At 42.1% G+C, this 142768-nt stretch overlaps 7 protein-coding genes and 1 long non-coding RNA gene across 14 annotated transcripts in view; 4 read left to right on the top strand and 4 right to left on the bottom strand.

Moving 5' to 3' along the window:
• The first annotated feature begins 30491 nt into the window (after positions 1-30491).
• On the top strand, positions 30492-39675 carry LOC133460674 (H-2 class I histocompatibility antigen, Q9 alpha chain-like). Its single transcript, XM_061741390.1, has 8 exons — positions 30492-30540; positions 33483-33749; positions 36893-37171; positions 37483-37785; positions 38402-38530; positions 38774-38791; positions 38971-39037; positions 39381-39675. Exons 1-7 carry the CDS (start codon positions 30492-30494, stop codon positions 39015-39017), a joined length of 1092 nt encoding a protein of 363 aa, XP_061597374.1. The 3' UTR covers positions 39018-39037; positions 39381-39675.
• A 1965-nt stretch (positions 39676-41640) lies between these two features.
• zbtb22b (zinc finger and BTB domain containing 22b) lies at positions 41641-56244 on the bottom strand. Of its 3 annotated transcripts, none has more exons than XM_061741386.1 (6): positions 56118-56244; positions 48356-48571; positions 47122-47431; positions 45792-46210; positions 44957-45235; positions 41641-43567 (listed from the first exon to the last, which is right to left on the bottom strand). In XM_061741386.1, exons 2-6 carry the CDS (start codon positions 48569-48571, stop codon positions 42503-42505), a joined length of 2289 nt encoding a protein of 762 aa, XP_061597370.1. In that variant the 5' UTR covers positions 56118-56244; the 3' UTR covers positions 41641-42502. The 3 variants fall into 3 exon arrangements, with proteins under 3 accessions (XP_061597370.1, XP_061597371.1, XP_061597372.1); XM_061741387.1 differs by having other exon boundaries at positions 41641-43564; XM_061741388.1 differs by having other exon boundaries at positions 48356-48565.
• Positions 56245-58411: 2167 nt separating this feature from the next.
• Positions 58412-69035, bottom strand: kifc1 (kinesin family member C1). The gene is made up of 17 exons (XM_061741385.1): positions 68974-69035; positions 67309-67389; positions 67045-67144; positions 66875-66928; positions 66691-66765; positions 66357-66558; positions 66089-66254; positions 65351-65518; positions 64368-64481; positions 64190-64276; positions 63872-64069; positions 63405-63569; positions 61929-62067; positions 61690-61829; positions 60355-60428; positions 60144-60219; positions 58412-59514 (listed from the first exon to the last, which is right to left on the bottom strand). Exons 2-17 carry the CDS (start codon positions 67384-67386, stop codon positions 59470-59472), a joined length of 1881 nt encoding a protein of 626 aa, XP_061597369.1. The 5' UTR covers positions 67387-67389; positions 68974-69035; the 3' UTR covers positions 58412-59469.
• Positions 69036-74623: 5588 nt separating this feature from the next.
• znf384a (zinc finger protein 384 a) lies at positions 74624-90882 on the bottom strand. 3 transcript variants are annotated; one of them, XM_061741381.1, is made up of 11 exons: positions 90733-90882; positions 88498-88565; positions 87325-87628; positions 86382-86504; positions 84595-84743; positions 84410-84486; positions 83366-83590; positions 80859-81026; positions 79707-79785; positions 78958-79116; positions 74624-77374 (listed from the first exon to the last, which is right to left on the bottom strand). In XM_061741381.1, the coding sequence occupies exons 2-11, from the start codon at positions 88558-88560 to the stop codon at positions 76967-76969; spliced, it is 1755 nt and encodes a 584-aa protein (XP_061597365.1). In that variant the 5' UTR covers positions 88561-88565; positions 90733-90882; the 3' UTR covers positions 74624-76966. The 3 variants fall into 3 exon arrangements, with proteins under 3 accessions (XP_061597365.1, XP_061597366.1, XP_061597367.1); XM_061741382.1 differs by lacking the exon at positions 90733-90882 and adding an exon at positions 90287-90481; XM_061741383.1 differs by lacking the exon at positions 80859-81026.
• A 797-nt stretch (positions 90883-91679) lies between these two features.
• On the bottom strand, positions 91680-103131 carry flot1a (flotillin 1a). Its single transcript, XM_061741380.1, has 13 exons — positions 102969-103131; positions 101814-101876; positions 101320-101395; positions 100708-100798; positions 100483-100626; positions 99906-100025; positions 99646-99741; positions 99085-99237; positions 98740-98921; positions 98009-98054; positions 96748-96885; positions 96490-96654; positions 91680-95546 (listed from the first exon to the last, which is right to left on the bottom strand). The coding sequence occupies exons 2-13, from the start codon at positions 101854-101856 to the stop codon at positions 95526-95528; spliced, it is 1275 nt and encodes a 424-aa protein (XP_061597364.1). The 5' UTR covers positions 101857-101876; positions 102969-103131; the 3' UTR covers positions 91680-95525.
• On the top strand, positions 97971-101507 carry LOC133460670 (uncharacterized). The gene is made up of 3 exons (XR_009784146.1): positions 97971-98094; positions 98681-98966; positions 101341-101507. It is a non-coding gene; the product is annotated as an uncharacterized LOC133460670 (long non-coding RNA).
• Positions 103132-106284: 3153 nt separating the features above from the next.
• LOC133460668 (tubulin beta chain-like) lies at positions 106285-119155 on the top strand. Of its 2 annotated transcripts, XR_009784145.1 has the most exons (6): positions 106285-106425; positions 111701-111809; positions 112820-112930; positions 113774-114018; positions 116735-118498; positions 118579-119155. XR_009784145.1 is itself a non-coding variant. In XM_061741379.1 (5 exons), the coding sequence occupies exons 1-5, from the start codon at positions 106369-106371 to the stop codon at positions 117545-117547; spliced, it is 1335 nt and encodes a 444-aa protein (XP_061597363.1). In that variant the 5' UTR covers positions 106285-106368; the 3' UTR covers positions 117548-119155. The 2 variants fall into 2 exon arrangements, 1 of the variants encoding a protein (XP_061597363.1); XM_061741379.1 differs by having other exon boundaries at positions 116735-119155.
• Positions 119156-129802: 10647 nt separating this feature from the next.
• The window catches only part of LOC133460667 (uncharacterized), a 35854-nt gene continuing 22888 nt past the window's right edge, over positions 129803-142768 (top strand). The window contains exons 1-6 of one of the 2 annotated variants that reach the window (XM_061741378.1): positions 129803-130011; positions 139831-139892; positions 140928-140948; positions 141030-141299; positions 141973-142060; positions 142146-142372. In XM_061741378.1, the coding sequence (XP_061597362.1) occupies positions 139847-139892; positions 140928-140948; positions 141030-141299; positions 141973-142060; positions 142146-142372 (652 nt within the window). In that variant the 5' untranslated portion in view covers positions 129803-130011; positions 139831-139846. Of the gene's footprint in view, positions 130012-132059; positions 132168-139830; positions 139893-140927; positions 140949-141029; positions 141300-141972; positions 142061-142145; positions 142373-142768 lie in introns of those variants that run through there. The other variant, XM_061741377.1, reaches the window with a different exon arrangement.

Here is a 142768-nt window from a genome sequence, read left to right as displayed (position 1 = left end):
CCCATAGACTGGTGGTTGTCAAAATAAAAGCATGCAACAAATAAAAGGCATTAAAGGGTGCTACCTGCCAATATAAACAACAAAAATGCCTGGAGGGCAGAAAACTCCCCGCCTGGCCTCATTGAGGTCACTGCTAACTGGCTTTGAAATACTCCTTCAGTCCTCTACTGGCAACAAGAGAACAACTTGTGAGATAGGTCTCAAAAAGGTTTTCGGAGTGCCCTGATTGGTGGTCTTGAGTTCCACTTTGCGCACCCTTCCATCAGCACTAGGAAAGGCTGTGGTGACCACTGCCATAGGCCATTCATTGCGTGTTACTTGATCATCCTTCAAAAGCACCACATCCCCTGTTTTCAGATCACGGCGAGTCACGTTCCATTTACGCCGACTCTGCAGAGTTGGGAGGTACTCTCGCCTCCACCGTGTCCAAAATATGTCAGCAAGGGCCTGTACTTGTCTCCACTGGCTCCTGAGTAGATCTGCATCTGTGAAGGTACCAGGCGGTTGGGGTGCTCCAACCTTCTGGTTGAGAAGCATGGCAGGAGAGAGGACAAAGGGCGAGTCTGGGTCGGTTGAGACCGGGATAAGAGGTCTGGCGTTTATAATGGCTGAAACCTCAGCCATAAATGTGCACAGAACTTCATGGGAGAGTTGTGTCTTCTCCTGCATCAACATGCAATCAAGGATCCTGCGGGTTATCCCAATCATCCTCTCCCAGGAGCCTCCCATATGGGAGGCATGAGGAGGGTTGAACTCCCATGTGCAGCCTCGATCGCTCAGAAACTTCTGAACACTCAGATCTGGTTCAACTTCACCTGAACTCAGCTCCTTTGAAGCTCCGACAAAGTTCGTCCCACAGTCTGACCTGAGGTGTTTTGCAGGTCCTCGGATGGCAAAGAAGCGTCTCAACGCATTTATACAGCTGGAGGTATTCATTGATTCAATTATTTCTATGTGGACAGCTCTTGTGGCCATACAGGTGAATAGGACGGCCCAGCGCTTACTGAGAGCCTGACCCCCTCTTGTACGTCTAGCAGCAACCGTCCATGGGCCAAAGACATCTAGGCCAACGTGTGTAAAAGGAGGATCGATACTCAGTCGTTCCGTAGGCAGGTCCGCCATCTTCTGCTCTCCCATTTTGCCCCTAAGCTTTCGGCAGGTGACACAGGCATGGAGAACAGAACCCACAAGCCTCTTAGCTCCAATGATCCATACACCGGATTCTCTGAGTGCCCCCTCAGTCAAGTGACGACCCTGGTGTTTAACCAGGTCATGATGGTGACGAACGAGCAGGATGGAGATGTGGTGGCACTTAGGTAAGAGTATGGGATTCTTTTCGCTGCTCTCCAGCTGAGCGTTCCTGAGTCGACCTCCTATTTTCACAATTCCGTTGTCCATGATGGGATTCAGCTTGATGAGAGAGCTGTTCTTTGGAATGGATGTCCCACTGGTGAGTGCAGCTATCTCGTCTGGGAAAGCCTCAGCTTGAACTGATTTGATGATGACATGTCTTGCCTGACTCAGTTCATCCTGTGTGCGGATCGTGTCACATCTGTGCCAACCTCTGCAACAACCGGGTGGGTTAGACGTCTTGTGAGAATGGGCGATGTGGATTAGGAAGGCCACCGCTCTCACCAGAGATTTCCAGGTGGAGAACTGCTGAAATCGGCCAGTGGAGAGGGTCCCGGGGTGAATCTGGGTTTTGAAGCTCTCCAGCTGTGGACGTATTTCCCTGTCCATCTCAGGATCCACCAACCCAAACGGCTCGGGTACTTCCTGATGGATGTCGTCTTGCCTGTGGAGGAAGGCAGGACCAGAGAACCAAATAGTTTCAGCAAGGCGGGATACATGAACTGACCTAGAGGCCAGGTCTGCTGGGTTGTGCCCAGTGGGTACGTAGAACCACTGCTCTGGTTTGGTTGACTGGCGAATCCTCAGTACACGGTTGTGCACATATACATAGAAACGTTTAGTCTCGTTATATATGTACCCCAGAACAACCTTGCTGTCACAGTAGAACCTAACCTTGTCAGGCGTGAGATCTATTTCTTCGAGGATAAGTTCTGCCATCTCGACTGACAAGACTGCTGCGCACAATTCCAGCCTGGGGATAGTGGGCTCTGACTGAGGGGCCAGTTTTGCTTTCCCCATAACAAAACCCACGTTGATCTTCCCATCTCCATCCATGGTCCTGAGATAGGCTACTGCTCCGATCGCTTTGGTAGAAGCATCAGAAAACACACACAACTCTACGTGTGTTGCCTTGGAGAGAGAGGTTGCTGTGTAGGGGCGTGGAATGTGGAGCAGCTTCAAATCCTGAAGTGAATCTCTCCAGACTTGCCATTCAGTGATTTTGTCCTCTGGCAGTGGTGTGTCCCAGTCGTGTGTGTCCATAGTCAGCTTCCGTAGCAGGGCTCTGCTTTGGATAGTCACAGGGGCCACCAGGCCCAGCGGATCAAACAGACTATTTACTGTGGACAGGACTCCACGACGGGTGTATGGCTTTTCGCTGTCTGACACTGCAAAGGTGAATGTATCTGTCACTATTTCCCAGCATAGACCAAGACTTCGTTGCATGGGTGCAGCTTCCTTGCTGAGGTCCAAGTCCTTTAAACCTTTTGCGTGGTCATCTGGATGAAATGCCTCCATTACAACAGGGTGGTTTGAAGCGATCTTGTGTAGCCGTAGGTGGGATTCACTGAGAGACGCTTGGGTTCTCTTTAGGCGATCGATGGCTTCTGAGGGGGTGGGCAGAGAAGCAAGGCCATCATCAACATAGAAATGTCTCTCCACAAACTGCAGTGTGTCAGTACCATGCACGTGTGCGCCTTCTTGAGCAGCTCGCCTCAGCCCATAGATGGCAACGGCCGGTGACGGACTGTTCCCAAAGATGTGGACTTTCATCCTATACTCAATGATGTCCTTAGTCAGGTCGTTCTCTCTGTACCACAGAAACCTTAGAAAGTTCCTGTGATCCTCTCTAACCCGGAAGCAGTGGAACATTTGTTTAATGTCTGTGGTGATGGCAACTTTCTCCTTCCTAAAACGAATTAGGACCCCAAGAAGGCTATTATTTAGGTCTGGGCCTGTGAGGAGCACGTTGTTGAGTGACACGCCGGAGTGCTGTGCGCTGGAGTCAAATACCACCCGAATTTGACCTGGCTTTTGTGGGTGATAAACTCCAAAGGTCGGGAGGTACCAGCACTCCTCATCCTTCCTCAGTGGTGGGGCTGGCTCAGCGTGATCATTCTCAAAGATCTTTCCCATGAAGTCAACAAATTGCTCCTTCATCTCTGGCTTCCTGTCTAAGGTGCGGCGCAGAGACTTCAGACGAAGAAGTGCTTGATCGCGATTATTGGGAAGACTCTGCCTGAGTAGCCTGAAAGGAAGGGGAGCGACCCAGCTGTTTGTTTCGTCTCTGTAAACCTCCTCATCCATGATCTTTGAAAAGGTCATGTCGTCAATGGATGGACCAACCCTGTTATCCGCTTTAGTTCTGCTGAACACTGTGCATCCTATGGTGTCCTCTGTGGCCTTCCCTCTGTTGTTCTTAGCCATGTCGGATAGTTTGTGTCGTTGCTCCCCGCCGTAATTCAGTTTCTCTTTCAGCTGTATGAAGCTGTCACAGGGCGTGAAGAAGGAGGTTCTTCCATTCCCCAGCACATTTGTTTTAAAGGTGCTCACAGTCGGTTTATGTGCTTTTCCAAGGCATACATCCCCCACCAGAACCCAACCAAGGTCCAACCTTTGTGCGAAAGGGGCGCTGTGTGGTCCGTCGACCTGCTGGTGCACTTTGTGTACCCTAACAATGTCTCTTCCTAGCAAGAGGAGAATACGTGCCTTTGGCACGTATTGAGTTGCGGGATGTGCTCAGCCACTGCCTTTAGATGGGGGTGATGAAGTGCTACTTCCGGTGTTGGTATTTCGGACCTGTTGTCGAGAATTTCGTTACATTCAATAAGAGATGGCAGAGTGAGGCTAATGGTTCCATCCAGTGACTCAATTTGGAAGCCCTCTGCTCTTCTTCCAGACATATCAACCTGCCCAGCACAAGTTCTGAGTGAGTAGGAGAAGGAGTGACCCTTGATGTTAAACGCTTCAAAAAAATATGACCGAGCTAATGAGCGGTTGCTCTGGTCATCCAATATCGCATACATCTTGATGGCCTTTTCACGCTGACCCTGTGGGTATACTCTAACCAGACAGATCTTAGCACAAGATCTGCCCGCCTGTCCTTGACCACAAACCTCAGTGCAGCGACTGTCAACTGTCAGCGTAGTTGGATCCTCTTCCTCCATGTCGCCCGATGTTGGTGGGGGTGCCTTTGGCGGTTGTGTGGCTGGACCAGGGTGCATTGCTGTAGTATGGCGGTCACTCTCACATTCACCACAGTTCACCATTGCCTTACAATCCTTAGCCAAGTGTGAAGCTGAGGCACAGCACCGGTAACATATGCCATTTTCCTTCAAAAAAGCCTTTCTTTCCTCCAGGGGCTTTGCTCTAAAACCTCTGCATTTTCTGAGTGGGTGCGGCTTGTTGTGAATGGGGCAATGTTTCTCGGTTCCAGGCCTATTTTTTGCAGAAGCAGTCCCACCAGCATATTCTGTGGAGGAAACAGCTGTCTTGTGAACAGATATGGGAGTTCTTGGGTAAAAAGATTTGCTACTGGGCTTGTCTCCTCTTTCCACTGCACTGCTGATAGTGGGGTGCATGAAGCTTGGGTCATTCCTGGTACGGGCCTCGTAGCAGATGAAATTGGTGAAGAAGGAGAAAGGGGGAAATTGTCCATAGTGGTCATCTTTGTACCTTGATCCACAGGTGACCCATTTCTCCTGCAGGCTATAGGGTAACTTCTCCACAATAGGACCAATTCCGCGAGCAGTGTCCAGATAACTTAAACCGGGCAGGTATCCGTCTTCCTTAGCAGCCTGTAACTCCATTAAGAGGTCGCCGAACTCCCTGAGCCTAATGTAATCCCTGTTAGAAATTTTGGGAAAGTGGTCCAGCTTCCTGTAGAGGGCACATTCGATGACTTCAGGTGAGGCATAGCATTCATTAAGCCTGGTCCAGGCTTTCCTGAGCGCTGCTTGAGGGTCATGGATATGAACAGCACGTATCCTTCTGACATGCTCGGCTGACTCTTTTCCAAGCCATTTCACCAACAAATCCAGCTCTTCGCTGGCCATGAGGTCCAGGTCCCTGATAGTGTTTAGGAACGATGATTGCCAAGCTCTGTAACTCTCTGGACGGTCGTCAAATTGGGTGAGACCTGTACTGACCAGTTCTCGGCGAGCCAAATACCTGGCAAAGTTTTCCATTCCTTGTGTTTGGTGTGACAGACCACTCGGTCCGGGAATGGAAGATTGAGCCCTGGGATTCATGGGGTGGCTAGTGGATGCGGGGTCCGCCCAGTACTCGCGATGCGTGTAAGGAGGTTTGACAGTGGCTGGATTTCTAGGAGTAACATCCATTCGGTTATCCTCTGCCTTTGGTTGCTGGATGGGCTGACTGCCAGGGAGAGTCTGTGGTTCAGAGTCAGTTGGAAGGTTGTGTGTGATGGCGGTTCCTTCAGGGTCGAGAGGTGAGGGTGCATGAATTCTCTGAGGTGAGATAGCATCTGTCTGGCAGTGTAAATCAGACTGTGATTTAACGTAATTACTGGTACGCTCAGCAAAGTAACTTTCAGACAGAGGTTTGCCCACATCAGCCATGTCCGATCCTTGGTCCAATTCTGCTGCTTCAAGAACCTCAGCCTGTGCTATGGCGGCAGCCGCTTCTCTCCGCAGGTTGAGAGCCCCTAACTCAGCCTCAAATTTAGCTTTTTCCAGCTGCAACCTAGCCTGCATTTCTGCTTGCTCCATTTTTAATCTCGCCTCCTTCTCTGCGAATGATGCGCGCGCCCGCGCTGCCTCTGCTCTGGCCCGGGCTCTTGCTGCGGCGCTTGCTGATGATGCAGATGAACGGGAGCTCCTTGAGCTTCTAACTGACACTTTGTCGTCTTCGTGTTCATTCATGATGCCGTTTTGGAAGCTCGCTTGTTGATCCGTTGTTGTAAGCAGTTGTGGTGCTCTTTCGTTTTCTGTCTTTTCACTATACTGTCCTCCTTTAAAGTGGAAATGAAGCAGTCAGTCAAGTATACATTATTTGCTAAATGGATATCCACTCTATTCACCAATTATGTAATAAACATGAAAAACGTAATACAATAAAAAATAAAAAGAACTCCCGTTATAGCTTTCATAGCACGGACGCCGCCATCTTGGCCGTGACGTCACGGGGTTGGTTGGTACCGCCCTGTACACACTGACATCAGTCATCAGTCCGCCGCAAGGAAAGAGCAGTGAGACGCACCAAAGAGGCAGGGAAGAGACAGGTAATAGCCCCTAACGCAAAGGCAGTATTCACAAACATCAGTCACAGAAACCTAGCTGTTTGACATCATCATCACTGAAATAAAGTTTCACATCTCCCGCATTGAACACATCTTTCATTCCAAGCAACAGCACTCATAACACCTGTCGCTGACAGCACAGACACTCCCCCTAGATCTCCATATCATCTCTGCAGCAGAAGAGTTTAGCTATACAATATAGCAGCCAAAAAGACAGTCAGAAATTAAAAATGAACCACCTCTATTATAAACATCCGGGCTACAAAGCAATTCAGCCAAAACCTACGTTTTTCCACACCATACTGCTTCGTAAACAAGGGAATTACGCCAAAATAAAAAAAACTAAGTCTTGTGTCCCCTTTTGCCTATTAAAAAGGCTACCTCTGGTTGCTAACTTCACTTATTTGTGATGAATCATTATTGCACACGATGATGAAAATGTCCGCTTTTTCCAATAAAGATTATTTACTTACAGATCGTGTTTTCCAATACAACGAAATGCATCCAACTGCCTCTGGGTTTTACGTCCATTTTCCACTCAAACAACAATAAAAAAAACGTGGCTTTTATACTCCACAGCACGGTCAAAAAAGTTCACCTCTGCTCTGCAGCAACACCTGCGTCCAGTGTGCAATCATCACCGTGATCAAATTAATTTACTTTTCCAGTACTCCAGTACTCAGTACTTGTCCAGGGCCCGCACGCGCAGGACCTGGGGACGTGCGGGCTTGGACTTTTTTTTTTTTTTTTTTTTGTGTTTACATCAATGTTATGGGCTGGTTATAAAGATATATCTAGTTTAAATAAAAATTTTAATTTATAGATGATCTCGGATGATGGCGGTGTAGTGCGCATGTGTAACCCATATTTGCGTAGAGGAAGAGTTGGCGAGTGAGGAGAGGAAAGGAGTTAAGGGCGGCTGATTTATGGTTCTGCGTTACACCAACGTAGATTACGCCGTAGGGTACGCGGCGACGCACACCGTACGGCGTCGATTTAACGCGGAACCATAAATCAGGCTTGAGAGTTGAACTGTTGTCAGGAATTAATTAATGACTTTGCCCAGCGGAAGGCCCGGAAAGTCAAACTGTAATTGTAAGTAATGACCCATTATTATTAATATTTGTTATAGTGATAGTCTATCACTAGTTTGTTTGTGTTTATGCGAGTTTATGATGTTTTTATTCGTGGTGTTCCGCCGTGCCACCAAATTTCAATCTGCGCGCTGTGTGGGTTTATTCTCAGCTGTTGCACTGCCGGTGTTCTGTCGCACACCGGCGCACTGTGTGCGTTATGCTGTTGGTTATAATGTGCTATATATGGGATTTTTTTTTAAACATATCTATCTGCGCTGTGCTTGTGTTAAGGGTTAAAGCTGTCAGTAGTGCCCGTTGTCATTTGAATGGTGATGCATCTGCTGTGAGATTGCGTCAATCACAGCGTGTCTGTTTTACATTGTGATGGGCAGGGCTCGGTTTAATGATCTTGCATCGGGGCTCGGTGATGAGTTGTTTCGCCACTGGCCATAGGGTTGCTGACCTCCACAGTCCTCTCAATCTCGTCCTCATCCATGATCTTTCGCAAAAACCACTTGCTGTCCTGTCTTGTCAATAGAGCGTTCAAAGCACCAACCAACCCCGTGACGTAAGCACCGACGTCACTTCAAGATGGCGGCTCGCTAGCCAGAGAACTAGGTAGAAACTACGAAAATAAATGTGTTATTTCTATGGGTTTCACAATTTATAAAAATCAGATTTTAGACAAAGTCGTTTTTTTAATATATTTGACCACTACCAGTGCCAAAACATGCACGTTTCATTTCCACTTTAAGTGTGATGACTAAAAGTAGACAGCAAGCCAAACTCCATTCACAAAAGACATGAGAGTCAGGATATAGCCTTCAGCTCCGCAATTTAATGCAGACTCAAGAAGCATGCAGATGCAAAATTGGAGTGAAACTGTAACATAAGAAAAAAGTAAAATCAGTGTTTGCCATACATTGTTCAAATCAGTAAAGAAAAACAAAAGTACACAGGTATTTTCAGCTTTACATTACAGTAAACAAAAGATAATGAATAAATGGTCATCCAAATTAGCTTACAAACTGGCTGAAAGCTACACTGACCGAATAAAATAACATTTCAGAGTCCCAGACTAAAATGGAAATAAAACACTTTTCTTTCACAAAGTCATAAAAATACTCTTCAATATTCCTGAACAAAATGCATGTCAACTTAGATAACTCACAGACAATGCTTTCAACAGCACCACGCAGCTGGATGGCGACGGAAGAATTTTCCTGATCTGCTTTGCTCAACATGTGCTTTTCTCTGGCTACTTCCTGTTTCTCCTACTTCCCATAGACCGGTGGTTGTCAAAATAAAAGCATGCAACAAATAAAAGGCATTAAAGGGTGCTACCTGCCAATATAAACAACAAAAATGCCTGGAGGGCAGAACACTCTCCGTTTTTTTGCATCTGGGAGTTTCTGTACAGTATTGGAGACGCTGAACATATCGGGAAAGCAACTGCCTGTCGGTTGGTGCGTAAAGTGTGCTTTGCGCTAAAGTGCTTCATGCACAACTTTAATCATTTTCCTGGCCACAAACCTACGAGGTTCATTAAGACGGAGTTCCACCAACTGGCAGGTCAGCATCGCTTAGATTTCTCAAATATGCACCGAAATCTTTGCTGGTGAGATTACATTTAATGAGCATTGGCTATATTGCAGGCTTTCCAAACGTTATTGGATGCATCAATGGGACGCATGTGCCAATTACAGCACCATCCCAAAATGAGGCTGACTTTGTTAACAGGAAAGGTTTCCACAGCATCAATGTCCAAGTAGGTATAATGGAACCTTAAGCTGTTTTTATTTTTGAGCGCTCTCTTAATGATGTTTGAAAACTTATTTTTTCAATTTCCAGATGATATGTGATGCTGCAAATCTAATATCCAACGTGGAGGCGAAATGGCCAGGCTCTGTACATGATGCCAGGATGTACAGGGAATCAAATTTGAGCACCAAATGTCTACAGAGTGCGTTATATTACTAATATTATATTGATCAGTTTTGCAAAAATTAATGTGTCTAACTTTGTGTTATATGACCTGATGACACAGGGCCACTTGACGCCCTTTTTAACTGTATTTTAGATATTAAGTCATGGATGGCAGATAATTTCCTACAGCTCAACCAGGACAAAACAGAGGTTTTAGTTATTGGTCCTGAAGGCCAGAGAGAGAAACTTTTACCAAAACTATAAGATTTTAAACCTTCGCAGAGCTCACTTTTATTCCACACATAAAGAATATTACGAAGATAGGTTTTTACCATCTTAAGAACATAGCCAGAGTCCGCCCATTTCTCTCTCAGGCAAGCACGGAGGTGCTGATGCATGCTTTTATCTCTAGTCGTTTAGATTATTGTAATGCCCTGCTCTCTGGTCTTCCTAAAAAGAGTATTAAGAACTTACAATTACTACAGAATTCAGCCGCTCGCGTGCTGACGAGGACCAGAGGGCGGGAGCACATTACACCTGTTTTAAAATCGCTGCATTGGCTCCCCGTCCGCTTCAGGATTGATTTTAAGGTTCTTTTACTGGTTTTTAAGTGTCTTAACGGTCTTGGGCCATCTTATTTATCTGACCTGCTTTTACCGTATCAACCCTCACGGACCCTGAGGTCCTCTGGCACCGGCCTTTTAACCATTCCCCGAATGACCAAACCCCACGGTGAGGCTGCATTCAGCCATTATGGCCCTTATTTATGGAACAGCCTTCCAGAGAACCTCAGGGCCGCAGAGAACGTTGATATTTTTAAAAGGAGGCTCAAGACACACCTTTTTAGTTTGGCTTTTATCTGATCTCATTTACCTAGTCTTTTCATCTATTGTGTTTATTTATTTAGCCCTTTTTTTATCTTTAAACCTTAAATCCATTTTTAATGACTTTTATTCTATTTTATGTTATTTATTATTCATCTTAAGTTTTGTATAGATTTCTCTAAAATTTTACACTTTTAGGCATTTTTTCCTTTCTTTTAATCTTTTAGTTTTTAGCTCCAGTGTTTCCTCAGGGGGGTCGTCCACACTGGGAGGTGTGCCTGCTCTGCCCATGGGGGTGTCGTCATGGGGATCCCTCAGGCCTGGGTAGCTGGGGGTGGGACTCCACCTTCTGTGTGGGGTCTGCCCCGGTCTGTCCGGGTTGGGGGGGTCTCTGTGGCGATGCTCTTTGTGGTCATGGTCGGTGATGCCTCTCAGTGTGGACGGCCACCGGTAGTGTTTTCCACACCTGGATCGTTAGTGCTAAGCCATGTCACCAGTCCACTTACTGTGTGTGTGTGTGTGTGTGTGTGTGTGTGTGTGTGTGTGTGTGTGTGTGTGTGTGTGTGTGTGTGTGTGTGTGTGTGTGTGTGTGTGTGTGTGTGTGTGTGTGTGTGTGTGTGCGTGTGTGTGTGTGTGCACATGTGTATGAGTGTGAGTGAGTGTGTATGTACGCGTGGGGGGTGGGGGTAGGGGTCGTATGGGATGTTTTAAATTGTGTTTTCTGATTGTTATTTTATTCTGTGTGTAAAGCACCATGTGTTGCATTCATATTGTATGATTTGGTGATATATAAATAAATAAAGTTTAAGTTTAAGTTTATATGTGCAATTGCAGGAGAATTTGATGGCTATCTCCTGGGGGCTAGAGGATATCCATGCCTCCCCACGCTCATTACCCCGTACCCCGATCCGGTTGCTGGAGCGCAAACACGCTTCAACGTGGCTCACAGCAGAACCGGGGTCAAAATTGAGATGACTTTTGGGATTCTCAAGGAGAGGTTTCAGTGCTTGCGCAGGCTAAGGGTCTGCCCAGACAGGGCTGGGATAGAATTGTTGCATGTGCCATATTGCACAACATTGCCACATTGCGCAATGAATTGACTCCAGTGATTGAGGAGCCGGTACCGGCTCCTCCCTTTCAGCAGCAGGTTGACATGGCAGATGGTCACAGAGTGCGTGATCAAATCTGTCTCAATCATTTCAATTAATAAAATACAGTTGACAGAGTTTTCACTTTTTTTTATTTTTATTTTTTCAATTCATTTGCCCATTGTTTGCTTCATTCATTTAATATAAAATTCACATAATGGCCTAAACTTACGCATTGACGCGATCAGTAATTCTCTGCCAAGCCATATCACGTGCTTTGGCAGATGTATTAGTGTGGTGGAGGACTTGCTGCTCCATTTTTTGACCCTCGATAGATTTATGTCTTTATAGATTCACCAGGAACTCGCACAACTCTGGGTTAACCAACTCTGGGTTATCGTATTTTCGCGACCATAAGGCGCACATAAATGTTTTTTTTTTTTTTTTTTAAATGTGCCGGGCGCCTTATGAAACGGTGCGCCGTGTCTATTACCTGAATTACGGTAATGTAAGGCCGGCCACCATGAGAACGGTAAAAAGAGAAGGGGGCGGGTGAAGCCCCCGTGAGTTGCGGTTTGAATGAGACCATCCACTGAGCTGTTTAATGCGGAAACAGAAGATGAAGACTTTTAAGGATTTGCTTGATGTGTAAAGTGAAATAAAATACAATCAAACTAAGTTTTGCTCCCGCTCTATTTAAATAAGCACACTTGTGTGTGTGGGTTGAAGCCGCGGTGATGCGCGCTGCTCCAGCCCGACTTCCTGGTTCCCCAAGCGGGGTCCGATCGACCTGGTTCCCGCCCGCTTTGGGAGCAGGGATTTCTGGGGTACGTCTCAGGTCGGATCAGCTTCCCACCCTGAGATTTTCAGCGAAATCTGTCGGTTACAAACCCGGTACCGGATCTCCGACATGAGAATGTGTGTGTTTCGCTGCGCGAAACACACATTCTCATTTATGTGGTGCTTGCCTGCCGCGCTGATGGACAGAAACTGCCGGCTATGGTGATTTTTAAAAGAAAAGCGTTGCCTAAACAGACTTTTCCAGCCAGAGTGAAATGAAAAGGGCTGGATGGATGATGATCAAGTGGCTGAGACAGGTTTATGTGCGGCGACCCGGTGGTTTTTTTTTATTCTTTAATGCGGAAACAGAAGATGAACCTTTGAAGGGTTTGATTGATGTGAAAAGTGAAATAAAATATCAAATTAAGTTTTGCTCCTGCTCTACTTTTAAATAAGCACTCTTGTGTGTGTGTTTTGCAGCGCGCGTGTGTGCAGCTCCGTCTCTGTAGACGGCGCCTTTTGGGTCGGTGCGCCGTATCTGTTTTTTAAAACCAAAAATGACACACAAAACTGAGGGTGCGCCTTTTCACACGGTGCGCCGTATGGTCGTGAAAATACGGTACTTGAGTTAATTCAATAATTCACGGGTTTAGTCGTCATGGGTTCAAGTAACCTCAAGATGAGACTTTAACTCAGTGTTTGTTAAACCTCCTTCTTGGAATACCCCCCAGAACAGCAGATATGAGTTAGTTCAATCAACTCTGGGTTTGTTATTCTTGAGTTAAGCACGTGCATGAAGAAAATAAAAAGCCATCATCAATGGAGCCCTGATACAACGATTCACCATGGCAACCGGCGACAACAAAAGATCCACATATTTTTTCTTTTTTAAACTTTATTTAACATTTCCATTTACAAAATCCCTTTGAGGAAACATTAGTTTGCATCTGAAGATCCAAATAGTTCACGCCACTGGAGTTAGAAGTGTTAATACGTGCGTATGGCGAGTATGAGAGCAGATTTCGGGAAAAAAAAACACAGCTGCACCAGCAAAGGAGAGACAATTGGCGTAGGAGAAAGTTGCTGCAGTCAATGTGTAAGTTTGAATGCAGTATTAATTTAACATTTAAGCAAACTGTCTTATAATATTACAGATGAAAGCAGTGGTGGAATGGTATTGAATGAAATTTTATTGTCATTTAGATCAGGAATGTGAATTGGGTACGGCAGCTGCCACACCTCGGCTTCAGGGGAAAATGTAAATGTTTGTTTTTTTTAATACATTTATGGAATTACTCTGTGTCTATTTGTTTTGATTTATTCCATTACTTAATACATATAAAATAACTACAAATGCATATCAGAACAAAATGATGGATTTCACTAGGTATTATCTTACCCAACACTTGTACCCCCCCCATATCTTGAAATGTGATGTCCCAGCGTCTCTGACGACAGTGGTCGCCATCAATCTCGTTTTTATCGCGCTCTGCAGTGTTACTGACTTACAAAATGAAAAGGAAGCAGACAACCACGCAATTTTAAAAAAAAAAAGAAGAAAGAAGGCAAGTGATGGGTCCAATGTTGCCGCAGCAGCAGAAGATATTATCGAGGCTGTTAGCCACTGATGGATTAATTATGCAAGTTCATTTTAAGGTAAGATATCAAATCACCCTACCCTCTTATAAATCTATTTAAGGGTAATATTTGACTTTTCTTTACTTGAATTAAATATAACCTCACAGCAAGAGGTTTGTATTTGACTTTGTAGCCCATTATAATCATTTCAGGTTAATGATCGGATGACAAATATCAGTTTAGCAACAGGCTTTATTTGGACCTCTACGTGGGGTTTAAAGGTTTTTCCATTTTTTTAATTATTGATATTGCTGGTAAGAAATCTGATCTGAGATCAGAGTTGATCTCCAACTGCCATCCTAGAGGGCCGCTATTCTGTATGCTTTAAACGTTTCTTTTATCCTGCAGAGTTGATTCAGATTAAATTACCATCAGCTGGTCATGAAGATCTGCACAAGTCTGTGTCAGGCTGGTGTGTGAGGACCCAGATGCAGGAGAGCGAGAGGCAGGAGTTCAGCAAAAAAGGGTTTATTTTACAAAAACCAAAAAACAAAGCGCTGCTTAGCAGGATCAAAAACAGGGATCAAAAACCTTAAGCAAAAACTTGGCAGGACACATGGAGGAAAGAAACAGGACGGAACCACAAGGAGCAAGGGAAAGACAAGACCAGATATACACAAGGGGGTAACGAGACACAGGTGTGAACAATCAGGGCAGATGGAAGACAGGCGGGGCAAAACAGAAACACTAACTGGGGGAAATGTCAACAACTGACATAACCCCCCCCCTCAAGGGACAGATCCCAGATGTCCCCTATGGACAGATCACCCAGGGCGGGTGGAGGGGGCCTGGAGGAGGGCCCAGTCCAACACACGGCCAAAGTTCCAGGGCCGTCCTCGGGACCGGGCAGACCGGTGAGACAGCTCGGGGGTCGTCCACGAGGCCTAGGCTTGGGCCTTGGCGAGGGGCTTGGACGACTTGGCGTGGGGCCTGGAAGACTTGACGGGGGGCCTGGAAGACTTGGCGGGGGGCCTGGACGACTTGGCGGGGAACCTGGACGACTTGGCAGGGAACCTTGACTACTTGGCGGGGAACCTTGACTACTTGGCTGGGAACCTTGACTTGGCGGGGAACACAGGATACGAGGAGCCGGCTTCGGGGGAACCCGGGTCCGCGGCGCTGGCTTCGGGGGAACCCGGGTCCGTGGCACTGGCTGCTGGGGGTCTGGGACCATCACCTGAGCAGGGGCTGATGCTTCCGGGACCACCACCGACGATGCGCCCAAGACCACTGCCGGAACAGCGGCTAGCTGGGGCTGGCGTCGACACCGTCGACGCCGTCACTCCAGAGCCTGAATGCTCCTGGGGCCACCCCGAGCCAGGCGTGTTCCCCAGAAGGGCGATTCCAGCTCATCCGGGTGCCGCCAACCAGGAATAGTGAGTTCCGCCTCCCGGTACACGATGTCCCAGAAGGCGGAACTCTCTCCCGCTGGGTCCATCCTGGTGGTTCCGTTCTGTCAGGCTGGTGTGGTGAGGAACCAGATGCAGGAGAGCGAGATGCAGGAGTTCAACAAAAAAGGGTTTATTTTACAAAAAACAAAGCACTGCTTAGCAGATTCAAAAACAGGGATCAAAAACCTTAAGCAAAAACTTGGCAGGACACATGGAGGAAAGAAACAGGATGGAACTACAAGGAGCAAGGGTAGGACAAGACCAGATATACACAAGGGGGTAACGAGACACAGGTGTGAACAATCAGGGCAAATGGAAGACAGGTGGGGCAAAACAGAAACACAAACTGGGGGAAATGTCAACCACTGACAGTCTGCTAATGATTCAGGTGGAGCATGAAAACATCTAAAACATGCAGGACAATTCGATTCAATTCAATTTTATTTATATAGCGTCTAATACAACAAAAGTTGTCTCTAGACGCTTTCCAGAGAACCAGAACAGAAGCAATTATTACATAAACAATGGCAATAGCAATGATGGCAATGAAACAATGGCAATATGTCCCATAGTGGGAGAAAAGCCTTAAGCCAAACAGTGGCAAGGAAAAACTCCCCTTTAGGAGGGAAGAAACCTTGAGCAGGACCAGGCTCATAAGGGGGGACCCTCCTGCCGAGGGCCAGACTGGGGGTCGGGGACATCAACAGCACAGAGCAGTTAGGTGGAAGCAGCAACGGGATGACCGGGGGTGGGGACCGCAGGCCAGCACGCAGCTCCCGAAGCTCCGGCCCAATCAGCAAGCCCCAGGTTAGGTGCAGGGTCGGGGAAAGGTTGAGAAGGGGCAGGGCCAGGGAGAGGAGTCTTGATGGACAAATCTCTCCCCCGCCTGACCGGGCCGTTACCCTGCCCCCCTCACTCCTACGCTGCAGGTTCCGGTGTTGTGCATTCAGAGATGCTCTTCACCACCGGCAGAGGATGCTGCACCATGTACAAAAGAGAAAAAAGAGAAGAAAAGTGGGGGCCAGCACAAGAAACTACAGGAGCGACTCTAACACACTAGAGTTTACACTACCTAGAGATTTACCAACACCAGCTAGAGGTTTACTAAACACTAACTGTAGGCATTACTAAACAGAAAGGTTTTAAGTTAAGTTTTAAAGGTGGAGGTGGTGTCCGCCTCCTTAACCCAGATTGGAAGTTGGTTCCATAGTAATGGTGCCTGATAGCAGAACGCCCGCCCTCCAAATCTACATTTGGATATTCTAGGAACTACGAGTAAACCTGCACTCCGAGAACGGAGAGCTCTACCAGGAACATAAGGCACTATCAGGTCTTGCAAATAATGCGGAGCTAAGCCGTTTTGGGCTTTATACGCAAGTAATACAATTTTTAATTGGATTCGGAATTTTACGGGTAGCCAATATAGCGACGCTAACACTGGAAAGACGTGGTCTCTCCTGCTGATTCCTGTCAGCACTCGGGCTGCTGCATTTTGGATTAGCTGGAGCCTATTCAGCAAATTACTTGAGCTAATAACACATTACAGTAATCTAGTCTAGAAGATACAAACGCATTAACTAGTTTTTCTGCATCACTCTGCGAGAGGATTTTCCTAATCTTTGCAATATTACGGAGATGGAAAAATGCTATTTTACAAACCTGATTAACATATGGTTTAAACGACAAATCCTGGGGTCGCGATGCCCAGGCGTGGCGGGGCTCGCCCCGCAGCCTGGGGTGCCTTCTGGCGGTGCTGGACCCCCCCGGGGAGGGGGAAACGGTGCATGATTGTGCGTCTTTGTCGGTGAGAATGCGGTATGGAAGGGTCCTGCCATGGAGGATTTGGGCCTCCATTGGCCGGACAACAAAATTTAATAATTTATTAATATTATGTTATACAAAGATGGTTATTAATATTATTATTATATTATTATCATTATTTTTATTATCATTATTGTGTCTAGTATACTATATTATTATTAGTATAGATATTGGATAGGTGAATGGATTAATGAATGGGATGCCTGGGTCTGGGGCCCTCCGTTGTTGGGCCCGCGCGGGTGTCGCCCTGTTGAGGGGTTCCCTCTCTCCGGGTCTGTCTCCGGTCCCCCACAGTCCCCCCCGCTGCCTCCGCGGCGGGGCGCCCCTCTGGTCTGGAGGGCCACTTTCGTGGGGGCGGGTGCACCTGCCCGCGGGCAGGCTGGCCCCTCGCCGAGTGGGGGTCGTTGGCCTGGAGGGTGAGGGCCTCCTAGCCACGTGTCCGGCCCGGACCGGGTGGCCGGGGATTGCCTGGGTCGCGGTCCGCCGCCGCGGGATCTTCCCGTGTCGTGGGGGCCCCGCCCGCGGGCCCCCTCGGCCGCCGCCGGTGGTGGGGGGGGGGGCTCGCTGGCGGTGGGTTGCCTCCCGCCTTCTTCTCCTCTCTGTGGGGTTGCTGGTGGCCTGGGTTCCGGGTTCTTCCTCGTCGGCCCCTGGTCTCGCGGGTGGTGGTGTTGCTCCCCCCCTCCCCCACTATAGATACACTCCAGGTGGAGCTTTGATAGGACACACGGCAAACGTTCCGGGGGCCGACCTCAGGACTGGGCCGATCGGCAAGACAGTTCTGGGGGTCGCCCACGAGGCCGGGCAGACCGGCGAGACAGCTCGGGGGGACGTCCCCGAGGCCTAGGCCTGGGTCTTGGCGTGGGACCTGGACGACTTGGCATGGGGCTTGGCAGGGGACCTTGACTTGACGGGGGACCTTGACTTGACGGGGGACCTTGACTTGACAGGGGACCTTGACTTGACGGGGAACCTTGACTTGACGGGGAACTTTGACTTGACGGGGAACTTTGATTTGACGGGGAACTCAGGATACGAGGAGCTGGCTGAGGGGGTACCCGGGTCCGGGGCGCTGGCTGCGGGGGTACCCGGCAGGGCCGTTCCTGACCCATTTGGCGACCTAGGCAAAATATTTGCTGGCACCCCCCCACCCCGTTCCCGTCCACTACCACCACCCACACACACACACACAAACACACAGAAACGGAATGGCAATTTCTTTAGGATGTATTAAATAATTAAATATATAATATGTAATAAATAAGTAATACAACAACTCAGTGCAGCAATTAAATAAAGAAACAAGTGCAAACACAAACAAAATGTCAAATAGTAAAATAGGTCAAGTAAAAGGTATTCCACACAAATAATAACTACTACTAATAATAACTATATACAAAATACCCTGTAAAAACCTCAATTTAGCCCACAACATCTTTTTTTTTTTTTTTTTTTTTTTTAAGGTTTTTTTGGGCTCTAGTGGCCCTTTATTGGAGATGCAGACTAGAAAGGGGTAGAGAGAGAACGGGGAAGACACGCAGCAAAGGTGCGCGGGCTGGATTCGAACCCGCGACCGCTGCAGGAGGAGGACTGTAGCCTCAGTATATGGCCCGCTGCTTAACCCACTGCGCCACCGAGCGGCCCAGCCCACAACATCTTACAATAACAATTTTAACAACAATAACAACAGCATTATAGCCATTGACCGGCTAACGCGTTTGCATCGCTCCCGTTTTCCCAACAATTATCTAGATTTTCAGCAGACAATCAGAAGTAAGTTTAACAGAAGACAATCAGAAGTAAGTTTGTTTTTTGTTTTTTGTTTTTTGTTCTTGCTATTATTTCAATACAATGTATTTTCTTGGTGAGAACTTTGAATAAGCCCATTTAGGGCTTCCTTTCTCACCTGCACATATTTTCATGCTTTTATGTTCATTTCAACTTTTGTACCGTTTTTTTATGTTGTGCAAATAAACAAATCAAATCAAATCAATAAAACGTGAGGATTACTTACAGGCACATGATTGTCAAGGTCAGGGGCGGAGCAGGGGTCTCAGCCTAGCGGGGTGAAGCATTCTAGATGGGCCCTTGTGGCCTAAACATCCCCGTTAAAACATAATCGCTAAAAATGCCACAGATCAGCCCCTCTGACACACAACCACAGCATGCAGCAACACGGTCAGAACCTTCACATGAGGTTTCAGCACCATGGATTTTGCCAGTCATTATGTCAAACCTAATTAGAAGCCTAATGCAGACCTTAGAGGGTCTGCTCACAATATGGCCTCGACTTTGACATTCTCTACAATGCAAAGAAAAGCAACATAATGATCATCAGGACCAAAGAGGACAGCAAACTGTCATTTCCTGACTTCTTTTTGTCTGGCACTGTCCTCAAAATGTGCAATGAGATTAAATACTTGGGACACTACATTAATGACGACCTGTCCGATGATGGGGACATTTATAGACAGTGTCGTGCATTGTATGCGCAAGCGAACACACTTATACGCAAATTTGGTGTGTGCTCTGTACCTGTGAAGGCTTCACTTTTTAGAGCCTATTGTACCCCCATGTATACTGCTCACTTGTGGCGTCACTATAAAAAGAGCAGTATGCAGAAAATTTATGTAGCCTACAATGATGGGATGAGGCTGTTGCTCAAGGTGCCACGCTGGAGCAGTGAAGTCAGCTGTTTGTCAGTGTCTGTGTGCCGTACTGCACTGCTGTACTGCGTAACCTTATGCATAGATGTATGTGCAGGTTGTCGGACTCTGTGAACAATATAATCCCCACACTGACCAACCCTGCACAGAGCTCAGTCAGGTTCTTCTCCAAAATCTGGAATCATTGGCGTCTCAGCCTTTATGTAAATGTGATGTGATATGTGATTACTGTGGATTTTATCCTTATTTCTTGTACCCTTTGTCTGTTGTTTGTTGTGCTATGGACCTTGTGTTCTTAATAAAGCTTATTATTATTACTATTTAAGATATAAGTATCAAACTGGAGATAAAAATCAAATGACATCCAGTGATGTCTATGGAAGCCCATTTCCACCAGTTAAAGAAAAAAAAAGATGAAATCTTAGCCTTAAAAATAAAAATATCCCCACGGTAAGTCATAATTGACATAAAAAGTCATAATTTCAACTTATCTCATAATTATGACTTTCTATCTCATAATTTCGACTTTCTATCTCATAATTTCAACTTTTTATCTCATAATTATGACTTATTTTCAAGGTTGACATTCCCCCCAGCCTTCAGTTTCTGTCTTGCCCCGCCTGTGTCCCATCTGCCCTGATTGTGTCTGCACCTGTGTCTCGTCATGTCTCGTTATCCCCTCAGTATATCTTGACTTGTCATTCCTTTGTCCCCTGTCGGACCGTACTGTTTCCTACCTCCATGTCTCCTCGTAGTTTTTGTCCTGATCCTGGTTTTTGTTGATCCTGCTCTGCAGCGCCTTGTTTTTGAAAATAACCCCTTTTTGTTGCAACTCCTGGCTCCTGCTCTCCTGCACTTGGGTCCTAGCAAACCAAACCATGACACTTATCGTGGGGATATTTTTATTTTTAAGGCTAAGTTTTCATCTTAGCCATAGATGTCGGATTCGCCGAGTAGCACAATTCAGACACACGTGTTAAACCTACACAACAGTTTACAATGTGCGACGACATGTATTTAACGCAATGAGCGACACGGCGGTCAAACGGCAACAAACAATATAGGAAAGGCCATATGTTCAGCGTCATGACAATGTTATCAGAAATAATTAATATTATGACAGTTTACCAATGATGGTTTCATCCAGCAGTGGGCAGAGAACCACATCAAAACATGATATTTCCATCCACATCAAAACATATTTCCTGCTTTAAGGCTCCTTCTGATGCGACAACTGGCTAAAGGCTGATTTATGGTTCTGCGTTACACCAACGCAGAGCTACGGCGTAGTGGGTGGGGGAGGGGGCGCCGCACGGGAGTGTGTTGAGGTGAGGGACCGCAGCAAAATTAATTCTGGCTGCCAGAGAGGCAGAAGGACGCAGCCAGGCAGAAATGAAAATTAGAAAAACGATTTCATTATTATTTAAAGACGTATGGCTATATATGTACTGTTGTTGTTTTTTAGTGTAGCCGAGCAGTTACTCACGGTATCGATGAGTGTGGACAAGAATAAGAGAGAAGTCAGGTCGGAACTCAGCCGTGCACGGCACGGAACCTTTATTGACACCTCATCTCCGGACAACAAAAACCTGCGAGGCGGAACTCGTCACCTCGACACTTCCGGGCCGCCAAGGGGCGGGACTAACAGGTTCATATCAATAACATATTGTGAAATAAAATAAATCAATTAAATAAAATCAGCAATTCAGTTTGCTACATAAATAAAATCAGCAATTCAGTTTGCTACATACGTCCCCCCCTCAACTGGAAACGTCCCGTTTCTATTAGAAATAAAAATACATATAAAATCATGGACACAGTCCAAAAAGAAAAGCAAAAGAAAGACAAAAAAAAAACAGAAAATACCCCCATAGCAAAAGAAGAAACTCATTCCCTCAGGAGCCAACTATGGGACTTAACGCCACAATAAACCAAAACTCGGTCTTCCCGGACCAACAGACACCTGCACAAACCTAGGTCGTACATATTCAATACGTGACAAAATCTTGCAGATATGTGGGGGGTCTTACAATGCGTCCCACCCGAGACTGACTCGGGCCAGACACTGATTTCCCCCAATTATCATCAACCCCAAACGAGATACCTGGATCAGAGGGAGATGGAGGTAACGGAAGGGAGGTAGGTGATGGCAGCGGCAGTGTGTAAGGTTTCAGGCGATCGTGATGGACCACCTGCGTCCGCTCCAGCGGATTCAGTGGACTGTCAATGCGGTAGGTAAGCGCTGTCTCACCCCCCGAATCTAACACCTGTAACACCCGATACGGGCCCTTCCAGTGTGGCGCTAATTTGGTACGGCTTTCCGTAGGATCATTAAGCCACACCAATGCATTCTCGCCGAACGCGTGATGACAAACCCTTCTGTCGTAATAAAGCTTCTGTCTATCATGTGCCTCCTCAGAGTTGAGGCGAGCGGTGTTAAAAGCCACCTCCAGGCGCTGTGCCGTACTGGAGACATAATCGGTGAGTGACCCTGCACCGTGCGATGCCCGGACTGCAGATGGTACCAGCACCTCAGCGGGAACACGCGCCTCCCGACCATGCATGAGGTAGTATGGAGTGAAGCGAGTACTGGTATGCTTGGACGTGTTGTATGCGAATGCCACCTGTTTAAGATACATGTCCCATTCACCCCCATGGGTCAACAGTATCTTGGCCAATTGGTCGATGAGGGTCCGATTGTGCCGCTCCACCATGCCATCCGATTTCGGATTGTACGCAGTGGTGCGCGTCTTTTTAATTCCCAACCATTGACAAAGACACCGTATGACCTCTGCCTCAAATTGTCGTCCCTGATCTGTGTGCAATACCTCCGGGACCCCATGCACCAGCACATAGTCATCGAAAAGGCAACGGGCTACAGTGGGCGCGGTTTGGTTGGACAGGGCATAGAGATTGACAAACTTAGTGAAGTAATCTTCTACCACTAAGACGTACCGATTACCCCGGGAAGTTGTTGGCAGCTCTAAAATATCAGCAGCCACCCGCTGAAGTGGCCGGCTGACTTGGCAGCCCCCCATCGGTGCTCTCTGACTGGGGACGGGTGCTCTGCGTGTCTGACACGCCCTACACTGTTCACACCACCTCTTAATATCGCCCCACATAAAAGGCCAAAAATAGGACTGCTTGGCTCTGTCCCATACCCGGTCCACCGCAAAATGGGCCGCACTAACGCCCCCGTGGAGATGATGTAAAATCTCGGGCACCATGGATGCAGGAACCACTACTTGGGTTTGGTCACCCTCCATCCGGCAAAGTAATCCCCTATCCATGACAAGGAATGGAAATACACGCCATAACTTACGCAATGTAGGTGGGGTACCGATCATCTGTTTCCTGGCCGGCCTCGCACCCTGCTTCACCCAAACCATCACCGCGCTTATGTCTGGGTCCTCTTTTTGGGCTAGTTGTAACTCCATGTCACCACCCGCCAAAGAGTAAGTCGTCGCTGGCGGCGCCAGCGCTACACCATCCGGTGGCAGACTCTCGCTAAGATCACCTGCAGCGGCCACGACAGACGTTTGGGATGGCACCATGTCTGCACCAGGTGAATCAGGGGACACCGGCCTGCGCGACAACGCGTCCGCATTCCTATGTCGGGCTCCATCCCTGTGCACCATGACCCAGTTAAATGGATCCAACTCCAACACCCACCGACTACGGCGCCCCGTGGGGTCGGTGTCAAGGGCCATACGCCTTAAACCTAGTAGGGGGCGGTGGTCAGTTATTATTGTGAAGGTGGCGGTGCCGAGGTAATGTTTAAACTCACGCACCGCCCACACTACGGCCCACAGCTCCCTGTCGAAGGTGGACCACTTCTTCTGTGCAGGAGTGAGTGCCTGGCTAGCATAAACAACCACCGTCTCAAGCCCCTCCTTCTCCTGTGCCAGCACTGCCCCTACTGACTCATTTGAGGCGTCAGTATAAACTTTAAAGGGCAGCTTGAAGTCGGGCATGGCCACCACGGGCGAAGAGGTGAGGACACGCTTGAGATAAGTGAAGGCCACATCGCACTCCTCCGTCCATTCAAAGGGAACATTCTTTCCCGCCAAGCGATTCAATGGCCCCGCATGCCGGGAAAAGTTGTGCACAAAGCGCCGATAGTATGAACACAAACCCACGAATGCCCTGACTTCAGAGGGACTGCTGGGCGTCGGCCACGTTCTCACTTTCTCTGTGTTCCGCGGGTCGGGCTGCAGGCCATGTTGAGAAACAACATGACCCAAAAAGACCACGTGGTCCTTGGCGAAGTGACATTTTTTCGGGTTCAATTTAAGGCCTGCTTTCTGAATTCTCGACAGTACCTCCTCCACGTGGCCCAAATGCTCTGAAAATGTTCTGCTATAAATTAAAATGTCGTCGAGGTAAACCAGGCAGATGTGCCACGGTAACCCCCTCAGGACGAGCTCCATGAGGCGCTGGAAAGTAGCGGGAGAATTGGTTAAACCCATCGGCATGGCGCGCCATTGGTAAAGGCCCCTGCCTGTGGTGAAAGCCGTCTTCTCCCGGTCCTCCTCGGTTACCTCTACCTGCCAGTAGCCGTTGGAGAAGTCAAGCGTGCTAAACCAACATGCGCCAGAGAGTACGTCCAAGCTGTCATCCACTCGTGGGAGGGGGTGTGAGTCTTTCACAGTCACCGCGTTTAGTCGACGATAATCAATACAGAACCGCCACTGGCCCCCTTTCTTACGTACGAGCACCACTGGAGACGCCCACGGACTGCAGCTCTCTTCCACCAACCCATCTGCTAACAGGTCAGCAACCTGGCGTTCGATCTCCTCTCTCTTTTCGGGAGAAGCACGATAAGCACGCTGTTTTATAGGCGAATGGTTACCTGTGTTAATGCGGTGCTTCACCTGAGTGCACCTGCCAGTGTTCCGGCCCGCGAGGTTAAAGACACCCGAGTAACCACGCAGCAGTGCGGTTAAGGCACTCTGCTGCTCCGACGTGGTAGGCGACCCCTCCAGCGATACCGGCACATCCGCAGTGTCCGGGACCTCATCTGCACAAGGGGGCAAAACAAGGTCACCATCTCCCACGGGGTAAAATTCGCCTAGATGCAACCCCTGTGCCAAGTGCACCTCTTGTCCCGTAGTGTTAAGTACACGCGCCACAGTGCTACCCTTTTCCACATTACTCACAGTGTGTGCAATGACCAGACCCGTCGTCTCCGGGACATTAGGCTCTAAATACCCTTCATAGTCTGTGCGGAGTCCACTCCCCTTACCATTGGGTGACACCTCTACCGGTACTATGGCTTCGGACAGAGGTGGTAAAGTCATCGACGTGGCAATGGAGACGTTGCAGCACTTCGGGATCAGTTCAGCGCGTTGGAGAAGTGGTACCGTGACACCCTGCACCTGTAATACTCCGTGACCTAGATCCAACAGAGCTACATTTTTGGTTAGGAAATCTAAACCCAGCAGAATGTATTGTGTACTCCTTCGCAAAACATGGAATGTGTGACACCAGTTCATATCACCCAACCGAAAATTAATGTCCATTGAACCCAATATGTCTAACATTTCGCCGTTCACGGCGCATGCCCGGACAAAGTTTTTATGCGCCGGCCGGTGGCGCAGTGAAGGAATGGACCTGCAAAATTCAGCATCAATCAATGACACATTAGCACCTGTGTCCACCAAGATGGGGACTTCAGCACCCTCCACCACGCCTCTCACAAAGGACGTGGGGGGGTCACCGTGCTGCATGTCCATGGTGTCCTCCTTGTGGTGGCTCCCAGGACCTGCAGTTGACGTTCGAGCCGCAACGCCAACTACTGCCGGTTTCCCGACGGACGTGATGACGGTGATAGGAAGCGCACTCTGCCAGGCTTTGGCTGCTCATCACGCGTGGAACGCCACCCAGGACTAGCACTACGCATTGAGCGGTATGGTGCCTCTGATGTCTGGCTACGGCCGCGGTCCCGTGGCTGCTCACTTGCGGTGTAGGAGTCTGATCTGCGCTCCGGGGAGCGCTCATAATGATTCCGGGGCGAACGCAATTGCCGTACTGGGGTACCGTCACGGTGATCTGGTGTCGAATGTTGTGGGCGCTCCCTGGTGCGCTCACGGTATTCTGGGGATGAATATCGGGGTCGCTCCGGGGTGTAGTCATAACGACGATAGTCGTAGGCCCCCGTGGGGTCACTCCACTCCCTGTCCTCGTGGCGACCACGCACTGGAACAGGAGATGATGCCCTCCGATGTGCCCGCTCGGCTCTCAGCCTGCGGTTCTCCTCATACAGTTCTCTCATTTCAACCCGAACATCCTGCATCTCCTCTGTTAATTTACTCACAGCCACTTTTAAACTATCATCAGTGGTTACCACCTGTACAGGTTGAGCCACCGGTGATGAGAAGGAACTGCTCGCGACCACGGTACAGTCTCTCTGGAGCGCCAGCCGAGCGTTCTCACACCGCTCAGCCACCTCCAGCGCCGTCTCCAGGTTTATAGCACCCTGCTCCAGGCACTTTGCTTTCAGTGCCGGGTCTAACCCAGCCAAGAAGCGGCGAAACCTCTCCTCCTCCTGGGCTGCGGCGCCGTAGGTAGGGAACGCCTCAGCCACCAACCGGCTCACGTCAGCGGCATAGATCTCCAGGCTCTCCCCTGGTGCACGCAGGCGAGCCGTCAGGCTAGCCCGAAACTGCTCCATCATCTGGCGCCGTCCAAATGCGATGGCGAGTCTGTCTTTCACAGCTGCGTAGTCGTCTTTCACCACCGCTGGGAGACTATCCCACAGAAGGAACGCTGCTTTTGCCAGACGGGTTGGCAGGATCCGCACCAGCTCAGCATGGTAGTGGGCGTCCTCCCCCGTGGCCGCACGGATCGCCACCTCCAGCTGCCTGGCCCAATTGGTGAAACTTTGCCCTCCTTCACCAGTAAACGGGGCGGGAAGCTCCACTTTTACCCCTCCGGTGGGTGAATGGCGAGCATACAGGCTGCTGGGCGGCACAAACTTAGGTTCTTCATCGCGCCACATCACAAATGTGGTTGAAAAAAAACAAAAGAAAAAAAAACTGTAGTCAAAACTGGTGCAAAAAAGAAAAAAAGAAAAATCGGCTGGTATATATATATATATAAAAACAACGTGGACAGGTGCCACAGCCTATCCTATCTAGACGGAACCACCGCGGACCTGCGGTTGCGGTGCTAACAGCTAAGCTATGAGCGCGGTCGGGCGGTGCTCCACACCCACACACGCTGCAGATAACAGTCACTATACACCAGCGGGGGCTTATGCGAATATCCCACCGCTGCCACCAATGTAGCCGAGCAGTTACTCACGGTATCGATGAGTGTGGACAAGAATAAGAGAGAAGTCAGGTCGGAACTCAGCCGTGCACGGCACGGAACCTTTATTGACACCTCATCTCCGGACAACAAAAACCTGCGAGGCGGAACTCGTCACCTCGACACTTCCGGGCCGCCAAGGGGCGGGACTAACAGGTTCATATCAATAACATATTGTGAAATAAAATAAATCAATTAAATAAAATCAGCAATTCAGTTTGCTACATAAATAAAATCAGCAATTCAGTTTGCTACATTAGTGTATTAATTTCTAATTTTTCAAAAGTTTATTAAAAAAAAAAAAAAAAAAAAAACAGCTGCCTGCATGGCGACCCCTGGCATTTGCCTAACCTGCCCTATGGGCGGCACGGCCCTGGTACCCGGGTCCCTGGTACACTGGTGTATTTTGGTCCTGGACTATTCAGATCTTTATAGACCAGCATCAGAACTTTAAAATCTATCCTCTGACGGACAGACAGCCAGCGACCTCAGAGCTGGACTGACCTGGTCCACTTTGTTGGTCTCAGTGAGGACTGGAGCAGCAGAATTCTGGTTGAGCTGCAGTTTTCTAACTGACTGTTAAGGTGGACCTAAAAATATGCTGTTACAATAATCAAGCTACTAAAGAGGAATGCATGGACTAGTTTTTCCAGGTCCTGCAACTGCAGCCTCAGACAAACTTCATCCTGAAACAATCATGTTTCCCCCCCATGATGAACCTTTTGTGGCTATAACTGGCTTGTTACCAGATTTGATCACCACCCAGTGGTGAACTCTGACATTTGGCCAAGAACTTCTTCAATTTCCTGCCAGATATTCTGCTACACTAATCCTGCCCAAGACCCCCTGTCTTTTTTTATTAGCTGAGACTAAACATACCTGTTTGTGTAGCTGTGCTTGGTTCCTGATTTACCTGTCACACAATAATTCAGTGGAAGGGTGTGTTTGTTTCTGTTCAGAGCTGTTGTTGTGCTGCTTATTCACATTTGTACATGCCATTATGATATAAGAGATTAGACATTTGTTTTTCATCTCTCTGAGCATTGTATAAATATATAACTAAGCAAGCGTCTCCTCTCTGCCAGATCTTCAGTGTTTTTACCTGCAGGGTTCCAGCCGTATCCCTGAGTTTTTGTATGACCTCTTCTGACGACTGATAACGATTGTGCCTTACCTGTGTGCTTATTTACCAGTGTCGGGTTTTGGGTTGGATTATTAAGAAACGGATTTCAGACGGCGGATTGTCGTGTAGTGGACTGAGTCGTGAGAAGGATTTATTGGACTGGGATCACGTGCTCATCGTCCTCTAGAGCAGTGGTTCTCAACCTTTTTGAGTCGCGACCCCCAATTTAACATGCACTTATATCTGTACCGACCCAAAGATATAAAGCACCAGTGATACAGTCGAAGAGGGCATGTATGGTTCTACCATCCTGATAAAAAATAAAATAAAATCAAGCATCATGACATTTATATGTGATGAACTCAAGAACTGGATTATGCAAAAAAGAAAAACTAGGGAAGATATGGAAAAAAATGGTTCTTATGTAGCAGTAAAGCTTTTACCACTTTCATTCAAATGTCTTCTGGCACTGAGGACACAGAAAGTGAAGTTTTTAGTTTATCATTCTTTTTTTAAATATTCCATCTTTGAAAAAAGCTTAGCAGTTATTCTACAGGGTTATCATTATTGATAGTTAATGAACATGAAAAAGCTTTTGTGAAGCAGAATTTAGACCTCAGCTCAAAAACGTAAGTACTGTTTGTAGTCTGAACGTAAATCAAGTTAAATGGATTTAACTGGCCTGTAATGAACTTGGATCAGCTGCAGGATCAAGTGGGTATAGAAAATGGATTTAACTGAATACTATATCAATACTAGTTAATTTAATCAGCAGAGGAGTAAATGCAAATGTTTAATCTTTTTCAAAAGAATAACTCAAATAAAAAAAAATACAAACAGGCAAGTGTATCAAGCATTTCATCTGAAAACCCATCAAAGTGTTGGAGAAAGACTTTTGGAAATAAATGTGAGGTAAATATGTGAGACAGTAAACAAATTTTAAATCTTATGGCATTTGGTCCTTTTTGGATTTGCTGGCTTCAAATTGAGCTTAATTTATCATTTAAAATCTGAATCACATATAAAGAATTCTTTGAGGGTGGTGGTTGTCTCTCTAGTTCATGAAATATAATAAATAGCTTGTTAAAAAAAGGAGAGAAATAGTGAAAAAAGTTCACCTGAAAAAAAAGGCTGATGGCTATAATGGCTGATCCTCCCAGAAGTGGATGACAAATGATCAGAGCAGAAAGGTTTTTACAGGATGACACATATTTGCTCAAGATACAATAATTGGTCGACGGTGTACCGCTGCGTCTCGCCTGTAATGAGCTGGGATAGGCTGGATGGATGGTTGGATGGTTGGATGGTTGGATGGACAATATTGGTTCAAAACATGAGGAGTGGCCATGGTACGACATGCTGAGAGACACTCACCTAATAGACCTTTACTCCTCCTCTGACTCCCTTCATTGTATTTCCTCACAGTATGGCCTTGAGCTGATACAACTTGGATGTGTGTGTGTGTGTGTGTGTGTGTGTGTGTGTGTGTGTGTGTGTGTGTGTGTGTGTGTGTGTGTGTGTGTGTGTGTGTGTGTGTGTGTGCGCGCACGCGCGCAGCAGAAACCAACATATGTCCTGGCTTCTCTCCTCATTGTATTATCTCGGAGCTCGGAGCTAAGGGTTTCTAACCTTCTCAACTTTTCACAGACCATCACACTTCTTGTTCCAGCACAACGCTTTATGTCTAATAAAAGTAAATAGAATGATGACGTAAAGGTACTGGGCCAAATAGTATGACAATAAATTATTGTAGGAAGATATCTTCTTATGCCCTTTATACCTTTAATGGAAAGACAACAGACTCCTATTCTTGTTTTGAGTGAAGCGTCGTATTTTTACCACATGCGGAGAATAAGTACAGAATCAGCGCTGAGGCTTCAGTCTCTCCCACTGAACAGGAAGAAAAGAGTGAAGCTCCGAACTAGAGAAAACACTGCATTTAACTACTTCCCTGGTCGTATATGCAGAGGGAGACCCTTTCTTGTTTTGTATCAATAGGTTACATAGTGAAGCTCAAGGCTTTAACTGTTAGGGACAAATGCATTAGTGGTTACGTTTCTTATCTGTGTGCAAGCTGCAGCAGAAAGCCCAAACTTTTAAGTGTTAAAATATTATAGTAAGTTGTAGTAGTAGTAGAAGTAGTAGTCTAGTAAATATTATAGTATGCTATTAAAGTTAATATACCTTAAACTAAGGTTAATATACCTTAAATAGGCATAGTATGTAATTTATATAAGCAAATAAGACAACTTATATAAAATCACAATTCCAACAAAATGATTACGTTCTAGCAAAATAAAAGAATCTTAATAGTGACGTCGACGCTCAGATCAATTCTCATTGGCTCTCTCTCTCCGCGTTTGTTCCACTTTCCTGCTGTGACAAGGAACAAAACGTCTTCTGGAAGAGCAGATTAATTTATTCTCTCAACTCCTGAACGGGATGGTAGAATCACAACTATGAGACTCCTGTTTTTGCTTGTGATGGGAATAAATCTCACATCAGCAGGTGAGTTCAAATGTTTTGTGAGGATTTAAAATGCAGGCAGAGGAGACGCAGCGCTCGGAGGTTTTCATGAACTGTTTCTTTTGCTGTTCCTCAACACAAGAGGGTTAACTTATAAACATCAGTCATATGTGAACATTTTCCGCAACCGTATAATGAAACAAATAAGATATCAATACACTTACAATGATCAAGCGCAAGTAATATTTCAAGGGATCAGTTTCATAACAAGTGCCATTTATTGAGTTGTTTTATTAGTAGTAGGCTAAACTATTAGTAAAAAAAACACATCGCAGTGGCGAGTATATATTCCAATTTGATATTTCAGTGGTAAAATGCTATAAACTCAGAAATCTGTCAGTGTCCAGAGGTGTTTGGTCAATGACAGTATTCATGATTTTAACTTTACACACGAGGACGATGTCAGTATTCTCTCATTAAAAGAAAAAACCCACAATTTTCATTGAAATAACTTGAAACTGACAAAAGTATAAATAAATAAACTTGAAAACGTACTAATGAAAGTCAGGCATTATTATTATAGTCATTATTATAATAATAACAATAATTATTATTATGTAATTAGAATGCGCCAATATTTTGTACAAATTAGTTTTGTTATGAGGATAATGTTTCACATCTTTGTTTTGTAGAGGTCAGGTGCACAGCGAGATAGAAAAGTCTTCAACATAGGGGAAGAAATACCATCTGAGTAAAGTAAGGATTATGTTGGTGGCAGTGATGATGAATAGCCACCAGAAAAAAGTGTATTGTCAGATACTAGCAGTAGTGGCAGTGGGGATGAGGATGCTCAGGGTGCTGAGGATCTCCCACCTTACAAAACTCAAATGGTGACAGCTGGTTTCTCTGGATACATACATAGATTTGAAGTGTATCATGGTTTGTTGTGATGCAGTCAGTGGATTGGGAATGGCTGGAGACGTAGTCATGCTCCTCTGTGATTTCCATACAGGACAGACTTTTTCAACTGCAGACACACACTTAGTGTTGTATCTTCTTCTAGTACTTCTTCTGAAGTACTAAAGTTAATTTGAAAGAAAATGTCTGTCATAGTTGTAGGCTGACATGTTGACATGATTTGAATCAGTCAGACTGAAATTTCGGGGTTAACAGACTTTTTAAAAATGTTATTTTTGAAATCAAAAGTTTCAATGTTTTTGAAAGCATTTAACACTTAAGGCAAATGTAAAAATATGAGAGTTCATTAGTTACACGACTGAAAAAACATGAAGTATTTCATAGTGCCACTGCCAACATAATCACATTTTAGCCTTTGTTTTGTTAAAACCATGTGTATCTTACTAAAAAGTTTCTAACTGCAAAATCTAAAGAAGAAAATCAGTAATTGTAAATATTTAATGATTCATATTTAATAATTATTATTTTAGAAGAAGATACAACACTAAACAAAAATCTAGTTTTGGTATTTAAGTATTTTAAACATTTTATTCAAACTATATAAATGATGAGAATATAAAAATATGAAATATGAACGTTACATTAAACATTTTATTTGTAAATCTGTTTTTATATTTGTCATAAGTTCTAAACAGTTTATAAAAGCATCTAATGTCATATACTGCGCTTGTTTGAGATCATGTCTGAACGTAAAGAGCATTATTTAATAATTTATGAAGAACTAAACTCTAAAAACTATAATAACAATAAAATAATAATACATTTTATTTATAATGCACTTTATATTTAGCAATCTCAAAGTGCTACAGAGCAGAAAAATAAAACATGAACATTTTTTAAAACATATTTAAAAACAGAGCATATAAAAGACATATTAGCTATAAGCTTTCTTAAAACGGTGAGTTTTCAGGTCACGTTAAAAAGCCTCTGCAGTCTGTGGGGCCCTCAGATGGTCGAGGAGGGCGGTCCACAGCCTTGGAGCAGAGGAAAAGGCCCGATCGCCCGTAGTGCAGAGCTTGGTTCTGGGGACTGGGAGGGTGTTTTTGGATGCAGAACGGAGGTTGAATAAGGAGATCTGGATGGTGAGTAGTTCTTTTAGGTATTGGGCGGCATGTCTGTGAATGCACTGATGAGTGAGGAGGGAGAGCTTATACTCAATTCTGAGTGGCATGGGGAACCAGTGTAGTGATTTCAGAGAAGGGGTGATATGGTCGTATTTGTGGACACTTAACAGGATCCTGGCAGCGCTGTTTTGTATATGTTGAAATCTCTGGATGTTCCTGTTTGAGACTCCGGTGAGGAGAGCATTACAATAATCCATTCTGGACGAGACAAAGGCATGGACAAGCTTTACTGCATCTGTCAGGGTGAGTGTTGGACGGAGTTTGGTGATAAAAAACTGTTTTGCAGAGGTGTTTGAAGTGGGTGTCAAAAGTAAGTTTGGGGTCCATTTTAACACCTAGGTTGGTGACAGATGTGGAAAGAGGGATGTTTTGACCAGAGAAGGTGATAGAGGTGATGGTAGAAGAGCGGAGCTGATGTGGTGTGCCAACTAGTTTCTGTTTTTGAACTGTTTAGCTGAAGAAAATTGAGTTTCATCCATGACTCCATGTTCTCCAGGCAGGTGGTGACTGTGGATATAGAGTGGGAAGCAGAAGTGGGGGTTGTCCTCATCTACAGTAGAGCTGTGTGTCATCAGCATAGCAGTGATAGGACTAGGCCGAATGACTCGGTGGAAGCGGCGAACAGACAACGCCAGCGTCCTCTCCTAGAACTATCCCACGTTAGTTTGTTAGTAATGCGGACTCTGTCCGAACAGCAGCAGAGCCGCCGGCAGGCCTGGCACCATCGAACTCTGCCATTGCCCAATGGCGGAGAAAGTTTATATCCTTTTGTAAGCATAAACTTTCTCTTTCATTAGCATCAGCTTCACTCACATGCTTTCTGGCCGTGACAGTAAGTGCGTGTTCCAAAACTAAAATGTCAACATTCGTTTCTTCTTGCAGTGATTCACTCTCTGAAGTATTTCTACTCTGGATCATCTGGAATCCCAAACTTCCCAGAGTTTGTGGCTGTTGGATTAGTAGATGATGTTCAGATTGTTTACTATGACAGCAACACCGGGAAGACAGAACCTAAACAGGACTGGATGAGCAGAGTCACAGAAGATGATCAATATTACTGGATGAGTGAGACTGGTTCCTGTGTATTTAAACAGATGAGCTTCATAGCCAACATTGACAATGCAAAGAAGCGCTTCAACCAAACTAGAGGTTAGTTTCTGTTTCTCTGTTTATTGGACATGTGTGTTATTATTATTTTTTTTCTATTGATTCATTTAGTTTTTATTTAGTAATACTCCAAAACACAGATAGATTTTGAGAGAAACGTCAGTGAGACAGTAGTTTTACTGCAGTGATTCTGTTTATTTGACAGTAAAGAACAGAAACTGATGAGATTAAATCAATTTTATTTGATGTTTGTTTACAGTCATGAACATTTACAATGTTGATAAAGTCTGAAATAAAATAAAAAAACCTCCTGCAGTCAGCAGACGTGAGCTCAGACCTCTGATGTCAGTATTCTGCAGCAGGACTCGTGAAAACACAACATTTACCTTATTTCCTCGTTGTTTCTGTCAGGGACAGAAACAAACACAAAATAATTTTATTGTGGATTTTCTCATCTGCTGTCTCGTTATTCTGAACATTCATTAAAACATCTGTTCTAGTCGGTCTGTTCACCGACACAAAAATGAGACGATAAGATGATTTCTAACTTTGTAGTTTCTTACATAGTAAATGTTGACGGGTTAGATGTGAATTTCTTCTGGAGCTGAAGCACCAGCAGGTGACGGAGGACATGAAGAGATCATGACACGATTCACCTGAAAAAAGGAGACAAACACTCATCTGGTAGCAACTAAAAGTAAAAGTACATGAAGCGCCAGTAAAGATGCTGCTCAGCAGTTAAACAGTAAATCCTCACTAAAGCAGCGTTTTCTACAACTGAAACAGAACTTGTTCTTCACCTCCTCCAGACTGGATGAAATAAAAGTAGAGAACAGGGAGGTTGTGGTTGGTCTCTCAGACAGAGTCCAGTCTCTGTGCAGCAGCTTCTCTCAACCCTCTCTGTGATCAGACAACACAGCTGTTGTTCTCATGATCAATATCCTCCTTTATCTTCATAAAACTGGGGTTTAACAGGCGTCTGAGAGCCACAGAGCAGCGGACACACTTACCTGGTTGGAGGGAAACGTGGATGAACACAATCAAACTTATGCACATTCACGTGTCTGACAGATTGTGTTTATTCAAATCTTTTAATGTGTTTGATGAAAAACAGAAGACTGGTCCCAGGTTTAAACTTCTCAGACGGTCATTTAAAGTACTCACCAACAAAGTATTTGATATCTGAACTGAAAAACAGCAAGAAAACATTTGATCGTTATTCTTCCTTTAACTTAGATAAAAGGTGTCATCATGGATAAAAATCACATAAACACATAAATGGTTTTATGGTAGCTTCTTATTTTAATGGTGTTTGTGTTGCTGCTGTTCCCTCAGGTGTTTTGAGGGTTTTAGGGTTATTTTAATATTTACTTCTTCAATCTTTAATCACTTTATCTGAATTTTGTTTGCCCTGTTTCCTTTTTTTTGTTCTAAAATAAGGAGGTAAAAATTAATTTTTGTAGTTTTGCAGTTTCCTCTTCTCTGAATTTTGAAGTAGGTGTTTGGTTTTGGGATGACATCTGGTGGTGTCTCCATGGTAATGTACAAACAGACTGATGTGACAGATTCTGAATATCTGAATGATGGAAACATTTTAAATGTATCTCATCATCAGATTTATGTTGAGGCTATATTACTGACAAACTGACAGCAGAAATAATTCAACTTTTATATTTTAATGAATTCTGGCTGAAAATTAAACATCCAATTAAAGCTGCAAGCAGCGATGAACGGGCCCTCGCACTCATGGCCACAGCCCCCCATAAGCATATCAGAAAAGACACCACCCACGACTTTCTATGTCAAACCATTCAAAAGTTATGGCAGAAAAGAGGGACTATCAAATATTGACCAATTAGAAGAAGGGGCGGGGCTAATTCAGGCCAATGAAGGTCAAGTTCTCAATACTGAGTCCAATAACACCACCCACAACTCTTTATGTCAAACCATTCAAAAGTTATGGTAGAGAAAAGTATTCTAGGGGGCGCTGTTGAGCCGTTAGGCCACGCCTATTAATGCAAACCATTAAATATCAAATTTATCGCCAGGCCTGGCTTGCATGCAAAATTTGGTGACTTTTGGGGAACTATCAAATATGGACCAATCAGATGAAGGGGGGGCGTGCTTTTTGGCGTCTAGCGTCGCCACGGTAACGCTTTTGAAAGAGAAAAGTAATGCGCGTTGTTGCAGGATGGAGACGCACATTTAGATGTATAACACACCTGGGTGCACATTACGGTTCGGGCTCTGAAGCGGCTGAAGAAATGGCATAAATTTCGCCAAAATGACGGCGATTAATTCAAAATGTTCAAAATGGCTGACTTCCTGTTGCGTTTCGGCCATGGCGCCAAGAGAGTTTTCTTTAAGTTGCGACATGATACAGGTGTGTACCGATTTCCGTGCATGTACGTCCAACCGTATTGTGGGGCTTGAGGCACAAAGTTTTCTATATCAAATTTTCCGCCATGTCTGGCTTGCGTGCAAAATTTGGTGACTTTCGGGGCACGTTTAGGGGGGAAAAAAGGTCCTCCTTTCGTCAGAAGAAAGAAAGAATAACGACAAAAATTCCTACAGATACTGTAAGTGCTCGGGCCCTAATAAGAACACACCTTCAGACTAAAGATACGAAACATAAATCTGAAGACAAACAGAAGCTGTGATCTGGTCTAAAGTAACAAGTTTATATTTAACATTTTAGATCTTTATCGTCCTCAAAATGTGGACTAATTTACAGTTAGATGACTTTAACTCTTCTGTTTGCTCATCTTTATTAAAAATGTAGTTAGTGGTAGTACGTTGTAGTGTCAGGACGTCCACACGGTCTCCATGCTGGTCCTGCTGGTCTCAGGATTATTGTGATCAGTTGTAGTAACTCTATTAATCAGAACTCCTCTTCCTCACTGAGCAGGTGAAGTTTGGAGATCAAACTGGACTGAGACGTTCCTTCAGAGGAAGCTTCTAGAAAACCCTCAGGACAGTTGAGAAGATGATGTTTGTTAAAACAGAGTTTCAGATGTTAAATACTGGACCAGGTCTCAAGTGTCTACTGGTGTGATCATCATCTCAGCATCTTCTCTCTAAAACACACTTCATTCACATCAGAGGCTGTAGGTTGTGTTTTAGTTTCAACGTTACTGAATCTCTGTGTTCAGACGTCAGTGTTTCTGTTTGTTTCTGTTTCTCAGGTGTTCACATTTTCCAGAATATGTATGGATGTGAGTGGGACGATGAGACTGGAGACGTTAAAGGTTATTATCAGGTTGGTTACGATGGAGAAGACTTTGTAGCTCTGGACGAAAAGATGGAGTCATGGATCGCTCCAACACCACAGGCTGTCATCACCAAACACAAGTGGGATCATGACAGAGGTTTGATGCAAACGCAGAAGAACTACTTCACCCAGATTTGTCCTGAGTGGGTGAAGAAGTATGTGAACTATGGGAGGAGCTCTCTGATGAGAACAGGTGGAGTCACATGACCTGACAGTTCTAAGAAATAAAATCTTTATATGACTTGGTTTAATGTATATTGTTTCTCCTTATGAACAATTTATTCTGTCCTATTTTACTTTATTATCTCTATTTAACTTGGTCTTTCTTTCCCTTCTGTATAACATCTCTCCATCTGTCTTTTTCATCTAAACCATCCCTCACTTCTTATTCATCACTCTTGAAATTGACTCAATTGAATTATATGTAAGTAAAACATTCAAAGTGCATCACATATTAAAGTGTTAATATGAATACAGACAGTATAAACTTTGTTTCCTCTGCAGAGCGTCCTACAGTGTCTCTCCTCCAGAAAACATCCTCCTCTCCAGTCAGCTGCCACGCTACAGGTTTCTACCCCAACAGAGCCGAGATGTTCTGGAGGAAGGATGGAGAGGAGATCCATGAAGGTGTGGACAAAGGAGAGATCCTCCCCAACCACGACGGGACCTTCCAGATGACTGTTCACCTCAGACTTCCATCAGACTCATCTGAGGACTGGACCAAGTACGAATGTGTGATTCAGCTGTCTGGAGACAACAACGACATCATCACCAAACTGGACCGACCATGGGTCCGGTCCAATGAACGTAAGAGTTGAATGAAATTGTAAAATTTGTTTGTTCGTTTGTTTTATTTGTTCATTATAATATTGACATAGGTTATACATTTATATATCAATTTTTTTATATTAATTTTATCTTCATTTATTACATTATAAAACATCAAGATCCAGTTTAACTTCACAGCAGCACATAAATCCCCAAATGTGAATCAAGTTTCCAGAAAAGTAAATGAATTCCCAGGATTTAAAGATAAACCTTTATAGGTCTTTAAAACAATAATTGTTTTAAAGACCTATAAAGGTAAATTTTTAGTTTGTTATTTCTGTTCACTTACCATTAACTTACATAAATCAGTGTAATCAGTAACTTACAGGTTTATTTAGATTTTTATGTGGATTTAAGTTATTTTAGATATGAATTCACAAGTTTGTAAAAGATCACCAGAGAAAGAGAACTTTGTTGTTGTGAAACTGAAGTTTTCAGCTGCAAGAATAAGTTAATGTTCTCAGTAAATATGTTTAAATAAACTCATAAAATACATGTAAATGGTATAAAAAACATGCAGAGACTGTAAACAGGGTTAAATTTAGTTCATGAATGTTTGTTTAATATTCAGATTATTTATCTGTTTTCTCAACAGCGAAACCAAACGACATGATCGTCCCCATCGTTGTTGCTCTGGTTGTTCTCGATGTCGTCATCATCACTGTGGTTGTCGGAGTCGGAGTCGCTATTCACAAAAACAAGTTTCGTCTTCATAAAAAGAACAGTGAGAAATTATTTTATCCTGTGTTCAGTATTTTGATTTTAGGCTTTTATATTTTTATCAATGCAACAGGAACAAAGTCTGATCAACCAACCAGTAAAATATTTTTTCCAAACTATAACAAGTGTAAGAACTGAGAAACAGAAACATTTTCACAGAAATATGAATAATGGTTCATGATGTAAAGGAAAAGTCACATTTTTTTAACTGTAACATGTGGTAATGTGTCATTTCTTTTTATTTCAGACAATAGTTCTCCATCTCGTAAGTAAAACGTGTTTCTTTCTTCATCATCTGATTTCTGATGAATTCAGTAGTTTCAGAAGGATTTTTGTGTTTTTGTCCTGAAGAACTTTTTCAGGATTGTTTCCTGCAGCTTCAAATGTTTGTCTTAGATTCAGATCAGATCAGGATTTTAATTAACTTTATTTTTCATCGTACAGCTGACAGCCAAGACAGCATGCAGCAAATGCTTCCTAAAACTGAATGATGAACAAAAAGCTGAACCCAGTGAGTTAATGAGTTCATTTATATGTTGAACAAAGTATTAAAAGAACAATAATTAAAGTTCGTAAGTGCTTTTTTATTTATTGTTAAGCATATCTGAATCTTTATTTGGGTAGAAGAAGCTTGTTGATATTTTATCATAAAATAAGTGAAGCTAATCAATAAAATATTGATGAATGATATAATCCAGTGTTCACCTTCCAGTTAAATATTTTAACAAAACTTAGATTTTAATCATTCAGATCACCATTTTCCAAAAAATGTGCTTGTTTGTTGGAGCTCTCTGAATGTTTACTGGACGTCTGTGTTTTCAGTTTTATGTCAGATTTCTTATTTTTCTCCTCAGGTTCACGTTTGTATTGAAGAAGAAACTTCATCACCATCATGGGAGAAGAAATAGAGTATATCTACCTCTGTATTGACCTGGACAGACGAGCAGACTAATGCTGTTCAGAAGAAGAGGCTGCTGGAGCCATTTATAGTGACTTTAGGTTAGGTGTTTTAGACTTATTTATCTCTGGTCTGTATTTATCCATCTTGGGTTGTTAGTCACATGGTGTTTCAGGAAGGTATATGTACAAGTGCGCTTAGTACGAGCTGAGGAAGGTGCGGATCACACGAGTTTTACTGTAGCTGACCGCCAGCACAGCACAACTTTATTTTAACATGAGGGGGGTATGGGGTGGGGGTGGAGGGTGTGGGGAGGAAGGGGGGAGCAGCATCTGAGCAGGTGGTGTTTTGTTGTTTTTTTTTTCTTGGAGTGTGGGGACGCTTCTCCTCTATATATATAAATTAAAAATAAATAAAAAGTTGATCACAAAAAACTTTATTTTAAAATCACAGCACGGGGTCAAATGAATATAGCGGTGTGATTTTATGGGAAAAAGGAGATCTTTGATTAGAAAATAATAAATATTAAAAATGAATGAATAAATGGGAACACTACTCAACTGGAGTTATTGCTTGGACATTTGTTTGATGGAGCGCTACACGTTAAGAACATCCTATGCCCTCACACCGAGGCCGCAGGCTGGACCACACAAGGACGGAGCAGACTTTACTCTTTAAAGACGTTTAGGTCCTTCGGCGTTTTCGGGGACATTTTATCTGAACCATCCAAGAGAATTCATAGATTTTATTTTGTTTGAAAAAAAATATAAAATATAAATCAATAGAAGCATAGGTCATGATATTGCTTGAAATAATTTATTAGTCTGAAATGTTGATACATAGAAGTGAAAGTTGAGGTGCTGCAGTATTTTACAGTATTAGTTCCACTCAGGATTCACAAATGTCATTGTTTTAACAATCAACTGGTCAATAAGAAGACATGTAAGAAGCGGTAACGAAAAATACATCTTTTAATTCCTCTTACTCTGCTGAAATAGGCTGCCACACAGCTGGACATCAGTCTGACAGTTTTCAAAGCTGCTGCAGATGACGACGACAAAACACACGTATGTTATAATTTTATTCAAGTTTACACTTAGAGGTAAAAGTGAGATTTTTCAGCACCACCTTTAAACAGAAATCAGACGTTTTTTAAGGACATAGAAATAATTTGTCTTCAATTTGAGGACAAATATTTGTATCAATTTAAACATTTTCTCAAATCATGAATTTGTTACATTCGAGCCATTTTTTAAATTTATAACTGGATTATTGACACCCAAGTGGCTGGATCATCATCATCATCATCATCACCACCCGTCTCACCAGTTGATCTGTTTCCTCTTAATTAGGCCATAAAGAAAAAAAATAAATAAATAAAAGATGTTACTCTAACATGATGTATATTTGCTTTCAAACTGAACTCTGAATTACTGCAATTTCCGACAAAGTCAGTATCCTTCCTTTTAAATTGAGGGTTTATTCAAGAACGTGTGTAAAATCTCATCAGCTCCACCCATCTGTGGTCTCTGCCACTTTTATGATTTATACTTTTATTCTGCTCACAGACAAATGTGGTAAAAATGTTAAACTTTTTAACGTCACATCAGCGTTTTGGGCAAAAAGCTGCAAGACTACTTAAAATCTTCCCACTTTATGTGTTTTTTTTTTTAAATCATAGTGGATCAATATTCCTAATGAAATGTGCCAGACACGTAACAGATCAATCTGCCTTAAGGCCTCTCCCCAAAAGGCAGAAACATGAATTTTTGTCTGTCTTTAAATCCGTTTTTCTTCTTTCAACAGTTTTTATTTTCTTGCAGTTTGGTTGCGGCGTTATTTGAAATGCTGCCCTCTAGTGGGCAGAAGCTGTCAACACAGGTCCGTGTCTGTCCTAAAACAGCATCCAGTTGACATGGTATGGTAAATATCTGCATGTAATCGAGGGCTGGATGGGTTTGTGTGTAAAACAACACAAGACAAATGCTCATTGTTAAGCTTCTCAGGTAAAATCAGACCCAGTGATTTCTTTAAATCATTGCAAGAAAACAAAACAGATCATGCAGAAATCCAAAGACACAGTGGGGAAGAAAAGTGAAATAAAAACATGGCTGAGATATATAATCGTGTGCATTTTCTTAAAGCACAGCTCAGTTTTTGGGTCAATTGTTCAAAAATGTTTAATAAAAAGATTTAAAAATACTGAACTGTATGTATTTGATGCCCTGTGGTTCTTTTTTTTTGGGGGGTGGGGAGGGGGGGTCAAATACTTCCTCCACAACCCATTAAAAACTGTTATAATAAAATTAAGTCTCAAGCCTGATGACTGACTCACATATATTTATTTATATTTACAATAATAATAATAATAATACCGAAAACATACTTTTCTGAATAATAATGAGAAAATGTGAAAACGGCTATAAAACTATCAGGGTTTTTGTTTCTGTGGAGGTGGATTCATACTATGAGCATGAGGGACAAAAACACAGAAACAAACTTAAACGGCAGTTAAAGAAAGTTTCACATCTGAAATTTGTTCATATCCTTTTTCCTGTTAAAAAACTAAATAAATTGCAGATTTGTGTTATTTTCTATGTGATAACAGCAAAGGTCACGATACAAGACTGCAGAAAGTCACAGCGAGTTAGAAGTGGTTTCTCTACTCTACTGACTGTGTTCCCACAGACGGTACAAGTTAGCGAGGCAGTGTCTTTTCATTTTTGGCTTCCCCTTAAGAAATGTACATTCTCCCACAGAAACAGCAAAAATAAACTTTAATAACAATCTCAGACATTTAAAACCGTAGCTTACTCAGAGACAGCAGGTCCGTTTTCGTGAGGCCACTTTTAAACTCTTTTTATGTTGTGATGGGTAACTCGGATCGAAGAACCTGCAGGTCCTTCGAGTCTCGACCTTCAATCTTCTCAGGAAGGTTCCCTCCGGCTGAAAGTCCCTCCGAACAGTCCCGCACCTCTTCCACGTTTAAAACTATGTACAAATATTTACAGAACAGCAGCAGGAATCAGAAGAGGCGCTCGGAGGGAGGCACCCGTTGGATTGTGAGACAACTTTGGTTTAAGTCACGCTACTTTCGTCGGCACTGACTTCACACACGTCCTCGTGGCACACGCCTCGAGCCAGCGCGAGCCCTCCGAACATCCCGGAGGCCTCGTCCTGACCCGGACTCTGAGAGACCCCCCCCAGCAAGGCCCCCGCAGCAGCCATGGTGGCGCTGTTGCTGCGGCCGCTTCCCGGCGCGGAGGCGGCGGCGGCGTGCTGCACTGATGTAACAGCACCAGAGAGATGAGGGGCAGAAACGGAGACCCCGCCCCTCGTCCCTCCTCCCAGGAAACCGGCCGGCGCCCCCTCCGCCGCAGCCAGCAGGAGGTGAGGGGAGGACATCAGATCCTGGCCGTCCTCGGCCCCGCCCCGCCTCCCCCCGTCTCCGCTGCTCCCGGCCTCGCCGGCCTCCCCCGGCCCGCCGCGCCTCTCGCAGTGGGAGCGGTGCCGCATGAAGCTGTCGCGCCACATGAACTTCTTGCCGCAGCTGAGGCAGTCGTACGGCTTGAGGCCGGTGTGCGTCTTCATGTGCTCCGTGAGGTGGTGCTTCATCTTGAACTTCTTGGCGCAGACGGGGCAGTGGAAGGGCCGCAGGTCCAGGTGCATGTTGATGTGCCGGTCCCTCATGCTCTTGTGCGTGAACGACTTCCCGCAGTGGCACATGAACACCTTGGCCGAGCCCCCGGGGCCGCCGCAGCCCCCTCCCATCCCCCCGCCGTCGGAGCCGTCCACCCCCAGACCCCCCTGCAGGTGGACGGCCCCGTGCTCCAGACCGGGACCTTTGTAGGGAGCCCCTCCCATCACGGGCCCCGCCACTCCCAGCGGAGGCGGCGCGGCGTCCAGGGAGAGTCCGGAGGCCTGGCCGTAGAGGAGGATCTGGTTCCCCTGCATGTCCAGGGGGAAGAGCTGGGCCCGGGCCGAAGCGCTGGTCTGGACCTGGCCCAGCAGCGCAGACACGGCGCGGTTGGAGCTCTGGGTCGCACCTGCAACGCTGTCGTGGAGGTGCTGAGCCAACGTCTGCTCCATCAAACTGCCTTCAAACTTGAGGTAGTCCTCCGAAGACTGGCAGCAGTCCACCTGCTGACAGACACATATCCACTAATGAATCTGCACCCGTAAACAATAGACCAGGGGTCGGCAATCTAAAATGTTGAAAGAGCCATATTAGACCAAAAACACAAAAAACAAATATGTCTGGAGGCTCAAAAAATGAAAAGTCTTGTATGTATAAGCCTTAGAATGAAGGAAACACATGCTGCATGTATCAATATTAGTTATAACTGGGGGAAGATGTTTTTTTCATTATGCAAAATTTCATGAAAAAAGTCAAAATGTCGAGAAAAAAGTTGAAATTTCGAAAAAAAAGTCGAAATGTCGAGCAAAAAGTTGATATTTCGAGAAAAAAGTCGAAATGTCAAGATTAATGTTGAAGTACAATCTTGAAAAAAAAGTAAAAATTTCGAGAAAAAAGTTGAAATGTTGAGAAAAAGTAAAAATTTCGAGAAAAAAGTCAAAATGTCGAGATTAAAAAGGAAAGGTAAAAGGAAGAAAAAAATTAGAAAAATGGAAAAAGAGAAGAAAAAAGAAGAAAAGGAAAATAAGAAAAAAAGAAAAAAAAGAAGGAAAGAAAGGTCAAACATTTTTGAAAAAGCTCCAGGAGCCACTAGGGCGGCGCTAAAGAGAGCCGCGGGTTGCCGACCCCTGCAATAGAGGGAATGCATTGACGTCACTTTCCCACTGGACCAGCCCCCTTACTCGCACTGAGTGGCAAAAATGGCTGCAACTAGTAGGGAAACTGTGGAAAAGACGGAATAACAGCCGATTATGGGCTTAAATTAAAGGCAGTTGGACTTGACAGTGACCCGTACAGTTACCAAGAACCAGTGGTCCATGGACATTAATATTTGGCCACGAATCAAGTTTCCTGATATTTATATGTACTTAATTTCTACGCCGGGGAAATACACGAAGCAAAGCTTGAAGGCATACAAAAGTCTTGACGCTTGGTCCGACTTCAAGGCAGGATTTGTTGGTGAAATTAAAGTAATGAGGACACCAAACTTTATGATTTAACCGTTTAACGTTAGCTACTCAAAAATCCAACATTACCTGATACAAAATGGGAACCGCAAATCCATGTTTCGGTGCCTGGAATCCAGTTGTTTTTGCAAATTGCAGCGATCCATTTGTCTCTCTTAAGCTTATTTTTCGGCAGTCTGTAAAACGATAACTCTGATTTCTTGCTAAATCTATGAGTACAGTCGATCACACAACAGCTCTTTCCCATATTAGATGTTTTCCAGTTGCTCAAACTGAAAGTTTACGCTGCCACTCAGTCTTTCTGCCACTCAGTCTTTCTGCCACTCAGTGGGCGTAACCCGCTGTGAAGATGCATCTGTGACGTCATGTGCATTCCCTCTATTCTCTGTATTATAAGACACTCAGAGATGCTCAGCGTGTCGGTCTCACCTGGGGGTCCATGTCGCTCTCAGCTCGGGGCCCCAGCTCGGCCGAGAGGCTCCTGACGTTAGAGATGTTGAAGTTGCCCCTCTCCCTCTCTGGTTCCAGCTCCAGCTCCCTGTCATCGTCGTCCTCCTCCTCTTCTCCTCCCTCCTCCCCGGACACCACGATCAGGTCGTCGTCCTCCGTGCGCTCCGTTTTCACCACCACCCACTGTTTGCGCGGCATGATGCTGGGCTGGCTGTAGGTGGGGCGTTTCTGCGGCGGCAACGTTGACTCCTCCCCGTCCTTTTGATTACGTGCAGCAAAAATGCAGCGAAGAACATTTTTATAAGAGCTTTAAAAACAATGTGGTCATAAACAAAGCAACTTATTTTAGAAAGAAACACTGAACTTAAAACATATTGGAAAAATCCAGGCAACAAACTGCAGATCAGCGGAAATTTGTTCTTTCATTTGAAATTAAAGCAATAGTGATGCCGACCAAATATTTTTTCAATTCAATTCAATTTTATTTATATAGCGTCTATTACAACAGAAGTTGTCTCTAGGCGCTTTCCAGAGACCCAGACCATGTTGCATTCTAGAGTAACAAGAGAAACAAGTGAAATATGGTAAAGAAAATTAAATGTGCTCTTAAATGGTACAAGGAAAAGCTAAAGGGAAAATAACACAAAACTGAGAGTATTTTCCACTTTTATAGTCACCTGACGGCTGTAAATACATCATATAAACCCAGTATTGGTGACTGGCCAGGGTGTATTGATTAGTTACAAATGAAAATGTAAAATTAAAGTGGATTTTCAAAATAAAAGCCCTAAAGGAGGCAGTAACTCTCTCTGACCTGATACGACGACACCCCGAAGCTGTCGCTGACGCCGAACTCCTGCTCCAACATTGAGTTTGTTTTCTTCCTCCTCCTGCTGCCTCCTCCTCCTCCTCCTCTTCCTCCTCTCTTCCTTTGCTGGTATAAAGCCTCCTCCTCTTCCTCCTCCACTTCCTCCTCCTCAATAAGGAAGGGCTCCTCTCCCCCCGACGGCGTGCAGTAGCTCGGGGTGTTGCTGGCTCTGCCTCCATCCAGCGAAGGCGCCGCTGCGGCTGCTCCACCTCCTCCGAAGCTGCTCCCGTCTCTGGGGCTGAAGTAGTTGGTGCTGCTGGGGGACTGGCTCTCGCTCACCGACGGCCGACTCGGCGGCTGACAGGCTCGCTGGGGCTCGTCGGACTCTGCGATCTGGCCTTGGCTGCCCCCACCTGCTCTGTGAACTGTACATTCATACCTTTACTGTGAATATAATCTGACTGTTTCTAGTTCTCTAGTTTACAGCCATCATTTTGGAGAACGGTGCTTTACTGAACTGAGTTTATTGCTACCAAGCCCCTGGTCATTTAATCATGTATAAAACTCTCCCTTCTGGTAAAATGTGAAAAAAAACATGAAATATTAATTTAAAAAAAGAAATTATATGACTCTTCCAATGGCCAAAATAAATGTATTAGAGAGGAAAAAGGGGACGTAACCAATTAGCCCTTGCAAGCCCTCTGAGGAGCTGAGCGCCTTCGCTCTGGCTCGGGTCATATCACATAAATAAATACTGACAGAAAGTGATAGTGTCATGCAAAATAGCATTTTAGTTCTTCGTCAGTTTTCTTTCTATGCAAAAAATGCAATTTTTTTATGAAATTCTGCAAGATATTTTCTCCAAAAATGCTATTTTTTATAGGAGCTGAAAAGCTTTGGTTTTAAATTCATCAGCCCAAAAGCATTTCCGTCAAACATTCATTAAATTTGCAAGGATTCTGAGTTTGACGTAGGGATGGAGAACAAGAGTTTTACATTTACTCATTTATCAGCTGCTTTTATCCAAAGAGACTTACAAAATTGAGGAATACACTCAAGCTACAGAATGAAATTAAACTTTGTGGTATGTGTGACGTCCTAAATCAATAGAAGGACGTTATAAGGGATAAAGCGGGACTGTATAGACAAAAAGGTGAACCTATAAGTGCAATAAAATAAAGTGAGGGCAGTAATTGCTAGTATGTTAACAGAGAAGTGGAGTCCAGCAGATCTTCAAAAAGATTCTTGAAGATGATTAAGGACACTACTTTTCTTCTAGCCTCTGGTGGCTCATTCCCCCCTGAGGAACTCCCTGGACTGAGCTTGTGACCCCCACCTGGACCTCCGTCGAGGTTGCTGCTGCTGCACCCGGGGTTGGCCGTCCCTGCGTCCCCGGCGGCTCCGTCCTGAGCGGCTCCTCCCCCGCCGCTGCCTCCTGCAGCCGCAGCCCGGCCCTCCTTCAGCAGCTCCGTGCATTTGTCCACGATGTGCCACATCTGCAGGACGCTGCCCACCGTGAGGTAGTTGACGATGTCCTCGCGCACCATCCGGAGCTGGCCGGTGTAGGCGCAGCTCAGCACGCTCTCGAAGGCCAGCGGGTCCATCACCGCCGGGATGGAGACGGTGGACATGTTCTTCAGCAGAACCTGGAGGCAGGGGAAGAGAAGAGAACAAGTCAATCCACTCCACCCGCGTTCCCCGACATGCAAGAAAAATGTGTTAAATATTCCACCATCAGCTGTTGGTCATTTGTTTAGATCTAACTTTGTTTTTTTTTTTTATGTCGTTCATGAAGCTTTCATTCAGTCATTCTTGAAGACCTGGTTGCGACTGAGTAGCTGGTACATGCACGGATGGAAAAACGTGCAATATTTCCTTTTTCCTTCACTAATTTTTGAAGTCGGGTTTTTTTTTCTGAAGCGCGTGGAACTTAAGTTGAGAGAAAATGCACTTATCAGTGTTTAAAAAGGTATGAATGAAACTTGACATACATGAAATACTTGTGATGTTTGGATCAATGTAGTATTTTGTGAGATTATAGGACTGCATTTCAGAATCAGAATCAGAAAAGAAGTTTATTGCCAAGTAGTTTAACACACACAAGGACTTTGTTGTGGTGATTAGTGCAATATGAAAGAGCAAATAATATTAAAGGAAAAAATGTACAAGTTGGTTCTAAAGTGCCGGAGTAATGAGTCTGTAGGAAAAAAAATGTACAAAGTACATGAGGTGACCTGGGATGAGCGTTAATGTGACGTATAAGGTCAGGATTGGAGTCTTTACGTTAATGTAACGTAGATTTGTTATTTGTGGAAGATTTATATTTGATGTCTGAGTTAATAACTCAGCTGTTTGACCGTCCGTGAAAAGATTAATACAAGCCCCAAAAACATCACCAAAAAGGTCATACCTTTTTTTTTAAATACTGTTAAGAATCCAATATAAGGACCAGACTGTGAGTTGCATGTGTGGTTTATTACATACTCACTTAGAAACAGACGACTATGACTCCATGTAACTTTTCCTGCTCAGTGGGAATGATCAGATGTCTGTCAGCCCATCACACCCACCTGGTCATGGAAGTACGGCGAGGACGCGGCCAGGACGCAGCGGTGGGCCTTGAACACGTGCCCCTGGACGTGGATAGAGAGATCGCAGAGACTGCCGTCCTCCCTCTGCCGGTTCAAACTGTCCAACACGGAGGCCTGAGCACTGGGGAAGCACACCTGCACCACGGAAGCATCAGAGCTGCTGGTGCTGCTTCCCACCTCCATGGACACCTGCATCTGGACGGGGGAAAAATCACCATGAGTTCATATCCCTCCCAGCTTCTACAGTAGGAATGGGCGATATTTTACCGTTCACGATTTACCGTCAAAAAAATTCCCCACGGTAAAAATTTGTCATATCGCGGTAAAAACGATAAATTCCAGTTGATGATGTTTTTGTGTAAAGCTGATTTGGAAGGAAGAAGGGAAGGAAGGAAGGAAATGAGCCAGAAAGAAAGAAAGAAAGAAAGAAAGAAAGAAAGAAAGAAAGAAAGAAAATGAGCCAGAAAGAAAGAAAGAAAGAAAGAAAGAAAGAAAGAAAGAAAGAAAGAAAGAAAGAAAGAAAGAAAGAAAGAAAGAAAGAAAGAAAGAAAGAAAGAAAGAAAGAAAGAAAGAAAGAAAGAAAGAAAGAAAGAAAGAAAGAAAGAAAGAAAGAAAGAAAGAAACAATCAATCAATCAATCAATGTTTGTGTAACAAACATGGCGGATCTGAGTCATTACAGTTTTGCAGTACAGGTGTAACTCATTTAATGGGTTTTTATCAATTCAATTGGTGTAGTTTAGTAATATTTAGTATCTTTTAGAGCAGTGTTTTGGGGGCTCCAGAGACTGAATGTGGTGATAGATTTATAGTTACAAAGGTGGAGTTGAATTGGTATTTTTTCTATCGTCATTTTTATCGTTATCGGGATAAATGCCAGAAATTATCCTATTCTACAGGCACCTACATCTTTAGTTTGAGTTGGCAGTCAATGACGCCTTTGAGTCAAGGTAAAAGTGACCACCTAAATTCACGATACTCCAAATCTGCCTGTTCGCCGGCCCTCTGGGCCTCATCTGATCCATACAGCACATGCTGGCCCAGTTCATGACCACTAGGGGATTCATCTGGCCACCAAACATCTGTCAGTGCTCCAACTGAGCCAAAAAAAGCCTAGATTCGACCCCAAAGTGTCTGGACACTCATGCATCAGTCTACGCATCGGGGTTCATGCGGCGTTCCCTATTTAGCACGAAGATATGTGGAATAAGAAACCTGGTGTCTGATCACTGGCTGATAGGAACCTGCCCTACTCACAAAATCAAAACCAATCCATCCATCCATCCATCCATCCATCCATCCATATTCACTTCAGAATTAAACAAATCAGTAATCAGACTCAATAACAACCTTTAAACAAAAAATAAAATGGCTATTTATTAAAGCTCTGCTGACTCAATGTATTAATCAATTAAGTACCATATTCATTAAGTAATTATGCTAATCTGAGTCTCTAATTTACAGCGATCATTTTAGAGAACGGTGCTTTTTTGAACTAAGTTTATTGCTACCAAGCCCCTGATCATTTAATCATGTATAGAACTCTCCCTTCTGGTAAAACATGAAGTAGTAAATTAAAAAAGAATATATGACTCTTCCAATGGCCCAAAATAAATGTATTAGACAGGAAAAAAGGGGACATGTCACATGAACTATTAGCCCTTGCAAGCCCTCTGAGAAGCCGAGCGCCTTCGGTCAATTTACATAAATAAATACTGACAGAAAGTGATAGTGTTACGCAAAATAGCATTTTAGTTCTTCGTCAGTTTTATTTCTATGTAAAAAAAAAATGTTTGCCCCTTCATGTCTTTACTAGTAAAACTGCAGAAGCCCATGCCTTGATCAATCAACCATGTATGTAACAGATGACAAGAGTTTTTTCTTAATGAAATTCTGCAAGATATTCTCCAAAAATGTAGCTGAAAAGCTTTGGATTTATATTCATCAGCCCAAAACATTTCTGTCAAAAATGCATTAAATTTGCAAAGATTGTGAGTTTAACGTAGGGATGGAGAACAAGAGTTTTACATTTACTAATTTATCAGCTGCTTTTATCCAAAGAAACTTACAAAATCGAGGAATACACTCAAGCTACAGAATGAAATTAAACTTTGCAGTATGTGTGACGTCCTAAATCAATAGAAGGACGTTATAAAGGGATAAAGCAGGACTGTATTGACAGAAAGGTGAACCTATAAATGCAATAAAATAAAGTGAGGGTAGTAATTGCTAGTATGTTAGCTGAGAAGTGAAGTCCAGCAGATGCACGTCTTCAAAAAGATTCTTGAAGATGATTTAGGAAACCACTTTTCTTATAGCCTTTGGTGGCTCATTCACCACAGAGGAAGTGCCTAGACTGTGCTTGACGGAGGTCACGTCGTAGATGACAGCATGCACCATAACTGAGCATTAGTGAGACGTCATACGTATAGAGACTGGTAGCCAGTGGAAGTCCATGAGTAGCAGTATCATGTGAGCCTTCTTGGGTTCATTAAAGCCAGACAATCTGTGGCATCCTGACTCGCCTGTAAAGGTCTCACGACACATGCCGGTAGGCCTGCAACAGGGGTGTTGCAGTAGTTGAGGACGGAGTTAACCTGAACCAAGACCTGATTTTATGTGTATTGTAGAGTGCAAAGTGACATGAGTTATAGATCCCAGCAAAATGTTCAATAAAGGATAGCTGTCCATCAATTAGACACCCAAGTTCTTCAACATTGTTGCTGGGGGGAGAGATCAGGGCTGGGCGATATATCGAGATTTTAATATATATCGATATATTTTAAAACGCGATATGGTACGAGACAATATCGTTTATATCGATATAGCTTATTTTGTGACAAATTGAGTGTACATCAATGATGACCCCTCGCGCTGGCAAAAAAGTACCTATTGTGTGCTGAAACCTGACAGTGTTGATAGGTTAGTTTTCCTGGCACAAAATCTGTAAAATGTACAGTAGTTGACTTGTTGCAATTATTTGAGATTTGCTCAAAGAGATGCAATATCTGTTTACATGTTATATTTGAGATTTGCACAAATGTTTTGTTATTTGCACAACTGTCAACCTCAGTGGAAAAGTCTGCCTGTTACTTTCTACATTGTATTAATGGCACAATGTATTTTAATTTAATTGTTATGCAGGAAAGGGATATTTGTTTTATTTTATTCAAGAAGCATTTTTATTCTATATATGTATTTATTTTTATTTCATTTTTTTATACATTTTGATATTGTGCAGACCTCTGTTAATAAAAGGTACCTGTGTGACATTTGGCACGAGGCTTTGTATTAAAACTGACTGTTTTTTTAAGGGTTTGCCTCAGAAAAAAATGAAGCTAACAGAGATGCTATGCTATAATGCTTTGGGGGAAACCCCAATTATGGCACAGAAAAAATATCGATATATATCGAGTATCGCCATTCAGTTAGAAAAAAATCGAGATATGACTTTTGGCCCAGCCCTACGAGAGATAATGAATCACTATTGAATTGGAGGTCATGATGGGAACGTTTAACTGAAAATGAAATTCTTTCATCCAAGAGGAGATGTCAGTGAGGCAAGCAGTTGGAATATTAATGATATAATGAGACAATCAAGCTCAGAGAAATGATGTACATTGAAAAGGGGTCCCACCATCGAGCCCTGGGGCACCCCTGTAGGGATGAGATGAGGTGAGGGTGTTTGCTCTTGCCTTGACACATTAAATGAGAGCAAACCAGGAGTGTGCTCTGTCTGAGAGGACCGTGTCTGGGAGCGCCTATAACCAGACGAGAGGGTTAACTGGGTCAAAGGTGGCCGTCAGGTCAAGTAAGATGAGAACTGAAGAACCACCTGTGGCTCCCGCTGTTCCTGGAGTCTCTGTCACAGACGGGAGAGCAGCTTCATGGAGCGACCACTTTTAATAGCAAATCGATTAAGATCAAGGAGGTTGTTCTGAGAGAAGCTTGTTTAAAACCTGCCCTTTCAATAACATTAATAAAGAATGAAGTACCAGCTGATACATGTCAACTTCAGCAAATATTCCAGAGGCCAACAACAGATTTATCGCATGTGTGATTCAAGGTACAATGGTAGGAGCGATGACTTAGATAAGGAGAGTGGACATGAGAGAATCATTCCTCTTATGAAAGCCATATCAGTGCAGATGTGGCCAAATAGATGAACAGAGCCTTGTTCTGCAGCCATAGGAGGATTTTAATTTGCCCTTTGAGCAACCCTCTGAAAATTGTGCCGACCTCATCTTCACCGCTCCTCTGAGTTGAAATGTCTCCAATACACCAAAAGCTGAGGAAACAGCTCCTTGAAAAACACATTACTGCCACTTACAGTCTTCCCCTGCTTTGTGGATATCAATAATTTATATTCTTAGAGTGCTACGCAGCAGCTTACAGGAGTCCTTGGCTCCTGATTTCACTGCAAAAAGTGTTAAAAGTTGGCGTTTTTTAAAACCCCTGAAGATGTCCACCATTTCCCTGTGGTTGATCACTATGAACAAGCCAATGTAAACCAAGACAATTCAAGTTAAGAACCTTGGTAAAAGTTTTCAATGCTCCTTTTCCCCCTCAATTCAATTTTATTTGTTAGACAGGGACTGTACATATTAATGGCCACAAGTGTAAATATGTGTGGTTGTAGCCAAAGGCTAATTTCCATCATTCATCCCCGCGGCAAATTAATGGCAGACACAGAACCGGACATCAGCAGACAAAGTAGACAAGATATGACATTCATACCAACAAAAACACAACATTTAAAAGATACAACAGAACTAGATAAAAATCATTAAGCAATAAAACACGTTGCAATTGATAAACCAGTAAATGACCGTAAAGTGCTAAGTGCTTTAATACTCAGATTTGTAAAGTGCGAATGCTTATTGCACAGTGCCAGTATTGCATTTTATGGGCCTGATTTACTAAAGGTTTGCGTGCGTAAAAACGTGTGCAAACTTGACATCACCCGCAAACCAATGTGCAAGCTGATCTACTAACAGCGTGCAAAGAGAACTGCGCCTCTCAAATGAGCAAAATAGCACACGCTGTTCATTTAGTACTTTTGCCCTGATGAATAATCAATATGGGGCATACCCACCAGAAAGCGCTAAATACTGGGAGGGGAAAATGCAAATAGGTTAATTTACCACACGCAATGAGATTCACCAAGCCTGAAAGATATTGCGGGGATTGTGATTGCGTCTGTACCAGTGGTGTAAAGTAACGAAGTACAAGTACTTCGTTATTGTACTTAAGTAAGATTTTTGAGAATTTGTACTTTTATTGATACTTTAATTTTTCTGTACTTTTACTTTTACTTCGTTACATTTTCAAGGAAAAAATCGTACTTTTAATCCGCTACATTTAAAATTGGACACGTCGTTACTCGCTACAAATTAAAGCCATGAGAAAAGCACAGCGGGGAATGATTTATGGTTCCGCGTTACACCGGCGCAGAGCTACGGCGTAGGGTACGCGGCGACGCACACCCTACGCCGTAGCCTACGGCGTAGTGGTGCGTCGATTTAAGGCGGACGGGAAGGAAGGGGGGCGAGTAAATTGCCCGTGATTGCCCGGCGGGGGGTCCGTGACGAGACACCTGGGGCAGACGGGGAGACTCGGCCTCCCCGAGAAGGAGCCGCAGCCCCCGGGAGAGTTGCGCCGCAGAGGCGGGCCGGAAAGGCCTGAGGAACCGCCGTCGCGTCGAGTACCGATGAAGACTGAAGCCTGAATTATCGGTCCGCGTTAAATCGACGCAGAGCCTACGCCGTAAGTTACGGCGTAGGGTACGCGGCGAAGCGCACCGTACGGTGCGTGTCGCCGCGTACCCTACGCCGTAGGCTCTGCGTTGGTGTAACGCGGAACCATAAATCAGCCTTGAGCGGCAGCCGACGCTCAAGCCGACGAAATTAAAATGGGTTAATGGAAACAAACGCTAAAGGGGTCAGAATAATATCACCATTATTTAGAGTTGTAAGCAAATTCTTGGATTCTTTATTTCTTTGCAATCCTTTTGAAAATAATTTTGTACTTTGAATTTTGTACTTTGTACTTTGTACTTTTTACTTTTGTACTTAAGTACATTTTACACCATGTACTTTTGGTACTTTATTATATTTAATTTGAGGTACTTTTGTACTTTTACTTAAGTAATTTTCTTAATGGGTACTTTTTACTTTTACTTAAGTAATTTTCAAGAAGAAAATTTGTACTTTTACTTAAGTACAATATTTTTGTACTTTTTCCACCTCTGGTCTGTACTTAATACGTTCGAAAGGAAGGTGCTAATCTGCCCAGCATTACGCACCGATGGCTGCTGTTATTGTGGCAAGGAGACGACATCCAAAATCAAAGAATACGCAGAGAGAAAGTCTTTATTCTGCTGCATGCTATTTTAAAAATGGTTGCACAAGTTTTATTAAAGGCCACTTTTTCTTTAGTTCTTCGCCTTATATCTTGCCACCTTCTTTTAACCTCATCTGCCGTTCTTTTTGTCTTACCAACTGCATTTATTCTATTGCAGATTTTCTCCCATATTGCCTTTCTTTTGGTAATGTTTAAATTTCTTTGCTGTAGTTCATGAATGTGTTTATTTGCCTCTTCCACTAATATCTCCAACTCCAACTCGTCAAATTTAATTTTGCGCTTGCGACTATCCTGCTTTCCATCCAGACTCTCCATGGCGCAAACCGTAAGACACGCAACACCTCATTTAAATACTGCGGTTTGCACCTGTTATCAATTGCGCAAGCATTCTTAGTTGATCACCCGCAAAACACACAACAACAGCACGTGCAAACTTTTTCAGTGCACACGCAATTTAGTACTCTTTATTTAGGATCTTAGTAAATCAGGCCCTAAGTGCTTTAGTGCTCAGAGTTGTAAAGTGCTGATGCATATTACACATTTGCCCTATTGCACTTTTCTGGTGCACACTCTGCAACTGTACAAGACAAAATATGAAATAAGATATTTAACTGGGCTTTTTCTTCATAACAGTTCACCCTCTACACCATTTGTTGTGGAGAAAAAGGCAAAGACATTGAAATTTCAAGAAAAAAAGACTGCAAATGACTCCTGGCCGACAGAGAGAGGGACCAGACAGCCGCAGGCTGATGTGACAAGCTGCACAATGTGCACAAGCTGCATGTGCAGCTTCTGCAGCTTGTGTACATTATGCAGCTTGTGCAACTTGTGCAGCCTAAAAGATGCATTTAATTTCTGTCCATGCTCTGATTCCACCAGACTGATGTCACCACGTTTTAACTGAATTAAATAAATAAACAAATACAAATCCACAGTGTTGGTTTTTTTCAGGTTACGTCAACACACCTCTGCAAAGCCTCCAACATCTGGAAAGTCGCAACTAAACATCAAACATGACAACGTTCATTCAACTGCAAAAAAAAAAAAAGAATCAACATCTGGAGCACACTTTAGTTGCACAAAACAAACAAGAAAAACAACTGAGCTGTTGCTCGGGGGAGCCGGGCTCGTTTATAGCAGCATTTATAAACACAGCTGCGTTTCTTCAAGCCCGTCAACAGTGCAGTTCCAGATGTGGCGTAAAGGCTGATTTATGGTTCCGCGTTAACACCAACGCAGCGGCGACGCGTACCTTACGCCGTAGGGTCTGCGTCGATTTAACGCAGAGGCATAAATCAGCCTTTAGCCTGCTAGCTATCCCGGTTGTGGGGCAGCGGATTAAAACCCCGGCCGGCCCGGTTCCGGGTGTCGGCTCTCACCGCTTCAGATGACGCTGCGGCCCTCGGAGGGGCCGTGTGCGGGCGAGCTGAGGGCGGCGCGTCCCGCCGGGTCGTCCAGCAGCAGCCCAGCCTGGAGCAGCATGTCTCCCATGGATGTCTCCGGTGAGCGGCGGCAGCAGACAGACCCGCGTCCCCTTTAAGAGTCCAGACGGAGAGCCAGACTCTGCCGACAGAAAACATCCACCACGGAAACACGTGCAGCCAGAACGATGCCCTCTCACCTCGTTAGGTTCATTATAATGCACATTTGAAGTTACAAAATGTTCTTAAACGTCTTTAAAAAGAGTAATATATATATATATATATATATATATATATATATATATATATATATATATATATATATATATATATATATATATATATATATATATATATATATTACACAGTGCTTTAAGTTGACAAAAATAAGTGCCGGTACTCCCCTTATTCAACTGATGTCAGGTAAATTAGGCGGTGAGTAACAGCAGATGATTAAGTGATATATTTAAATACTAGGACATGATCCTGATTTTTAAAAAGAAAATTGTTTTATTGAATTTTCCAAACAAATTATGTGTACACAAGAAAACGCTCACATTCACTGGTAGACAGTACCCGAGTTGTAAAAAAAAAGGTCAGGGGGGGATGGTGGATTTTATCATATGGGGACAGATAATTTGTGCTGATTACAAATAATATAATATATTACAAATAATAGCAGTGACCAAAACAGCTGCAGAAATACTGCAGGAATGACATAGCAGCAGTTAAATGCAGCCTTCTGTAAGCTTTAAATATCCACTGGGCTTACATCAAATACATCAAAACACAACAATAAAAAACAGTTTTCTGAACTTATCAATGTGACTCTGTCCTTCAGGATAAGTAAAATGGATCACTGCAAAAACTCAAAATCTTAACAAGAATATTTGTCTTATTTCTAGTTAAAATGTCTCATTTTAGTAAAAAAAATCTCATTACACTTAAAACAAGACTCATCACTGGAAAAAACAACAATTTTCACCTGTTTCAAGTAGAAAAATCTGCCACTGGAACAAGGTTTTTTTTGCTTTTTTGCTATATATATATATATATATATATATATATATATATATATATATATATATATATATAATGAATGAATGAATGAATGAATGAATGAATGAATGAATGAGTTTTATTTTTGTGTCATGTTCGAAGACCCATCCCTTATAGGATTATAAGACACCAGAAACAGAAAATCATCAATATACAATATCACACTCACTTGGGAGCTACACAATGTACACCAGAAAAACAAAATAAATAAATAAAATAAAAATACTTAATATTTCTTTCTCCCCAACAAAATCCAGAATGGATATTTTCACGTATATGTTACGTTTCTTCGTTTATCCCACGCTTTCTCTAAATAGTCAGCAAGTGCAAATACTTTATAATCAAAAATCCATTTGAGCTTCTCAGCATCACTTACCCACATCAAATCCAAATTCTTACACCTATCAAATAATTTCTGACGCAACTCATGATACACAGGACAATAAAATACAAAATGGAACTCATTTTCAATATCCTTAATATCACAGTAAAGACAAATCCGCTCTTCTTCTGGGAGTATATGTGTTATAGATACAGATACATGTGTGTGTATATGTGTGTGTATATGTATATATATATATATAATTGTTTGAAAATACTACAGTATGTAGTGTCAAATTGATTGTCAAGTTAGTTAAATAATGGACTAGGCAGTTTTATCTTTTAGTCTCCACAAAATAAAATGTTTAAAATGTTATTGTGATGTAGATATATACACCAGTATGTGGTCCCTTTATTAGAAAATTACAATACAATTGTAGAAATGGTTTTATGCAATTTAATCCTCAGAATTCAGAGCAGCTTTTTTCTATTGCAGTATTATAACGATGCTGTGGCAATTTTAATAAATTGCACAGACATGACAGACAGGAAAACTGACAGGTAATTCGAGAGACACTGTGGCCCCCTGAGGTTATAATAATGCCCAATATAGCATCCTATATCCTTTATTTCACAGAAAAATATAAGCTCTCTAATGAAATTATTTTTTCCCTATTTTCACCAATTATTGTATGAAAACACTTGAGCAAAACAAATACTCAGAATTTTCAAAATTGGATTTTTAGTTTTGCTTAATTATTCCGAACTTTTTTGTTTTGATAATAAATAAAACATGTCACAGTTCAAAGCCAACTTAGGTTCTTATATAAAAAAAAAAGACAAAAAAATGTCTGTTTTTATGGTTTTAATGCAATTATTGCTAGCACAGATTTATATGAAAAAAGCAATTAAAAAAAAACAAACATCTTGATTAGACAAAAAAAAAAAAAAAAAAAAACACATTTGTAAACCCTGAAAATTTGAACTATTTACACACCCCATGATGTCCATACAAGGAGTTGTCAGTTATTCCCACAGGAATTTACCAGTTTAATAAAATCTTAAATAGTCCTACTTCCTCATCAATTCAGGAGGGCGGAGTCTACCACAACTTTCTAGAGGTGTAGAAGTTTAAACTGGAGAAGGTGGAGTTAATGCTCCGGCATCTGTCCGTCACATAACACGTGGTCTTTACATAAGAACTAGGCAAGTCTTTAACATCACAAAACAAACACTTTCATTTTATCTTTTTTTTTTCCATATATGATAACTAATATTTGCATATTTTAAGCAGACTGAGGAATTCCACGTTTGATAGAAATGTCAAAAATCACAAGCGAAGCCTTCAGCGATGTCATCGAGTCCTGTGATAATCACCAAGTGGCAGAGGAAAAATTAAAAGTCCATTTAATGTCTTTATTATCACAGCTCATTGGACCAGACATTGCAAATGGAAAATTTAAACATACAGGTTTAGCAAAGTATTTACAAACAAACCAAATTAAAAAAAAAGTAATGACACTATTATATTGCAATTATATGGATCATGAGGTGGAAGCAACAAGAAAAAGGCTAAATATCTGTTGTTCTTTTCCTTGTTAGTTACATGAATTATGTTGATTAAATGTCAACATCAGAGAATCAACTCAGTCAAATCTTTTGAACACTTATTAAAAAAAAAGATACAAATTTGACGATGAAATATGTACATATACCAAAATGCACAGAGAAGGGTGAAATAAGGAATTATTAAAAGCCTGCATTAGTAGAACAATGGAGGCCCTGAGAAGATACAAACATTTTGGTTCTTGTTGCTAGATACTACGGCGCGTGCCAAACTGCACTATGCTTTATTGATGAAAAACGCTTATACTCATGCTGCGAAAATTAAAATTTTGGAGAGGAAAAAAAATAATAAAAAAGGATCAATCTACTTCTTGTTGGAACTTGCTGTCCCAATTACGCAGTCGTTCACCTGTAAAAGAAAAACAAATACAAAATATAAGAAAATATTACACTCAAAGGAAATGCACATCATATCCACGTACACGTCACTTAAAAGGAATATATAGGAATCACTAAGACGATAGACAATATAGTTTAAAACACAACTGTTCATCTGTTTTGAAGTGAACTGATATCATTCTCAACATTTGTTTAAAAGATATTCATTTTCCGATTTGATATGAAACCAAGCAAAGACCGACAACCAACTTAAATAAGGAATCAGGTCTTTGACTCGTTTATGGCACATTTTAAAATCAGGCCAGTATGTATAAAAATTTGACCTTATAATTAGGGTCTTGGCTGGATTGATCAGTCATTAGTTTTATTAGAGCAGTGATGTTTCCAGTTTTTTGTCCGTTAGCAAATCATCCTGATAGATTTTACTGAGATGTTTGATGCATCAAGTAATAAATAGAGAAAATCATTAGAATTACTGAGATTTTGTGGAAGGATTAATAACAGGCTCTTGTGTACTTTCTTTAACAACAATAATAATAATAATAACAATAATAAATAAAATATGATAAAGTAAGGGGAATTTTAATAAGATGAATGAAAACCAATAATTTATTGATACAATGCTTTTTACTTGCTTACCTTGCTGGCAAAACGAAGGGAATTGAGAGTTTCCCCAAAGCTGTCCGGCTCTGGGGAAATGTTCACAAACATGAGGCTGAGGAGACAAAAACAAAACCAAACACGATCAGTGTGAACCAGGAGTTAAGCAGCTACAGTTTTACCGCTTGGTTAAATCTGGCGATTGACGCCACATTGTGTGGTAGGATTAAATGAAGTATGCAGAACTCACGTTTTACTGTTCCCTCCCAAGCAGCCCTGAAGCAGGTAGGTCAGCTTGGAGTTCCTGTACGGAACATGGCTCTCCTGGAAAATAAATTCAATGTATGTTCAACCAAATATACAAGGCAGCATGTTTCCTCAAAGCTTGTAGTGAGAATGGAGGGAATGCGCATGACGTCACAGCGGGTTTCGCCAACTGAGTGGCAGAAAGACTGAGTGGCAGCGTAGATTTTCAGTTTGAGGAACTCGAAAACATTTTAAATGGGAAAGAGCTGTTGTGCGATCGACCGTACTCATAGATTTAGCAAGAAATTGGAGTTATCGTTTTACAGACAGCCGAAAAATAAGCTTAAGAGAGACAAATGGATCGCTGCAATTCACAGAAACAAATGGATTCCAGGCACCGAAACGTGGATTTGCGGTTCCCATTTTGTATCAGGTAATGTTAAACGGCCAAATCATAAAGTTCGGTGTCCTCATCACTTTAATTTCTATAACAAATCCTGCCTTGAAGTAGGACCAAGCGTAAATACTTTTGTATGCCTTCAAGCTTTGCTTTGTGTATTTCCCCGGCGTAGAAATTAAGTACATATAAATATCAGGAAACTCGATTCGTGGCCAAATATTACAGGACTGTCTCAGAAAATTTGAATATTGTAATTTTCTGTAATGCAATTACAAAAAAAAAAAAAAAAAATCATACATTCTGGATTCATTACAAATCAACTAAAATATTGCAAGCCTTTTATTATTTTAATATTGCTGATCATGGCTTACAGCTTAAGAAAACTCAAAAATCCTATCTAAAAAAATTTTGAATATTCTGGGAATCTTAATCTTAAAATGTAAGCCATGATCAGCAATATTAAAATAATAAAAGGGTTGGAATATTTCAGTTGATTTGTAATGAATCCAGAATGCATTTTTTTAAAATTGCATTACAGAAAATAAAGAACTTTATCACAATATTCTAATTTTCTGAGACAGTCCTGTAATGTCCATGGACCACTGGTTCTTCAGGTAACTGTACTGGTCACTGTCAAGTCCAACTGCCTTTAGTTTATGTGTATGTTTGCTGCTGCACAAGTAAATTTCCCCTCTGGGGGAATCAATAAAGTTTATTCTATTCTATTAAGCCGATAATCGGCTGTTATCCCGTCTTTTCCACTAGTTGCAGCCATTTTTGCTGATGTTTTTCCACTCAGTGCGAGTAAGGGGGCTGGTCCAGTGGGAAAGTGACGTCAATGCAGACCCTCTATAAAGATTATTGCTAAGTCCTCTATAAGCTGCAGAGCCTCTGAACGAGGCATTAGACCGTGGTCGGCAGGTTCTCCAGGGGACGCACCTTATTTGCCAGCGCGCTGATGACGATGCCCAGGTTGGACAGGGAGCCGTTGATGGCCGTCATCTCCCTGAAACGCTCACCCTGGGACTGGCTCTTCACCATGCGCTCACTGCCGGCCAAGTCCACCAGGCAGAGGGAAGCTACGAGGGATTAAACAAACAACCGCAGCTTGATTTTAATCAAGACTTTTGTTTATTTATATGATTTTACATCAGTTTTAAAAACAGGAGTCTACTAACATTTGCATTTGACATCCCTGCCGGCATTCACTCCCTCGATGTTCAGCTGGAAGACGGAATGGGAGCGAGACGAGCGGTCATTCTGGGCCGTCTGGGCCGTGGAGCGGTTCTGCTGGGCCAGGAGGATCAGACCGAGAACCTGCCGGCCAAGACGCAGACGCGGTCAAGTTCATATTACAAGAAGAGCAGAGAAGAAAACAGAAGTTTAAATATAATATGTGAAAATAGGTGAAAGCATCATGCTAATTAAAAGAGGGAAGAAGAATTTAGTGAATAAATAAACAGAGCTGATCACTCGCCTTTTGGTTTTTGCTCTTATTTTTTTTTTTAAATCTTATGAGATTTGTACCACTACACCAGTGGTCCTCAACCTTTTTTCAGTGATGTACCCCCTGTGAAATATTTTTTCAGCCAAGTACCCCCTAACCAGCGCAAAGCACTTTTGGTTGTAAAAAAAAAAAAAAAAAAAAAAAGACCTAAAACAGAGCACTGTGCCATCAGTAACTGATTTATAAAACATAAAAATATTGCTGCTATGCTTCAACCACGACTCCATCGTTGGTCCAAGTGATTGACAGGTGAAGCCAGGTGGCATTTGACAGGTTAGGTGGAACCATCCTGGTGTGGGGGATACTCTGCGGTTTTAGGCTAATAAGTTGAATAGCCTACTCCTGAAGATAAAATTCATTTTATGAATTTAGACTTATATTTTCCTCAATTATTTATGAAATATTTATTCTTAAAGGATTTTTTTTTTTACTTTTTAATATATGTATATTTTAAAATCTCACGTACCCTCTGGAGTGCCTTCACGTACCCCCATTTGAGAACCACTGCACTACACAACCTCTTCTTAAAGGCAGCTAAGCCTTTGTTTGAAGCTGCAGACTTTAGATCTTATACAATCATTCATAACAAACCACCGCCAGATTCCTTTGTGAATCAGGAGACAACAATGTCCCCAACTGGTTTACTCATTGAAGGACAGAGTTTAAATGAGGGATAACTAATGATTGTTTAAAAATATAATAATACTTTTTCAATTTTGTCACAAGGCCAAGACACGGAAAAGATTGCCCTTGATTTGCACGACTGCCACTTTACACATCACAGAAGTACATTATAAATCAAAACAAAATTCAGATTTTTTTCCCCTTCTTTGTTCATGACAATGAAAAATCTATTCAATTCTATTTGAATTATCGCTTGTAAGATCATTGAAGTGTAAGGTCGGCCTAGCTTTTCCTCTCCACTAATGCAGTGTCCCTTTAACTACACTAGAAATAAAATGAAATGTGCACAGCTTGAATTAGACGGTCCATCAATTGATCCTTGTGTGATTCTGTATGTCTGACTCATCCTGAAGAGTCTCAGCACATATCCACAAGAGAATGATGCAGATTTTCATTTTCATATCATAAACCTAATTGCACATAACGGTCAGTCACCGTAAGAGTTTAGGCTGGCCGGTCGTACCTGATCCTCGGTGTAGACCTTCTCGTAGGTGAGGTTGGTGACGGTCACCTCGTTGCTGGCCGTCTTTCGGATATCGTGCTCCGGTCTCTTGCTGGCCTTGCCGGTGTACAGAAGGTCTCGCAAGGTCTCGTTGTAAATTTCAACAAAGCTTGCTGTGTAGTTAAACTGAAATAAAAAAACCACAAATATTGAATAATTCATAATTAGGAAAGTATTCACTGACAAAAACGCTATCCATTGATTTAATGACAAGGTTTTGTTTTGGCTTTTTTTTGCACTTCTGCAAAAAGAACTTCAGTTTAATAATGATATAACTACATTTAACTTTTCTCACTCCTGGGGACCAAATTAAACAACTTATAAAGCAGCATCTCAGCTTTGGTGGCTTCGACCACTGTTGATGCGTTATAAAGAAACTACTACAGTTCTTCAGAGAATGACTGAGACGATCTTCTCCTAAAACGGACCTCCCAGCCTTGCGCTCCCAGCTTCTCGCTGGCTCTGAAGAGTTGCTGCACGGCTCTGGGAATGACACCCCTGGCCTCGTCAAACTCATTCCCCTCCATCGTGTACGTCTTTCCACTTCCTGTCTGACCGTAGGCAAAGCAGCAGACATTGTAGCCATCCAGTGCCGACTGCACCAGCAGAGAGATCTCTCCAAAGATCTGAGAAAAATACAAAAACAATCTCTGAATTTCCTCCTTGAGACAAAGCCTCAAAGTAAAGAAAATACTGCATTTCTTTATAGTAACTAGATGTTAATTTGGCCCGTGTGCATTGCTTACATCCTCCTGTGACGCCTGGGGCCCAAACACCCGGTCAAAACTGAAGTTATAGTTCTTGTGAGTGTCTGCAGTTTTGCCTGTGTGAGACTGAAAAGCAGAAAAACTGGGAATTCAGTTCTGAACAAACAGTTTTCAAAATGATAATTATGCCTTTATAGGCTGCAAAGAGCATTCTCACCTCCTCCGTTTTGGCCAACATTATGGACTTGTTGTCGCTCGCTGCAAGTTGGATATGTTGGCTGAGACCTCCGTCCACTAGAGGGCGCACTCTGCAAAACACCCGTATGTTACCCTGCAAGAGGAAAGTAGCAGACACATTAACAGAGGAACACCAGGGGCCTCATGTACAAAGGGTGCGTACGCACAAAAACGTGGCGTACGCCCTTTTCCACGCAAACGTTCAGATGAATCAAGAGTGAAATGACCGTGGAAATGTGCGGTGCCCGACGCCAACTTCATGGCTGGCGTACGCACGTTTCCACAGCTATTGGTCTGTTGGCGACACTTAGTGGTGATGCTGGGAAACCGTTAATAATGTGAAAACAATTAGCCCTCAGAGTGATGTGCACATCAGAGACACACTGATGAACAATTAACACATTCAACTGTCTGCAATTACACGAGTGGATATAAAAGCAAAGTGGTGCAGAAATACCGTTAACAACAATGGCAGCTTTGGCAGTGTTAGAAGATATCACAAATGGCGCAGTAAGAAGAGAAAGAATATTTAGCCGGTTTTCCTAATGTAATCGGAGCTATCGACTGCACACACATTGCTATAAAAGCACCATCACTGGATGAATATGTGTACGTTAACAGGAAGCATTTTCATTCCATTAATGTACAGATTATATGATTAATTTATGTTATTTGTGAAGTTATTTCTTGGAAAAAGGGGCAGATCAGATAAGATTCTTGCTTCTTACTCTTGTGCTTGGATTCATGCCTATGCACAGTTTCATACATCTGGATTTTTTTGTGCGTAGGACGTTTTCTGGATTTAAGCGTACGCCATGTTTCAGTAGGAAATCCACGCAAGTCTTTGTACATGAGGCCCCAGGTGTTCTTTCAGCTGGATTTCTGCACAAGTAACTTGTCAACTCTGCCCACGAACAAGCTGGCAGGCCTCCTGCTGGGCCGTAACACCAGGCTGCCACTTGCCTTCAGCTCCTGGATGGTGTTGTGCAGACGCCTGCGCTCCATCTCCCCGGCATGGAGCTCGTCCGTCTGCTGAGCCACGGTGTCTTTCAGAGAACGGACCTCTTCCTCGGTGTCTCTGAGGGTGGCCTGCAGGCGGGCCATAGTCGACTCCTGCACCGACAGTTTCATCTACAGAAACAAAAGACGCAGGAAAAGTACAGATTAGTGATGCACCGATTGTTCGGTAACCGAAATTGTTCGGCGGGAAAATGGCAAAAAAACATTTTCGGTGTTCGGTGGAATAAGTGGGAAAAAAAACAAACAATTAATAACGGCGTTGTAATATAAGGAAATAGACTGGCCGCTCCTGTAACGGTTGCGCACCACAAACATAAATCTTTGGCCAACCAAAAACATTCACCAGGAGGTGGAACCAAAACAACATAATGCTGGGAAATTGTTCAATAAATATTTTCTACCTTGTAATTTTGTAAAAGATTTTTTTCTTTGAAAAGCATGACTAAATCAAATTTATTTGATTGATGCAATGGTGAAAAAATTGGCAAAATAAATGAAAAACTGGGAAGAACCATGTTCGGTATTGGGCCAAGTGTTTATTATTATTTTCGGTTTCAGCCAAAACATTTCATTTTGGTGCATCACTAGTACAGATTATTAGAATTAACCACTAAATCACTCCTGACTGGATTTCAGCAACCAGCGGTAATAACCTGCTGCCTTCAGCGGCCGACTGCTTACCTTCAGAGTCTGCAGCTCCGTCTCTTGGCTGTCTCGGAGGGTCTCCATCACTTTGTATTTTCCTTCTAAATTCGAGAGCTCCTTCTGAAGAAAGCTCTTCTCACTCGACACTATTTCCAGCTCCTTACAGACTCCGGACATTTCCTGCAGCTCTTCTTCATACTTGCTAGAAGTCCAAGAAAGGGACATTGTATGGGCTAAAAACACAAAATGTTCACAATACGAATACTTAATTGAATGCACTTTCCAAATAAAATTGCCCTCGCACCTGATCTGACTCCTCTGTGTCTCTACTTGTTTCTCCAGTTGGGCGACTTTGGTTCGAGTCGTCGTCATCGAGCCCTTCAGCGTTTCGTTTTCTTCATTGACAGATTTGACCCGTGTCTGGTAATTACGGATCTTGCCCTCCATGTCGCTGACTTTGCCCTTCAAGTCCCACGCATGCCGTCGGGGTGCTGCAGTACCGCCGGCTAACAAGAGCAGCATGTTTATGCCATTAACGCTAAGCTTACGTTCCAAATCACATCAGAAAATATCATGATTGTATTTGTCATTCGCCTTAAAAAACGCATCACACAATATTATGAGGAAGTCGTAGTCACCTGTTTTTGTAGGAGCAGGTTGTTTGACGTTGGCTCCTCTTGGTGCAGTGGATGCTACAGGTGGTTTTGAAACACCTGATGGAGGATTGAGACATTACATTAAACAAACATGGTCATGTGACATCAGGATCTGTTATCATGATGATATACGGTGATTATGGTAGAACTTGCACAGCTACTGTACCTCTAGAAGGAGCCATGGCCACAGTGGCAGCTCCTGCACCTCTGATGGGTCTAGCTGTCGGAGGAAAAGATTTCAGGACAAAAACTTAACAACAAACTGGATAAAAGATACAGAGGTTTCTAAAAACAAATGTTTATGATGTTCAGAACAGAAGTGAGTAGGTGACTTACAAATAGGTGCCCTGGATGCTGTTACAGCCGGCCGCTTGTCTCCTATAACTGTAGCCGCCACATGTGGTTTATGTAGCTCATGGTCTTTACGTAGCCTTTTCTGCAAATATGTTAAAAAAAAAAAAAACTATGTGAGAGGAATGTTGCAGATTTTGTTTTAGAAGAACAACTCAACATTGTGACTTTAAAAACAGATCGCTCCAACTCCGGTAGTTTGAGGTGCAGCAGCAGAATAAAACGGAGAGATCTCCCATAAACACCCACCTGAGCAGGTGCCAGGTCCTGGGAGTTTTCAGAGCTGGTAAGAACCCTCTTGCTCGTCATGACGGGCAAGCGGGACATGTTCTGCAGAAAAACCAACACGTGAGCCCGGGTCAAGGGGTCAAGACCAACAACACAGAAGAAACTGCATGTATTAAAGCTTCTACGGCTTGTTTTGTTTATATATTCTGGTCTAATGCAATGTTAGCATTGACTTCATGTTCATTTGTTGTTTTCTTTTCTTTCATTTCTTGTGTATTTGTATTCTTAATTTGGAAATGACCAAAATAAACAAACCTTAATGGTGACCAACCCCTTTGAGCCTACATGTACTTCACATTTAACTTCACAATATGTTTTCTGATAAATAAAAAGACCCAGCAATGTGTGGAATACCATGACAGCTGTTCAGCAAATAAAACGCGGTTGAATTGGTTTGATATTATGAATTCATAACCCATATATCATAGACTATATATCACAAAACAGTAATTATTAAAAAGAAATCATATATATGGGCATATATATGCCCATATGCCCAAAGAATTCAACACCCATAAAACTTGTGATACATAACACCGATTGTTTTCATTAAACCTCATTAAATCAGCCCATAATATGATTTTATAATAATTACTCTCTTGTGATATATAGTGTAGATGACCATGAACACATCACAAGCAATATGACCAAAATCAGTGGTATGTATCACAAGTTTTATGGGTGTTGAATTCATTAAACCACATTAAATCAGCCCATATATATGATTTTTTTAATAATTACTGTTTTGTGATATATAGTCTAGATGACAATGAACACATCACAAGTGGTTTGACCAAAATCAGTGGTATGTATCACAAGTTTTATGGGTGTTGAATTCATAATATCCAATATCAAACCGCGGTAGCAAATAAAGACAACAAAGATGCTTAACAAAAAAAAAAAGGCAATCTTCAACCTTTTCTAAAACTGTAACCACAGTTGCAGCTCTAAGATTAAATACAAGGTCCAGTAACCATATATATAAGATCTTTAAATACGTTTCACATGCAAAGCCAGAAAAACACAACAGCTGCACGCATCTGTGACACCAAGAGAAGTTATGAAATACAAAAAGACTATCTCAGTTTTCCAAATCAAATCAAACTTTATTTGTATAGCACTTTTCATACAAATAAAAAATGCAACGCAAAACGCCTTTTGTATGTTGTTTTTGATACAACATGTTAAAAATTTTAATATTTTAAAAATATAGAGCCTGTTTGTTTTGTAATCTCCACTGTAGGTGATTTTTCAGGAATATGGAAAACAACATTAATGGTTAAAATAACACGACACAAGAAGCAGCTGAAACACATCCCACTGATTTTAAGGTGAAAGTTAACTTTTTAAAACGTAAATTATTATTTTATTATTATTATTTTTTTATTATATTATAATATTATTATTATTATTATTATTTTTTAATTATTATTCTGTCTTACAGACACTGGTTATTATCAGTAACTTAAAACCAGTAAATGCACGAACTCCGGTTTGCTTAAACATAAAAGCTTCAGTCACAGATTCTTAACGTTGTTAAAAACGTTGCTAAATTAGTTTTTCTACGGTACGTCTAAATATGGGCTCAATGAAATGATCATAATCTGATAAATAAAATCAAAATACCTGAAATCCGGGTTGTGTCTCTTTTCGGTTACTCTCTCCTCGACCGTCGGAACCGTTTGGATTTGAAATCGCGTTGTTTTGGACGCGCCTCAGACGAGCCGCTCTGATTGGCTGAGACAACGCCCGCCTTTCTTTAGCTCGCGTTTGATTTGTTCACCGGCGTGTCCAACCCGGGCGGGGTATACACTGTTGGCTCAGAGCGATCGAGAGCGATGGATAAAACATCGCTCTGTGTTGGCTTATCTTTTTTTTTTTTTAACTTTATTAGCAAATCTTGCTATACAAACACTATACAGGACTGTCTCAGAAAATTAGAATATTGTGATTGTCATACATTCTGGATTCATTACAAATCAACTGAAATATTGCAAGCCTTTTATTACTTTAATATTGCTGATCATGGCTTACAGCTTTAGAAAACTTAAATATCCTATCTCAAAAAATTAGAATATTCTGGGAATCTTAATCGTAAACTGTAAGCCATAAGCAGCAATATTAAAATAATAAAAGGCTTGCAATATTTCAGTTGATTTGTAATGAATCCAGAATGTATGACATTTTTGTTTTTTTAATTGCATTACAGAAAATAAAGAACTTTATCACAATATTCTAATTTTCTGAGACAGCCTGTATATGTGGAACAGCATGACTGTTCAAACCTTTTGGAGTGATATGTGTAATTTTGTGTCTGAAAGCATTGAAACTGATTTCAAATTATTTTGGAAGGATGTGTTGTTTGATGTTTTTGTCCATGTAACGTTTAGAACAAAGCCAAAAGAAACATGTATTATTAATTTGTTGATTATCCTTGCAAAATTCCACATCTACAAATCCAAATTCGTACAAAAAACCCTGTTACAACCAAAAACGTAATAACGGCCAATAACGTAATAACTGCCAATAATGTAATAATTTTGGCCATTTCCAATGTAATATAGCCAATAGTGTAATAATGTGCCAATAATGTAATAAAAAAAAAGTTTTATTACATTATTGGCACATTATTACACTATTGGTTGTAACAATCCCGACCCCCCCTCTATATCAGATGAACCTGCTTGTATAGCTGATGAACCTGGCTTTCTGTTTCAAACTGAAGCTAATTCTGATCAACAGTCTATGGCTAACTCTTTGGTTGACAATGACATTGAGGATGCTGGAAATGAGCTGGTAGGCCAATACCTGCCTCCAGAGATTTTATCAAGAATTATTGAATTTGCTTTAATTCAAGATATGTCCATGCTGGGGATATTTAATCGGGTCTCACACTTATTGCAGGCACTATCGGCACCATTTCATCCCAACCTCTATATCAGAGAAACACTTGAGGAGAGCCTAGAACTAGAGAAAGAAAATGACTGTTCTATTAGTGTTATCAGAATCAGAATCAGAATCAGCTTTATTGGCCAGGTTCGAACAATGTCCAACAAGGAATTTGACTCCGGTAGTTTCGCTCTCTATGGTGTTAAGGTGTTAAATAAACAAATGAACAATAGACAAAAGTGGAATTTCTATGTACAAAATTATAAACATTTAAGGTGCAGCAGTTATGAAGCTGTACAAGGCTGCTGGACGCAACAGTGGTCTGAGCACAAGAATAAAGGAGTTGTTTAGCAAGGACAGCCGATGGATGAAAGCCTGGATACTCCTTACTCATCTGACTTTCGGGCAGTACAAAATCAAAGACATATACTGGAAGAAGTAATGCCAGTTGTCTGTTATGATTCCTCCTTTGTCAACTATTTTAAGTTTTTTTTCCACATTTGTAAATGAGCGAAAGCTACTTTTCATTTGGGGAGGAACAGTTTTTATTTTTTTGTTCATGTTTTTGCTGTATGCATATTATATATTGCAGTTCAGATTTTTTGATTGGAAATAAGAGAGAGACGCCTCAGGACGCTTGTAACATACTTCTGTTAACCAGTCAACAAATAGATCACTACTGAAACCAGCTGTTGGAGATCTAAAATTAATGCTCTGCAGGGTTCATATGTCTAACTTTGTTTTACATGTTTGAAAATTAAAAACTACATCAACACATTGAGCTTACAGGCCCCATGTTGGCTAAAGTGACGTTTCAAAGTTGTTGTTGTTTTTTTGTTTTTTTACGGTAATGATAAAGCAGCTGTGTAGATGTTTGTATTGCTCCATATTTTGTGAATATGAGTGAAAGCTACTTTTCATTTGAGAAGGAACAGTTTTGATTTAATTTTGATTGTTCATGTTCTATCCTGTGTATTGTACACTGCATTTCAGATTTTGGGATTGGAAATAAATAATAATGCACTAACTGCCCAAAAACTGCAAAAAAAAACTTTATTTCCAAGAGCTGCTGTCATATTTATGTGTTATTACATTATCAGCACCAGTTATTACATTTTGAAAGGTTTTTTTTAATATCAGGCCAATAACGTAATAACCAGCCAATAATGTAATGCCTTATTACATTATCGGCAAAAAGGTATTACGTTATTGGCTCAAAAGTTTTATTACATTATTGGCACATTATTACACTATTGGCTTTATTACATTTGAAATGGCCAAAATTATTACGTTATTGGCAGTTATTACGTTATTGGCCGTTATTACGTTTTTGGTTGTAACAAACCCTCTTTTTTACTTTTCATTGTGAATTTGATCAGTATCTGGACTCTATTAAGTTTACTACAAATTCAAAAGCAATCAAAACCATACTCTTTATATGTTATAGTTCAACTTGACAGTGCATAATGTGAAGATATATGAAGATATAAGATAATCATTGTACTTTTTGAAAATGTTAAATTAAAAAAAAAAAATAGTGTGGAACAGCACATACACTGATGGAGTAAATTATAAAAATATCTAGTAATTATTAATTATTTATTAATAATAAAGATGAGTAAGTAAATACATGGAGAATAAAATAAATACATAAATAAAACAGGAGAATAAAACAGGTATGAGGAATAGAATCAGATGCATAGAAAACAATAAGGAAAGGTCAAGACAGTTATAAATAAAAGGTTTTTATTTTTTTATTTCACCTTTATTTAACTAGATAAAAAAGACCCATTGAGGTCAAGACCTCTTTTACATGGGTGACCTGGCCAAGGAAGGCAACAGCACACGTCCACAAATAACACACAAATAACAGTAATCGCAAAATACACATTAAAATGAGAGTGCAAACTGTTTTCGCAAAAGTGCAATAGTGGTGACTTCAGTAACATGTAAAAACAACAACTTCAGTAATAATTTAAAATTTAAAACAAGGGCACATGTAGTTTAAAAACACAGGCACTGCCGAAAGGATTCCCACTGTCGGTCTTTTAGAAAAGAGCGAAAGGCTTCAAGCGAGATAAGTTTGGGCATTTTTAGTTCAAATTACAGTACTGTGAAAGTAGTATTGGTAGTGTGATTCCTGTACTTTTGTAATCATAATACTGAAACAATTTCACATCTGTTCTTTTATTGTGATATCTCTAAAAAGTTTTGGAATGATGTTGAAACTTGTTTTTTTGATGCTGCTAAATCTACATACTCTCTTAGCCTTAAAGATGTTATTTGCTATTATGTTAACTCAGAAGATTGCTCTTGAATACCTGATAAACTTTGTTATCCTATATGCAAAATGTTTTATTCACAAACAAAAATTTGCAAAATCACTACCTAAGATTGCTCCTTTTCTCCTGGAACTTAACTCTTTGCTTAAATCTCTGATTTTGTTAAATAACAAAAAAAGTAATACCTTATTGAGCCATTATGAAAAGTTTTTTTCCTGAAATCCTTCTTTGATTTATTTATTTATTTTTTGTACTCTCGATTTATGTATTATTTAGTTATTTATTTTTTTAAACCATCTCTTGTAATGACTTACTTTGATTTAATATATATAACTACCCCTGATGAAATTAATATACTTTTATGTACTGTCAACAATCTACTGTTTGTTACTGTATATCTGTTGTTTTGTATATTTCAATAATACATTTATATATAAAAAAAGTAATTAGTAGTAGCAATTTATGTCAAATAAGAAAAGTGAACGAACACTGCTGTACTTTAATGTTCAACCATTTGATGCACAACCTGGGTCAAAAGTTTTTTTTTAATATATATTTTTGCAAAAAAATTAATATCGTCATTAATTCTTCAAGATATTCCTCAATTAACTTTTTTTTTTATCATAAAATATCCTTATTCTATTTTCAACTTTATAACTTTTTGAATAAAACCCCTTTTTAATCCCTAACCTTCTGATGCACAATATGGGTAAGAATAAATGACCCATATTCATTTTCTGTGATTTTATGTATGGTTTCCATGATATATCTTTAAAGTAAACTTATTTCATCATTTACTAATCCAATTATGCCGCAAATACTGTATCTTTATTACTGTATTTAGCACAAGTTATTTTTATTTTCCCTTACTTTATAAACATTTCTACATCAAGTTTCCACACACAATTACAGCACTATTTGGCATGGCACATCTACTACATGCAAGTATTGTTTTTCCATTGTTCCAATGTTTCTTTAGAAAGTATTACATTATTGTTATGACATTACAATGGACAACTTCTTCACGGGTGTCCCTCTTGCTGAGACGTTCCTTGACAAGAATCTGACTATTGTCGGGACTTTTCGCCAGAACAAGCCAGACAAACCACCAATCATGAAGCCATCTGAGATTTATAGTTCCGAATTTGGATTGAAAGCCAACATGACCATGGTGAGATATGTGCAGCAGGTGAAGGGAAAGGCTGTTGTCCTCCTGAGCACTATGAATGATGACGAAGCAGCGGATGACATCAGTCAGAAGAAGAAACCAGAACTGATCCAGTACTGCAACAAAACAAAGGGAGGAATGGACAAAATGGGTCAGATGGTTAGCAAGTACGCCAATGTTCCCTGTGCCTGAAGTGCCAAAACAGCCCCACAGCCTCAACCTCCCACCAACTGATATAGGTTGATGAGCTCTGCCATCCTTGGTCAAACTAAAGCAGCAACTATGTGCCCAAACAGCTCAAGGTTGGTCTTATCAGACCAAAGGTGTAACTTCCAAGACTCAAACTTCAGCCGTGGCTCTGGCGTGCTGCAGTGAGCAGAGGTCTACATGGATCATGACCTTGAAGGCATCTGCAATGAAAAGCCATCTCAACAGTCCAGACAAAACAATTTCAGTAACAATTATCTTCACAGACAGATGGGGATTGCTGTTTCTTAATATTTTTCCCTCCAAAGCTTTGAAAATCCTGCAATTTCAACAAAGTTCAGGTTTGTTCTCAACAGAATCTCTTTGTACTTTGCAGTGATGCAGGGTGAAGCTGTTGTAGACGGGGAAATACCTGGAAACGGAGTTACAGTCTTCTCCCTTCAAATGAGAAGCTACTCCTGCAGCTCCTTTTACAGTGTATCCCCAGCGACGTGCAATTTCCATCACACATGAAGCTGATTCATCTGCTCCTTTTGCAACAGTTATCACACAGAATACCTTGCAGTTCAAATTAAATTGCTGGGGAATCTTTTTAATTTTCGTAGACTAAATAATCATTAACATCATGTGCAAAAAACTGCAAACAATCAGCATGAATCATGCACGCCGTCAGGGTCATTGTTAGTAACATACAGTTTAGATTTCAGTGACACAATTCAAACGGTAAGAATTTGTCATTGTTTTTAAACTTTATTCTCCATAGGGGAAGAAACAGTCTGTTCAGATGAGGAAGAAGTTTAACTGCATACAGTATGCAAGAGTGTAGCATAAGAGAACAATTAATAACTGTCTGATCAGGAGCAGTGGTACGTTATTTTTCATAAAAACACAAGGAAATACAAGGTGGAGTACACATGAGCGCCATCGGCCTGTTGCACAGACCGACGCGAACATTTTGATTGGGTAAAGACGGCTGGAGCAGCGTCCCAGGTCAGTCCGTTCAACCGTTCAGTCACTGGTACGGTGTCATGTGTGATCACCGTCAGACTTTCTACAAATGAAAACCAGAATAAATATTGGGCTGTCCTGTTACCATGGTTCCCTAAGGGAAGAGCCCACCAAACACCTGCGCTGGTTACAGATAATTTAATAATAATAACAAAATAAACTTAAAAATACACTTGCAAATGGCGAGCATGATTGCGCCAAAACAACCTATATTGATTTAATCAATTATTTGAGCAATGACCAAGTATTTGCAGGCCTTGCTGAACTTGGCACTTCCACCTCACGAACACTCAACGTGACCTGGGACGCAGCCAGTGATTTGGTAAATGTTAATTGAAGTTCTTCAGTTTTCATATATTCTGTACACAACACGTACTTCCCTTTTACAGATGATGAAAAAGTTCTACCTATCTATTTTATGTACAGCATAATGCAATACCATAATGCCTCAGACTGGATATAATGTAGATAACACTAGCAATACAGTTATAATGAAAGGAGTAACAATATGTATGAAAAGTTCTTTAAAAAAAGAAAAAAAGAAATTGATAACAGTACCTATCAGCCATGTTTCTCTCATAATTAGCCCCCCAGACGATGCCGGGTTGGGCTGCCTTCACTCGTTGGAAGATTATAAACTAAATCTCTTTGAATAACAACACAAATGGGACGAGACGCTGGACTTAGTCTTTCTTTTTCTGGACTCGTCTTTCGGTTTCTGTCACATTCATGCACTCGCTTTGTTTTCTGTGTACGGTCACACGTTTCTCTGTTGGTAGAAAAATACAAACATGAAATATATATATATACACATATATATATATATATTTATAAAAGAAAAAAAAGACGAACGATGACAAACAGGCGTATGGTATCAGCTTCAACAAGTGCTTTGTTTCTGACCCCTCAGCTCCTTTTCTAGACAAGTGTTTCCATCTCACTGCGCTGCAGATTCCTCACATTGAGTACATTCTTGCACCACTCAGTCTCTTTTTTTTTATTCCTCGGTACTTTGGACTCCGAGAAAGAAATGATTCCCCATTGTCTGAGAGGAAGACGAGGGAGTCAGATTATGATTCTTGCCTTTGAGACTTAAATGCAAAGTTTAACCGTAGTCCCAACGCACCACCACGTTTCTTCCTCCTGCTCTTCTTCATTTGCAGTTTTTCCTCTGGCTTCGATGCCAATCAAACACCAAAGACACGTTTTTTCTCTGTTCGTCCTCGGGTTTTACAGTAATCAAATGCACTTGCGTTTTAGTTGCTGTTGTGAGTCTCTCCTTTTCTTCTTTCTCTCCCCCTCGTTTAGGTTTGAACTAAATATTGAAGAATGTCAAGATAAATGTGATCTAGATGCCCTCAAAATTATACTATTCTATGCACCATAAATGTGAAGACTAGTGTACTTTTTTTGTTTCATTTTACAGATATTTTACACCTTCGTCCACCAAAGGTCCCTCCGAGCAGGACTGCTGGTTTAAGTATTTTACACAACTATCACATATGGCAAACATATGACTAATTAATAGTTGATTACCTGTGAATAGTACAGATTTTATTTTAATCATGATCTATGATTAAAAGATCATTAAAGGAGGAAAAAAATAACATTTGAATGTTTTTTTCTAAGTTAGAGGAATGTGCCTCCAGGCTGAAGAATAAGCTACAGAAAGTACCAGCCAGGCCTGGACGCATCCACGCGTTCGTTTGTGTCCAAACTGTTGACCGGTCGACATCCTAGACCAGAAGTTCTGCTCAGAGGAACATAGCAGGTGGACTTTCATAAAATATCTGTGTTTTAACAAGTAATTGATTGCTGTACTCAACATTAGAGCTTCTAAACTGGTTGAATTATTTTGAATTTTGCCTTTTGACTGTATACCAGTCACTTAAAAATGAATATTTACTAATTCCACCAATTATTTTCATCTGCTTCGTGACAGAAGTAAAAACTTCAACATTAAGAAGACTGTAATGATGAATACAGTTATGTTACTTGTTCAGATGGACCTTTTTACACTGCAGACACAATTATTAATCCCATTAGCAGAGTAGGAATATGCAGCCTATGAGTTCATGTGCTCCACCTGTATGGCTGATGTGGAGACAGTCAGGCAGAGGTCTTTATGGGTCACGGGAAGGTCCGCCACCGTGACCGGTTTGTACTGGATTTCACTGGCTGCCACTGTCTTGTACTGGTGCAAATCAAAGGGGCATGGGACCACAGATTCTGTGGGTTGCTGGGTTGGCTGGTAGCTGCCCGGAGGTCCAGCAGTCGGGTTCTGGTTGCTGTTGTTAGGGTTAGTCTGGCTCTGGAGCTGGGCTCCCCGGCCGCCTCCTCTCCCCCGGCCGCGGCCCCGACCCCGGCCTCCCCCGCCCGGCGTCAGGCCCTGGGCCTGCTGAGCAGCCACCGTAGCCGCCACAGTCAAGGGGTCGGGGTTGTGCTTCCTCATGTGTTTCATCAGGTAGGTTTCCTGGAGGAAAACAGGAAAGTAGAGTGCATCAAGGTAGGTAATAAAACACAATTTAACCATTATAAGGGCCCGGGCACTTACAGTGCGAAGGCCCTATTGTATCTGTAGGAATTTCTTTTTTTCTCGTTTTTCTTTTTCCTCGTTTTTCTTTTTCCGACGAAAGGAGGGCCTTTTTTCCCCCTAAACATGCCCCAAAAGTCACCAAATTTTGCACGCAAGCCAGGCCTGGCGAAAAATTTGATATTTAATAGTTTGCATTACTGGGCGTGGCCTAATGACTCAACAGCCCCCCCTAGAAAACTTTGTGCCTCAAGCCCCACAATACGGTTTGACGTACTTGCACGAAAATCGGTACACACCTGTATCATGTCGCAACTTAAAGAAACGTCTCTTGGCGCCATGGCCGAAACCAAACAGGAAGTCTCCCATTTTGAATTAATCATGTAATTTTGCCGCAATTTATGCCATTTCTTTGGCCGCTTCTTCGCCCGAACCGTAACGTGCACCCAGGTGTGTTATACATCAAAATGTGCGTCTCCATCCTGCAACGATGCGCATTACTTTTCTCAGTCAGAAGCGTTACCGTGGCGACTGGGAGGAGGAGCGGGGCAATGATTGACAGGAAAGGGGGAAAAGGACGCGTTTTTCACAGGCAAAAAACACCGTCATAAAAAAAGCCAGGCATGGAGTACTGGAGTGAAGTTTTTCTTGTTACACCCTTTTAGACACATTTGAGGGATATTGGCCAAGACTTTTAATAGTGTTAAAAGCATGTTAAAAATTATGTCACAATACCTTTTAATATAAAGAGTCGTGGGTGGTGTCATCAGACTCTGTTTTGAGTCCTTGAACATATTTTGGTGCAAATTAGCCTCACCCCATCATCTGATAGGGACTATCAAATATCGACCAATTTTCTGCCATAACTTTTGAATGGTTTGACATAAAGAGTCATGAGTGGTGTCATCGGACTTAGTTTTGAGTCCTTGACCTTTATTGGTGAAAAATGCACACGCGAGGCCCGTTCATCGCTGCTTGCAGCTTTAATTGGCATTTGGTTTCTTATCCTGAAAAAGGGAAATATATGTCCTGTAAATCTTGAGCTGCCAGACTGATACAGACTCAGTCAAGAAAATGTTGGTCAAAGTTATTCAAAATGATTCCTCTAAGAATCTAAACAAAACACATTTTTGGATTCAGTAACATACAGAACAGATGATAAAATCAAATAACTATGATAATGCTTGTTCTTTTGTGTTGGAGTGTCAAGTTTAGCTATAGTCAACGTCAACATGATAAATGGCTTAAACTCTGACTGCGCTAAATGGGGATGAATGAATGAATGAATGAATGAATGAGTGGAAAAAAACAGATATTTAGATAAGATACCAGATTCTGCAATAACTATCTGGAGGAAACTCCTTTTACCGAGGGTTATGTCCTATTATGAATAACAGTATTCGCAGCAAAGGATTTATAAACCCATCTGAAAGCAGGACTCGTGTTTTACAGGTGCATCACAGAAAGACAGCAGTCTGTAAAACGATCTGATATCTGATGAGGGAGGAGTCGGGGTAGCGTACCGATGTGTAGGATCTGTTACAGAGGCCACAGGAGAACAGCTTGGCATGTTTGACGGTGTGTGTGGACAGATGCACCTCCAGGCTGGCAGCGTCCGTGTAACCACGGTTACAGTTGTGGCACTTGAACGGCTTGTCTTTGTTGTGCTGCCGACGGTGAGACTGAAAGGAGACATTTAATAGCTGAGTTACAAATATGAATGCTGGATCAATCAAAAACAAGTTACACGTGAACCAGAAATTAAGTCTAGATTTGTGTTTGAAGTATTTAGTCTAAAATGAAGAGAAGGAGCCGTGTCATGTGGAGGGATGGACCTGAATATCCAATTTTTACTTTTTTGTTTGGTGAAAATTAGGCTTTTGATTTGGATATGCAGATTTAAAACACATTTTTTGCTTTTGCGAACAGCCAGTTACAGCAGTCTCAATGACCATCTTCAGTAACAATGCTACAGTTCATCCACTGTTAAGAGGATGTCAGCATGCGCCAAAACTCAGCTGTGCCACACTTTAAATGAACTGACATTTATTCCTGGACAAAAAAATTATTTCCAAAGACAAAGTTCAATCTGGTCCATTTCTGTTTGGTCTCGCACACATTAATCACTTGTTTTCTCTTGTGCTTCTAAACAGATTAAGAGTCACACACGCTTTCACAGCGTCACATGATAAATTACATAAAATGGTATACGAGTCTTCTAGAGGGGGATTTAAGGGACATCAGGGAGCCAGAAACCTGAGTATTCACTCACCTGCAGGTTCGACAACTGAGTAAAAGCTTTCTCACAACCAGGATGATTACACTTGTAAGGGCGATCACCGGTATGAATTCTGGAAAAGAAAAAAGATCAATGAATTGTTTTTAGTCAGCTCTATAGCGAAGGACACACAATAGTCCTGTGTTTGCAACAAAGCCACACTGCACACAGAGCAGGACAGAAGCAGCAAAACTAGTGATGCACCGAAATGAAAATTTGTGGCCGAAACCGAAACCGAAAATAATAATAAACACTTGGCCGAATACCGAACATGGTTCTTTGCAGTTTTTCATTTATTTTGCCAATTTTTTCACCATTGCATAAATCAAATAAATTTGATTTAGGCATGCTTTTCAAAGAAAAAAATCTTTCACAAAATTACAAGGTAGAAAATATTCATTGAACATAAAAAACTGAACATTTTTATATTTCCCAGCATTGTTGTTTTGGTTCCACCTCCTGGTGAATGTTAGGTAAAATTCTTATGTGGTTACTTTTTGGTTGGCCAACGATTTATGTTTGTGGTGCGCAACCGTTATAGGGGCGGCCAGTCTATTTCCTTATATTACAACGCCGTTATTAATTGTTCGTTTTTTTTCCCACTTATTCCACCGAACACCAAAAGTGTTTTTTTTGCCATTTTCGGCCAAACAATTTCGGTTACCGAACAAACGGTGCATCACTAAGCAAAACTAATTCCATCCCTTCTAATATTTTAGGTCCTTCCACTTCTAATCGTGCTGCCTGAAGAAGGAGTTTATTTTGGAAAAATAAATTACTTTGCAATGATCTGATGCAATTTTGTGGCTACTCATGCCTTGAAAGCACTCTACACCTGTCTTAAGTTAATTCTAAGACTAAACCAAAAGCTTTGGATTAAACGATGCAGCTAGCAACGCAGTCTGCCAATGACCCATTCATTAGGGAAACTTCTGAAACGGCTCCTTATATTGATATAAGTAATCAATAGTAGGAGATCAATGAAGGAAGGAGATTATTAAGAGCCAGATCTTGGTTGATGCTCCAAAAAACATTGAAAAATATCCAACAATCAACGTGAAACAATGTTCCATAGACCTGCTCCCGTGCATGCACTGAAAACAAGACAGCAGAGAGTTGAAAGCCCAGCCCGGCCCGGCCCAGTACCGTGTGTGCTGCTGTAGGTGACTGAGCTGCCTGAATGTTTTCTGGCAGTAGCTGCAGCTGTAGGGCTTGGCCCCGGTGTGGATGCGGATGTGCTGGGACAGGTAGCTGGAGTTGGCAAACGACTTGGAGCAGTGGGGACACTTGTGGGGCTTGGCCTCAGTATGGTTTCTAACTCGGCAAGCCGGGATCGGAGGGTCGAGGGGGTGGAGGGGAGAGAGAAACACAGAGAGAGAGAGAGACAGCGAGAGATTTTTAAGCTACAGCATGACCAAACTTCACGTAGAACCGAAGACCAAATCATGCGTGAAAGTTTAAAGGATCTGCGATCAGTTACGTCGATCGCAGATCGTCGAGTTTAACGGTGTGCTCTTTGTGCTGTGTCTGAGTTGTGAAAACACAGAACTAACATACAGCAAGCACAGTCACACTTCCCTCTTTCTCTCCCTCTCTCTCGCTCTCTTTCTCTCTCTCTCTCTCTCTCTCTCCAGGTGGTGTGTCCAGCTGTGAGTGGAGTGTGAGTGTGGGTTTTCTGACGCTACTTCAGTCAAGCTGCAATGTGATTCAAAGGGGGAGGGGGGCGGCGGATCGGAGGAGCACAGCTTCCTGTTTGAAATTAAAAGCTCAAACAATGACAATGAGGGAAATGAAGATGTGACCATCAAGATCCCACGAAAAATAAATACATTTACCCAAATGATGAAAGTATGGAGGTGAGGAATGTTCTTTGGTCACTTACATCATATATGACTGCGTTTACATGCAGTCAATAACCCTTTTAAAATCTGAATATTAGCAATAACCCGGTTTTGCACGGCCATGTAAACACCAATAACCTCTTTGGATAACCCGAATTTGCTCATGACCCCTGGGTTTCTCCTTTTAAAACCCGAATATTTGGTCATGTAAACGTCTAACGGGATATCACGATCAAACGGAACATGAATTTGTTTTCTGCGTGTGAGGAGTGAGGATGAGACTAATCATTTTATAAATGTAATGAAGGATATGAACATTTTGGCATTTGTAGACGCTAGAAAGTACCGGGATAGCGAGATTTACAAGAAGTTGAGCGAAGCAGCATTTGTTTTGAATTTGGATACAGGAAGAAGAAGCGGAAATGACGGGAATTGCGTCATGATGTTCTCCGCACGTCGCTGTTTTAATGGAGATATCCCTAATGATTAATTACCATGTATACAGGGATAACCATGTTTGCTCACGCATGTAAACGGAATATTCTGAATGTTTCAGTAACCGGAATATTAGCAATAACCCGAATTTTGACTGCATGTAAACGTAGTCAATGATATATGAATATTGTTGACGTGTAAAAACATCCAGGTAAACTAAGTGTAGTAAAATGTCAGTGAACGTAAGGAGGGCGTATTATTTTAAACTATAATTCCCAGTTAAATAATATGATATAACCCCTATTGTCATTATCCAGACACCTGAACGAGTGAAGAGTTAAAAAAAGGTATCAGAGTGAAGACCCGCTGCACGAGCTGCCACTAGTTAATTTGTTGAATAGATTCCCGTTTCAAAAATTACTCAGGCTTTGGGTTTAGAATAATGCCGTTTAAAAATCGATATACACAGAAAAGACAAAAAAATATTTTTACTATTGCAGTCTTGTTAGCCTCAATGTGCTGAAAGCTGTTATGTACCCATAAAAATAGATGTAAATCCAGTTAATTTTCCGAGTTTCTGGTTTAATTGGAGTAATTGTTTAATTGGATGATGGACGTCATCCCACTTTGGGTCCTGCACGTTTCAGAGCCTGCATGAGAAACTTTACAACTTTGTTCTTTTCAGTTAATATCCGTGGTCATTTCATGTCAGCCCAACGGTGATTAAATCGTTTCCCAATTCACTTAAAAACCAAAAGTACCAGCAGGTAAAAGGGGACTTTCTAGTTGACAAACTCTTTCCACTGAAAATCCCTGTTTATAAATGTAAATGCTGTATATATGTAGCAAAAACTCTACTTTCAAATATTATTTTGAATTAATTTTCGATTTTAACTGAAGATTAAAAAAAAAACAACAACACTAGACTGCAGGGGGGGGGGTTCTATCAAAGAGGGAATGTCTGAAGAAATAGATGAGAAGGTAACGGCAGCATGCACCAACTTGCGATGTGAAAGTACCGTCTGGTGACAAGTCCAAACATAAACTGGTGTAGCATCCATCCACTGTATATAGAAGCAAAGCTCATCCTGACTAGGAATGAATAATCCAAAGTGAATTCATTTTCACAGATAAATTGGTACAATAACTCTCCACCGTAAATTAATTTAGGTTTGTTATGAGTTTTACAAGAGCTTTACACTGTCAATACTTTCCCCAAAGACCCAAGCCCAGCATCATATCCTGCCCTTTGTCCGTCACCACGCAGACGTCCATGCACATGCTTGAAACTGACATTACAAACCCAATCAAGCACACACTCTCTCACACACACAGGACCTCTAAATATGGTCCACCCAGCCCGGCCCGGCCCAGTACCGTGTGTGCTGCTGTAGGTGACTGAGCTGCCTGAACGTCTTCTGGCAGTAGGTGCAGGTGTAGGGCTTGGCCCCGCTGTGGATGCGGATGTGCTGGGACAGGTAGCTGGAGTTGGCAAACGACTTGGAGCAGTGGGGACACTTGTGGGGCTTGGCCTCGGTGTGGGACTTGGCGTGGATCTGCATGTCTGACTTGCTGAAGAACGTAACTGCACACATTCGACACCTTGGCAGGTGAAAAGTGAGATGCAGGTGAATAGTTGTTGTTAAGTAAAAACAGCAGTAAGTAACAGAGAACATATAGAGGGAATGCATTGACGTCACTTCCCCACTGGACCAGCCCCTTACTCGCACGAGTGGCAAACATGGCTGCAACTAGTGGAGAAACTGTGGAAAAGAGGGGATAACAGCTGATTATGGGCTTAAATTAAAGGCAGTTGGACTTGACAGTGACCCGTACAGTTACCCCAAGAACCAGTGGTCCATGGACATTAATATTTGGCCACAAATCCAGTTTCCTGATATTTATATGTACTTAATTTCTACGCCGGGGACATACATGAAGCAAAGCTTGAAGGCATACAAAGGTCTTGACGCTTGGTCCTACTTCAAGGCAGGATTTGTTGGCGAAATTAAAGTGATGAGGACACCGAACTTTATGAATTGACCGTTTAACGTTAGCTACCCAAAAACCCAACATTACCTGATACAAAACGGGAACCACGAATCCACATTTCTGTGCCTGGAATCAATTTGTTTCTGCGAATTGCAGCGATCCATTTGTTACTCTTAAGCTTATTTTTCGTCAGTCTGCAAAACGATAACTCTGATTTCTTGCTAAATCTATGAGTACAGTCGATCACACAACAGCTCTTTCCCATTTTAGATGTTTTCTAGTTGCTCAAACTGAAAGTTTACGCTGCCACTCAGTCTTTCTGCCACTCAGTGGGCGTAACCCGCTGTGAAGTCGCATTTGTGACGTCATGCACATTCCCTCTATATTAGTAGGCAAATCAATAATGCTTTTCTTTGATTCTTCCACTACCTGTAGGATTTAGGGCCATCTTTGCTGGTGTGATCATCCTCATCATTTGACAGATCATATGGGTCAGCAGTGTGGTGCTGGAGCCCAAGAAAAAGAAAGACTCATTGTAAGCTATAATGTATACAACACCAGTAAATGTGTAAAATTACACACAACATAAAACATCAAGGTCAGAGGAAGCTCACCTGTCCACCAGCAGCAAGGTGGGCCAATATCAATGCATCGCTCCCTGGAGGGAGGACCCCACCCATCCGGCTCATCACCTGCTTGCTCTTCCGGCCTCGCTTTGAGGGCGTCGGCATGACAACTGCAGGGCCAACATCCTCTTTCTTATCTGAAAAGAAAGGAACAGAAAATGATGAATGGAGGGGTGCTGGATGAAAAGAGCCTGGCTTGTTAATACTTCAAAATAATCAGATACATCATCAATATATATTACATTAAGAAAAATATGTATTTATGAATCAACAACACACAAAAACATACACTAATGAATACATTTTGATTTGAAAATACTTTGTGGAAAGTTAAATGAGATTAACAAACCATGCTGAAAAGGTATACTTTTTTAATGAAACTTAAATCAATATATTTAACAGACATACAGCAAGTACATAGATCTGTCCAGCTCAAAAGTTCCTTGAAAAAACCTCCGTCATTTAACAATCTCCTGCTGCAGACAGAAATACAACCAGAAACTGAGTTACGCAGGGAGGAAGCCATATATCAACCCTGTGCAGAATCACCAGCGAGATCTCTGGCCACAAACACATTTCAGAAGAACAGAAAACAAGCGGACACGTGTTCTGTGATTAGTTGAGTCTATGTTCTGGTTTGCATTTGTGGAAAACAGATGTTGGATTCCATGTGCCAAAGAAGAGAAAGAACATCCAAACTATGATCAGTTAAAGGTGCAAAAGGCAGCGTCTGTGATGGTATGAGAGGGAATCAGTTCCTAATGGTGGTATAGATGACTTCCTTGATGTTATTTATTTTTTGTGCGAGCAGAAACGATAAACAACTTTTGGAAAAACTTGGGATGGTTCATGTCAAACATTGTCAAGTCACTGAAACCAAAAATCTACTCTTATAGCACACAGTCAATGTGTCTACACCCAGTATATTAGACTTGGTCTGGTCTTTAGTCAGTTTGTATGATAAAAAAATGACCAAAAAAAAACAAACATAAAAAGATATTAATAATTAAAATATGTTTTACACATGAATTCAGTAAATCAAATGCACAGATATGTCATATCACACAATTACAACGTTCTTCCGTCAAGAAACTATTTAATAGAACAATGATTTATCTGCAAATAACAAAAAATATATTCAAAAACTCAATAAATTACAAAGAAATACATCTATTCAAGGCAGAGATAAGCATTTGCAGAGTTTAAGGCATTGAGGTGTCAAAAAAAGCACCAAAAAACATTTACAGAATTATTAGTGCAATGAATGCCATTACTTTTTATTTATTTTTCATTTGTGGCATTAGGTTCTCTGCTGTTTATAGAAATAGTTCTAGAGTTTTCAAATGTCTGTTGAATGAAAACGTCTCAACCCCCTATGTAATTGATTTTAGCCTTGGCGTCTCTTACTGCTCCTTAATACTTTTCAGGTGTGATTCAGCGCTGGTTGTGTTAAAACCTGCTGTTCTCTTTCCTCAAATATATCAGTGTAACTTACAATGACTTGCAGACTTACAATAGCAGAAGTTCATCGATGGAGAGTGTTTGTGTGTGTGTGTGTGTGTGTGTGTGTGTGTGTGTGTGTGTGTGTGTGTGTGTGTGTGTGTGTGTGTGTGTGTGTGTGTGTGAGAGAGAGTAAGTGACCGACCTTTGGTCTAGATTTTTCCTCTTACTTAAAATGTATACCGTACCAATTGAAATATTGTATTCAGCAGGAATATACCGGTAATGTATTTTACATATTTTGAAATAGGTAATGTGCTGTATATGTGTATTACCTGCATTTGATGGGTGAAGTGCAGACACTATCATGGTGGTGGCAGTGTGGTGTCCGGTAACAAACGACTGCGTCGAGGCCGTAGGGACCAGAGTACCCTGGGGGGTGGTGATCACCAGACCCGCTGAGTGAGGAAACAAAAACTGTGATTTGAAAATGAATAACATGTTTAATATTGACATATTAGACTTTTGTACCAGCTATGAATGTCTAAGGTTGGATGTAGTGACAAAGACTATAAAGAATTTTTTTAACAATGCTATTTTTTCCAACACGTTTCACCACACGATCTACCAACATGTCACTGGTTTAATCTGTTTATGGACATTCTATTATGGAACTTTCAGTGACAAGAAATAATGGTGCAGGACCCAGGACATTAAAAATATGGACACATGCCATTGAAAACCTGAAAGAACTGAATATTGACTGAACATTTATCAATTATAATTTTTTTTTTTTTTTTGCTTTTTCTTGTCTTGCTTGTTTTGTCCTGTTGTTGTGTTATTGTTGTCTTGTTGGATTGTTACAGGGTGGGTGGGGGGACGGTTGACTTAAAGGTGCTATACAATTGCATCCATAACTGTTCAATTTAATTGTATGCATCAACAAAATAATACAAAACAGTTGATCACAAAAAAGAAAACAAAAACTGTGAATAACATGTCTAATATTGACATATTAGACTTTTGTACCAGCTATGAATGTCTAAGGTTGGATGTAGTGACAAAGACTATAAAGAATTTAGTTGTTTTTTTTTAACAATACTATTTGGAAAATGACACTAGTATTTACCGACACTATATACTGAAAAACATGTGACATTAACATAAGTAGCACCTGCTGATGAATAATCATTGGGTTTCTTTCTCTACAGCAACTTAATTGGGAAATGTCACAACCCAGGCACAAAAAAAAAAAAAAGGTCATGACTCTTCACTTACCGGCAGTCATGATACCCGTGGAGGGAACAGGCACAACAGTGACATTCTGGGAGGTGTGTGAAGGGTGGAGATGTCCCCCGACCGCACTCAAAGATACATTAGTGTTTCCACCGCCACCTCCTTCCTGTTTGGGCACCACCCGCACCCCAGGCCCTCCATCCACCGAGCTCGGGATGGCGAGCACGGCTGTGGGATAGTGAGGAGATGAGGTGGAAGACGCAGACGAGTGAGGAAAAGGGGGCGCATTGTTCTTCTCTTGACCCATCTGCTCCTTTGCCTTGTTCAGGAACATGGCGTTCTCGATCTAGACAGCAGTGAGTAGAGGAAGGAGAGATGGAGGGGTGAAATTATAAAAGGGGGGAGGAAATGATGATAGTGAAAGTAAAATGATTCATGAGGGTGGCAGGGTGGGGATGGAGTGATGAAATGATCAGAGGAAGTGAGAATAGTGAAGGAAATGATGAAGTGTAAATGAGGAGGCTTGCAAGAGATGAGGACATGGGATGAGAAGTGAGGAGAGGGGAAAGAACAATGTGATGACAAACAAAAGATGGGACATATAGATGGAGGGAACGTGAGACAGGTTGAAAGAGGCAGAAGGACAGAGGAAATTACAATTGAAGAAAAAGCATTGGGAAGAATAGTCAAACATGTTAAAAGTTCAGAAAAGAGACAGAGAGCAAAATAAAAAGGGGGAGGAGGTGACAAGGATACCAGGATGTGTCCATATGAAATGGAGAAGAAATAGTACGTTGCATGTACCAAGGATGAGGAGAAGAAGAGAAGAGGAGAAGAAAGCCATGGGAGAAAAGAGAAAACACCATCATGGTGAGATGCAAAAAGTAAGCATGAAAATTAGGAAAAGTGACAAATAGGAAATGAAAAGATGAGAGAGGAGAGGGACAGGAGTGATCACGTGATCAAGTAAATTCACAAAGGAAAAAGAATACTCAGAGACTTCACTGTGACCTCAACTTCAGCAACTAAGCTAACATTGAATGATTGTGTTATAGAAAATAAATCAGATTCAAATCATTGTTTGGTGCCTAGTCATCTTTAAAGTATCTCCATAACAGTCAAAGAGATATATTGCTTCAGCCTATCTTTTGCCAGAACACATACGACTATACCATGTATATTTCAAGACAATTCCAACAATAAGGTTGTCTCTACCTGTCCTTGTACAGTGGGGACGGGAGACCAAAAGTATGATGAGTTGAAATGGGAATCGTCCATTATTTCTGTAATTAAAAAGCAACACACTTAGAAAACACCTGTCCTCCCCCTCCTCATTGATTTTTTGTTTAATTTTTTTATTGTCACATGAAAGGAGACCATGCATGGCTGCACGTAAGACATCTTAGCATGTTTCCTTTCCATGCATCCTCTTCTCCACACTTGTACAAATTGAACATTTTGAGTTTAAGAATCAGAGTAAAACTAGACAGCAAATGTTAAAACATTTTTTATGTTTACTTTACACAACAAATAACTGCATTGAGAGACCCCCGATGCAAATCTGGGTGGCTGAAGGGACATATTTTCTTTTTCATTAACTAATCTAATGTATAGAGAAGTGCATGTGAAAGGAATCAGGCAAAGATGTCCATCCCAATGGGGATGCATGTACACATTTCTACATAAAGACAGATAGAAAAGAGTTAAGAAAATATTAATGATCATCTGTCTTTCTTTTTTTTCTTGTTAATTAACACAGCCCATGCACTTCTAGTCTCTTACATAAAATGTGTTGCCATGACCAAATCAAACAATCTTGAAGTGGCTGCTTTATCAGCAACATGTGAGTGATCAGTTTGGAAAAACAAAAGCCGATGTTGACTGAAAATATGTTAGAAATGACAGCTTTTATGAAAAAGTGCACGTTTTCTCACTGCACTCGTTTTACATCCATTGAACCTATAACGTATTTTCCTCGTTTGTCTCCCACTGACACGTTTTCATTTTTTCTCAGAACGGAAAGAAAAGGAAGTACAGGACTGTCTCAGAAAATTAGAATATTGTGATTGTCTGTAATGCAATTACAAAAACAAAAACGTCATACATTCTGGATTCATTACAAATCAACTGAAATATTGCAAGCCTTTTATTATTTTAATATTGCTGATCATGGCTTACAGCTTAAGAAAACTCAAATATACTATCTCAAAAAATTTGAATATTCTGGGAATCTTAATCTTAAACTGTAAGCCATAATCAGCAATATTAAAATAATAAAAGGCTTGCAATATTTCAGTTGATTTGTAATGAATCCAGAATGTATGACATTTTTTTTTTATTTTTAATTGCATTACAGAAAATAAAGAACTTTATCACAATATTCTAATTTTCTGAGACAGTCCTGTATATAGTTTGATTGCTCTAGGTTGGCATGCATGTGCACTTTATTGGCCAAAGAAAAAAATTATTTTGAAACAGTTATTCTTTCTGGATGCATGGGGATATTATGGATGCCATGCAGTTATAAAAATAAATAATTAAAAAAAGGCATGCGTGTAAGCTGAACTGGCGGTTTATAACCGATTTCTGTTAGGCTGTTTAGTGCAGCATGGAAAGCCCATGAAAAAAAATAAAATGTCACCATAACATATCTCGAAACATATTTTGTAAGCGCAATATATATCATGCAACACAACTCTGCATTGTTTTCCACGAGCTTCCGCTCTCCCCTGCATCTGCAAAACCACATTAATAATAACAATAACAAAAAGAAGAAGTGTTCATGACAGATAAATACATTCTCCACGTTTAGTTGTGCCGCAACTCTGCTAAAAGGGGGCGTTATTGGTGTATTTCAGTGCTCTGAGAGCCATTTTTTGGATGAGAGGGAACACTGCTAGTCGAGAGCTAGAGCAGTGAAATCTGGGTAGAAAAAAATGAATTTGAAGGGGAACAAATGTTGACATTGGAAATCATCCTGCAGGATCGGGCTGCGGCTCCTAACCTGCTATCAGGAGCCATTTGTTTAGCCACAAACTAAGCTTTAGCAGCCGGGGCTAACTATCCTCCATTAATTTTCCTCCTTTTGTTCGCTGGCTCGGTCTAGCTGCACGCAGGCCTTTACACTGCTAACTGGAGCGGTTTGCAGCTGATCTTCCTCCATTCCTGCTCACTCCCTGCTCATCTCGCAGAGAAGAGAAAGGAAAAAAAAAAAAAAAAAATCACAAATGAAAAAAAAAAAAAAAAAAAACAAGACCCCAAAAAAAAACGCGTTGCAGAAGTTGAAAAAAAATCGCAAGTGAAAAAAAAAAAAAAAAAAAAAAAACAAGACAGAAAAAAAAAAAAATCAGCTTCGCGCAGACTTCCGGCTACTGGCTCGACGGCTCTCAGACACACTGGGGGGAAAAAACAGTTAATTAACAACTGACTTATAACTCCTGCGTTAATTACCGGTGAACTGGACTCCCCGGCAACCCCCCCGTAGCTTCCTCGGGTCGGGACAGTTAGGAAACTTTGTCCAAATCCGCCCCACAAAAGCCCTCAGTTAGGCCTTTTTTTCTTCGATTTTTTCCTTTTTTTCCCTCCAGTTCTTTTCACAGACGTCGAGTCGGACGGAGTTAGACAGCACACCTTCCGGTTGTCTCATTCAAAATAAAGTTCCGGGCTTCATACAGCTGCTTTAATTTTATCGGTATTAAAAAATCGATATCAATCATAAATTCAATCACATGGTTGTCTTTTAGTCTAAGTGTATACGACAATTTTAAGACATAGTGGGTTCATTTGACCACAAAACACAGATGATAATAATACTTTGCCAAATGTCTATTATTATGATAATCAGTTTCTGCTGGGCTCACTGAGTTTTACTCTCAAAACAGCATAGTTGGATTTTACCACGGTTTTTTTGTCTGATTTCTGAGTAACGAATTCATTAACTTCCTGTACCAGATTGTGTGTGATCTTGGTTAATTTGACACAACACCAAACGTCCAGACAGCATTTCCGGTATATGTGTATATATTTAATATCCAGTCGTTGTGCGGGGCTCATAATATAAAATATGATTTGGTGAAATGACATGTCATTATGGGCCGTTTGTCTTAAATTGAACGCTATAGTCTTGTCAGTTGGAATGCCATAATTAGGCATAAATATAATTCTTTTAATGGGAAGCAATCACTGCTCATTTTTGCAAATTCAACTTTACTATTATTCTTTTCTGATTATATTTATGTTGAGTCAAAATCGACCTTATTACTTTATGAACAAATAGATTTTTACCTACAACCCCCCAAAAAAACGTAACTATCCCTGATAAATCACTGTAAACCTAAAGAATGTTAATGAAGAGCTTTATTTTGGAAGGGAGAGGTCCAACAACACAATGTACAGTTCAAAAACATAAAATCTGATGGTAAAAAATTAAATGTGAACTATAAAACTGAGTTGAAAATATCAAAACATGCATAAATCAAATGTGTAAACAAAAACTCAGTATAATTATATAAATCTTGTTTTCAGAAACAGTGAGAATATGTCATGTCACTTTTGAAATATAATACATCTTCTGTTTTTAGGATTGTATTACAAGACACTTTTCCTGAAATACATACGCCGATTAAAATGCAACAGATTGACGAACTTCCATTTAGTAAAAACTTCATTAACATGCTACGAATGAAGTTGAAATGACATCCAACTTTAATAAAGTGAGCAGAACTGGAATACATTAAATTGAGACGTTCTTTTAAAGTGAGTTCAGTGTTATTCGAGGTGTTAGTGGTGACTTGTGAAACAGACAGTGCTACACAGATTACTTTAACAATAATCAAAAATATTCACTGCCTAAATATATTTATTCCACATGTAGTTACACTTGAGTATTACCTCACTTCAAACACAAGACAAGCATTAGTTGGCCTCCATTTCTACAGCTATCCTGCAGGTCATCTCCTACTCTGGTAACTCCACAGTCATTCTACCCTACGGTTATCTCCAATGAGTACTTTTGCCATAACTAGTGCAGGTGTGACAGGTGTTGATACATGCAATGATTATGCACAAATACATAAATTGCACCGCTAAAAGCCATTTCAGTAAATCTTGCAAGACTGAAACAAACAGTGCAGACAGCTCCAAACAAGATGCATATTAAGCGCTGTTCATCGCAGAGAAGAAAAGACAAAAGCATTCTTGTTTGAACTTTTGAGTTGTCAAAGTGTAGTTCAATGAAAATAAATAAACATATTTATACAGACGGAGTAAATCCTATAAATAAAAATATCACTAAAAGCAACAGTGTCAGAGTATCTTTAGATGCATTACAATGTTTGCCGCTCCTTAAAGCAGTTTTTATATAACCAGCCCAAGAGGTGAGGTAGAGGGTGATGATGTGACAGACTTATGATATAAGGCAAGTTGGGACAGTTTATAGCGGCTATAGCAACGCTTCACAGCCGAATCCTAAACCGCCAATAGCATACCAGTCTGGGCGATCCGTGATTTTCTTCTGCACAATGGATTGTTTGGTATTTATGTAGAGCTACAGCAAAATTAATTAATATTTACATACAGTACACACTACAGCACAATGGAAACGGAGTAAAGACAGGTTCACACACTGCATTTGTATGGAAGCTGCTACATGACTGGCCAAAATAACACTTAAAGGCACCACTTACTTCAGAAAAACGTTTATATATAATTCCCCTGTTAAATTCAACTGGATTGAAAAGCATCAGGGAAAATCTGAACCCGGAAAATTCAGGTTCCTGGTCGTATTTGGGACTATCTGGTTTGTTTTTTAGGGAAAAGATGCAATCCCCTCTCAGTTTGATAGCTGACACCGGCCTCAACTCTTTCACATCCAATCATCAGGTAATGAGGCCCGTGTGGGCAGGATCTGATTATCATGAAAGAACTAATCATTTTATAAACGTCAGTATAAAAATCGTGTCATTTTTAGTTTGTAAGCTTTATGTTTTTGTTGGTTTGTCTAAGAGGCTGCCAGTAAAGTGAACAACATTTCCTGAGCTTTCACCACACCACAGTCTGCTTCTTTGAGAAAAGACGTTTAACATTTAAAATGACCATCGAAGGGAAACGGTCAGATAACGGTCCTGATCGTAATTGAGATGGTTTAGAGTGACTGAAAATACATCACAACTAAACTAAAACAGAACATAGCGTACTGGATTGACAAAATCTTAAATCTGAACGAAACACATTGTGTGTTATTAGTAAGGGACGGTTAGTTTTTTTTCTATGCATGTTTGCATTACATGTTAATGCTAAGATGCACTTAAGGTTTGGCAGCAAGGCAGTGAGAAGACAGGCAGTTATGGAGGAGACGTTAGTGTACACGGACAGGGGAGACGCGAGGACAATAATGCAAGCGCACACATTACAGTAACAAGGAAAGGAGGAAGAAATGAGACATAAAATGAAATATCAAAGTTTGAAATATGGCTGGAGTTAAAAAAAAAAAACGTTTCCAACATGGAAAATAATTCATTTAAAATGTTGCTGTTTTAATACTTAATAAATGAATGCAGTACCAGAGTGCATGATTTCAGCTTGAGAGAGTATAACTTCACTGGCCGGGTTTCCCAGATCAGTTAAGTAGTTCTTAACAGCGAAAGACTTCTTTCAAACCTTCTTAAGGAGCCTGTGAAAGAAAATCGCGTTTCCCAGAGTCGCTCTTAGCTTAAGTATCTCTTTCATTAAGAAGGAAATGAAAGATGCTGCTGACCCAGTCTTTACAACCATCTTAGTGAACAAAGACTCACAGATCCAGCCGCGTCAGGCAAAACAATATTACACCAAGCAATGAGATATTAAAACAATGCACCCCGCACAAGTTTTTATCTATTTTATACTTTAGATTTATATTGTTTAGCATTTATTGGTGACAGCAAAGGGGGGGGAAAAAAAGAAAAATAAGGAATAACAAGTGTGTTCCTGTATATGCTTTATGCATTACGCACAAATAAAACGATCATCATGAATATCATTTATTTGATGATTTGGCTGCTATACAACATGTTCTCGCTGCAAATCAACCGCGTCACCGTGCGCGAAGCAGAACTGTTTTTATGAACGCATTCGTGCGTCAGCACTTCAGTCCCCTGGACGTGTGTCGGACCGCGCTGTCCAGGCAGCCGGGACACCGATCCTCCTGCGCCGCGCCCGAGCGCATCTATGTGATGACAGGGAAGCAGCAGCTGATCAACGGGATCCTTTGATGAATCGTTCATTACAGTCTCAAATATAATCAATGGTGTCGGTTTATATTAAAGAATCTTTTTGCCCAGAAGAAAAAAGAGCGAAGACAACGACCCATAACTATTTTCTTCTCTTGAAAAAACCCACCTGCGGGATGCAGCAGCATCAGAAGAGCAGGAATACATGCGTGGCGGGGATGATCTCTGCAATCTGAAGCCCTCTATAATTGTAAAAAGAATTTCACTTATCACGGGTTCTTTTTGGAACATAACCCCTGCGAAAAACCAGGGTTTGCTGTAATTCCACGTTGCGATTTGCGAAACTCGCCTTCTCTTGGCTCATGTTTTTGAACGCACACACACGCCCACCCCGTTTACTCCCGGTCTCCGTGTGTGGGGAAAAAAAGCCTCACTGTAGCCAGAAATAACGGAGTAACGCACCGTTTGGATGAAAAAGGGTCATTGAATTATATTTATCATCTTAATTTTTTATTATAACGCACAGGCAGCAGTGAATTAGTGCGTTAGGCAGCAGTGCTGCGTGTGAAAATGCGCTGATAGTGATCGGTGATCGATTTGCCTGGCATCGATTCATTTGGTTTCAGAACCGTACAGCTGCTCCAAAGAGCGTCTGAAAGAGCGAAACTAAAGGACGGTGTTAAGAAGTCATCTGGGAAACACCCGTATCTTAGGGTTCTCTCTTAGTTCAAACCTTCTTTGAACCTCTCTTAAATCCTTAAGAGAGGTTGGATCTGGGAAACCCGGCCACTGTAGTTATAAAGTAACTGTATCTGCAACCATAATGAGTTTAACTTGAATAAACTGGTGTCAAAAACCAACAACTAAGGAACGGATGATTACAATTTTCACAACACGGCAGCATCGCAAACCAGCAGCGGGACACAGCGACAGACAACGAGGAAGAGGTTTTTTGATGGCGGAAGTAGACGGGGAATCCAGGCAGCTGGTGGGACGGAGGGAGCACGGATCTGCCTGCACGCTCGCCTGCACGGCCCTTCAGCCCGTACGAGAGGACACCTGCAGGAGGGAGGACAAGGGCAGAAGAGAGAGACAACTGGCTGTCATTAAAGGACAGAAAAGCGAGTCTTTGCTCCCTAAACACAACGTGGAAAGGAAGTGCGCTCCGAAGCGGACGGGTCACCTGAGAGATGTTTTTTTTTGTTATTAACTATTTTATTTATGTATGTGACATTTAATAGTTGAAAACCGATAACATAATATTCTTTTTCCATACATAATATTTTTGTATGACACAGAAAAACAAAATAAAATACAAATCAATCATCACCCCCATCCTCCCTCCCTCCTCCCCTCGGACCAGCCAAATTACGTAATACATAATTATTTTGTATCACATTTGCCTTGTGTCAATATATACGCAGACAAAGTACCTATATATTTACGCAAATATACCACATATAAATACAAATCAATACACCAAGCCAAAGAAGAGCACCTTATAAGGTCAAGTACAATTTTACAACATGTTTTGGAGCACCTCTGCGAATTGAGACCATGTATTAATGTTCTTCTCTCTCGCACCGTGTAGCCGGGCCGTCGGGAGTTCCATATAAACAATATCTAAAAAAGTGAGAGCCCATTGTTGAAATGTTAAAGTATGAGGAGTTTTCCACCTCATAGACACAATTTTCTTTGCTGCTGTTTATCCCGCAAGAAAGATGCGTTCTTGTGTACATTCCAAATGCAACTGGGAAATATCATTTAATAAAAATATGGTTGGGGATGGTATAATGTTAATAGTAAAAAGTAATGAGAGTTTAGAAGCAACCATCCTCCAAAACTCAAAAACTCCTTGGCATTCCCAAATCATATGAAAAAAAGTATTTCATTGGAGGTACACAAAGTACAGTATGGAGTATTTAACAATTTCATCACACATAACCTTCGAGGAGTTAAATAAGTTCTATGTACATAATTTAAATGAATTAATTGATGGTACCTGAGAGATGTTGACCCCGGTCAGCTTCTCAATGGCGTCGGGGAGGCGGGTCATGATCTCCAGCACCTCTCCGGACAGCTTGGCTGCACCCACCTCCCCCCCTCCGCTGGACACCATGGTGATTTTATTGGCTTCACACAGAGGCCTGCTGACCTCCTCCGCTATCTGGAGTGAGCCGCACATAAAACAGTTAGAACTGATCGCAGATTTGAACTCCAGAAACTCCTTGAACTGTGTGAACTGTGCGCCGTCTCTCACCAGAGGAAGTTTCTCCAGCAGCATGTCCACCATGGCTCCGTCCTTGTACTCCCGGAAGGCCTCTGCCTTCTTTGACATCTGCTCCGCCTCGGCGCGACCTTTGGCCTCCACGGCAAACGCCTCAGCCTCACCTTTAATCTGAAGGAGACGGATACAAAGTGAAAACCACACCACGTCCCGGTCATCTCTTGATACAGCTTTTATCACTTTCAGGCATCTCACACATCAGGAATGATGACAAAAAATCGATTTTCCGATTCAAAATCGATTCTCATATTAATTCCTAAAAATCGATTCTTATGTCTAAAGATCAATTTTTTTGTATTTTTTTTTTTTTTAATTGATTTATTTTCATTTTTTTTTTTTTTCATCATTACATTTTCGCCCTGTGAAGCGGTAGCGTTAATAAAGCGCTGGTTTTTAAAACTCCTGAACTGAATGAACTTTTATTTCGACAAAATGCTCCTAGAGGGGTCACTAAAAGTCGGGAACACTGCTAAAATTATTTGTTTACTGCATGAGCTGTTGCAATTTCCTTCTTTTTTTTGCACTTTAAATGGATATTGAAAGGCCTATTTGAGTTATTTATTTCTTAGTTATTTCACAATAATTATTGTGAAATTATTATTTAACTAGTTATTTTACAATCAGATAATTCAGGTAACTGAAAACATTTTTATAACACTAACCCAAATCAATATCGAATCGAATCCTGATCATCGATTCTGAATCTTAAGAATCGGAATCGAATAGGTTCTTGACATTTGAATTGATACCCAGCCCTAATGACACTAGCTCATAAGTGGATATCATGACAGAAGTAATGATAGAAAAACATTCCAAAAGAGAAAACAAGAGAAAGAGGGAGTGGCTTAGCAAGAGAGCAAACAAGAATAAATCTTGGACACGCCGGTAGGAGCCCCCACTGAGCTAAATAAGCCAAAGGTTCCTAAGTGTCCCTTTAAAATGAAGAGAATAAATCCAGATGTTTCAACTTAATGTTCAAAATACACGTGTTTATGTCCCCATGTTCCCGGAAACCTTTCCTATGTCTGTTTTACCCAAGAAGCACCTCTGATTTGAGCCGTTTTTAAACGCATGCTGCAGCACTGAAATGTTCAGAATTTTCCAGAAGACCTACATGTGGATTTTACCCAGACAGTGAGCAAACACTTATTATCCCGAAGAGCCTTTAAAGCCAGAGCGGCTGATTCCTACTCTGATCTTCGACCGACTCCTCCACACCGTTACTGTGACTCACCTTGATGGTTTCAGCTTCAGCCTCGGCCTCCATGATCATCTTCAGACTGCAGAGACAGGACCAAAGAGAGGCAGAAGATTCAGCAGGTCTGTGTTAGGGGATTTACTGTGCTTCAACAATACCATTACTCCACGATGAAACGTGACAGATAACAAAGAACCTGCTTCAGTCAGTTACCATACAAAATAACAGCTTAGATTAGGTATTAAGTTATGATAATCAATACTAAAAGGGACATTAGAAGTGTGTTTTTTAATGTATTAGGCATGTTTTTATTTCCATTCAAAGGAATTACTTTATTAGGTTTCGCAACAGTTTGCAGCAATGTTGCTATGAAACCATGAGATTGTTTTCTTTCCTATGAATTTTCCATTTTTGGTTGCAAATTCTGGTCAAAGTTTTACCCTCAAAGTCCCGAGTTGTCCCAAGCTGACAGATAAACGCTTTGATCTGCGGATCAAAACCAACCTGTGCTGAAAAACTAAAATAAAAATCCCTCCATGTGGGTTTATCTTGTCTACAGAGCAGCAGTTCCACACAAATGACATGCACTGAAAACAGGTCATGTTCTCGGTTGAAAAAATAAAATAAAAACAAAGATCTCCTATGTCTTTTCCTAAAAACTGAACCTCCTTTTCTTGTTTCTAAAGCTCATATGCATGACATTTTCAGGCCATTCTGGGAACCTTCCTTAGAGAAAGAAATGAAAGCATCTGCAGGAGAAAACTGACCGCTGCGCCTCAGCCAGCTTCTCCAGGCGGTACCGCTCAGCCTCGGCAGGTTTCTTCACTTTGGCCTCTAGTTCCTTCTCCCTGCGCGTGATCTCCTGCTCCTGGAGCATGATCTGCTGTGTCCGCTCAACCACTTGGACCTGCATCTTCTCCTCCTCGATGCGCTGCTTCGTCTTGGCCACCTGGGAAAGGAAAATGAACAACACACTTACGGCGTACACAAACAGGTGATGCTGAATTTCTGTATTCATTATTATACAGTAACAGATTTGATGTGTTACGGTGTTTAATCAGATCGATGCCGCGTAAAGCGCTTCACAACTGCTTCTCATTCACTCCCTGCACCTGCAGCTGGTAGGCCATCTCAGACTCGGCCTTCTTGGTGTTCACTTCAGCATCATAGGCTGCCTTCTTCAGCTCGTAGTCCCTCTGGGATTTAGCCATTTCGATCTCGTTCTTATATTGAGCGGATATTTTCTCCTGCATTGCATGGGCTTCCTGCAGGGAGACAGAGCGGAGCAGAGAAATGAGGAGGACGGCAAGGATCGATGGAAACGACCCCTGAAAATACATCATGGAGGAAGAAACTACAAGTGCAGAAAATAAGATAAGATAAGATAAGATAATCCTTTATTAGTCCCACAGCGGGGAAATTTGCAGTGTAAAGCAGCAAGGGGATAGTGCAAAACAAGAGGCATCAATAGAAATAATAATAATACAGTAATAATATCAGAGTATAACACACTATAAACAGTAGTGAAAAATGAGCTGCATTCACTTTTGTTTTTCTCTAAACAGCTCAATCCCTTTTAGCAGTTGCAGTAAAGCTTATTGTAGCCTGTAGTAAAGAAAATGTGTAAGAATTAAATGTTTGCGGCAGCTTCACAAGGATGCGATGCGTCTCACCCTGATCACAGCATCTCTCTTGTTCTGGGCCTCGCCGATGCGAGCGTCTTTCTGCACCTGGGCGGTCCGAGCCTTTCCCAGTGAGTGCAGATAATCCTGCAAAATCAGAATTAAAAAAAAAAAGGTTTGCGTGTGTAGTGTCCTTTTCTCTTAAAATACTGGAAACCAGAACTCTGTTTTGACACAAACCACCTCAACACCAGAGATGTTTTTCTTTTTCTTCAAACTTTTCTTTTTAACATTTGACAACAAAGAGCTACCTGGTCATCATGAACATCTTTGAGAGTGTAGCTGACCACGCTGATGCCCATGTTGACCAGATCAGAGGAGGCCACCTTGAAAACCTGCTCCGAGAACTTCTTGCGGTCCTTGTAGATTTCCTGAAAGATAAACATATTTCCTGTAGATTGAATTCAATTAAATTCAATTTTATTTATATAGCGTCTATTACAACAGAAGTTGTCTCTAGGATCTTTCCAGAGACCCAGAACATAAACCCCCGAGCAATTATTACATAAACACTGGTAGGTAAAAACTCCCGTAGTGGGAGAAAAACCTTAAGCCAAACAGTGGCGAGAAAAACTCCCTTAGAACTTAGATGTTCAAGCCGGAGTGCTGTCACGGCACAATTTACACTTTAATCCAAAAACACCCGCTTGGTTTTTGTATAGTATGTCCACTTGCCCTGCCCTTTGTTTGTGTGCTCAATCACACCACTATTATGGTATAAACAGCTTTACAGCTTTTCAGTCTGTGCACCTGTAGAACCAGTTTGGACAGAAACTAAATGTTGTGATGGAAAAAAACAAGACTGAAGGGCATTAAGACAATCGTTACCTCAACGGTGAGGTGGGCGATGATGGCCCGCTGGTGGCCCTCCAGCGTCTCCAGGGCAATATGAGCGATTTCAGGCTCCGACTTCCCCATGAACATCTGGCACGCTGCAGCCAGCATCTGCTTGTTCTGACCCTGGATCTTCATCTGGAGAGAAAAGCCACTCATTAGAAGTGCCGGAGGTTTCTGTAAATGTGCATTTATTTAAGCCCACTGACACACACTCACCTGAGCAATCCCGGTGACGGAGACGGGCACGCCGTGGCGGGTGTACACCTTATCGCTCTTTACATTCAGAGTCAGAGTGTTCAGGGAAATCCTGGTTAAGACATCAGGCAGAACGGGATTATTGGAGGATTATAAATTTCCTTAATGGCTTACAATAACTTGTCTTGCTTCCATTTTTATTGCATTACACTGTTTTGCAAACGCTGAGGATCAAAACAGGTGCAGCACTCAGGAAACTAAATACTAGAAGTGCCACAAAAGTAGCAGTATTTAAATCACAAGAGTTGATTGTTAATTTATTTAAAATGTTTTCACAGATGAAGAAAAAGACACAAGAAGAAGTTAAACTGGTGTTTATGTGCAGCACATGTTATTACTAACAGTTAAATGGAGATGGGCTGTAATCAAACTCCGTCCTTCATCACAACAGCATGACACAGCATTTATTTTTACTACCATAAACTATGTTTTTTTTGTTTTTTTGTTTTTTTTTTAAATCATATGCATTTTACACAATGTTTCTTCCAAAAGGCAAAAACAGCCCAAGTGGGCAAATTGTGATTAAAATATACTGAAATATTAGGAATAAAAATGAAAAAACTAAACAACCACCTCTGTAATTTCTGAAAGCAGGGGATGACGAACACTCTGCCTCCAGCTATCATCAGCGGAGGAGACCGACAGATGCCTGGGAGGAGATGGAGACAGAGCAGAGCATTAAACCATCACAGAGCAGAATGGACCCAGGTTCTGTCGGCTGTTACCGTTTAGGCCTGAATTACAGTTCTGCGTTAAATCGACGCAGAGCCTACGCCGTAGAGTACGCAGCGACGCGCAACGTACGCTGTGCGTCGCCGCGTATTCTACGCCGTAGGCTCTGCGTTGGTGTAAGGCGGAACCATAAATCAGCCTTTAGGCTGGGGCTCTTTTCTGTTTTTTTCTGTTAAATAAAAGCCTTGTTGTGAGGAATACAAGTCGTGTCTTCCCTCATATCATGACAGAGCCAAAGCATAAATCAGACATCAAACTGATATGACACACTTTGAACTGACTGTTTACATTAAAAACGTGTGTGTAAATGACTGAAAAGAAGAAGTTATTCTCACCTGACACCACCATCGCCTCGTTGGGACCGCAGGTGTAGAACATGCTGACTGACACTCAAAACCCTGAAAAACCAAACAAAGTCTCTCATGCACCAATGGAAACATCCAACATTGACATCTATTAAAATAAACATTATTTTAGTGTTTGTATTGGGGGTAAAACAGGTATCCGCAGTACTCGAGTTGTAAAAAAAAAAAGGGGGGGATGGTGGATTTTATCATATGAGGACAGATAATTTGTGCTGATTACAAATAATATAATATATTACAAATAATAGCACTGACCAAAACACCTGCAGAAATACTGCAGGAATGACATAGCAGCAGTTAAATGCAGCCTTCTGTAAGCTTTAAATATCCACTGGGCTTACATCAAATACATCAAAACACAACAATAAAAAACTGTTTTCTGAACTTATCAATATGACTCTGTCCTTCAGGATAAGTAAAATGGATCACTGCAAAAACTCAAAATAAGAATATTTGTCCTATTTCTAGTTAAAATGTCTAATTTTAGTAAAAAAAATCTTATTAAGCTTAAAACAAGACTCATCACTGGAAAAAACAACAATTTTCACCTGTTTCAAGTAGATTTTCACTTGAAATAAGTAGAAAAATCTGCCAGTGGAACAAGATTGTTTTGCTTGTAATGAGAAGATAAATCTTGTCCCACTGGCAGATTTTTCTACTTATTTCAAGTGAAAATTTACTTGAAACAGGTGAAAATTGTCAAATAAGTTATATTTCTGGTGATGACTCTAAATGTTGAAATAGCAGTAAAACATTCATTGATGAAATGAATGAGGGATGGAAAGGGGGATGATTTGGACCGTTTTTATTTCATCCCCCCTCAACTCGAGTACTGGGTATACGTCTTTGGCAGTAATCTGGGTGGAGGAGGGAGGCAAGGATGGAGGGATGGAGGGGTTGGGATGGGAGCCAGAGCACACCAGCAAATCTAATTTACACAAGCATTGCGCAGTAAAATATCAAAGAGAAGTCTAACATAAATAAATAAGAGAAATACCACAAAGCTACGGCGTCTAAGCAGTAACGAGAAACTGATAACAACCAGCTATGAATCCATTTACTTGATTGATTTCCCTCATTTGTGTTCGAATGTGGATAAAAGGCCCGATGTAAGCGTAAACTTACCGCTTAGGAAAAGAAACGATGCGACTCAGGTGGGCTGATGTTAAACGAATAACCGAGTTTTGGTTGTATTTTGGTTGAATTTGCTGCAGGTTTATTGCAGGTGATATTTATTACCGACAAACGCGAGATGACGCGATGAAGCGACTGCAGCTCCGTCTCTGAACCCGCCCATCCGCCGAGCGGCGAGAGGTCGCCCTCTGGCGGCGCGGTGCGGAACTGCACCCGCTCCCCATTCAAGACGGGTTCAAAATAATCATACACTGCAAAAACTCAAAATCTTAACAAGAATATTTGCCTTATTTCTAGTTAAAATGTCTCATTTTTAGTAAAAAAAAAATCTCATTACACTTAAAACAAGACTCATCACTGGAAAAAACAACAATTTCCACCTGTTTCAAGTAGATTTTCACTTAAAATAAGTAGAAACATCTGCCGGTGGAACAAGATTTTTTTGCTTGTAATGAGAAAATAAATCTTGTCCCACTGGCAGATTTTTTACTTATTTCAAATTAAAATTTACTTGAAACAGGTGAAAATTGTCCAATAAAAAGTTATTTTTCTGGTAAAAATTAGACATTTTAACTAGAAATAAGACAAATATTCCTAAAATTTTGAGTTTGTGCAGTGTAGTAACTACAGCCAGCCAGAAGTGTTTGCTTACATTTTTAAACATGTTTTTATTATATTTTCACAAAATTCACAATAATACAGTAAGAAACCCCATTTGGCAGTACTACGTAAAAAACACACAACCAGAAACAAGACAAGGGCAAGGACATAATATAAATAATAAATATAAATAAAAGAAACACATTAAAAAAATGAAAAGAAGCTAGTAACGGAAATCATAATAACAATAACAAACTAGATAGTAAAAAAAATTAAAAAACAAAAAATAAAGAAAATAAATAAATAAACTCAAAATACAAGGCATAATTAAAATTTAAGTATTTAAATAAAGTATAATTATCTCCACGATGCCTCTTCAGAGGTCACCTCATAGTATATTCATGTTCACAAGGCCTCATCAATATCATCATTTTTAAGAAAAGCTAAGAACTTTCCCCAAATGTCATCAAACTCAAAGTGCTTTTTCTTAACACAGTAGGTGAGTTTTTTCAAAATTTTAAGTATGTTGATTAGAGCCATTTGTCTATTTACTGTACAGTGAGCAAAAATAACCGAGTCAAATTCCCTGTCTTGTTTGACCTGACTGGGCCAAAAACCTGATTATGATCATAGAACATATCATTTCATAGCACTTTCCAGTGTCATAGCTGAGCTGTAAGTGAATTAATCAATCAACAATTGACACAGGATTTACATAGTCAGCGAACACAATCCCATTCTCTAACAACAAAGAAAAGCAGAACATCTGTAAAAAAGATTAAGATATGCCTACAGGTTTTCCAGAGTCTTTACAAACACCAGGAAACTGGACCATGTTACACCTGTCATGAAATCACTACACTGGCTTCCAGTGAGTCAAAGGATAGAGTTTAAAATCTTACTGCTGGTCTACAAAGACCTAAATGGTCTTGGACCAAAATACATGCTTGATCTGTTAGTTCCTATGAAGCTCCCAGACCCCTGAGATCATCTGGATCTGGTTTGTTGTGGTTCCAGAACCAGAACCAAGCAAGGTGAGGCAGCGTTCAGTTATTCTGCTCCTCACCGGTGGAACAAACTTCCTGTAGACCTGAGGTCTGCTCCAACTGTCAGCTCCTTTAAATCAGGCCTAAAAACATTACTGTTTACTGAAGCGTACTCTTACATTAAATATTTACCTGCTCTACTCTACTGCCCTTACTTTTTAACAACTTGTGCTTTTTATTATTTTACCTCTGTTCTTATTTTATTTCAATTTAATTTTTTATTTACTGTTTAATTGTGTTTGCTGCTTTTAATGTTGATGTAAAGCACTTTGAATTACCTTGTGTTGAATTGTGCTATACAAATAAACTTGCCTTGCCTTTTCTGTTGGAGCTCATTTGAAGTCTAGTAAAAATCTGTCCTGTAATATAAATTATGAGATTATAAAAATTCCCTCTGAAAGTCAGAGGTGCTGAGAGATTGTTATAAGCACATATTTGGAAAGCCAGCCTGATGTTACAGAAGTGCATCAGTGCAAATGGCATATATCACTTTCACATCTCTGGAGGTATCATTAATATTGATAAAAAAAAACAGGTTTTGGGCAGCATATGGTACCTAGGCCTCTTTGTTAGGAAAACCTCTACTTTTGATATTGCATTTGCATTGCTCTGTAATAAAACACTCAGGGTTTAAACTGGGCTGACTGAAGTCCGGACCTCCTTATAAACACATAACAATTTTAAGACATAAAAATTGTGACAAATTCTATTCTATTCTATTCTATTCTATTCTATTCTATTCTATTCTATTCTATTCTATTCTATTCTATTCTATTCTTAAATCTTGAAATACAATGAAAAATAAAGAATAAAGGTAATATACAGATACCGAGATTCCAGCACCAAATTGAAAAGAAATAAACAAGATAATATATATAAAGGGCAAGACAGTTGAATGTAAATTAAAAAGATAAATAAAAATAAAAACAGCATAATGTGCGAGAGTAGGTTTCATGTAAACAAATTCAGCGATTTACAGATGCCGACGGTCTTTTGTGCCTTTGTGTTTTTTGATGAGTAGATCGTCCTCATATATTGTTCAAGTTCTTTTTTAAGTACAAGGAGTTCAGGCTTTCTGTGGATGAATTTGCACTTATGTATGTGAAACTTTGCTAAAAATAAAGGCAGATTTATAAACAAGAAAGCGCCCCTATCTTTGTGATTGAAATTATGAAAACCAAAAATAACATAATAACAAAATAAAGGTGAAAATCAGAAAAGACAGAATCAGCAATATAATTGTGGAAGTCCCTCCAGAATTTATAAGTGAATTCACATGACCAGAATAAGTGAGAATATGTTTCAGGAAACGAACTATTCTATTCTATTTTATTCTATTCTATTCTATTCTATTCTATTCTATTCTATTCTATTCTATTCTATTCTATTGTATTCTATTCTATTCTATTCTATTCTATTCAATTCTATTCTATTCTAGCATCTCCAACAGGACAGGGATGACAAAGCCGCTCCCTCTTCTCTTCCGGTCCCTGCCATCCAGCCACGGAAGCCCCTCACAGGAGAAATCTGAGTCTGAACGACAGCTCTTCCAACCAATCAGCGCCGAGCAGGCAGCGAGTGCAGCCAATCATCAGCGTGGAAGGCGGATGGGCCGCGTCCCAAACCGCTGCTCAGCCAGCTGTACGAATCAGACCTTCTCCCTCAGTGCGTGCGGCTGTCAGCTCTCTGCGGTTCCCCGTTATCTCTGTTATTATAGTTCCTTTGGTCACTAACTAGCGCCCACAATGAGGGAAATCGTGCACATCCAGGCCGGCCAGTGTGGGAACCAGATTGGTGCAAAGGTAAGAACTAAAAAAAAAAATAAGAAAGAAAAGAAAAGAAAAGAAAAAGGCAATCAAGAAAGAAATTGTCTAATTAGTAGTTTTTCTCCCCCCAACATTTCTTATGTATTAATATGAAATAATTGTATTCTTTTGATAGTCTTCTGTATTTCGTTGTTTATCAAAGCAATTTATTTTCTGTCTTTATTTATTTTTTTTAATTTAGGATTTACATTTTTTTTATGAACTCTATTAAGATGAATGTCTATAAAGTTTCTTAAGTCGTGGTTGAAGCTTATTTAAGTATTGCACCTACATGGTATGTGACAATGCATTTTTAAGAGATTTATTTATTTATTTTAATCTGTTGCCTGGATTTATTGTTAAATCTGTGACAGAAACAATACCGTCTCAGACCAAAGGACCTAATCCTTTTGTGAAAGTGGATTCAAGTAGTTAAACAGGAACAATAAATCACTGTTGAAATATTATGAGTTGGATTCTAAAACTGCCACTAGGTGCCGTGAGATCCGTTTAAACATCTCAGAGTCTCAACCCTTATTCCATTCAAGAGCATCCCTGTTATTTACTATTTTTTTACTCTATATTTTTTATCTCCACTGTATATTGTGTATTGTGTATATACTGTCCATATTTTTTAATTATATATATCTTTTACTTTTTTTTAAATTTTTTACCCCCTTCCCCGCATGTGTGTGTGTGTGTGTGTGTGTGTGTGTGTGTGTGTGTGTGTGTGTGTGTGTGTGTGTGTGTGTGTATATGTTAAGTGTACTGCTGCTAACACAGGTGTTTCCCCATTGAGGGAATAATAAAGGATTATCTTATCTTATCTTATTTAAATTTTATTTTTGTTTTAATTTTGAAAAATTATAAAGTGACTTAAGAGAATCTCATAATACTGTATATGTAAATGTATAGTTGTACTTTTATTGCATGGCAATAAAACAGTAATCTTCACATATGTGCATATGAATACCTTTAATAATAAAAGCCCCATTAAAGCTGCTGACTGACCAGTGACGGAAGTCATTGAGGGCTGATTAACGAAGCCGGTCAGACCTGAGCAGACTTGAGCAGACTCACAGGACCAGCTGTTGTCTTGGCCGTCTGGTGGGTCTTTGTCACAGAAAAAAAAGGGCACAAGAGAAGAAGGCAAAAAGAAAGGGGGAATTTGCTGAGGCAGAGAAGAAGAACGCAGCAGGAGGAGGGTAAAGGGGGGAGGATAACAAGTGGCCCAGTGTGCTCTGAAGACACAGATGAGGTCATTTAATTCAGTTGCTGTGTCACATGTCCACGCCCTGAGCCCTGAAAGCACCCTCACCCTGAAATCTGTTAACATATGGACATTAATGCATTTATTCCCCCTCAGTCATCCAAAGACGGTCAAACATAACTGCATCAGCAAACCAAATTAATCAATTACATCAATCAGGCCAAAGGTCATAGATTCAATCATTTATAAGCAAAACAGCTTATGCCAACTACTTTAATGTAAAGATTTCTGAGAATAGGTAATATGTATAATATATGTATACGACAATAAGTTGAATTTTGAAATAGCATCCCTTTAGCATCACGGATTCTGCCAGTTAAAGAGTATTGGGATCTCCAAGTAGTAAATCTCTGCAACATCGGATACTATATAGCCAGCACAGGATACCTCCCCACCATACTGGGAAGGTTAGACCATACTGGGAGGTTAGACCAGTGGTTCTCAAATGGGGGTACGCGTACCCCTGGGGGTACGTGAGATTTTAAAATATACATATATTTAAAAAGTAGCATCCATGCAAAAATCCTTTAAAAATAAATATTTCATAAATAATTGAGGAAAATATAAGTCTAAATTCATAAAATGAATTTTATCTTCAGGAGTAGGCTATTCAACTTATTATCCTAAAACCGCAGAGTATCCCCCACACCAGGATGGTTCCACCTAACCTGTCAAATGCCACCTGGCTTCACCTGTCAATCACTTGGACCAACGATGGAGTCGTGGTTGAAGCATAGCAGCAATATTTTTATGTTTCATAAATCAGTTACTGATGGCACAGTGCTCTGTTTTAGGTCTTTTTTTACAACCAAAAGTGCTTTGCGCTGGTTAGGGGGTACTTGGCTGAAAAAATACTTCACAGGGGGTACATCACTGAAAAAAGGTTGAGGACCACTGGGTTAGACCATACTGGGAAGTTTAGACCATACCTGGTAGATCAGGTGAAAGTACACGGTGGGCCTCTGGAGTCAAAGGAGGGACCGTCCCAGCCAACTCTGGCGTTTGCTTCTCAGAAATAAGAAAAATTCCCCCAGAACGCCGGAAGGCTACAAGCAGAAATGGGCAGAATTATAACATTTGTTGTAGTAGAAAACATCTGATTGTACTGCTTAAGAGTCGAGGTGCAATCCTTTCCCAAAACTGCATACGAGCATTGCTGAAATTAAGCAATTTAAGCTGAAAGAACTGCCAGAATCCAGCTTTACAAGCAACATCTGGACCTCACACCAGTTGTGGATCTGTACTCAGTACGATCGGTACTCTTGGCCGACACTCAAAGCCCAGATAATAGAATCAATATTGGAAACTCTCCAACTTTATTTCACTATTCTGCACATTTTATAGTTGAGCTGATTAAAATAACAACCAACAAATGAATGAAACTTGGAACTTTCACTTCATTATTACACCACTTCAATCAAGTTTACTTACTATATTAGGAATAAGGTTGCATTATAAAAACAATGCTCTCAGTTATTCTCTTGCAACATGTTTAGCAGAAAACTTTGCAGGAGACTGAGGGATATTTACCACAACGTGGGTGAATCATATTTACTATTTCCCCATCATCGTCAGCTTGTCATCAAGGTGTGGAAAAGTCTGCTAATGGCAGTCATTTGAGACGGGGGGACTGAAGCAGGAAACATCTAAAACATGCAGCGCAGCCGCCCTCGGGGGCTGGATTCAGACCCCCCCGCTTTAAACGCTCATCCAGCTGAGCTCCGAGGCTGCAAAGACGGGCGTGGCAGCAACATATGGCCTGACTTCACTGCCCTGCGGTCTTGATCAGGGAAGATAAGTGTATTTACTGAGGACTTAGTGAGGCTGAGGTCATGAACGTTTCACAGAGGATTAATGTGCGTGTCTGAATTCACTCACTTCCACGATCCAGCCAAGACCCCCTCAGCTCTCATATCACCGGGGGGCGTTTCATGCATATGATCAGAAGGTTTGAGTCAACAAACCAGTACCAGATTGCAACTGTCCAGTCAATACGTGCTTTTTTTAATTCCAAATAAAATCCTTTAAGGCAAAATTCACCAGCATGTTGCCATGGTGATCACAAAAGGAGACTTCGGGGTCAGCCCAAGATGCTTTTTTTGTCTAATTTGCATAAAACATCATACATGCTCCAATTTCGCTGCGATTATCTCTTCTGCTTTACTTTAAACCCCCAAACCCCCCAAACAAAGACGGTCCACAGCGCAGATTAGGGTCAGCTGAGCGAGCTGGTGTGACAGTCCGCACTCTGGTCCTAACTGAGTTTGGCGTTAATGACCGTAGATGTGGATCCTCTGTGAAACAAGAAAACGTAATTCTCAAAGGTCGGGGTATAGGTTAACGATCAGAGTGTGTGTTTCACTGGTAAAAGCTAGAACTCAGAGTCTCGTCTCACTTGGATCATGCAATCATGTTGAACATAGCCCTCTCTTAGTTTCCTCGGGAGCTTAAACCAGTTTCCCTTGTTGCTGTTGTATTTTTTAGTTTATTTTTTATCACTTTGCTGTCAAGTTGAAACTTTCTGCAAACCTTGTCTTCCTCAACACAAGCATCCAAAGAAAGACTGATTTGTTATAATGTTTTAATCTGATAAAAAATATGTGCTGCCTTGCAGGTCTCGTGACCTTTTATCACCTATGTAGTCGTTTTAGACCTAAAACAGACTTAGATGAACAAAAGCAGCTTGTGGTTAAAGTGGACCAGCGACTCCTACAGAAATTAGAGTAGTTACGACCAGATCAGTTATACCAGAACCGCAATGTCTTTCTTGAAAACAGAGTGAAGGAACAAAGAAGAGACGCTTCACTGGAAGGTCTTCCTCAGCTTTATTTGTTTTCTGATTCGCTCACCTATTAAGTGCACTTTAAAATTTGTGTGCAATGTCCAATTTAGCAGGATAAACTCCGTACATGTGCAGTGCATGAGCCTTTAAAGACAAGTTTCTGTGTGAAACCCGTCTACAGAGGGTCTATTAGGAGACTTTATCCCTCCTAGTTGTTGCAAACAACCCACCAAAGACCAAACTAGGAAACATGAAGCAGTTATGAAGCATGAAGCATCATTTCTGTTTCTTTGACATTTGAAAATTCTCATGGAGGATGATCTCCAAATGCATCTTTGATTTCACATCTTCATCACTTGTTCTTGTTCTCACGAGTCTGGTTAAAACACGGGTTTGTCCGTTCACAGCGTCCTGGCGACGATGCTGATGTGTGTGCAGAGCTTTGTGCGCATCACGCAGCCTTGCAGATGCATTAAGTACAACCCGGTGGAGCATCAGCCTGGCTGTGACTAAAACCATGAACTAGACTATTATGGACATTTTGCAACTTTAAAGCACATGTTTTATTAGTTAATTGAGGAAATGGTTACTAGATTAATTCCGAATAGAAATGATAGTCTTGTTTCCTCAGTTTGCTTTTTTTGTTGCTTTCTGAGATGATTTTTCCTGTTTTTTCTTCCCTTTTTTCATACTTCCTTCCTGTCCTGCCTTGTCCTGTTTTCAGTCCTTGATGATTCTCAAGGAAAAAATGCCTTTGATTCCTGCATTTCATGAGAACCTTTTAATTTAATTTTGTTTCATGCAGAGATGATGAAGTGATGTATTTGGATACCTAGTCTGTGTGTGAGTGTGCAGTTATGAAATGCAAGGCGCCAGCAGTTAAGGGTCTGGTTGGAAAAAAGGTTGACACTAAATCCAGTTAAGCACAAGGTGACTTTAATAGAAAACCTTAAAAAGCTCATTTCAGAGAATCAATATTCCTACAGCAGACCCTGTTTTCAGGCGGTCTTGTGACTGCTGGACTAAGCTGCCAGTACGCTCAGAGAGCAGTTTTGACTTATTTTGGCCCGCGGTTAAGAACCACACAAAGGCTCCTCTTTACCGAGGGTGTGAATCATCCTACAGACAGCTGCAAGTGGGGTCATTGAGATTTAAAAGGTTAGATCTATGTTTCCAGTAGTCTGTACACTGATGATGTGTTGGTTTGTGTGTTCATGCAGTTCTGGGAGGTGATCAGTGACGAGCATGGCATCGACCCGACAGGAACCTACCACGGAGACAGCGACCTGCAGCTGGACAGAATCAGCGTTTACTACAATGAAGCCACCGGTTTGTTCTTCACTGGCATTAACTAAAATATCACCTTCTTGTGAAGATATGGGTTCACTGCAGCTTTAAATTGTGAAAGGATGGGGTTTATGGTTGGAGTTTATTGTTAATATCCACAAACAGTAAACGGTTTTGAGAAAATCTACAGTTATAAGGAAGTTTGAGGTGTTTGTCTTACTCTTAAATACACTGGTTATGTTCTCACTGTGGGAAATTATCATAATTCCCTTCAAGTGTTGTTGAAATAAAACAAACTCACGGCTAAAAACTGAGGTTCAATGAAAATTTGCAGAAATAGGTATTCTATATTCTATATTCTATATTCTATATTCTATATTCTATATTCTATATCTATAATAATGAATATTGTCAGAATACAGTTTGTGTCCTGACTGCATGATGCACAGTGAGAAAATCAGGGCAGCTGAAACCTAATTTGCTTTAAGTCAAGGTTGAAAACCTTTTTATTACTGCAGCATTTGAGTATTCCACCATAATGCACTGCAAGCCTTAGTTCTTGCATCTCATTTGTTTAATTTTATTTAATTCACACCTGTTTGTCTTTAATTTATGCATTTAAACTGTTCAACTTATAAATCATTCAACTTTTTTAAATGTAAAGCAGTTTGAATTGTCTTGTACATGAAACTTGCTCTACAAGTAAACGTTCCTTGTGTTCAGAAATTCACAAAACACCTGGCTCCATCTAGCGGCCACATGTGTAAACTACACATATACACACCTAATCTAAAAAATAAGGACTGATAAATTGAGATTTAACTCTCTGCTACATAAACCAAGTTAGTCTTTATCAGAAAGATAGCAGGCAGAACCCGGCAGGTGAAAATGTGCATTATTTTAGTGCTCATTTCTCCAAAATGTCAACATTACCCAGAGTTTAAAGGTGTCTGTTAAGTTATATCTAATTTAGATATAACAGATATTTCGATATAACAGTCCTAAAACTGTAGGCTTACCGTATGTGCATGTGTCTGTGTGTGTGTCCTCAGGTGGGAAGTACGTCCCCAGAGCCATCCTCGTTGATCTGGAACCAGGCACCATGGACTCAGTCCGCTCGGGGCCCTTCGGTCAAATCTTCCGACCTGACAACTTCGTCTTTGGTACGAATCAACAGGAGTTTTATTTGTTTAGATTTTACTCTGTAGTACTTTAAGGGATTTGGGCTCCACTTGAAAGATGAACTCGAGCGGTTTGTGATTTTGATCACACCTTTTACATTTGACTGCGGATGCCAGTGGACCGGCTGAGAAACGAGGCGTGTGATTAGGGCTGGGGATCGATTCAAATGTCAAGAATCGATTCGATTCCGATTCTTAAGATTCAGAATCGATTATTAGGATTTGATTCGATCCGATTCAATTCGATCCGATATTGAGAAGCGTGCAGTGTCCCCAGCTTATAGTGACCCCTCTTGGAGCGTTTTCTCGAAAGAAAAGTTCATTTAGTTCAGGAGTTTTCAAAACTAGCACTTTGTTAACAACGCCATGTTCATTGTTTGATAGTTTCACACCATGCGCATGTGTGAATTAAATGACGTGACTACTGGGATTAAAGTTCACCGGGCGAAAATGTAATTATGAAAAAAAATCGATCTTTAGACATACAAATGGATTAAGGAATTAATATGAGAATCGATTTAGAATCGGAAAATCAATTTTTTCAACACATGCTTACTTGTGATAGCAGCCATCTTGGTGGGTTTGAATAGTTGCTGTTAGAGGCTCGACCGCCAGGTTAAGAGTCACCGCATAAAGGCCGTTCTTCCGTATCACACCCACTTCAAACAGTGACTTGATGACTGGAGAGCATTTAACTTGGTGCTCCGGTCCTGCCCTTAAAATACCAGAATGATGCTGCCTGAGCCTCCAACTTGTCACAATAGAAGAAAATATAATCTTGCAAGCTCTGATTGAGTTTGAATCATTTTATTTTTTCTTTCTCAGGTCAAAGTGGAGCAGGAAACAACTGGGCCAAGGGCCACTACACGGAGGGGGCAGAGCTGGTGGACTCGGTCTTGGATGTGGTGAGGAAGGAGGCCGAGAGCTGCGAGTGCCTGCAGGGTTTCCAGCTCACGCACTCGCTGGGCGGCGGCACCGGCTCCGGCATGGGGACCCTGCTCATCAGCAAGATCCGAGAGGAGTACCCCGACCGCATCATGAACACCTTCAGCGTGGTGCCTTCTCCCAAGGTACGAACCATAGTTTCTTTTCCTCTTCCCTTTATATCTGCACACGTAACTGCTGATTGTTTTTCTTTGTCTTTGGTGTGATTTAAAGTATTAATGAGCAGATTAAAGTAAAAGTGGAAACCAGTGGCGGCTGGTGCTGAAAAGTTTGGGGGGGGGCTCAATTTACCTCTGCATACAACAGGGTGTAACGGTACACAGAAGTCACGGTTAGGTACAAGCTTGGTACAATGGGGAAAAAAGAAAGGTAGAAAATAATATTTTGGTCCTTTAATTTTGAAAAATGTAACCATCCAACAATGGCTTATTGGTCATAGGTTTTAGTGAAGCAAGTTATGCTGAAGTGGAAAAAGAAAACATAAAGTAGGGGTTAAACATTTCAATAAGTCCACTGTTATTTTGTATTGTTTTTTTCTTCCTGGTTTGGGTTCAGTTTATTTTACACATTAGAAAGAAGAAAAACATTAACATCTCCATTGTTCCGTCTGGAATTTATATTATTTGAAAAGATAACGTTCCTTTCTTTCAGATATTTGATCATATACAAAATCAACAAATATTATTTCAAAAGCAAGTGTTATTTAACGTATTTAAAACAAACATAAAAATCTGGTTTGTGTAGTTCAGTTTGATTTTCTAAGAAAGACGGGGAATGAATTGACCAATCGCATTAGATTAAAAAAACAACATACGAGTACGTCACGATACTGACGATACAACTGATTCGATGCTGATAACTGAGTTTCTGGGACACGCATGACTGCGTCCCTTTACGGATCTAATTCAAACCAATTAACAGAGATCCTCAGGTCACGTGCTTATCAAATGTTCGAGAGCTCACACTGGATTCTGTTTGACCGGTGCCCCTTACTTCCGGAAGTAAATAAAATAAAATAAAAAACATTCTGGAACCAAATAAATATTTATTTATTTTTATTTTTTTTATTTATTTTTTTTTTCCCCCTTGTCTGCAAACATATTAATGATTGATACCATGATGGTAGAAACCAAAAGTATATATATGTGCATTATTACTTTATTTTATATATATTTACATATATATATACGCATACATATGCGTACACATACATAAATATACACATACAAACCCAGGGATTTTTTTTTTTTTTTGGGGGGGGGTGACGACATCCACTGCCAATCCAGGAAGCAGGAACACACGGAAACACATGTCAAGCACTGGAAATCTGCAACAAAAAACCACAAACAAAGCACGAAACCGGCACGGAGCCAACCAAAACAATACCAGCAATCGACCTAAATCTTAAGATCTGATTGCAGTCTGAGCTAAGCTATCGCTACCGTTACCTAAACCCAAAAACTAGAGAGCCAGCATGCAGGTGAACAAGCCAGTGTGTATGTCTATGTGTGTGTGTGTGTATGTATATGCGTGTGACTAAGTGACTATGTGTGTGTGTGTGTGTGTGTGTATATGCGTGTGACTAAGTGACTATGTTTGTGTGTGTGTGTGTGTGTGTGTGTGTGTGTGTGTGTGTGTGTGTGTGTGTGTGTGTGTGTGTGTGTGTGTGTGTGTGTGTGTGTGTGTGTAATAAACCAAACAAAGTTCCACCTGAAGTGTAGCTATAGTGGGGGAGGGGGGGGAGCAACCCCGCCACCCGCGAGACCAGAGGCCGACACGGAAGAGCCCGGAACCCAGGCCACCGGCAACCCCACAGAGGGGAGAAGTAGGAGGGAGGCAACCCACCGCCTGCGAGGACCCCCCCCCCCCGGCGGTGGCCGAGGGGGCCCGCGGGCGGGGCCCCCACGGCGCGGGAAGAAGCAGCTAGGGATCCCGCGGCGGCGGACCGCGACCCAGGCAATCCCCGGCCACCCGGTCCGGGCCGGACACGCGGCCAGGAGGCCCTCACCCTTCAGGCCAACGACCCCCACCCGGCAGGGGGCCAGCCTGCCCGGAGAGACAGAGCCGCCCCGGCCGCCGACGCGGGCAGGCGCACCCGCCCCCCATATTTATTTGGAACCAAATAAATATTTAAACAACATTTAATTACTATTGACAGTCACCCGCAGACTGAAATAAAACCTTCTTTTAATAATTATATGCATCTTACAGCATGTTTTTTCATTCATTTTCAGTTTTCTTCTCTTGATTTGATGGGGCGGCGCCCTAGCGCCCTCTACTGACCCGCCGCCAAACCCAGAAGAGTTAGAAAACATGAGAATCAGAATCAGAATCAGGGTTATTGGCCAAGTCAGGTCAAACATACGGAAACGTATTGCATTCACTTTTGAAAAAAAAATATGCTCTGTTTTTCTGAATTAACGAGATAGTGATCTCAGAATTCCGAGAGGTTGAAAGCTCGGTTTCATGGACGCAAACATGTTCCGCCTGTCCAGTTTAATTTAAAAGTTATAGTTTTATAACTTAAATACGTTTTTTTTTTCATTAAAACTTTTCTCGGAATTCTGAGATAATAATCTCGTTAATTCAGAAAAAAGAGCAGATTTTTTTTTTCATTAAAACCTTTCTCGGAATTCTGAGATAATTAACTCGTTCATTCAGAAAAACAGCAGATTTTTTTTTTCTCGAGTGAATGCAATACGCTTCCGTACAAACAAGACAGGGAATTTGACTCAGTTATTTTTGCTTACTGTACAGTAAATAGACAAATGTCAGCTCTTACAAACATATATACAATTTTCAAAACGTGGGAACTGTTCTGACGTGTGTCTCCGTCTGCAGGTGTCGGACACGGTGGTGGAGCCGTACAACGCCACCCTGTCGGTGCACCAGCTGGTGGAGAACACGGACGAGACCTACTGCATCGACAACGAAGCCCTGTACGACATCTGCTTCCGCACGCTGAAGCTGACCACGCCCACCTACGGAGACCTCAACCACCTGGTCTCGGCCACCATGAGCGGCGTCACCACCTGCCTGCGCTTCCCCGGCCAGCTCAACGCCGACCTGAGGAAGCTGGCCGTCAACATGGTGCCCTTCCCCCGGCTGCACTTCTTCATGCCGGGCTTCGCCCCGCTCACCAGCCGGGGCAGCCAGCAGTACCGCGCCCTCACCGTGCCCGAGCTCACCCAGCAGGTGTTCGACGCCAAGAACATGATGGCGGCCTGCGACCCGCGCCACGGCCGCTACCTGACGGTGGCCGCCGTCTTCCGCGGCCGCATGTCCATGAAGGAGGTGGACGAGCAGATGCTGCACGTGCAGAACAAGAACAGCAGCTACTTCGTGGAGTGGATCCCCAACAACGTGAAGACGGCGGTCTGCGACATCCCGCCGCGCGGCCTCAAGATGGCCGTCACCTTCATCGGCAACAGCACGGCCATCCAGGAGCTGTTCAAGCGCATCTCGGAGCAGTTCACCGCCATGTTCCGCCGCAAGGCCTTCCTGCACTGGTACACGGGCGAGGGCATGGACGAGATGGAGTTCACCGAGGCCGAGAGCAACATGAACGACCTGGTGTCCGAGTACCAGCAGTACCAGGACGCCACGGCCGAGGAGGAGGGCGACTTCGACGAAGACGTGGAAGACGATGCCTAGATGAAGACAAGCAGAAAACACGAGTCCGAAAGCAGAAAAAGCCAAAAAAAAAGCTTAAAAAAAGAGAAGAAATGAAGGTATGTGCAAGTCAGAGGAGAGGAAAGAGAGGGATGAAAGGAAGCGAGGCAGGACGGGAACTGGATGACCAAATCCACGTGTCAGTTTGTTTTGATTCTGCATCATCTGAGCAGGTTTGATAAAAATCCCCTTTCCACTAAAACCTTGTTTCACAGGAAACACGTGAATCAGAAGCACTTCGGTTCCACCGCCAATAATAATGATCGACATTCCCTGACAACTAAAGAAAAAAGACTTTATTTTCTAAAGATGTTTTAAATATTTGACATTCCTGATTCCCGTGATAAATATTCACTCCCGCCATCCAAACTTCAATTTTGCCAAATCCATATTTATTTAATTGTTTTCCTTGTTCCACGATTTAAACGTCTCAAAGGATGGTTTTGTCACTGTTTTTCCATAGTTTTCTTATACTAATGAAATATCCCAAACAGATTAAATCCATCTCAGATCATGTGAATCAGCTGCGTGACACGGAGCTTCACACGTGACACGTTGCTGGTTTTAGTCTTTTTGTTAACTTAAAACTAGAAAACTAGAAAACTGTGACTTAAATTGTTCTGGGGTCACTGGGTTTCTAATCTCACAGTGAACCTCAGATAAATAAAGTCAGTGTTCATTTCTCTCATCAGTGTTTATTGACATTTGTCATCAGCTTTTAGGAGACGCTCTCATTCATAAATGCCATGTTTGTGTATGTTACCACACTGTCAGTATTCTTAATATTTCAATTATTGCACTTTGTAAAGGCCCAAGTTGGTTGTTGTCTATCAAAAGTATAAACTGGTGTTGAAGACTGAGGGGCGTTGGATGCAGACAGCCCATCAAATGAATGGTCAGTCGGGATCTGCGAGCTGACGTCATCACAGCAGCGTGAGTTTCCTCCCAGAGCAGTTTTATCCACTGCTGTTTCCTCCCAGAGCAGTTTTATCCACTGCTCTGTTTCCTCCCAGACGCCAGCCAACGTCGTGAGGAGGGACCCTGCAGATGCTCAGCCCTGACACTTTCACCTCAACGCATCCCGTTTTCCTTCTCAACGCAGGCATCTCTGCATTTATTCGGGCGTGTCCAAGCACACACATATGACATGTTTAAACTGCAGGGAACAAATTTAAATCTACTTCTTTAAACTGTTAAAACTTGAGAGAAAAACAATTCAAATTCCTCTTTTGACATCATCTGACCACAGTGATGATTTCCAGGATGTATTTAAAAAGGCAAAGGGATCCTAATTTTGTAAAAAACACCAATTTTTATATTTTATTCTGTGAATTTTTTTCCCCTCTTATTAAGTGAATAATTTAAGTATTAATGTTTACTCTCTGAGCCATTTCAGTGTTCAAATCAAGCAGAAGTCACTTCTGTTCAGTATGTGAATGTCAACAGCATTGTTTTCTTCAGCTTTTCTGTTTGTTTCTACCTTTTTTGTTGTGTTTTCTTTTTTATTCGAATCGCTGTGAAACCGTCTCATCTGGGATCCTGTTGACTGTGAAACTTGTGGGAGGAATAAAAAGTCATTTGTAGGAAAAACACCTTGCGTGCTTTGGTGATTATTGACCTTCAGGATTTAGTGTTTGTGAATGTCAACAGGAAGGGATGTTTATAGAAATGAATGATCTACTTATGAGTTTATGATAAATGAGGATATCATATGGCTTTACAAACTAAGAACTGATTTTTATGGTACTGCGTTACACCAACGCAGCTCTACGCCGCAGGCTACGCCGTCCTTACGGCGAAGGCTCTGCGTCGATTTAACGCAGAACCATAATTCAGGCTTCAGTCTCTGCAGGACGCTCAGCGCGGAGCGCCGTTGGCATCCAGACTCAGAGCGCCCTCTGCTGGCACTCTGCTGTAATTATACAGATTAATACAACAGTCTCTTTTGATGTTGGCAAAATCACAGCGAACCCACTATTGTTAAATTTTCATTTATTTATTTATTTAACATTTATTTAACCATGAAGTCCCTTGAGATTAAAATCTCTTTTTCGAGGGAGACCTGGCCAAGATAGCACACCATTACAGAGTGACAAAAATTATATAAAAAAACACGATAAAAACAGACAAAGAACAACAGACACATACAACAAAATCCAGTTTAGAAATAGCAATTGCACTCTTAAGTTACACAGTTTTTTATCAGAGCTTTGAACTCCAACTGAAGGCCAAATCATGGTCTCCCAGTAATGTGTTCTGAAGATTGTTCCATGACCAGGACGCAAAATAGGAGAAAGCTGCTCTACCAAGTTCTGTGCAAATCCTTGGTACCTGTTAGAGCAGCCATCGTTGATCGAAAATTATAATAGCTGTTGGTGAGTGATATGAGATTACACAGATATGAAGGAAGTTTACCCAGTATGGAGTTTGTACATAAAAACTTACCAATGCTGCTTTTCTCCTTAGGCTTAATGAAGGCCAGGAAACCAAAACACACCAAAATTGCTGTGTTACTAATTTAACATGGGCATGAGGGGAAAGGGTGGGGGTTATTAGTATGCTCATGTTTCATTTTATTCAGTTTTTTTTCTTATGGGCCACATTAGCACTGTGCATAAGGATGCAGAGATGATTATTGGATGGGAGTGTGTTACTCTTAAACTTCCATACAACTTTTTAACAGTTAATATTTTCTTCCAGATGCTCAAGCTCACCGTTCCTTGGGTATTATGGGAAAGTTATTTTTTTAAGTCTACCTCAGTCCATGTTGGTGTCCCCCTGCGGCGTAGGTCTCTGGCAGAATATCTAGGATGAAGTTATGTTTAAGATGAGCTGCTCTAGTCTGGTCCTGTAGATCCTGCCTGGTGTTGTGCATTTGGGTTCTCTGTCCTGTCTGAGCCGTGACAGTACGATCTGGCCAAAGAATGAATCCAGCCAACATGGACCTACAACGTAAGGACGAGGGATTTTTTTTATGGGGACCAAGTGGCGTTCTACCACTGTAGTGTGAAGGGGACAGGGACATGCCCCCAGTTCCAGCCTGTTGCTTTTCCCGAGGTGGTCCCGGACCCATCCCAGTCTCTTCCCCCTTTCTGGGGAACACGCCTGGCTCTGGGTGGGCCCAGGAGCCTGCAGGCTCAGGGGAGACAACGACAGCGTCGGCCCCAGCCCCAGCTTGTTCCTGCTCCCCGAGAATCGGCCGAGAACATGCGCTGGGCCGAGGAGGAGGAGGAGTATTGGGACCCCTTTTGGGGAACACGCCTGGCTCTGGGTGGGCCCAGGAGCCTGCAGGCTCAGGGGAGACAACGACAGCGTCGGCCCCAGCCCCAGCTTGTTCCTGCTCCCCGAGAATCGGCCGAGAACATGCGCTGGGCCGAGGAGGAGGAGGAGTATTGGGACCCCTTTTGGGGAAAACGCCTGGCTCTGGGTGGGCCCAGGAGCCTGCAGGCGACGGCGTCAGCGCCAGCACCAGCCCCAGCTTGTTCCAGCTCCAGCTCCTGCACACGTCCCTGTTCCAGTGGTGGTCCCGGACGCACCTGTCCCTGTTCCAGTGGTGGTCCCGGACGCACCTGTCCCTGTTCCAGTGGTGGTCCCGGACGCACCTGTCCCTGTTCCAGTGGTGGTCCCGGACGCACCTGTCCCTGTTCCAGTGGTGGTCCCGGACGCACCTGTCCCTGTTCCAGTGGTGGTCCCGGACGCATCAGCCCCTGCTCCGCAGCTAGCGCCCATGCCCCCCCTGCCCGCCCTGGATGTGGACTGTTGGGACATCTGGGATCTGTCCCTTGAGGGGGGGCCAGCGCCACGGACCCGGGTTCCCCCGCAGCCAGCGCCACGGACCCGGCTCCCCCGCAGCCAGCGCCACAGACCCGGGTTCCTCCTCAGGCAGCTCCGAGGACCCGGGGTCTTCCCAAACCAGCTCTGGGGATCCTCTGTCCCCCAAAGCCGGCTCCCCGCCTCCTGTCAGCCCTGACTCCGGCTCCCCGCCTCCTGTCAGCCCCGACTCCGGTTCCTGAGGCGGTCCCGCCGCCAGTCTCTGTTCCTGAGGCGGTCCCGCCGCCAGTCTCTGTTCCTGAGGCGGTCCCGCCACCAGTCTCTGTTCCTGTGGCGGCCCCGCCAGTCTCTGTTCTGGAGGTGGTCCCGCCGGTCTCTGTTCCCCTTCCTGAGGCGATCCTGGATGGATCTGCTGCAGTCCCAGACCTACCCTCTGACCAGCCTGTCAAGCCCCCAGACCGACCCCCGGAACTGCCTCGCTGGCCTGCCCGGCACCGAGGACGGCCCCCGGAGCTTTGGCCATGTGTTGTGTCTCTGTCCTGTCTGAGCCGTGACAGGAGCTTTTGAAGATGCTCAGCATATGCCCCTTGCATGAGGGACATCTAATATTCTCACAAGTTGTATTATTTTGCCTCTTAAAGGAGCTGTATGTAAGAGCAATAATAAGACGAATCATTAAATGACCCGGATATGTCAACAGACATTTAAAAATCATGTTCATTTCAAATACTTATGTCACTGACAACAGCACTCAAGCCAGGATATTCCAGTTTACAAAGAGGAGTTGCAGCCCTCAACTGATGTTTATGTTGTCATTTTTTGTTTTGGCCTGAAGCTCCACCCTCCACCTATCTCCCAATCACCAAGTCAGTATTGTTTCTGAAGCTCCACCCTCCCCCTATCTCCCAATCACCAAGTCAGTATTGTTTCTGAAGCTCCACCCTCCCCCTATCTCCCAATCACCAAGTCAGTATTGTTTCTGAAGCTCCACCCTCCACCTATCTCCCAATCACCAAGTCAGTATTGTTTCTGAAGCTCCACCCTCCCCCTATCTCCCAATCACCAAGTCAGTATTGTTTCTGAAGCTCCACCCTCCCCCTATCTCCCAATCACCAAGTCAGTATTGTTTCGGCATCCGGGTTGCCAGCTCGGCTCTAATTATGGCAGCCATGGCAGCCTACGTTCCTGCTGCATTCTGCAGCCTACCTGGCAACCTCTGGTCGGGGGGAGGAGGGGGAGGGGACACGCCGCTCAACAATATTTTGAAAGTGACTGCAGTACCAATTTTGGCCATTTCTTACAGACGGCTCCTTTAAATAATCAAACATGTTTCCTGCCTTTTCAGCCCGCAGATCACTCAGAGAGCCGTAAGCTAATGGATCTGTGCAACAGTCATATAAAACTGGCTCCACCGGGCTGAGGTCCGCCAAACAAGCTTATATAAGTTATAGACAAGTTGTCACTGGGGCAACCGTTCATGTTCAGCAGGAAGTCAATCGGCCTTCTTCACTCTCTCTTTTCTTTTTCATGTAATTACACTTTTAACCATCAAGAAAAACAACCTGGAATTTTGTGTTTTTCTTCATCTCCCTCTTATAGTTTATTTCAAACTTCCCTTTTAGCTGCAGAAACCTGAGACCTTGTTGTTTTGTTTTGCTGAAACAATAGTCAGGCCTTTATTGTACAGAACATGTCCAGAGTGTTTGTTCATCTTGAAGATTGAGGAAGTTAAATATGACAATGATACACATTTATCTCAACGCTTGTTTTTCACTGCTTAGTCAGCTGGTTTTACATTTGTTAGTTAGAACAAGAATTCACGGACGCCAATTACCGATTCATTTAAGTTACTTGTTGTTTCAGTCTGATTCCTTAAATATATTGAAAGGGCCTGAGATAGTTATTTTTTGTATCCAAATTTTGTCATTTAATTTACAGAAGTGAGTGAAAAATTTAAACAATAAAGAATAGAACATAAAAACAGAAATCTTGTGAATGCACATTTTATTCATAAAACAACCTGGAAAACATGTTGTGGTACTTGGAAGTATTCTGAATCATCATTTTGAGTTTGACGACAGCAACACATTGACGGAAAACAAAAACATTTGGAAAAGCTAGCTGCATTTTTGTGACATGTCCACAGATGTCCAAACCTTAAAATGAAATAAATACAAATATTAAATTAAAAAAGTGTTGCACTCTTTAATAACACTAGCATGTCTTTTTCCCCTGCAAGGAAACAGTTCCATCACAACTTGGACTTCACAGTAGGAGAAGTGAGTTAAAGGGCGAATCCCAACACTATTCTTTATTACATCAGAATGTCCTTTTCTGCAATATAAAAATATCAAACAAATTAGTGTTCACAGATATCTAATCCTTATCAATACAGAATAAAGAAATCATTGCACTGTTCTCTCCAAGTTTATTATTCACAGTGTAGGAGCTGGAAGTCTACTCTGCTTTTATGTTCATGGTCTCGTATTGCACCTGCACATTTCAGTGACACTTTGGGTGGTGGGCGTGTTCACCGGGGTACGGGCGGTAACAGCTGATAGTATTTCATTCATTACCTTCACCTGGTCTGGGTTTGACAGAGAGGGGGTGAGCTCGAGGAGGTGATATTTTTCTGTTGACTGCACTCACGCACGCAAATCTTGTCTCGGTAACTGGTACCTGGAGTATTTTAACGTGCAAGCAAGGAAAAGAATAAATGCTCAGATGCATCATTGGAGTGGAACTGAATTCTTTAAAGGAGCTTGAGGCTCCTTTTAAGAAATGAGACTCTCTAGCGCCACCCTTCACCACGACGGCCGTTGGGGGTACTGCAGCCAACAGTGAAGCCGGCACGGGAGAACGGGGAGAACGTGCATGCAGCGTCATGTGACGTCACATCCGCAGCCCAGCGAGGGAAATTCGGGACCGAATTGCAGCACATTTTGCAGCACACAGCCTGTTCAAGGCAAAGGAGAGATACACTAGAGGGCTCATTCTTTTTGGTTTGGAACGCTTCATCTGACATTATTACTAGAAAACTTAAAATGTATACAGATTTTTTTCATAAATCTTGCCACAATCCGGCCTCAAGCTCCTTTAACTATATGCGCGTCACAGTGTTTCCTCCCCCGCTTAGTCCCTCGCGGCCCTTCTTTTGGACTAACAACAGCCGCAATACACAGTATAACATAACTTTCTAATGATGCCATTATCTTTTCTTCCCCTCTGCATAAAAGCAGTTTTAATAGCAACTTGTAGGTCCAATCACATGGTAGGCATCAGTTAGCCGATGAGAGAGGATGGGATGAACACAAGTGACACCGTTTTTAGAGGAGGAACACGTTTTGCTCTATCAGCATCCTGCTGTTCCAGGGACGGAGCCTCCTCCCTCCCTTGTGGGAGACGGGACATCTTTAGCCTGCCCCACTGACACGCAAGGCTGCAGTTATACATAACGTGCCGCCTGTAGCTCTTTTATGCTCCTCACCTGTGGAACAAACTCCCAGAATGCATCATGGCTGCTGAAACTCTCAGTTTCTTTAGGTTGAGACTGAAAATCTTCTATTTTCCTTCACATGAGCAAAGTTTCAAGGGTCTGGACGGTCAAAATCTGAGCAAAGTTTTGCATTGGCAAAAAAGCTTCTATGGAAACTTCTGTGGGTCACTGTGTTCACAATGTTGCAGCTGATCCCAGCTGCTCATCTTCTGCAAGCTCTCCTGGCACTCTTTTCTTTTTCCTGAACCTTCCCTTGGGAGGGCAGTCTGCACTACCAGCTCACACTCTTCCTCCTCTTGCAGCCTTCCATTCGCCCACTTCACAAACCAATCAGCTGCACATGTAACTCCCTGAGAACTTCCTATGCCACCTCAACCAGACGTTGAGCTGTGACGATACCCATTCCCCTTGTCTGTAAGTATCTTGAAAGGAGAGATGTCTGGTCAAAAATAGGAAGGAACATTGGAGCAGTGAGCTCTGTCTCATCCCAGAGCCTTTGGCCCTCACAGTTGGCGATTGAGTTGTGTCATCTATGGCGTGTACCTGAAGAAACAAGGCTCCCGAAGACTCCCAAAGCACCCGAACACTGATCCTTAGTCCACCACGCAGTCATCTGTGATTCGTGTCCTGACTCATCTCTTCCCACCCCTGCATGCGCTTGTATGACTCCCCTAGGAAAACTGCTGTATCATTAATCAGAAAAAGAGCCAATCACATGCTGTGTCTGCTGTACAAGATCCAAGAGATGTGCATAACACCATGTATGAATGTGATCGGGGGAGTGCTCAGAGAGGAGTGTGGAACCCCCGCCCGATACCGTCTCTGTATAATTGCTGCTCCATCTGTGCGGTTGCCCACACATGTGCCAACATCAATATTGATCTCCAACAGAACCTTTTTCAGAAGCCTTTCTTCCCTGTGGATGAGTCACAGTCCTCCATGGCAGTCCCTCCTTCATGAATGACATCATATCTTAGGATGTTGAAGCACTGCTCTGTGCTGCTGATAACTCGTGTGGTGCCAATTTGGACTGAAATCATTCCAGCTCGTCCCACTGCTTTGGCTATAGTCGCCAGTTGGGTTATGACATCCGCAACTTTATTGAATGTGTCCCTTGACAGCAGTGTAACTAGAGACGCTCTGCCTTCTGCACCAGTTTCATGCTGCTTCCTGCTGTTTTCTGCACCAGTGTTTACATGCTGTTGTAGGCAAACGTCAGATCTACTCGCTGGTTCCTTAATCCGTCTCATCCCCAGTACTCGAGTTGAGGGGGGATGGCATCCCCCCTGAAATAAAAAGGGTCAAAATCATCCCCCCTGTTAAAAATGCCCTCCCCCCTTTCCATCCCTTATGTCATTTCATCAATGAATGTGGTTTTACTGCTATTTCAACATTTAGAGTCATCACCAGAAAAATAACACCAGAAAAATAACTTATTTGACAATTTTCACCTGTTTCAAGTAAATTTTCACTTGAAATAAGTAGAAAAATCTGCCAAGGGTCAAGATTTATCTTCTTATTCCAAGCAAAAAAATCTTGTTCCACTGGCAGATTTTTCTACTTATTTCAAGTGAAAATCTACTTGAAACAGGTGAAAATTGTTGTTTTTTCCAGTGATGACTCTTGTTTTAAGTGTAATTAGATTTTTTTTACTGAAATGAGACATTTTAACTAGAAATTAGACAAATATTCTTGTTAAGATTTTGAGTTTTTGCAGTGATCCATTTTACTTATCCTGTGAAGGACAGAGACATATTGATAAGTTCAGAAAACTTTTTTTTATAGTTGAGTTTTGATGTATTTGATGTAAGCCCAGTGGATATTTAAAGCTTACAGAAGGCTGCATTTAACTGCTGCTATGTCATTCCTGCAGTATTCCTGCAGGTGTTTTGGTCAGTGCTATTATTTGTAATATATTATATTATTTGTAATCAGCACAAATTATCTGTCCCCATATGATAAAATCCACCACCCCCCTGATTTCTTTTTACAACTCGAGTACTGCTCATCCCTAACTCGTGGTTCAGGGTTCTGCAGCCGAGCTCCTGCCTCTGTAATCAGCTGCTCATCACCTGTCTCTGCTCCGCTCTACCTGTTAGCCACGCCTCCTCATCAGGCCACCTCTCCACACCTGTAAGAGCCCTCCCCGCATGTAAGCTGCTGTCTCTGCTTCAGTGCCATGTTGTTCTTGTGTCATGTCTGACTTTCCAGTGTTTTCCCCGGACTGATCACCTGTCCTCGACCTGCCTGCTTCGTCTCTGCCCTGGATGTTACCTCAGCCTTCTGTCTTCAACCTATTCCCTCCTGGTTACTGCTCTGCCCTGTGGCTACACAGCTCACCCCTGGACCTGTCTGCCAGCTCGGTAATCCACCAGTTGTTGGCTTTGCCTTCAGTCAGCAACACCAGGCTCACTGTTAAAGACTGCAGTGAATAATAAAGGTCGTTACTGACTGATATCCCGTCTGCCTGTGCTGCTTTTGGATCCCCACCAGACCCGTGACAGCCCTGAGAGGACTCGGCTCTCCGTTTATCACTTCCTCCAGTTTCCCCAGACTCGCCTGCACCTGTATCACAATAGACAATAAGAAGCTGTCACTCTTTAGCACATTTGATATGGAAAACACATTTTGACTTAACCAATTAAGATATTTTCAGTGGGCTTATTTCACATGACTTTCATCCTATTCCCTTTCCCTTATGAGCTTTGTGTATTTACTATCTTAATTTTAATATAAGGGGTCACTGCTTTGTTTGGGCATAGAAAGTGGTTGTATTATATAACGCTTACCTGTTCCTCCCATAGTGTCAGGAGCATTCCCTCATCACTACAGGCTCCTGGCTCTGCTTCTGACACAAAATAACGTTTTAAAAATGGTCACAATTCTCAGCACAAACATCCACTTTTTACAAAGCCGTCTGATCTATTCAGCTCAGTTTTGTTAATAAATCACCGCCTTCAGGGGACAATATTCACTGTCAGTAATCTTACCTGCCCTCTCCGGACTCATGACTGTTGCTTGTGCAGGATCTTGCTTCTGACTGAGGGGCCACAAGCTATGTGCTGTCACATCCTATTATTTAAATGATGCAACCTTATGTTATATGTCACAACGCCTCACAATTAATTGATGTGATAATTAATCAACTTGAACGGTGATTTGCAGGCACAGTTCATCATCTTGCATCATTGTTGTCCTTTGGCGTTACAAACCGCAAGCTCATTTTAGTGAAAAGGTTGACAGTTTTTGCACGTTTAGCTGTGTCTGTTTCCAATTTTAGTATGCTCTGACTTAATTGTATTGAATTTCATCTTATGGGCCACATCAGAACTGTGCATAAGGATGCAAGATCATTCTTGGATGGTCGTATATGTTGCTTTAACTTCAATAGGCCCTACACTAGTTGATATTTCCTCTCAGATGTTCAAGCCCACCGTTCCTTGGGCATTACTCAATTTGTTTAACTTTACCTCAGTCCATAATGAATAAACCTTGATTTAGAGAAGACTAGTTTATTTCATGCCCATGTAATGATTTTCATCACTTATAACTTGTCTGATTTTAATGCAGTAACATAAGGGCCTAAAGATAATGGGCTTCCAGGACTGATCCAACAGAGATTTCTGGAGATTCTCAGAATATTTAAAGGGGACCTATTAAGGCACAGGTGTCAAACTGAATCCCAGAAGGGCCGGTGTCCTGCATGTTTTAGATGTTTCACTGCTTTAACACACCTGATTCTAATTAATCATCGTCACCAGCTTGTCATCAAAGTCTGGATAGTTCTGTTGATGACACAGTCACTTGTATCACGGTGCAATGAAGCAGGGAAACATCTAAAACCTGCAGGGACACCGGCCCTCGAGGACTGGAGTCCGACACCCGTGTATTAAGGCATCTAATACCTATTTTAAACAGCCCTTTAATGTCTTAAAAACAAGATTTTGATTGTTTTTGCTAAATAAATTAGAAATTCAGCCTCTGAGCCATGTCTTTATCTTCCCATTCTCTAATCTCATTATCTATGCAGGATTCTGAGTGGGCGGGGCTATGATAATGAGGCTCTGTGCTGATTGGCTGCCTGAATGAAGCGATACACCGCTACGAAAAAATGGCGGAAGCTCCGGCCGGCGAAGTTACCGTGTCCTAACTGCATGCGATGCGAGCGAGCATCAGCGACAAAATCAATTCCATTGCTTTATTTTCTATTGGACTGTCCTAACTGGACGCAGCGCTGCGCAGCACGACACGCCGCTTTGAGCTGAACATTTGTCGGACGCCCTGCTTCTATTTTCTTCCTGACGCTCGCGTTGAAGGCCGGTTGAAAGCGCTGTAGGAAACAGTCATGGATGAGGAACGGCTGATCCAGTTAGTGGAAATAAGAAGTTATCTCTATGATTCCTCCTCATTTCACTACACAAACCTCAATAAAGTGGCAGTTGCTGGAGGGGGATGGACAGAGAGCGTCCGATGTCACGCAGTGCGACGCGATAGTCGGACGCTCGCATGCAGTTAGGACACGGTGTTTAGTTGTGGACGTGGTTTGCATTTTGGTTACGTAACGAAAGGGAGCAGAATCTGAACGGCTCGTAGAAGCCACATCAGACTGGACGGCTCATCCGGGCGGCTGTACAGACACTGCAGAAAAGGTTGCTTTCCTCCTTCTCTGAGTTGGCAGGCTGAGGGGAGACCACTTTATATATGTTAAAGCAAGAAAAAACGTGTTTTTCATAATAGGTCCCCTTTAACTTTATATGGTGAGATATTCAGACTATTTTCAAATTTGACCTGCTTTCAAATCTTTTCGTTGTGAATCTTAATCTAAAAGCAGCATGAGGGGTAAACCTTAAAGGCTGGGCTGTGGATCATCCCTTCATGCGCCTGTGATGAGGATGTGGCCTGAAGCTAAACTGCAGAAAGTCTCCCTAAAGCAGCAGCAGCATCCTGCTCGGTGCAGCCGAAGATCTCCGATGAAGCCCGAGCTCGCAGCTTCCACACACCCGACGTCAACCGAAATCTTCGGCTCCTCCCGATCGCACCCCCGTTGTAGTCTGTTCTCGTCGGGTTGGGGCTGGTGGGGTGATTAAAAAGATAAAGAAAAAAAAACAAAAAACAGCCCACTTCATCTCTCCTGAGCCCCTCCCAGTCCTCCGATTTTTGGATTCGTGGCTTATCAAAGGTACAGTAATATTACTATTCATATTTATAACTGTAACCTATATTACATTTATATTTATATTATCGGCTTTCCGTTCAAACAGGGCGGTCGTGGGTTAAATTCTGCAGTTTTTCTTTGCTTTTGAGTGTTTGGCTGCGTTGAGCGGTTATAAGGCTGATTTCAGGGCGTGTAAGCGGCAGCGATCACAGCATCTCCGCGCAACACAGGACCAGTTAAGGCTGATTTATGGTCCCGCGTTACACCAACACAGAGCCTACGGCGTAGGGTACGCGGCTACGCGCACCTTACGCCGTAACCGTACGGCGAGGGAACTGCGTCGATTTAACGCGGAACCATAATTCAGGCGTTACTGTTCCACTTCTCATGGAGGGGGAAGCCTGGCATCTCACAGATGAAATTCATACAGTATATAATTTCCAAATAACTAAATAATCCAAGAAACGCTCACAAAAGACATCAGTATATGGCTCAAAAAAGGCACCCTTCCTTCTCTAAAATTCAAATCAAATTCATTAGAATAAAGTATTTCCTCTAGCAAAATGCATTTAAACTCGTGCTGGTGTTGGGCTGTAATGCAGGATAAAACCTTTTCATGGACGTCTCCCCAGGCTGTAGTGTGTTATCACGTCGTGAGTTCGGGATAGACCGCCTGAATCGGGGGGGTTTTCTGGTCCACCCTGGTGGAAACGGTTACGCAATGCACTACGGCACACTTAAAAGCTGCTGACTAAGTATCCTATTATCCACATGGAAGATAACACACAGCAGTCTGGCTGCAACCATGAATGGCGAGAATCTTCCCTATGGGCTATGTATGTATGTATATATATATATATATATATATATATATATAGAGAGAGATGTCTTTTTCCAATGAGCTGGTTTGCTTCTGTTGAATCTGCATGTTGGAATCTCACTGATGGTGTTGAAAATGTGGAAACCATCACATGCTCATTGTTCGTTTCCTCCATCTTCCATCCCTGTAACGGGACATCCTCAACTCATGTGGATAATGGCTCACTGAGCTGCACTGGCTGCTGCTCCCGGTGAATGAATGAATGAAGAGAGGAAGGGAAGGTAGACGGAGGTGCAGAGCTGCAGGAGTGAGAAGGATCCATTTAAAGGTGTCTACATCATGGACTGAGTATATGAATGAGTTGGGACTACCTGCTTAATCATAACAACGACAACTAATGCACAAGGTTACAATTGAAGTATTGATCAGTGCTCATTAATTATTCAGTCTGGTGCTCTGGGAAACTAAACATGATGAGGTGAAACTACGATCATCTTCTTCTTTCAGCTTTTCCTTCAGGATCACTGTTTCTTTCTTGTGCCTCTTCCTCCGTTACATCCACCAACTGCATATCCTGTTTCATCACATCCACAAATCCCCTCTCTTGTCCTCCCTCTTTTCTCCAGCACCTCCATCTCCAGCATCCTTCTGCATCTTTATTCACCATCCTCCCTCTTCACGTCTCCACCCGGCTGTTTCTCTGATGAGCTCCATCGTATCCAGCTCGTAAACCATCCCATTCTTCCTGCAGCTCCTCTTCTATCACAGAGAGCTCAGACGCTCTCCATTCTATCTTCACTCTCTTCTCCACCTCTTTTCTCTGCACTCCTCTTTATTCTGCACAGTTGCAAGCCTTTCTAAGCTCCTGCACCTTCTTCACCTCCGTTTCTTACATCTTTTCCATTCTGCCTCCCTGAAACCTTAATTCCTCTTCTCTCCGGAAGCAGTAAAACCGTAAATGTTTACTGTTTCTTCAGTCCTGAAGGGTTTGTTACTGATGTTGAGCCGTTTTCCAGCGGTTTTCAGATCTCATCTCAAACCACATGAAGATGGAGGTCAACACATCTGATTCACAGACTAATCAGCCATAACAATTAGTCATAAATAAAGGCAAGGCAAGTTTATTTGTAGGAAATTTCATGTACAAGACAATTCAAAGTGCTTTAAATAAAAATATATTTTTTAAATGCATTAAAAATCATAAAGGTTTAAAAGCAGAAATTAAAGACGGACAGTGAGTTCAAAATAATTCAACAAATGAGATGCAAGAAGTAAAGGTTGCAGTGCATTATGGGAGATTCGACTTGAAGCAACCGAGAGTTTCAGCAGCCCAGATGCATTCTGGGAGTTTGTTCCACAGGTGAGAAGCATAAAAGCTGAACCGTAGTTGCTGCGTTTGCTTTTAATGCTGGGTACAGAAAGTATCCGTGACCCTAACGACCTGAGGATGGATATTATAATCTGTGATTGATGAACTTTGATGTAAAGTTTGGTTGTCTTCTGGTATTGTTAGTTTATTGGGGATTTTCTTGATTTGTTGCAGTCACTTCTGTCTGTTTTACTTGATCTGTACTCTTGTTTTCTTCATTTATATTTTATTTTATAATGTGTTTTTCTTCATGGCCAGTTCCTTGTCGTCTGTTTCTTGTATCTGCTCTTATTTTTAAATCATTTTTTATTACCTTTCCTTGCAGCAGCTTGCATTGTTTTGTTCTATGACGTTTATGTTTTTTATTTTAACGTCATCCTGTCTGCCTGTGAATCTGCATCTTGATCTTTTCCTCCCTGCAGACTCTGGTCTTGTAACTCAGCATTAACCACAACCTGCTCCTCTTTTAAGAACTTATTTATGAATCATTGAGTCGTCCCTGAATGGCTGCTCTTTAGCTGTCATGTGACTAGACCATCTGGGGGCCCTAACTGTAAAATATTACTTGTCTGAGTGCCAAACAAGTACATTTCAGTGTTTCACTTCTTAATTCTAATTCATGAATGATTGAATTATGAATTACATCAGTCTGACGAGTTGTAAATAAGCATCGTTGACCGAGACCGAAGTGGACTGAAGCGCTCACGGTCAGACTAACACACCCAGATGATGAAGTTTAACCTTAAACGGTGAAGAACTGGACAACACCGTGCGACTGCACAGCCTGTGGGCGATAACTCACTCGGCCCAGCCCTGATTAATCTAAAAATAGGCAAATGAGAACAATGAGCAGGCCTGGCAGCCGGCTGGAACACCTCACTTTACCTTAGTTTCAACAGTTATAGTTACTTCAGCTTGGCTACGTTATGATGCAAACTCATTTTACCTGGTAAAATCTGTCTAAACGGCCTCATCTCATCCTGCTACCAGAACAACATCCAAACCAGCTGCCCAGCACAGTTACAAGGCTGTAGAGCCGATGTCAATGTGATCAGCACCCGTGTCTGAGAGTTTATTACCAGAAGTCTATATATTTACTGTTAGGGATCTCTCTACCCAGTTTCATCAGCAAACCAACACATGAGCGTGACTATTCCTCTCAGGGGGGTAATTAAGAAGAGGACAACGACTGAAGGAAGACGAGGCTGAGTAAAGCTGCAGTTTTTCAGAGGGGTGAGGAAGCAGAGAGATAAGACAGGATGGTACTAGGCCTGTGTTGAAAAAATCATTTTCCCAATTCTAAATCGATTCATATGTCTAAAGATCGATTATTTATTTATTTATTTATTTATTTATTTTCTTTTATTTATTTATGTATTTTTTTTTCATCATTACATTACAACTTTTGGTTATTTTTTTGTTTATCCCCAAAAAAAGCAATGTTTTGTTGGACACGAGAATAACTGGTGCCATGTTTTTGCCTTTAAATATGTTTAAAGTTATGAAAACATTAAAGTGTTAGGTTATAATTGCATAAATTGTCTATATTTCATTACTTTATATACTGTCTTGGGGTTACATTTGCAAAAAATGCTAAAAACCAAATGCTCAAAAATTAAAAACCAAAATAGCCCGAAAATGGAACGAATAAAAACGGAATGTGGGAAAAAATAAAACCGATTTCATACGTCTCTGTTTGCTGCCCTGGATCTGTTTGGTAATTTCTGAAAGCAGTTCTATCAGCATTCTGGGAGCTGATTGGTCCTTACAGCATCATTAGCTGCAATACTTGCTGTTTAATCTCAATATAATACTAGTAATAATATTTTGCATAACTACAGTCATATAATTCATGCAACAGCTCAAAAAACAGTTTTAATAACACTAACCCAAATCAATATCGGAATCGAATCGTATCGAATCAAATCTTGATAATCGATTCAGAATTTTAAGAATCGGAATCAAACCGATTGTTGACATTTGAATCGATCCCCAGCCCTAGATGGAGGATCTGTAACTGGAGGAGGCAGCAGGTGCGATGCTCCAGCGCTGCCGCATGAATGGGAGGGTCAGGTGCAGGAGAAAAGGCTCCAAAAGCTGTCAGTCAGGATGGATGAGATCAGATGAGATCTGATCCCATCCCTCCCTCTCGCTGGGAGCAGGGTGCTGGTCCATCACGGACAGTTTACGCTCTGCTTGTACAGATCAATGAAAGTGTGAATGAGTTATGAGATGGTCATCAAGCCCTCAGAGGAAGGAGGGTTGTCACGTGTGAGCCACACGTTTTCATCCAGGAGAGCCGGCGGGGAGGCAAGAATCAGAGTGCGCCCCTTGCACGACGAGACGTTTAGTTCTCTTATTATTCTGCCTGTCAATCCAACATGCTTCATGCCATTCAGCCCACAGCACGAGCACTCAGAGCCGTAAGCTAATGGATCTGTGAAACGGTCAGATAAAACCTGCTCCACGGGGCTGCGGTCCGCCAAACAAGCCCAGATGATTGTTGATAGGGTCTGAAAGCGTTTTGGACATTGTGAAAGTGTTATTCCAGGGGTGTCCATCGATGTTCAGCGGGAAGTCAATCAGCCTTTTTCACTCTCTTTTCTTGTTCGTGTAATTACACTTTTAACCATCAAGAAAAGTGTTTTTTTCTTCATCTCTCTCTTATAGTTTATCTCAAACCTCCCTTTTAGTCTTAAGCTGAGACCTTGTTGCTGTGTTTTGCTGAAACAATAATCAGGATCTCTTTATCGTTGAGAAAATGTCTATCTTTTCAAGGTGTTTGTGTTCATCTTGAAGATTCAATAAGTTATAAAAACCTGTTTTCACTAGACTGCTCAGTCCGAGCTTCTGAAGTCAGCAGTGTCGCCTGGTATTATGTTTGTTGTGACTTCATGAGGTGAGAAGTTCAGTGATACAAGAGCTGCTGTCCCTCCACTCCTAGAGGAGACATTTGAGATGGTTTTATGTGGTTTGGGTGTCTCCTGGACGTCTCCCTGGGGTTCGGGGCATGTCTGAGAGGAGCACTAAGGCAGGACCTAGTTTATATTCCTCTGCTGACCTGATAATAAACATAATACGGGATTGTGGCAGCGTGTTACTGGCTGTTTTATAGAAAATGGCCAAACAGCAGAGGTGATTATGCCTCCTGCTGTCTGAGGCTCTGCTGAGGACTGAATCCCAGGTGTAGGACAGGATGTAGGTTCTCTCATTCTGGTCCTCGCGGCCCATTTTCTGATCTCGACAGCTTCCTCGATCCAGCGATGATGTTTATTGCTTTCAGCATAGATGACTTTGGCATCGTCCCAGTGTTTTGTCCTCTCAGTCGTGGCTGCTGACCACAATCAGAGCCCAGATCAGCAGAAGTTAATGTGTGGATGGACTCACACGCTTTTATGTCCATGTCATATGGTAAACTTCTTTTTGTACTTCCTTTAAAGTCAGAAGTTTGAATGTGTTGTGATTCGGTTTTGTCGAGGACCCAAACGCAGGAGAGCAGGAGCCAGGAGTTCACAACAAAAAAGGGTTTATTTACAAAAGGGCAAAAACAAAGCGCTGCAGAGCAGGATTAACAAAAAACCAGGATCATGGAGGAAAAAACTACGAGGAGACATGGAGGTGGAAACAGTATGGACCGACAGGGAACAAAGGAATGACAAGACCAAATATACACAGGGGATAACGAGACACGACGAGACACAGGTGCAGACACAATCAGGGCAAATGGGAAACAGGAGGGACAGAACTGAAACTCAAACTGGGAGGAAGTGTCAAACCCTGACAGAATGAACTTTGTTAGAATTTAGTTGACTTTCTTTTAAATTGAGTTTAAAGGAGTTTAAGGCCGGATTGAGGCAGGATTTATGAAAAAAATTCGTATATGTTTTAAGTTTTCTAGTAATAATGTCAGATGAAGCGTTCCAAATCAAAAAGAATGAGCCCTCTAGCGTATCTCTCCTTTGCCTTGAACAGGCTGTGTGCTGCAAAATGTGCTGCAATTCGGTCCCGAATTTCCCGCGCTGGGCTGCGGATGTGACGTCACATGACGCTGCATGTGCGTTCTCCCCGTTCTCCCGTGCCGGCTTCACTGTTGGCTGCAGTACCCCCAACGGCCGTTGTGGTGAAGGGTGGCGCTAGAGAGTCTCATTTCTTAAAAGGAGCCTCAAGCTCCTTTAACTTTCAAACATTTTGAGCTGCCCTCTAAAAGCTGTGTCTTTATTTCAGTTAAATCTTGACTTCCCTTGTTCCAATCTGCCCTGATTGTTTGCACTTGTGTCTCATCAACCCTTCTGTGTATACTTGTCTTTCCTTTGCTCCCTGCTGGTCCGTACTGTTTCCTTTCGCCACCTGTCATGCCAGCTTTTTTGGAAGCTCTTGTGGTTTTTTTTGTAGACCATGCTCTGCAGCGCTTTTGGTTGCGTTTAAGTTAATAAATCACTGTTTTTTGAACTCCTGCATCTGGGTCTTATCCCCCATTTTCGACAGGTTCTTAGTCAATTTGTATCGTCCAGACATCTTTTGGAAGCGTGGAGGTCCTGGCTTTGAAATAACTTCCTTTTTTTGTTTGTTATCAATTTGCAGCTAATTTGGAGCTTTGCTAGGGGCTCATCATCCATCTGAAAGACAAAGTCTTTCAAAGAGAAAGTCGGGCCTGTCCATGGTGTACCCCTGGCTCTCACCCCGAGACAGCTGGGCTGGTCTGCAGTGAGATCCTGTGACCTTGAGTCGTAATATCTAGATAGAGATAATGAAAGAATGGATAGATCCATGTCCAGGCTTTAACTCGCTTTCCTGTCTTTCCACCATGACAACGACCGTTGTGACCAAACAGTTCAAATTAAATTGGCCACAGTGACCTTTGTCTGGTTGCAGCTGTCGTTACATTGCTCTTGCGGCACTGCAGCGTTATTGGACAAGACGGCAGAGATCATCATGGGTCTCATGAGAACAGCTCCTGCAAACAACCCTGACCTCAGAAGTCACTGAGCTGTCAATCAAATGTCAGTCTGACTGTAGATGTAGAGTTGAGACACTGGAGATGGATGTCTGTGATTTGCTGATCGTGTTCTTGTCAATATTATGTCACAGTTGTAAGATGAGGACTCGCCTTCAGTCATGTGAAAGAAGGTAAAAAAAAACAAATATCTAATAAATATAAAAACTGAAACTTAACTGAAAAACTGCAGAGCAGGTTATTCAGAACAGCAGAATCCCAAGCTGGCAACTGGATGGATGGATGGGTGGATGGATGGATGAGTGGTTGGATAGATGGATGGATGGATGGATGGATGGATGGATGGGTAGGGGGATGGATGGATGAGTGGGTGGATAGATGATGGATGGTTGGATGGATGGGTGGGTGGATGGATGATGGGTGGATGGGTAGGTGGGTGGATGGATGGATGGATGAATGGAGGGTTGAGTGGTTGGATGGATGGATGGGTGGATGGATGAATGGCGGGTTGAGTGGTTGGATGGATGATGGATGGGTGGATGGATGGATTAATGAAGGGTTGAGTGGTTGGATGGATGATGGATGGATGGATGGATGAATGGAGGGTTGAGTGGTTGGATGGATGGGTGGATGGATGGATGGATGGATGGGTAGGTGGGTGGATGATGGATGGATGAATGGTGGGTTGAGTGGTTGGATGGATGGATGGATGGATGGGTGGATGGATGGATGGGTGGATGGATGGGTGGATGGATGGATGGGTGGATGGATGGATGGGTGGATGGATGGGTGGATGGATGGGTGGATGGATGGATGGGTGGATGGATGGGTGGATGGATGGATGGATGGATGGGTTGAGTGGTTGGATGGATGGGTGGATGGATGGGTGGATGGATGGATGGATGGGTGGATGGATGGATGGGTGGATGGATAGATGGATGGGTGGATGGATGGGTGGAGGGTTTAGTGGTTGGATGGATGGATGGATGGATGAGTGGATGGATGGATGGGTGGATGGGTGGATGGATGGATGGATGGATGGGTGGATGGATGGATGGATGGGTGGATGGATGGATGGAGGGATGAGTGGGTGGATGGATGGATGGATGGATGGATGGATGGGTGGATGGATGGATGGTTGCATGGATGGATGGTTGCATGGATGGATGGGTGGATGGATGGATGGGTGGTTGAGTGGTTGGATGGATGGATGGGTGGATGGATGGATGGATTGAATGGTTTGATGGGTGGATGGATGGATGGATGGATGGATGGATGGATGGATGGATGGGTGGATGGATGGATGGATGGATGGATGGATGGATGGGGGTAGATGGATGGGTGGATGGATGGTTGGATTGAATGGTTTGATGGGTGGATGGATGGATGGATGGATGGATGGATGGATGGATGGATGGATGGATGGATGGATGGATGGGGGGTAGATGGATGGGTGGATGGATGGTTGGATTGAATGGTTTGATGGGTGGATGGATGGATGGATGGATGGATGGATGGATGAGATGGATGGATGGATGGATGGATGGATGGATGGATGGATGGATGGATGGGGGGTAGATGGATGGATGGATGGATGGATGGGTGGATGGATGGGTGGATGGGTGGATGGATGGATGGATGGATGGATGGATGGATGGATGGATGGATCGGGGGGTAATTAGTGCCATATAGTCTAAGAGGAGTCCCTGTCTGTGTCTTGTTCAGTTTTCTTGTTTCAGCTCCCAGCTTCGTCCTCTGTACCGTTGGCTGTTGGTCCGTCCTGCTCCCGTGTGGCTTCCTTCGTGTTTTTAACACGATCCAGTCTGTCAGTTTCAGTTACACTTCCAGTGCTGTGTGTTGTTATTAACTGCATCTATCACTGCTGCCTCTCTGGTCCACTGCGTCTGTGTCCTGCTCACAAAAGAGACGCTTCAAAAACTTCAGTCCCTGTTCACCAACAAAAAGATAAAAATGTTGAAGGCAGCTATGTGTTTCCTGCCAGTTTGTTGGTTTAATATGTCCCCGAGCAGAGATGTGATTGCTTTCAAACTAGATGTCACACTTTTCATCCAGTTCTTCTCTCTCCAACTGTGTCGTTGTCTCCCATCGATCCGTCTCACGACCCCACCTTAATAACTGCTTCTCCTTTAGTCTAATCCAGTGCAGCAGTTCATCCCTGCTGGCTCGTGTCCATCTTTTTACTCCCCAGGGTTGCTTGGAAAAGCCCCCATGTGTCACTTCTTCTCCTTCACTTACCATCATTTTTTTTTGATATGACCTCTTCATCTTTTCCTCCCGCGCTCCAGTCAGCAGGTGATGATGCGCTGCAAGTGGATTATCCACCTCAGGAAACACCAGGAGCTGCATTTCACCACCAGTTGTCTTTGTTTTTCACCTGCAAACCTTGAACACTCTTTAACTGCCAAGATTGGATAAACATATTGTCCCCCGCAGCTATAAAACAAATGAAACTATAGATTTTCTTCCCACGGAGAGTTGGGTCACAGTATTAATCTGAAGAGCCTGCAAACAGGGGACTTTGAATGAAGAACCCAATTAAGCAGTACACTGAATATTGTCAAATAAAATGATCCTCCTTTGATATATCGATGGCAAAGTTGCCCATTTTTGGAGAACCATAATGAAGCGACAAAACCCTGTATCTGTTGTTTGATTGTCTGGGGTTTTTGTCGTTTGCAGAGACCGACACAGCAAGATGAACGCCGTCGGGGCCACGCTGCTCTGCGCTCTGCTCTGCACCGGTAAGCGCAGACCTGCCAGTCACTTGGGAGGAGGGTTCACAGAAATCAATGTATTTATCTCAACGTAATTAGTTGCAGGAATTGTGCAAGAACCACTCCAAGGAAGCAAAATGATGTTATTATCGGATTAACTGTTACCTTACGGAAGAGTATTAGGGCCATGCAGGAGAAAAAATATTTGAGAGGGGAAGATTTTTTTTTATTGTGCACTTCAAGAAAAAAGTCGAAATTAATCGAGTCGAGATTAATGTTGAAATGTTGAAATACAATTTTGAGAAAAAAATCGAAATGTCGAATAATGTTGAAATACAATTTCAAGAATAAAGTCGAAATTTCAAGAATAAAGTTGAAATACAAGAATAAAGTCGAAATCTCGAGAATAAAGTTGAAATACAATTTCAAGAATAAAGTTGAAATTTCGAAGGATAAAGTTGAAATACAATTTCAAGAATAAAGTTGAAATTTCGAAGAATAAAGTTGAAATACAATTTCGTGAATAAAGTCGAAATGTCTCCTCTGGCCCATCAAATCCAGTTAGCAGAGCGAATGCCAGCTATGCAGCAGCAGCCGTAACTAACTAACTAACTTACATCCTTGGAGTGTAACGTTAAGGAGACATTTCTGAAGTTATGCAACTGCATATGTGTGATATGTGTTTCAAATCAATATCGTCATCAACTTTTGACTTTTTTCTCAACATTTTGACTTTTTTCTCGAAATTGTACTTCAACATAAATCTCGACATTTCAACTTTTTTATCGACATTTCAACTTTTTTCTCGAAGTGCATAATGAAAAAAAAATCTTTCTCCTCTAAAATATTATTTTTATTTTTCTCCTGCCTGGCCCTAATAGTCTTCTGTAGTTACTTTCTTCATTTTCTTTGGTAATTAAATATATTTTTTCTCTCTCGACAATTTTTTCCTCTTATTTTATGTTTCTTTTTTTATATTTCAAAAGTTTTCAGCTTACTGGAGAAATTGTGTGCTTTTACAAACAGAGGAAGTGACTTTCTTTCCTTTCTTGTCTTTCACAGTCGTCTCAGCATCCTCAAAAGGTAAAACTGCATCCCTGCTGGCACGTAAGCGGCTGAGTAAGGATGCTTTCTGGAGGTCTAACACGTTGTTGCTTTTGGCAGTGAAAGAAGAGAAAAAAACAGCCTTCTTCGGCGAGCACGTTCTCATCAACGTGCCGTCCGGGGACGCGGTGGAGGTGGTGTTCAGACCCAGGACCAACCAGTCCCAGGAGCTGCCCCTGCTGCAGGCGGGCCGCGTGGCCAACGGCTCCAAGGCGCATTTCAAGTCTCCCGGCCACCTGGTGCTGATGGACGCGCAGGAGGAGGACGAGGGCGTGTACGTCATCCGCAGGAACTCCAGCGTGGTCAAGCGCTTCATCCTGACCGTCCGGGGTGAGCTGGAAACGGGTCAAAGTTCAAGTCCCACGAATAGCTGTGCACACACTTAACAATTTATTCACCAGGATTCATGTTTTAGATGTTCAGCAGGTCATACCTCTAAGATTATTTGTGTATGTCTGTATAAACTAAGAAAAAAATACTTTAATTTTTGGAAACAAGATTCAAGAATACAAATAACCTATTTTATTATTATAAAAACATTTAGTTACACATTTTTCTGTAAAAGATTATTCTGAAATTATGTGTGTGTAAAATGGAATATTTTTTCTTGTTTGGTTCTGGTTTCAACAATTTAAGGGTTGAATTCCATTACATCTCAGATCATTTTGGTTTGGATTTAGTTATGTTTTAATAGTAAGGATTGTATTTTATTGTTTTATGTGTGCAATGTTGGACCCCAGGAAGAATAGTCTTCACTGCAGTGAGGACTAATGGGAATCCGTAATAGATAAATAAATAAATAAAAAGACATGAAACTGAGTTAGGTCTTCGTAAAACAAGGCCACCAACAACATTGGCCGTCAGATACTGAATATGTAACAAGTTTTGATTAAATTCTGAAGATTTATGTTGAAATATAGCGATCGATAAAAGTCTAGATGAATTTGAAATCACTCCTGTTTTTTTGTTTGTTTGTTTAATTTGTGTTCATTTTGGCAAACAGACTGCGCGTTGGAGCAGATGGTAAAGTACGGAGAAACCTACGCCATCCACCTCAAGAACACCGCGGGCCCCATCACTCTGGAGTTCAGGTACTGGACTCGCTGGTTTCTGTTCTGCTTCGCCGCCGTGCCGGCTTCGGTAACGTCTCCCGTCTCCCTGATTGTTCTGGTTCAGGCCCACTCTGGTCAGAATCAACCGGACGGCCGTTCAGCACACCTCGGAGCCGCCGCCGGTGGTGCTGTACCACATGACAGCGGTGCTGGGAGAGGACTACGTGGGGCGTCTGTTTGTGTCAGAGAAGCAGGTGACCCTGCACTCGGTCAGGATGACGGACGAGGGGAGCTACACCGTGCTGGACCGCGCAGGCGACATCAAGATGAGGAGCTGCCTGAACGTCAGAGGTGAGGAGACTTCGGGGCTCGTAGGTGCAGTCCCGGTGTTGGTCTGCTGCCCGAACAGTTGAGACGTGAGAGGAGTCCGGTTGTTGCTACCAGGGGTGTTTCTAGACCCCCTGGGGGCCCTGGGCAGGAGAGACCAGGGGGCCTCCCAGAATTAGGATGATTGAAGTCCAGGACCGCAGATCAGTAATGAAATATTTTATTAAACAATTAAACATATAAAATAAATAATAAATAACATAACTATCTTAAAGGAGCTTGAGGCAAGAATAAGAAATGAGACTCATTAGCGCCACGACGACCGTCGGGGTTACTGCAGCCAACAGCGAAGCCGGCACGGGAGAACGGGGAGAACGCACATGCAGCGTCATGTGACGTCACATCCGCAGCTCAGCGCGG

Source organism: Cololabis saira, chromosome 15 (assembly GCF_033807715.1).
Source record: "Cololabis saira isolate AMF1-May2022 chromosome 15, fColSai1.1, whole genome shotgun sequence".
NCBI classification, from domain to species: Eukaryota; Metazoa; Chordata; class Actinopteri; order Beloniformes; family Belonidae; genus Cololabis; species Cololabis saira.
This window is presented reverse-complemented; position numbering and strand designations above follow the sequence as displayed.

What these genes read in the sequence shown, in the direction of transcription:
- LOC133460674 (XM_061741390.1), top strand. Translation starts at nt 30,492, where the DNA reads ATGAGACTCCTGTTTTTGCTTGTGATGGGAATAAATCTCACATCAGCA. An exon ending in GCGCTTCAACCAAACTAGAG is followed by an intron (nt 33,750 to 36,892) that starts GTTAGTTTCTGT and finishes TCTGTTTCTCAG; the next exon opens with GTGTTCACATTTTCCAGAAT. An exon ending in ATGGGTCCGGTCCAATGAAC is followed by an intron (nt 37,786 to 38,401) that starts GTAAGAGTTGAA and finishes TTTTCTCAACAG; the next exon opens with CGAAACCAAACGACATGATC.
- zbtb22b (XM_061741386.1), bottom strand. Translation starts at nt 48,571, where the DNA reads ATGCAGGTGTCCATGGAGGTGGGAAGCAGCACCAGCAGCTCTGATGCT. An exon ending in TCGGGGTGTCGTCGTATCAG is followed by an intron (nt 45,236 to 45,791) that starts GTCAGAGAGAGT and finishes CGTAATCAAAAG; the next exon opens with GACGGGGAGGAGTCAACGTT. An exon ending in AGAGCGACATGGACCCCCAG is followed by an intron (nt 43,568 to 44,956) that starts GTGAGACCGACA and finishes TGTGTCTGTCAG; the next exon opens with CAGGTGGACTGCTGCCAGTC.
- kifc1 (XM_061741385.1), bottom strand. Translation starts at nt 67,386, where the DNA reads ATGTCCCGCTTGCCCGTCATGACGAGCAAGAGGGTTCTTACCAGCTCT. An exon ending in CGGAGCTGCAGACTCTGAAG is followed by an intron (nt 65,519 to 66,088) that starts GTAAGCAGTCGG and finishes TTGTTTCTGTAG; the next exon opens with ATGAAACTGTCGGTGCAGGA. An exon ending in CAGGGATGTCAAATGCAAAT is followed by an intron (nt 61,830 to 61,928) that starts GTTAGTAGACTC and finishes AATCCCTCGTAG; the next exon opens with CTTCCCTCTGCCTGGTGGAC.
- znf384a (XM_061741381.1), bottom strand. Translation starts at nt 88,560, where the DNA reads ATGGACGATTCCCATTTCAACTCATCATACTTTTGGTCTCCCGTCCCC. An exon ending in ACCTTGCTGCTGGTGGACAG is followed by an intron (nt 84,487 to 84,594) that starts GTGAGCTTCCTC and finishes CTTGGGCTCCAG; the next exon opens with CACCACACTGCTGACCCATA. An exon ending in CTCAGTTGTCGAACCTGCAG is followed by an intron (nt 79,117 to 79,706) that starts GTGAGTGAATAC and finishes GTCTCCTTTCAG; the next exon opens with TCTCACCGTCGGCAGCACAA.
- flot1a (XM_061741380.1), bottom strand. Translation starts at nt 101,856, where the DNA reads ATGTTCTACACCTGCGGTCCCAACGAGGCGATGGTGGTGTCAG. An exon ending in AAGATGTTCATGATGACCAG is followed by an intron (nt 99,742 to 99,905) that starts GTAGCTCTTTGT and finishes CTGATTTTGCAG; the next exon opens with GATTATCTGCACTCACTGGG. An exon ending in CTGAAGCTGAAACCATCAAG is followed by an intron (nt 96,886 to 98,008) that starts GTGAGTCACAGT and finishes CGTCTCCTTCAG; the next exon opens with ATTAAAGGTGAGGCTGAGGC.
- LOC133460668 (XM_061741379.1), top strand. Translation starts at nt 106,369, where the DNA reads ATGAGGGAAATCGTGCACATCCAGGCCGGCCAGTGTGGGAACCAGATT. An exon ending in TTACTACAATGAAGCCACCG is followed by an intron (nt 111,810 to 112,819) that starts GTTTGTTCTTCA and finishes GTGTGTCCTCAG; the next exon opens with GTGGGAAGTACGTCCCCAGA. An exon ending in GCGTGGTGCCTTCTCCCAAG is followed by an intron (nt 114,019 to 116,734) that starts GTACGAACCATA and finishes CTCCGTCTGCAG; the next exon opens with GTGTCGGACACGGTGGTGGA.